The sequence below is a fragment of the Cryptomeria japonica genome, chromosome 4, assembly GCF_030272615.1.
Source record: "Cryptomeria japonica chromosome 4, Sugi_1.0, whole genome shotgun sequence".
Classification (NCBI taxonomy): Eukaryota; Viridiplantae; Streptophyta; class Pinopsida; order Cupressales; family Cupressaceae; genus Cryptomeria; species Cryptomeria japonica.
Window position 1 is genome coordinate 660,459,118 of NC_081408.1, and position 144,179 is coordinate 660,603,296.

Below are 144,179 nucleotides of genomic sequence, written 5' to 3' on the forward strand. Positions count from 1 at the left end.
GAATGGACCAAAAATTGATAGTTAACTGATACTATGATATGTAATGCAAATTATTTAAAGCTAAATGATTATGTTAAATGAGAAATGCTAAATTGCTAAATTTCTTCAAGATAAAAACTCATGGATGAATAAGTTTTACTCAAATTTTTAACTTGAATAATAACTCTTTCTCAACTCAAACTCCTACTTTTATAGAATTTTGACATGATAAGATGGTGTGTCCTGGATCAACGGTCATGATTAGATCTACAGATTTGGATGGCTATGAGAAAAGGTGAAGGTTGAGAGAAAGGGGGAAGAAGAAGACAAGTGTCACCCATCTCACCTTGACTGGGTTGCTGACTGAGGGAATCTAGGGATGGTTGGAGAAGATTCAGGCATGAGAGGACAAGTGGACTCAAGTCCTTCCTAAGATATAGGGATGTTAGAGAGAATATAGAAGAAGGCTAGGAAATATGTGTGCATACACAATATTTCATTTATTTTGGAAGTTGGAGATAAGTGGCTAATAAATGTTTTATTTATTTAATTTTGTTGAATTAATTTATCCACATGAAGGATGAGTTGGAAAAGGAAAGATGAAGTGGAGATGGAAGATGAGTTGAAAAAAAGAGATTAAATAATTGAAGAAATTATTTAATTAATGAGACTATAGGATAGAAGAATAACCATTAAATATTAGATATTTAATTGATTTATTTGAAGAATAATTAAATATTAGATATTTAATTAATTGATTAGAAGAATAAGATAAATGAATTAATTAATAAAATATTTCAATTAAATTAATTAATAGAAGGACATGAAATGAATTAAATAAATTAATCTTTTCAAATTAACTATTTAATAGAAGAATAAATATTAAATAAATATAAAATATTTATTAATCGCTCAGAGCCATTTTTATGTGTATACAATAAGAATATGTTGACATCAATAACAACAACATATCCTAGTAACAACAATATCCAACAATCTCCCCCTTTGGCATTGATGACAACATATGAGTGTGAAAAACAATCAATGTAGGGAAACAAATCAACTCTAGCAATCTTCCCCTAAGATCATGCACACAAAGCTTCAAGATAAGGTTGTTTTTCATATGTTTCTCTCCCCCTTTGAAAAAAATACCAAAGGTACATAGAAATCATTATTCTCTCCTTTTTTACGAGATAATCTCTTCCTCTAAGAAGGACAATCTCGCAAATCTAAATCAATTGAATCACTCACTGACTACTTCTCATAGTAGCAACACCCACTCATCAATCCAGATAAGAAGATAAGACTATGAAGTCAGCTGGATTGATGCATCTTAATGCATCTAGTTCTCATCGGGAGGGGCAAAAACCCCTAACTTGTCTCTCAGATATACAAATGTATCTGCAGGAAAAGGCTTAGTAAAGATATCTGCAATTTTATCCTTTGTAGATACATATTCCAATTTAACTTCTTCATCACTAAATTTTTCCTTCAAGAAATGATACTTAAATGATATATTCTTTCTTTTAGAAAGTAGTACCAGATTCTTGAAAATATTAATAGCACTTAAATTATCATAATATATAACATTAGGCTCATCATAAATAACTCTATCCTTCAACATCTCCTTCATCCAAATTACTTGAGTACAGTTGCTAGTAGCAACAATGTATGCAACGTTTGTAGTAGATAGAGAAGTAGAATCTTGCTTCTTACTTGCCCACGAAACTAACTTCTTTCCCAGAAAGAATGCTCCACCAGTAGTGTTCTTCTAGTCATCAACATCACCTACCCAATCAGCTTCAGTATAAGAACATAACATGAAATCATCATTCTTCGGATACCACAAACCATAAGCAACTGTCCCCTTCAAGTATTTGAAATCCTCTTCATAGCAATAACATGACTTTCTTTAGGATCATCTTGAAATCTTGCACAAAGATAAACAACATGCATAATATTTGGTCTAGTCTAAGTCAAGTATAGCAATCCACCAACCATAGATCTATACAAAGTCTGATTAACTTTATGAGATTCATCATGCTTAGACAACTTACATCCAGTCACTATAGGAGTTCCAATAGGTTTGGAATGAACTAATCCAAACTTCTTTACCAATTCCTTCATATACTCAGATTGAGAAATGAAAATGCCTTTATCAATCTATGTAATCTTCGATCCTAAGAAGAATTTCATCTCACCTATCATAGACATCTCAAATTCTTTTTGCATATCATCAATAAACTTCTTACTCAAATTGTCATCTCCTCCAAAGATAATGTAATCAACAAAAACTTCAACAATCAAAATGCTATCATTATCAACCTTAAAGTATAGATTACTATCAACACTACCTTTACAGAATATCCACTTCATCAAATACCTATCCAATCTAGCATACCAAGCTCTAGGGGCTTGTTTAGGTCCATATAGTTCTTTCTTCAATCTGTATACCATGTCTCCTTCATCTGATAATGAAAATCCATCTAGTTGCTCAATATAGACTTCCTCTTCTAAACCACCATTCAAAAAGGCTAACTTGACATCCATATGATATACCTTGAAATCCTTATAAGCAACATATGCAAGAAGTAATCTAACAGCTTCAATTCTAACTATCGGAGAAAAAGTCTCCTCATAGTCAATGCTTTCCATCTATGAATATCCCTTACATACCAGTCTTGCTTTGTTTCTAACTACTTCACCGACTTCATTCAATTTATTTTGGAACATCCATTTTGTACCAATCACATTCTTGTCTTTAGATCTTGGAACAAGTTCCCATGTATTGTTCTTCTTAATCTAATTCAACTCTTCTTCCATATCTTTTATCTAGTTCTCATCTTTACAAGATTCAACAACATCTTTAGGTTCAATCTTGGAAATCAAATATATTTCTTTAGCAATAATCCTTCTCCTAGTCATCACACCTTTATTTTTGTCACCAATAATTTGATTTTCTATATGATTTAATCTCACATACCTTGGATTTTTGTAATTGTTCTGATTCTTAGGTTCTTGAACTTCTTTACCGGCAGCAACAATGTCTGCATTAATTGTCTTCACCAAATCATTTTTCTTTAGGCTCTTAGTTTGTACTTGCTTTGAAATAACATCTTGATCATCAAACTCATATTTACATGCTCTTATCTGCTTCTCATGACATTCATCAACCTTCACAATTTCACTTTCCACTATCTTTCTCAACCTCTTATTGTAACACCGGTAGGCCTTTCTCCTAGTAGAATAACTCAAGAAGATTCTTGTTATTTGTGAGGAACCGGTTATTACTGAGAGGGGGAGTGAATCAGTAAAACAATAAACTTTAAAACTTTAACAACCACCAAAAAATTATTTCAAAACAACTCATAAACAGTACCGGTAATAACTTAAATCATATCGCTAATCTAATTCATCAAATTGTTCTTCTAAGTGTTCATCAACATGCACGCAATAGAAAGATATCAACTCAACACATAGGAAATCAAGAAACACATGATCACCAGGATTTTCACATGGAAACTGTTGGCAAATGCACACTCCAATGAGAAATTGTAGGTGATTGAAGGTATTGTCATTGATGGCAACCTTACAATCATATGACACCAGTAGTCACCGACACTGGCACCAACAGACTCAACACCGACATACAGTTCACTGGCACCAAAAAGAAAGATTACTGGCACCATGACCGACAGGAATTTTGTATAAATGTATTTTGTATTTAATTGTAAAAACTTTTGTAAGCCGACTTGGTGGATTGTAATATGACTCATATAAGTATGAGATCATTGTAGATCATTTAGCAGACATAGATGGAAGGATTAATGCAGACCTAATATGTGAATTGTAAGGTAGATATTGGATAAGGATTTATGTATATTGCAGAGCTTAAACCGATACTTAATCTGGCATAGTAGATGCTGATGTGAAGCAGTACAAGACATTGGATTTGTATAATCCACTTTTGTAAGTCAGTGAGACTTCTTTTGTAACTAAGCAGTGAGCTCTAGGCACCTGGCCTTCCTACATGTTCAGGCCCCTATTGTAAATAGTAATATTCCCTTATTAGCCAATAAGCGAATATTGTGGGTCACAAATCCCACCGAGGTTTTTCCCACACTGGGTTTCCTTGTTAAAATATTGTGTTATGGTGTGTCTTTCATGTAGTGGTTGTTATTCTTATTTACTGCATTAATTCTGGTATACCAGTACACAATTTTGAATTCCTTTTCATGTTATAATTTGAGAAAGTTCACTTACCAGTCAAATATTGATTCAACCCCCCTCTCAGTATCTTTGGGAATCCTAACAGAAACCCAAATGGGAAAAACCATGGTAGAAATTGGTACCCACAAGATTTCTACACTCTTTTGGAATGTGCTCTGTTAGGACCCTAGCTCGGTTAGGAGCTTATAAATATGCCTAGTTAGGAGAAAACCTTGTTAGGAGTCCCCCAGTTAAGGGATTTACCTTAGCCCTATTAGGAGATTTACTCTGTTAGGAGTAACCTTGTGAAAGGATTTAGAACCCAATCTAGTGAGTCACCCGATGAAGGGATTTAAACAATCAGGCCTGTCAGGACCTACCTGGTTAAGGGATTTTGAGTCTGTTGCAACTGTTAGGGAACAACATATGTATGATTTGAAAATATCACTCTCTTCTTGCTTGTACAGATCCTTTCCTACTCCAATATACTTCTCTCTTGCAAACACACACACTAGTTTGGCCACACACTCTTCCTTTGATCAGCGACACAGTAAATCATCACAAACTTTCCCTAAATAGTCTTTACGACTTAGTCGGTTACAAAACCCTAAGATTTACATCATATATCATCGTAGATCTTTACAACTCATTACACATCATCATATGGATCATTACAATCAATTACAAATCAATTATAGTTATTGATTAATAATCACTGAACGTCAATCTAATACACTTTCAAACCCTTAGCTCATTCTACTAAGCACTTCACTCATTCCCAAGAAATTTTCTCTTTGATCACGCCAAAACATCATTTAAAAAATTCACACAAATTCAACCACATCATCACCATCTTACAAACATAATGTAATACACCCCTGAACTTAAAATCATTACTAGTTATAATATTTGAATATCGGTTCGTAAACCCTACTAAAACCCTACAAAAAATACATCAGTCAATCAAAAACATGACTTCCGGTAGCCAAAAGGTGATGTGGTTCCGGTCATAACCTCATTACAATGTTACCAACACATATTCCAAACCAGAACACCAAATTCACCATCAATCTCAAGATCCAATTACTTAAGCATAACATAGTTTCATATTTACCGGTTAAAGTCCTATTTACCAGTTAATTGTGAAATCCATTCCATAACTTGTTGGCAAATGAAAAATCCAATGAGAAATTGTATGTGATTGAAGGTATTGTCATTGATGGCAACCTTACAATCATGTGATACCGACAGACATACAAAGGCACCAGCACCGACAGACTCTACATCGGCATATAGATCACCAACACCAAAAAGATTGATCACCAACACCATGGCCGACATGAATTTTGTTTAAATGTATTGTGTATTTAATTGTAAAATCTTTTGTAAGCCGACTTGGCGAATTGTAATATGACTCATATATGTACGAGATCATTGTAGATCATTTAAGATAAGAAAAAATGCGAAGTATGAAAAGAAGGTAGCAGACCTAATGTGCGAATTATTGGGATAAGGGTTTATGTATATTGCAGAGCTTAAACCGGTACTGAATCTAGCATAGCAGATGTTGATCTGAATTAGTACAAGACATTGGATTAGTATAATCCATTTTGTAAGTCAGTGTGACTTCTTTGTAATTGAGCAGTGAGCTTTAGGCACTTGGCCTTCCTGCATGTGCATGCCCCTATTGTAAGCAGTAATATTCTCTTATTGGCCAGTAAGTGAATATTGTGGGTCACAAATCCCACCGAGGTTTTTCCCACACTGGGTTTCCTCTATAAAATATTGTGTTATGGTGTGTCTCTTATGTTGTGGTTGCTATTCCTATTTACTGCATTATTTTTGGTTTACCAGTACACAGTTTTGATATGCTCTGCATGTTATAAGTTAAGAAAATTATTATATCGGTTAGATACTGATTCACCCCCCCTCTCAGTAACTTTGGGAATCCTAAAAATTGGTATCAGAGCCTGGTCCTCTATTTTTGAAAGCCTAACAGCTTGAGGAAGATCTTGACACTGGTAGAGATGGAAAATTTGAGAAAGCAACTTGAAACAACTGTTTCAGACTATGATGCAGAAAAAGTAAAGAATATGAAACTTGAGGATGATCTGAAGGCTACACAGGATATTATTCAAGGACTTCAAGAAAATTTCACTATAGCAATGAATAAAAGAAGAGAAATTTGTGAAAAGATGCATAATGATGAAGATGAAAAAGAAAATCTTAATGATCTGGTAAACAAATTGAGACAATAGAATAGTACAATGAAGAATGAGATGCAAGATATGACTGTGAGATTTTGTAAAGAAATTGAAGATAGAAAGAAGAATGAAGATGATTTAGTTAGAAGACTAAATGATGCTGGAAATGAAAACACAAGACTCAGTCATGAAAATGATATGTTGAAGACAGATTTGATGCATACACAAAATGACAGAACTGAACTAATAAGACAAAAAGGAATCTTGGAGAATGAATTGACTGCTACAAATCAACACAAGGAAAAATTCAATAAAAGTTTAGAAGAACTTATTGACATGCTGAAGAATCAGAAACCTAATGGTGATACAAATGGCCTTGCCTTTGAAGCTGGTGAAATCTCTGGTACTGCAAACAATCATGATCATAGTAAACTGGTAAGACAACCTGAAGAGGGAAAAATAGATTTGAAAGGTAAACTAATCAAAATATAACGAAATAAACATATAGAATGTTAAAATATCATAAAAAGACTATTTCACCTTGCTATTTTACCTTCTCCTTCGGATTGAGCTTGATGAAGTGAAGGCACCCCTTGCTAATGCTCCACTTGATGTGCTCCTTTGATTGCTGGATGTGGATGGCTCTCCAATATTGTGCACAAATGATAAGGATGAGATGATCAAGTTGCCAAGATGATTTCCTGGGCTCAAAAGGGCAGCATAAGCTTACTGAATTTCAAGATGATTTGAATGAAGGGATGGAACCCTATTTTATAGGAAGAGGAGAGGAAAACGGATGGCTAGGATGAATTCGAGATGAAGGGCTAAGATTTACTTGTGAGGTCACACAAGGTCCAAGAGAGCGTGTGGAGACCAAGAAATATGCCTTAAAGGCATTTCGTATCTCCACGCTCTACAAGATGCATTGGAGGAATTAAAAATTTTCCAAAAATGGATATTATGGGGATTAGAAGAATAAAAAGGAATTAAAAATTCCTTGGGAGAGGGAAATGCCTAGAGGAATGTAAGATTTCGAAAATCTTACATTCATCTAGAAAAAGAGCATTTAAAGCTAGTGGTTGGATGAAAGGACAAAGAGTTGACTTTGTGGCTAATCATGATGATTAGCCATTAACGACTCATTAGGAGGGGAATTAGAGGAAATGTTAGGTGGGATTTATATTTGTAGGAGAATTTGACTAAAAGAATAATGTTAAGTGAGTTTAGGGAGTTTCTAGAAGAATTTATTAGGTTAATGATGAATTAAGAAGATGATTTGTAGGAATCATGTAGGTTAACTAATTAATTGAAATTAATTAGCTAAGAGGAAGATTTGTGAGGATTTGATTTTTTAGAAGAATAAAGAAAGGGATTGATTTATTAAATAAATCAATCATATGCTATAGTGACAATATTAATTATATTTAATTAATATTGAGAAGAATTTTAATTAACATAATTAATTAATTAATTATGTGAGGAATTAAAAAATAATTAAAATAATTATTTTTAAGTGTCTACATTTTGCCCCTCTTTGAAGCGAGGTGTGATGACGCATTGATTCAAAGAATAATCTTGTTTTGATGTTGATATTGGTTTGATAGGATGCCCCGGCTCTTGATTTATAAATTACGGTATGGTGATGCCCCCTCGAGAGATCAATTGAGGTATTTGATCTTTGGAGTTTTGCGAAATTGATATCCCGATAGATTTGATTTGATTCGATTGATAAGATCTAGATTCAGTCTGCTTTCAAGAAGAATTCATCCTGTATAAGACAAAGATGATCAAAGTGTCTGGTTTCAGGAAGGATTCATCCTGTATAAGACATGATTGATCACAACGTCTGGTTTCAGAAAGGATTCATCCTGTATAAGACATGATAAGAGCGTCTGGTTTCAGGAAGGATTCATCCTATATAAGACATGATCGATCACAACGTCTAGTTTCAGGAAGGATTCACCCTGTATAAGACATAATCGATCACAACGAATGTCTGGTTTTAGGAAGGATTCATCCTGTATAAGACATGATCAGAGCGTCTGGTTTCAGGAAGGATTCATCCTGTATAAGACATGATCAGCTCGTTTGGTTTCAGGAAGGATTCATCCTGTATAAGACATGATCAGCTCGTCTAGTTTCAGGAAGGATTCATCCTGTATAAGACATGATCAGATCACAACGTCTGGTTTCAGGAAGGATTCATCCTGTATAAGACATGATCAGATCACAACGTCTGGTTTTAGGAAGGATTCATCCTGTATAAGACATGATTAGAATCAGAATTGATTATGTGAGGAAAAAATAAAAATAAAAATAAATAAATAAATAAAGGAAGAAAAATTAGGGTGGAAGAGATAAATGAGGAAGATATATGAAGTAGCCGTGAGGTATTTGGAAAGAAGAATAAGAGATACGAGACCGCGGAGGAAAATGGGGGCAATTGAGAACTCCATGAGATTATTGAGTTTAGGATTTGATGGAATGATGGTGAGATTTTGTGCACAACAAATGTGGAGAGCCAACCTAGTTTGATGTTACCCTGAGTGACTTGCACCACTGCTTATAGAAATCAGGATGCCATGAGAAACCCAGGGCATGGACTGACTCTATAGACAAATGGGAATTTCTTGCACACAACGATGCAAGTGTTAAGAAACACTAATACAAAGTTGTGGGTTTGTGCAAGGAAACCCTCAAACACATCGATACCTCTTGTATACGAGAAGGTAAGTGTTGATAAACACTAGTACCAGGTCGTCGGTTTATACAAGAAGGATCCGAAACATGCCATACTATGAAATATGCCCCAGTATGCACCTATCAGAACATACCTGGATATGGAAGAACCCAGGCAATCATAAATAGTGGCATTTGTAGGGCAAAAGATGCAAGCCTATATGAAAAAAATCTAACAAAATCTAACAAGTCTCTTCCTTGCGACCAAATGATACCTCTTGCAAGAGTAGAACTAGGATGGACTTGGGATTGTTTCTCAAGACTTCTTGAAGCTTATACAGAGGCATGAAAGCTCAGTTTCACTGGGACATTTCTTGTTCATGACTTAGGCGAAGACTCATCATCATACGCATGTTTTATTGGGAGGCGAAAAAGAAGGAATGTTGTGCATGGGTGGGCTAGATGGCAGATGATTTGTAGTATCGCCCTAATAGACAGTGGATCTGGTTATTTACCTTGGCACCCGCACAGAGGTTTTCACCAAGATACTTGCCCATAGCGCCACGAATTGTTTTTCTTTCTTTTTTTTTCTGATTTTCTCTTCTTTTTTTTTTTTTTGTTAATTTTTAATTTTTATTTTTTTTTGACAATTTAAGACTTTCTGAGGACTAAGCATGAAACCTTTTGAGGTGCATGATATTCATTGGATCATCCAAAGGATCGCCTTCAGGAGTAGCCAACTGATAAGCTCATAATCCATATTTCGCTGTGATTACGTATGGTCCAAGCCAGTTAGGCTCGAACTTGCCTTTCTTTTCTCGTTCTTGTAGATTTTTCTGATTCTCCATGAGGACAAGATCACCAACTTGGAATTCTCGGGTTCTAACTTTTTTATGATAACTCATGCACAGAAGGTTTTGATATACCTGGAGATGATTCAAGGCCTTGAGGCACCTTTCATCTAACAATTCTAGCTCTTGTAAGCGGGCAATTTTGTATTCTTCCTCTGGTAGGATGTTTTGCAGCGATACCCTTAGAGAGGGGATCTCGATCTCAAGGGGAAGGATAGCTTCAGAACCAAATACTAGGGAATAAGGAGTGGTGCCTATGGGGGTGCGGATGGAGGTGCGGTAGGCCCACAATGCAGGATGGATTTGGAGGTGCCAATCACGGCCCGCTTCATTGACTGTCTTTTTGAGGATTTTTATTAGGGTTTTATTAGAAGCCTCAGCTTGGCCATTGCCTTGGGGATAATATGGAGTGGAGAAGTGGTGTTGGATGTTGAATTTTTGGCAGAGTTCTTTGACATCCTAGTTTTTAAATTGTTTACCATTATCTGTGATGATAACTTTTGGGATGCCATATCAGTAGATTAGGTAATTCAAGATGAATTTGGATATTTGCTTGCCGGTGGTGAAAGTAAGAGGGATAGCCTCTACCCACTTGGTGAAGTATTCGGTGGCGGTGATAATGAATTTATGTTCGTTGGAAGATGAAGGGTGGGTTTTCCCAATGAGATCGAGCCCCCACTGTGAGAAGGGCCATGGTGTAATAAATGGCTGCAATTCTTGTGACGGTGCATGAATCTTGTCACCATGTTGCTGGCAAGGGATGCATTTCTTCACATAATTGTATGCATCTTCTTCCATTTTAGGCCAATAGTATCCTGTTCTCAAAATTGTTTTAGCCAATGTGAGTCCACTTGAGTGTGCCCCACAGATTCCCTCATGTACTTCGCGTAATGCCCATTCGGCTTCTTGTTTATCTAAACACCTTAGGAGGGAACCATCAAAAAGCCTTCTGACCAAGGTGTCTACAAGGATGGTGTAACGGGCACATCGACGGATGAAAGTTTGTTGTTGGGTTTTGGTGAGATGTGGGGGAATGGTGTTGTCTTTGAGGAAAGCGAAGGTTTCTTGGTACCAAGGGGACTCTAGACCAACGCGAACACACACCATTTCAGATTCTGGTAGGTCGTATGCCGGTATAAACAATTGCTCGACCAAGAACTCGCACTTTTGACTATGTGTTGGCATTTGAAGGAGGGAACCAATGGTGGCCATTGCATCTGCAGCCCTATTGTTTGTTCGTGGGATTTGATCAAACTTGATTGCCGTGAAATGTTGCTTAAGATCTTCAACCATGGTACGGTAGGGAAGGAGTTTATCATCTTTTGACTGGTATTCATCATTGACTTGTTTTATGATGAGCTGGGAATCGCCATAAACTTGTAATTCCTTTATTTTCCAATGGATAGCCAAGCGTAAACCTATGATGAGGGCCTCGTATTCTGCTATGTTATTAGTACATGCAAAGGCTATCTTGTATGATTTGGGGATGCCATCTCCTTGAGGTGTGACCAATAATATTCCTGCCCCCGATCCATTTTGAGTGTAGGAGCCATCAAAATACAATTTCCATGTGGAGGATGTGGTAACAGTCATAATGAATTCATCTGGTAATTCTGTGAGAAGAGGATGGTCGCCTGGAAGTGGAGCTTCAGCCAGTTGATCTGCAATGACTTGTCCCTTGATTGATTTTCTGTCCACATATTCAATGTCAAACTCGCTTAAGAGCATGACCCATTTAGCCGTTCTGCCAATGAGAGCAGCTTTTGACAGGAGATATTTAAGTGGATCAATTTTAGCAATTAATTTTGTCTTGTTGTTTAGCATATAGTGTCATAGTTTCTGTGTGCTGAATACTAATGCCAAACATGCTCTTTCAATGGGGGTGTAGTTGAGTTCATATCCTACTAACGTCCTACTGATGTAGTAAATGGCGTGTTCCTTCCCTTGATCATCTGTTTGCACCAGCAATGCCCCTAATGCCACTGTAGTAGCACATATGTACAAAATGAGGGGTTTTCCAGGGGTAGGTGGCATCAGAACTGGAGGTGATGCTAGATATTCTTTTAATTTTTCAAAGGCTTTTTGATAGAGGCAATCCCATTTGAATTTTGTGTCTTTTCGTAACAAATGTGCAAATGGATGGCACTTGTCGGCTAGCTGTGAAATGAAACGCCTGACAGACTGGAGTTTTCCTGACAGACTGGAGTTTTCCCTGGAGACTGCGTAGTTGTCTGAGAGTTTTTGGCGGAGGCATTTCCATGATAGCTTTTACTTTTGCGAGATCAACCTCAATGCCTCTGCGGGAAACAATGAATCCTAGTAGTTTTCCCGATGTGACACCAAACACACACTTTTTTGGATTTAGGCACAGCTTGTATTTTTCCAATCTTTCGAAGATCTGTTTTAGAATAGGGATGTGCTCTTGTCTTGTCTTGGATTTGCCTAGCAGATCATCCACATAGTCCTCCATAATTTTGTGCAAGAGGTCATGAAAAATTGTTGTCATTGCCCGTTGATATGTAGCTTCAGCATTTTTAAGGCCAAAAGGCATGACCCGGTAACAGAAAGTACCCCATGGTGTTGTGAATGGGGTTTTATGCTGATCCTCATCTGCTATCCTGATTTGGTTGTATCTAGAAAACCCATCCATTAGCGATAGCATTTCATGTCCTTCTATAAGATCCACAATCATATCTATGATTGGAAGCGGGAAATCGTCTTTAGGACAAGATATATTTAGATCTTGAAAATCTGTGCAAATGCGGATGCCCCCAGTAGCTTTGCGGATAGGCACAATGTTGGAGAGCCATTCAGCGTAGTCTATGGGTTTGATAAATTCTGCGTCTAACAACTTTTGAAGTTCTGCCTTGACCAAGAGAGCAATATGCGGGTGCATTTTGCGGAGTTTTTGTTTTACAGGTTTTGCATCTGGGCGGACGGCGAGATTGTGAACCACCAAGGCAGGATCCAACCCTGGCATATCAGAATAGGACCATGCAAAATTGATTTTAACCTCTGTAAGGAAGTTGATGAAGTCTTGTTTCTCGATTTCGGTGAGGGATTTGGCAATGAGCACATTTTTTGGAATGACTTCAGTGCCCATGTTGATGCTGTCTGTTTCTTCTATCAACAAATTTGATTTGTCCTGTGGAAGATAACCAATGGTAGGGAGGTCAAATCCCTCATCATCAAGTGCCTTTTCCAGGTTTTTACTTTGAGATATGCCCTTTGTTTTTATTTCTTGTTCATCCAAAGGTGCCTCAGGGAGGTTTTCACCTAGGAAATCATATCTTTTTCTTTTATTATCTTTTTTGTGGATAAGGGTATTGACTTGACTACCAAAGTATCCCTTTTCGTGCAGTTGAATACCCTCAATTCTATTACCATCTTCCATATTTTGTGTTGTTAGGAGAGCAATGAGAGCATTATCGTCGATGCAAATATCTAAATTGGGTTTGTCTCGTTGGCCCCAATCAATGAGTTCAGGATGGACAAGATGTAGCTCATGTGAAGTGGGAGGGGTTACGGGGGTGATGGTATTGATGTAAGCATCGAAGAAGGTATCTTTCTCGTATTCATAAGGCATTTCATGGAATTCCTCTTCGTCAGTGCTTTCGATATCCAAAGAAGGACTAGAAGGGGCACCAGCGATAGTAATCTTAGGTACCGGGGTGTACCCCAAGCCTCTGTTGTATCTGTAGGAGATAGGATTTATGGGTGCTTTTCTTCCTTTCTCCTTTGGTCCCAGACTGTGTCCTTTGTAACCCATTTTTTCAACTATGGCAAATGCTTTTGGATACATTTCTTTGGATATTCTTGTTGGATCATCATCCTCTTCCCGGTACAACCATGAAGAAATATCTGCTTCGAGGTTCTCGTTATCAAGTGGGCCCCATTGCTGGAAGGTGGTGCTTTGGCATTACATGACTAGTTTCGGGTCCTTTTTTAGCTCTTTTGGTTTGCCAAATGACTTAGGAGAGAGAGGGAGGTTTCCTATTAATAAGACGTCCTCCAATTTGTATTCTCCATAGCCATTATCCAAGATCTTGATTTGATTATTTGGTTGGGATGATGTGGAGGCAACATTTGATGTGTCAGATGGAAGCGTTGGTGAAGGTCTATTTAGTGGGCAATGATACGGATGCTTCCCCTCTAATAGTTTGCAATATTGAAAAGGTTGGAGTTTGCAATATTGAAAAGGTTGGGGATCACCTTTGATAGTGATCACTCTTCCATTATAGGGGAATTTGATGCATTGGTGATAGGTGGAGGGTACGGCTTGCAAGGAATGAATCCATGGCCTCCCAAGGAGAATGTTGTAGGGGAGATCAAGATCTAGTACTTGGCAAGGGGTTTCAATTGTAATGGGGCCCACTTGAAGAGGTAAGGTGATCACGCCCTTTGAAATTCTTTCTGCATCATCATATGTCTTTATTGTGATCCTTCCTGATGTGTCTATCAAATCCTTAGAAAGTCCCAATTGTTTTATCAATTTGTATGTACATAGATTAAGCCCGGATCCACTATCTATCAGGATTCGTTTGACCTTGTGCTTGTGGATGAGAGCTTCGATGTGCAAAGGTTTGTTATGCTCCTCATCTGCGGGAGCATCTTTGGAGTTAAATACAATGTGTTGCTAGGTAACAAGGTTTCCAATGAGGGTTTGAAATTGGGTGGCATTGATGTTATCAGGAATGCGTGATTGGAGAAGGGCTTGTTCCAAAATTTCTTTATGGACTGGAGAAGTCTTGAGAAGTTCCAAAATGGAGATCTGCGCGGGTGTCTTCCCAAGTTGATCAAGGAGGTCATATCGGTGGGTGGAAGACATGGGTGGAGGGTTTGGTGGGGGAGGAACTCCTTGGATGGTGACTCTTCCTCGGCGTGTAGTTGCATTACAGTCATTCTGGAAATGGGAGGTGGAAGGCGTGGCACCTTGAATGACTATTCTAGCCGGGTTTGGTTTGCTTTGGGAAGAAGGAGGATTAACTCCTTGGATGGTTATGACATTGACATGAGTGTCTACAGGTTCAATGCGACTTACTAAAAAATCAAAACCGGTTACGTGATTAGCATAGTCATAATCCATTACGTTAGATGATGAGCCTTTTCCTTTATCATGCTTTGGGAAGGGTTCTTGGTACATTTTGAGTTTGTCATTGTTATTACCAGGTTTTGCATTTGCTACCTCAATCTCACCTCTATCAATGAGATCTTGTATGTAGATCTTCAATTTCATACACTTTCGTGTATCATGTCCCTTGATACGATGGTATTCACAATACTCATTTTCATTATACCATCTTGGCTTAGGTTGATTGGGATCAAACGGGCGAGTGATTGGAAAAACCACTATACCTGCTTGGACAAGTTTTTGAAACACCTCTTCAATAGGCTCAGCAAGAGGAGTGAAATCTCTTGGAGTCCTGTTATTCGATCGGGGTGGTCGTCCTTGGATTGAAACATTATTGTGAGGTTTTTGAGATTGATTTGAATTATTTTGATTGTTGAATTGATGAATATTGGTGGTGGACTTTGGGGGAGTGGCCACGGTTTGGACCCGCTTCACATCAGTTACACCATCATTGACCATGTTTTTATTTTTAGCCCAGAATTTTGGCTTGTCATTATGATAAGAGGAAGAACTTTGTGATGACTTCTGGTAATGTTTCAAGGTTCCTTCCTCCAACAAAACACGTTCGAGGGCGAGGCCCTTATCGATCAATATTTGGAAGGATTTGATACATTGAGATATTAAAGGTCTTGAAAGTTCAGGCACCAAGTTCTTTTGAAATAGTTCAATTTGATGTAGTTCTGGCATGTCCCACTGGAATTTTTTGATAAGATGTCGCCATCTTTGTAGGAAATTGGCGAAGGTTTCTCCAGGCCTTTGTTTTGTATTACATAGGTCCATCATAGAACATCATTACCCATGTTGTATGCATAGTGGGCCACAAATTTTTCTGCCAAGTCTGGAAAAGAGACAATGGAACCTCGTGGTAAAGATGAGAAACATGCTAGGGCGTCTCCTGTGAGACTCTTGGGAAAGATTCTGCGAAGATAAAGGTCACTATAGGAGACTTCTTGGCATAAGATGTGGAATTCGCGGACATGGTCACGGGGTTCTCCTTTGCCTTCATACTTGGTGAATTTAGGGATCTCAAATCTCGGGGGATACGGTGCAACTGATATAGATGGGTCATAAGGACAAGGGCAAAACTCTTTGAATGAGTAAGCTTTCCTTTTATTAGTCTTTTCTTTCATGTTTTTGATGATATTCTTCATGTCTTGAATTTCCTTGATGAGGTCTTGTTGTGGACTATGATATTGATGAATTGTATCTGCTCCAAGCATTGGATGAACTAAAGAAGGTGCCCCACCACCAATATATTGATATGACGAGGAAGTGGGAACGTGGGATGTGATGACCGATGTTGTTGGGGTTCGTGTGATAGTTGGTTGTGATCCGCCAACTGTTGTGACGGGATTGAATGCGGTCTGGATAAAATTTGCGACATTGTTGGGAGAAAGGGAAGTTTGTGGAATAGAAATATGTGGTCAAATAGAAGGAGGTGGTATAGAAGTTTGTTGGAGAATGGATGAGATCGGATTTGATAGTGGTATGGATGGTAAGGAGAAAGAAGGCGGGATGGAGATCATGGTGGGAGGTGTCACGGGTAGCATTGATTGGGCTTGGATGATTGATGGGGCTGCAATTGATTGAGTTTGAATAGTAGGTGCAGCACTTTGTGTGGGAGCGAGATCTCCTTGTGGTTGTTGGACGAGAGCAGATCTATTAAATTCAAGTGGAAGTTGAGCTCCATGTTCAAGAAGAGTTTTCAGAAGTGCAGTAGGATTGTGTTTAATAAACTTTTCTATCATCTCTTGGTTATAAGAATCCGCTAGGAAAGTTTGCACTTCCGGACAAAGTTCATCTTGGTTAACCATGTCAAGATTTTGGCTTTGATCTTGATCGCTTGGTTGCCCACTTTGTGTATGATCTTGTGTGGGATCTTCATATAGGACACCAATGTCTGGCATGCCATATTGTTGATCAGCCATCTTTTTCTTTTGGGATCGAGTTGCGACCATACACAATATTTGTGATGAAAAGATTTAGGAAAAATGTGATGAAATGACTTAGAAAATTTGTGATGGAAGGATTTTAGAAACTTGTGATGAAAGGACTTAAGAAATTTGAGAATGAAAGGACTTAAGAAATTTGTGATGAAAGGACTTAAGAAATTTGAGGATGAAAAGAATTAAGAAATTTGTGATGAAAGGACTTAAGAAATTTGTGATGAAAGGACTTAAGAAATTTGAGGATGAAAAGAATTAAGAAATTTGTGATGAAAGGACTTAAGAAATTTGTGATTAAAGGACTTAAGAAATTTGAGGATGAAAGGACTTACGAAATTTGTGGATAAAAGAACTTAAGAAATTTGTGATGAAAGGACTTAAGAAATTTGGGGATGAAAGGACTTAAGAAATTTGTGATGAAAGGACTTAAGAAATTTGTGGATGAAAAAAAAAACTTAAGAAATTTGTGATGAAAAGACTTAAGAAATTTGAGGATGAAAGGACTTAAGAAATTTGTGGTGAAAGGACTTAAGAAATTTGTGGATGAAAGAACTTAAGAAATTTGTGATGAAAGGACTTAAGAAATTTGAGGATGATTGATGAAGAAGGTATGGTAGTGATGGTTTAGAAGAAAACTTGATGACTAGGTTGTCTTTGGCATGAACATGAAGGATCTATTTAAATGGCAAGTTGTATGAAGGGATATGACCACCCTGATTTGGACGATAGTAGGTGTTTCAAGGGAAAAACTTGAATGTTGATGTAGAAGATAAACTCTTAGCTTCTCTCTTAGGCTTATGAAAAATGGGACAGACGGAGTTTTGACGCAATTTTGAACTTGGTGTGGGTAATAACTTAGACAATTTGTTTGTGTCTTTACAAATATTTTCTGCAAAGTTTTTTGGGGATAGTGATGTGTTTTTAGTCTACTCTTGGCAAGTATGTATCAAACAAAGCAAACACAATGATTAAATGCATATTATCTCAAAGACACTCATGCTCATATACAACATTCTTAAGGCTGGCAAGGACAATAGTCATTGAATCCCAATTGGTTTCCCATCTATGCTTACCCAGAGCGGACACTTAGATGCTTGACCCCACTGGCTCCCCTCCACGACACTCACTTCTCGGGGCAGCCAAGTATCAATTCCCATGAAAACTCCTCATGGCGAACTTTGTGTCTCTACTAAGGGCCGTAAGAATATGGGCCGCTTCAGAGGTCCGACCTCTTGCACCAATGACTAGAGGGTTTTTGGCCACTATGAACAAGGTGTTTAGTAAGTCTTCCCATTAGGAGCTACCCTTCGAAGTTGCACAAGCACAATTGAGGCCTATAGCCCAACGAAGCACCAAGAACTTAGTAGTCACACAAGCATGATTGAGATCTCTAGGATCCTACTAAGCACCCAATGTGAGAGTGAACTCTCATATAGCCCCAACCATTAACCCTTTTGTAGTCAATGGCCTATTTATTATAGTGAGTTGGGAACCCCAGGTCCGGGTGTACTCACTTGGGTCGTTCCCCTCTTACCTTCTCAAAGAGCAAGTTGGGAGGGCAGGCCCGCTAGAGATAAACACACAATCAAACAACAAAAGGTTGGAGGGTCTAGATTTCTGATCGTCTAATAAGACGAGAGCATACTTTCCTACCTTTACACTTTTCTTAAAGACACATAAGACAATGGTTCATTCCATTTTAATTAATATCTAGGTGCCTAATTTAAATAAATGCACAATATTTGGTTGAATCAGCTAGGCAACCTGTAAAACCACTTGATTAGTAGTTTGAAAAAATAGTCTTCAACAAGCGTCCTGCAAAACAACTTGATTAGTAGTTTGGAAAAATAGTCTTCAACAAGCATCCTGCAAAAAATCAACAAAATGACAAAAATATTAATTTTTTTTATTTTTTGGGAATAAATAGAAAAACATGAATAAATTTTTTTTACTAATGACAAATGTGGATTTGAAGAAAGCTTTGATGGGTAAATGGGGTTTGACTAAGTTTTTACCACTTTCTGAGGGAGATGCAAGCGAAAAAATGGGGATTTTGGAGGAGAGATGAAGGAATGGGAAAATTTGTCCAAGAGGGACAAAGAAGCAAAAGTTGAAGATGGATAATATGGGAAAAATTTGGAGGTGATTGGATGAAACGGGAAGAAGTTATGACAAACCCTAAAAATAGAGAAATATGGGATTTTGGGCTTCAAAAAGTGGATTTTTGAGATAAGGCCTCCAAGGAAGAAAATGTGGAAAATGGCAATGTAGAGAATATGGTGAAGTTTGAAGGGTAATAGAGTCAAGATAAAGAAGATATGGCGAAAAAACAGAAAAAAATTTATTTATTTATTTATTTATTTATTTTTAACCCTAGATTTAACGGAATAGAAACCCTAAATTTAATAGAACAGAAACCCTAAATTTAACAAAATAGAAACCCTAGATTTAACAGAGCAGACAGAAACCCTAGATTTAATAGAGCAGAAACCCTAAATTTAACAAAACAGAAACCCTAGATTTAACAAAGCAGATAGAAACTCTAGATTTAATAGAGCAAATTGTCGCACTAAACAGAATAGAATAAAAATGTCAAAGGTCCGGATTTCTGATTGTCCAGATAGACAAGAGCATACTCTCCTACTTTCACACTTTCCTGCGGGTGGACAGATTATACTTAAATAGAGCAGATAACAGGAAATAAATAAATAAAATGCAGACTACAGTTAGCGCCTACAATTTTCAAACAGGTTTACAAAGCAGATAGTAGCACTACACAGATAGAAAAGTGTCAAAGGTCCGGATTTCTGATTGTCTAGATAGACAAGAGCATACTCTCCTATTTTCACACTTTCTTGTAGTCAGAGCATACAGTCGTGCTAAACAAAATAGAAAAGTGAAAAGTCTAGATTTCTGATTGTCTATATAGACAAGAGCATACTCTCCTACTTTCGCACAGATTATACTAAAACAGAACAGACAACAAATCAAATAACAAATCAGATAACAGAGCTGTCGTGCTGCAACAGAAACAGAGAAAAAAAATAAAGAAACAGAACAAAATAAGGAGGAGCTATCGCGCAGAAATGCAGAGCCACGATTCTGGAACCTGCGAAAAAGATATATATATTTTTATTTTTATTTTCTGCAGTCGCGCTATTCTGGAACTTGCGTCTCACAACTCACAAAAACCTTAAAAAAAAACAATAACATTAGTTCTCAGGGACGTGAGTCCCACCGGGCATGCCAAAATGAAGAGGGAAAAATAGATTTGAAAGGTAAACTAATCAAAACATAACGAAATAAACATACAGAATGCTAAAATATCATAAAAAGACTATTTCACCTTGCTATTTTACCTTCTCCTTCGGATTGAGCTTGATGAAGTGAAGGCACCCCTTGCTAATGCTCCACTTGATGTGCTCCTTTGATTGCTGGATGTGGATGGCTCTCCAATATTGTGCACAAATGATAAGGATGAGATGATCAAGTTGCCAAGATGATTTCCTGGGCTCAAAAGGGCAGCATAAGCTTACTGAATTTCAAGATGATTTGAATGAAGGGATGGAACCCTATTTTATAGGAAGAGGAGAGGAAAACGGATGGCTAGGATGAATTCGAGATGAAGGGCTAAGATTTACTTGTGAGGTCACACAAGGTCCAAGAGAGGGTGTGGAGACCAAGAAATATGCCTTAAAGGCATTTCGTATCTCCACACTCTACAAGATGCATTGGAGGAATTAAAAATTTTCCAAAAATGGATATTATGGGGATTAGAAGAATAAAAAGGAATTAAAAATTCCTTGGGAGAGGGAAATACTTAGAGGAATGTAAGATTTTGAAAATCTTACATTCATCTAGAAAAAGAGCATTTAAAGCTAGTGGTTGGATGAAAGGACAACGAGTTGACTTTGTGGCTAATCATGATGATTAGCCATTAATGACTCATTAGGAGGGGAATTAGAGGAAATGTTAGGTGGGATTTATATTTTTAGGAGAATTTGACTAAAAGAATAATGTTAAGTGAGTTTAGGGAGTTTCTAGAAGAATTTATTAGGTTAATGATAAATTAAGAAGATGATTTGTAGGAATCATGTAGGTTAACTAATTAATTGAAATTAATTAGCTAAGAGGAAGATTTGTGAGGATTTGATTTATTCAATCATATGCTATAGTGACAATATTAATTATATTTAATTAATATTGAGAAGAATTTTAATTAACATAATTAATTAATTAATTATGTGAGGAATTAAAAAATAATTAAAATAATTATTTTTAAGTGTCTACACAACCTAATGCTTACAAATTCAGTGGGAAATGCTTTAACTGTAACAAATATGGTCATAGAGAAAATCAGTGTAGATCTAGAAATTATCAGAACACTACTACACCCATCGGTCAATGTTCTAAATGTAACAAAATTGGCGATAATTCAGAAAACTGTAGAATGAATGTAAGATGTTATGTTTGTGGAAGATTTGGACATCTATCTAATCAATGTAGAACACATACTGGCATAGGATATGAGAAAGATATTCAGAAAAACAATGTGACTTGTTATGCTTGTAACAAAATTGGACATATTGCAAAATTTTGTAGAAGCAAGACCCCACTGGCAAATAACAAAGGTCCTAGTTTGAAAGGTAAATAAAAAGTTGAAGAGGTAAAGAAAGAATTATCAAAACAATAGATCAGAAAGTCATATCAGAATGTTGATGGGAATAATACTCCACCAGTAGAACAGAGTAACACTCCACCGGTAGGAGACTCTTCATCTAACTGAAGGAAAATCATTTGGGGGTTTAGCAACAAACTAAAAAAAAACATGCTAACATACCCTTGGTTGATGGTGAGAAGTTGAAATTAATTCTTTACCGGCAGATGAGTTAAGTTGTGACTTAACCAGAAAGCATTAAATATGGTAGTTGGAGAAAATAAAATTATAAGCAAGTGTTTTGGCTCCTTTTTCATTCACTGAGCATTCAAATCTTTGAGAGCGCAAAAATTCCTGAGCGAAGGCATCCTTAGCGAAGAAGTGAAGCAATTCATCCAAGCACTCATCCTAAAGGCAGATTGAGGTATTTATAACTATGGATTCCTCATTCACTCCTAAATTTATTGCAAACCCTACTGTGATTGAAGTTATCAAGTGCCCTAGACCTATATTCAAGCTTGTTCCCAAAATAGCAAAGAAAGATGATACCCTAGGTGCATTTTCTCAAATTCCTAAGGGAGTAGTATATGCTGAAGACCCTAGGATATACATACATTTTAATATAGAGGAATTAGGAGATGATGAAATCAAGAACATGTATCAGACTGTGATTTGTGATGAATCTAAAAATATCAAACCGGAACATAAGATAGTGGAAACCCTAGATTTTACTGAAATCCTTAGTGTCTCGGATTTTCCCAAGGATATTATAAGGATTGTGCTAAGCAGAGTGCATGGAGAATTATTTTTCTTGGATTCAATTCATAAGATCACCAAAGAAGTAGTAAAGGTAGTAACAGGGTTACCTTCCATTGGTAGCAGGCCCGACATAACTAAAAAGGTCTCCAATGATACAGTAATAGACCTAACCAACACAACATTTGACAAAAGGTCCCTAAGGGTAAATGATGTAAAGGATATAAATGTCATATTTGCCAGTATGATTTTAGGCTACAAGGCTACACATGCAAATAGGTTAAACTCAGTATCTACCTTATGTATTAAAAGTGCACATGACATGGTTAACAACAATGCTAGAATAGATGTGTGTGAATGGCTCAAAGATGAAGTAATAGACAATCTGAAGAAGATAAAGGGAGATAAGAAAGGAACCTTTAGATTTGGAAATTTGCTTGTATGTTTAATGTTGTATATTACTAAGAAAGTGCCCAGTATTGGTAGGAGAGATTTTGGTTTTGACATACCGGTAGGAAAGCAAATTTTGGATTCACTAAACAACATGGGAGATAACAGGGAGAAAAAACTTAAATGAACATTTTTAGGCACTGAAAGCTTGAATGAAGAATAGAACAAGACTGTCATAGGCAATTGTGGATAACTATCAAAAGGAAATATGTTTTGTAATTAAGAAAGATGAAATCTGGATGGAGGCAGTTGTCCCTAGGACTATCTGGGTGACTGAAATGGGCTATGAAATAGATGATAACATCATAGAAACTTATACAAAATCCCTCCTTGAAGCACCAAAGTAACCCACTAAGAAAGTCTTTGGAAATGCATAATCAATTGAAAGTGGTATTCAGTCAAGGAAAAGGGTTAAGAAAGTTGAACAAACTGTGAAGAAATGAACCCACCAGGCAAAAGCAATTAAGGAAGATGTTTTGAAACAAACTGGTATCAAGGAAAATGAGCTAGAAGGACTTCAACCGGAAGCTCATCTTTCACCAGTTGGAACTTCTTCTGAGAGTGATATACCGATAGTATTCAAAAGGGTGGAAAGGAAAATAAAACCCTCACCAGTACCCTCACCCACACCTAGGAGAACCAGACAAAAGCAACAAGCAGTGAGGCCTCCAGCAAGGAAGTTGACTCCGAAGAAGAAAAAGGTAAAACAAGACATTTCTCCACTAGATAAGCTCCTTAGTGAAATAACAGAGGATGGAAAGTTGAAGAATATTAGCAAACTATGACAGAGAGAGCATAGAAAATAGTGTAATTTTACACTTGGATATTTACAAGAAATTTTTGATGGAAATTGTTGATGAAATACCCACTGATCTTTACAGATGACTTGAAGCTAGGATGGTAGCTATTGTTGAGTTGGACAAGAAAATAAAAATTGAAAAATTACTTGCAGTTCACCCAGTGAACTTATCGGAAGAAATTGATCAATTAATCAGTGAGGCCAACCAGACTGTATTCTCAACCGGTCACCGACATGTAGCACTTGTTGGCATTTTTTATGATTATATTGTGATTGTCATTGATGGACACATACTTGCATTGAGATCATTTTTGTATGTATTAGTTAAAGCTCAACTGGTACATGTTCCAACCGGTATGATGCATTATAGTCCTTAGACTATTGGTGTTTTGTAGAAAGTGATTACCGGTCTGAAGTGGTATGTTGACCCCAAGCGGTTCGAGGATCTCAAGCGGTACGAAGGATCAAAGTGGCAGAACACATATTTCCTAGTCTTCATTTTGTCAAATCGGCAACCGGCATTTTGCTTGAACCGGTATTTTGTATCAACCAATAATGCTCTGTGATGAGTTACCAACCGGCATTTTGTGATGAGTTACCATCCACCAATTTTTTGACGGTGCCGACACTTTAGCGGTGCTTTTTGTGTCATGTTACCAGATACGTCTAGATGTATTGAACCTAGGAAATTGTAATGTAATCCTATTCGACCGACATGCAATTAGATTCCTTTATAAGGACATCATGTCTAGGGTATTAGGTTGTTGTTGCGATTGATGTTGTTGCTAGGGTTTAAGGTGGTTGAGGAGTTAGAGAGAGTATGAATGTGTAGAAGACTAAAGTAATGCTGGAATGCATTAGGAATGATCTATCAAGGATCTAACCAAGCAATCTGTGCTATTAGCTAGATCAATCACTTGTTGATTGCTCACATCTTCGACAAGTCTATAGCCCTTAACCAGGTAGGTCCAAAAGCCTCTTGTAAATCCTCTAACAAGGTGGTTCACATCTGTGGATCTAAAATCCTCTAGCAAGGTAGTCTTTAATCAGACTTATCTCCTAATAGAGATTGAGATTCCTAATAGGATCTGTTGTGGTAAAGATCATTATAAGACCTTAACCGGTCTAGTTCCTATTCTGCAGATAGTTACTTGTGAGTTCCATCTCACTGTGGTTTTTCCCATTTGGGTTTCCATATCAAAATCTCTTGTGTTATGGTGTTTGTGCTTCTGTGGGTGAATGCATTATTAGCTATTTGGTTTGCATGTGTGCTAACCCGTTTGTCTGCTAAACTGTTTTACCGGTTTACTGTTAGTCTTGCAAAGTGTTTAAGTGCAAAGATTTTGGCATACTAATTCACCCCCCCCTCTTAGTATTCATCAACACTGATGGTAGGGAGAATGAATGAAAGTTTAGAAGAGACTTCGGATCAATGAGACATATTCTTTGTTGAAAAGGAGAAACAGGAAGAACTCAAAATACCCAAGACTATCGGAGTATATCAAAAGGACTGGGTAAGGGGAAAGGCAAGGAAGGTGGACCTCCAAACCTTAAGATAACTAACAAATTACCCCCACCTCCTTCTGATACTCCACCGGTAGAAATAGTTGACACACAACTGGCTACTGAGAGCATGGAGACTCCTCTAGAGGATACAAATCCCGAGTCTGAAGTTTGGCATACCATGAATATTGATACACAAGAGGTGAATATTGTGGTAGATAAAGAAACCACTGAAGATAAGAAGAAAGATGTGACTACTGAGTCACCGACTACAAATGTGGAAATCAATGTTAGCACAGAGATAGATAAACCGATAGAGGACTCTACTAAGAAACAATCAGAGAAACTAGAAATGAATAGTGTAGAGGCAAATACACACAAATTAGAAGCACATTTAGAGGCCACATCTGAGAAACCGGTAGTTGAGAGATCAAATAAAGCATCTGAGGCATTGGAACAAAAACACGTTGATGTAAAAGTTCAAACAAAGACAATTCCACTAGCAAAAACTAAAAATCATAAACCTTTGCTGATAGAAATGCATACTCAAATAGATCCTCCTAAGAAAGAGGAAAGCAAGGTTATCACTATAGCCGATAGCATGGAAATTGTAAAAATAGTTGGACAGACATCTAGTACTTCTATAGTAGAATTTCGGCCTACAAATGTTACAGAGGTCTTATTGGACTCAATAAAGAAAATCACAGTGTAGTGTACAAGCTTATAAAGATATTGATGATACAATCCCCATTCTTAAATTGATAGCACCCAAGTGCATTGTGGATAATAAAGATTCTTTAGGTCAACTAGACACTTTGTCTAAATACATCACTGACAACATTTTGACAATTGATCAAATAAACGAGGACATGGTTAAGGAGAAAATGAATAAAGAGAAAGAGAAATTCTTTGATGAAACAATAAAGAAGTGCATGGGACACATTGGCACACTTTTCCGGCACTAAACAAAACAATAATGGAGTTTAAGGAACTCTATAGAGATACATGCAAGACAAATGTTCTGACAATAGATATAGACAAGAAAATAAGTAAGGTACAAAAGGATATTGACAATATAGCTGATAACCTCATCAGTTCATCTGAACCATTATCAGTTACAGAGCAGAAGATACACAGTATTGAAGAAAAACTTGAGAAATTTGAAAATGAGAAAGACAAAATAAAAGGGAAGGCAAAAGAGCTTAAATGCAAACTCAACCCCAAATTGGAGTACCTCATCTCTTTGAGTAAAGAGATCTCTGAGGCACTTGCTCAAGGACTGAAGACACCGGAGGAACAAAAGAATCACCTCACCAGTACTATTTAGAGGATAGAGGCTGCACTGAAAGATAGTGAAAAGTTCACTGAGAGTCTAAATTTGGTATTAGCAGATCTCTTTCATATTGTAACCCATAGGATACAAGGATCCAGGTAGGAAACACACTCCACTGATAGCAAATGACAACCTTTGTCATTGATGTCAAAGGGGGAGTAGTGAGATGAGAAAAATGATCAGAATAGGACATCATCAGCTCAGGGGGAGCATGAATTTTTGACAACACAGTTTTGGTAAGAATTTCTTTTTGGACATCATTTTTTCAACACGTTTTGATTTTTCTCGTGAGTGTTGCCATCAATGCCAAAGGGAGAGATTGTTGGCAAATGAACACTCCAATGAGAAATTATAGGTGATTGAAGGTATTGTCATTGATGGCAACCTTACAATCATGTGATACCAATAGGGAGACACAGGCACCAGCACCGGCAGATTCTACACCGGCATACAGATCATCAGCACCAAAAAGATTGATCACCGGCACCATGGCCGACAGGAATTTTGTTTAAATGTATTTTGTATTTAATTATTAAATCTTTTGTAAGCCGACTTGGAAAATTGTAATATGACTCATATATGTATGAGATCATTGTAGATCATTTAAGATAAGAAAAAAAGTGAAGTATGAAAAGAAGGTAGCAGACCTAATTCATGAATTATTGGGATAAGGGTTTATGTATATTGCAGAGCTTAAACCGATCTAGCATAGCAGATGTTGATCTAAAGCAGTACAAGACATTAGATTAGTATAATCCATTTTGTAAGTCAGTGTGACTTCTTTGTAATTGAGCAGTGAGCTCTAATCACTTGGCCTTCCTACATGTGCATGCCGCTATTGTAAGCAGTAATATTCTCTTATTGGCCAGTAAGTGAATATTGTGGGTCACAAATCCCACCGAGGTTTTTCCCACACCGGGTTTCCTCATTAAAATATTGTGTTATGGTGTGTCTCTTATGTTGTGGGTGCTATTCTTACTTACTGCATGATTTTTGGTTTACCGGTACATAGTTTTGATATGCTTTTCATGTTATAAGATAAGAAAATTATTATACCGGTCAGATACTGATTCACCCCCCCTCTCAGTATCTTTGGGAATCCTAACATAGCTTTCCAGTGAATCATAGACGACTTAGATAAGATGATAAAATAATGTAATCATAGTTTCCATCAATGACAACACAAACTGATAATAAATCAAGTCATCAAACAATATCTCAACTATATCATGACCAATAGTCCTTATACCGATTCATCAATATCGTCATCAGTTATGCCAATATGCTAGCAATTCCTTCATCACATCTAGCATAAAACTTTCCTGTATTCTCATCTCTTTTGACATAACATTTTCTCTTGAAAATTCTGAAGTATCTAATTGTAGGAACATGACCAAACCATAGCTTATAAGAGTCTTATGAGAATCACCTTTTATATGCACTCGGTTGAATGTGTTAGGTCCCGGATACAACTGAGAAGGGGGGAACCAAAAACTTATTAACCAACTTAATGCTTAATACTGGTAAACCAGTTAAGTATGCCAGTAGATAGTGTTAACAATAAATTGCTATACCGATAGTAATTAATGCATGAAACATAAACATAAAGTCATCCACAACACATGACACCAATGTACGTGGAAACCCTGTAAGGGGAGAAACCACGGTGGGAAACCTTACCCACAATCAGATGATACTACTACAGATAGTAAGTGTACAAAGAGGGGTCTGCACATGCAGAAAGGCCAATAGCCTAGAGATCACTGCTCAATCACAAATGGGAGTCACACTGACTACTATTGGATGGATAAATCCAATAAGAATGTACTGCACAAAATCACATCTTCATATGCTGGATTCAGTACCGGTGTAATGCTGATATGCTTCTACAAAAACCTAACTTCTCCTTCAAATGATGTCTTCATGTATGCCTTTGCTTGATCTCGCATATACCTTCACTTAAATCTTTTTCGCATTCCACACTTGATCTTACAAATAAGATCTTACATTTATACCATACCCTAAGACCAATTTTAGTAGGTCGGCTCTACAAGATATTACAATAAAAACATTTTACAAATAATATAATATCCGATGCAATAACTGATTAAACATGCTGACTTTAATGCATTTACAACAATAATAAATCATCTCCATAGTGTGCCATGCTGATCTAGAAAAGATAAACCTGCCGGTGTAACCCTAGATAACCTGGACCTATTTGCCTGTAAAAGCAAATATACAAATATGAATATACCAATGATTATTTCTTCAAAATAAAGTGTCCACATGATGTCTTCGATATTACCAAGTGTCTTCCATGTCATTCCAGGTACTGGTGAACATTATATCCTGTCAGTTAACCATATACCAGTAATTGTTGCACAAATTACTGCTTGTCGGTGAATGTTGCTGGATCTCCAAAGTAGGTGTATTCAGTAGGTATTGACATCAATGACAAAACCATACCAAAATACCAACAATCTCCCCCTTTGGCATTGATGGCAACACAAGATGGAAAAACCATCAAAGTGCCAAAATAGAAATGCCAAATACAAAAACCAACAATCTTCGTTTCTCCCCCTAGGAAAAACAATACCAATTTCTCATACCAATTTTCTTTAAATGTGTTTTTCAAAATCTCTCCCTTAAAATCTCTTTTTCTTACCACAAAGATAATGTGTTTTTCCATGGATATCTCTCCCCCTTTGACATCAAATGGCAAAGTCACAAAAGGTCAAGTTCATACAAAATACCAACCAATTCAATATACCAACTACTCCCCTTGAGAAGTAGCTTCCTCATCAAATACTAGGATAAAAGATTTGTCCATTTAATTATGTCGGTTGATGACAATCATCAACTGTCTAAGTCTCTATTAGTGGTGGTATGACTCCAAGCTAATCTCTGAGATACTCAAAAGTCTCCTTAGGCAAAGGTTTTGTGAAAATATCTGCAAGTTGTTCTTTAGTATTCACATAAACCAGTTTTATCTCTTTTTCTTCAACTTTGTCCCTTAGAAAATTCAGTTTGATAGAAACATGTTTTGTTTTAGAATGTAATACCGGATTTTTAGATATATCAATTTCTATAGTGTTATCACAGTATATAGTAATAGGTTCCTTGCATTTTACCTTTATGTCTTTCAACATTTTCTTAAGCCAAAGTACCTGTGTAGAGTTTGTTGCTGCTGCAACATATTTTGATTCTGCTGTTGATAAAGATGTACAACTCTATTTCTTACTCAACCAAGAAACTAATCTCTTTCCAAGAAAGAATGCTCCTCCAGTGGTACTTTTTCTATCATCCACATCTCCTGCCCAATTTGCATCTGTATATGCACATAGATCAAAATTTTCATCTTTAGGATACCATAATCCAAGATTTTTTGTGCCTTGTAAGTACCAGAAAATCCTTTTCACTATTGATTCATGATTTTCCCTAGGATTACTCTGAAATCTAGAAACTATACATACTACATTCATAATATCAGGTCTAGTTTGTGTCAAATACAGTAAACCTCCTATCATAGATTTGTATCTAGTTGGATTAACAGGTGTAGATTCATCCCTTTGAGATAATTTGTCATTTGTAGTCATAGGTGTGCTTACCAGTTTACAGTTCTCCATCCGAAATTTCTTTAGTAGTTCTTTCAAGTACTTAGATTGACTCAAAAATATACCTTTATCAGTCTGTAAAATCTGTAATCCTAAAAAGAATTTTATTTCTCCAATCATAGACATTTCAAATTCTTGTTGCATTTCAAGAGAAAATTCTTTACATAATCCATCTTCTCCTCCAAAGATTATATCATCAACAAATACTTCAATAATCAAGATGTCATCATTAGTTACTTTGTAATATAAATTGCTATCTGCATTTCCTTTAGTAAAACCAATCTTTAAAAGATACTTATCCAATCTTGCATACCAAGCTCTTAGGGCTTGTTTTAATCCATATAGAGCTTTTCTTCACTTGTAAACCATATCATTGTCATCTGTCAAAGAAAATCCACCAGGTTGTTCAATATAAACTTCCTCTTCAAGATCTCCATTAAAAAATGCACATTTAATATCCATTTGATAAACTTTGTAATCCTTGTGAGCTGCAAAGGCCAAGAATAATCTAACTGCCTCAATTCTGGCTACCGGTGCAAAGGTTTCATTGTAATCAACTCCTTCTTTCTGAGAATATCCCTTACACACTAGTCTTTCTTTATTTCTAACAACCTTACCATCTTCATTAAGTTTGTTTCTAAATACCCATTTGGTTCCAATTACATTTTTATCTTTAGGCCGGGGAACTAATGTCCAAGTATTATTTTTCTCAATTTGTCCTAATTCTTCTTCCATAGGTTTACTCCAAAATTTATCTTCACATGCCTCATTGATAGATAATGGTTCAATTTGAGAAATAAGACATACCTCTTCATTTGCCAATCTTCCTCTTGTCATAACTCCTTTAAATTTGTTTCCAATTATCTGATCTTCAAAATGATTCAGTCTTACATATCGGGGTGTCTTAGTTTGTTGTTGTTCTTCAATTACTATGGAATCCTTTGATGATACCGGGGTAACTGGATCTTCATTCTGTACTAGTGGGTTCAGTGTAGGTTCATTTGTCACAATTTCTGTTTCCAGTTTAGAGTCTATATACCTTGAAGTTCCTCTGAATTGTTCATCAATCTTTACATTTGTACTCTCAACAATTTTATGCAATCTTTTATTAAAACATCTATATGCCTTGCTCTTAGATGAATAACCAAGAAATATTCCTTCATCACTTCTAGGATCAAATTTGCCAATATACTCATCTCTTCTAATATAACATTTAATTCCAAAAATTCTAAAATACTTAAGAGTAGGAATATTACCAAACCATAGTTCATGAGGGGTCTTACCGGTTTCACCTTTGATGTGAACTTTGTTGAATGTATAGACAATAGTGCTTACTGCCTCTCTCTAGTACACATGTGGTTGATTTGCTTCTAATAACATACTTCTTGCTGCATCCAAGATAGTTATGCTTTTCCTTTCAACAACTCCATTCTGCTGTGGTGTCCGAGGTGCTGATAACTGTCTTTTGATTGCATTCACTTTGTAGAATGTATTAAAATCTTTAGATGTTAATTCTCCTCCTTGATCTGATCTTAAACATTTGATTTTCTTACTGGTTTCATTTTCAACCATTGCTTTGAATAGTTTGAACTTCCCAAGTGCTTCTTATTTTTCTCTGAGAAAAGTAACCCAACACATTCTAGAATAATCATCAATAATTAGCATGAAATATCTATCACCTTGTAAGCTTTTAGTTCTAGTTGGACCACATAAATCAGTGTGAATTAAATCAAGAGCATTATTGGATTTTTCTGGAATACTTTTGAAACTAGCTCTAACTTGTTTTCCAAATTGACATTCCTTGCAAATTCTATTCTGATGTTTCACAATTTTAGGTAGATCTCTAACTGCCTTAGAAGTACTGATTTTTACCATGCAATCAAAATTTACATGACATAGTCTTTTATGCCATAACCAACTTTCATCTATATGTGCAATTAAGAATGCCTTTTCACTGTTATTCAAATGAAAGATATTACCTCTAGTCTGATTACCGGTTGCAATTTCCAAACCAGTTCTATTCATGATTTTGCATTTTCCATTTTTAAATTGTAACTGAAAACCCTTCTCAACTAATTTACTAGCACTTAGAAGATTATGTTTTAATCCTTCAAAATAGTAGACATTGTCAGTGTTATGTTTACCATCAAGAGATATTCAACCCTTACCTTTGATTGAATAGGCTTTGTCATCTCCAAATCTTACTAAACCTCCATTGTATTCTTGAAAGTTCAAGAATTTACCTTTGTCTCCTGTCATGTGATGTGAGCATCCTGAGTGAATAATCCATTCATCCTTTGATTCAACTTTAGCTACTAGGGCTTGTTCTACTGGTTGAGCAATAGGTGTCAGTTGATCTTCTATTATAGCAACAAAAACCCATCCATTGTCTGCTGGATCCTCATTAGAATCATCAGTCACACCTTCATCCGCAATGTAACAAGATTTATCTTTGTTCTTCTTAAATCTGTATCTCTGATATTCAGGATTAGGCTTGTATGTTCTTCTAGCTTCTTCTCTTAGTCTAGCATGTCTATCAGGGCATCTTGAAGCCATATGACCAATCTTATTGCAGTTAAAACATTTAAAGGTTGTTTTACCTTCATACTTACTTCCAATTGGACCTTTTGGCATTTTCCTTGCAAATAGTGCTTCAATTTCTTCAAGCTCTTCATTCTCCTTTCTGGTTTCTTCAAGTTCTCTTGCATAAAAGGCTCTCTTGTCTGATTTGTCAAATGATGGAGCAAATGATATTGATGCTTTAAAGGCCAAATCAGTCTTTATAGTAGCAACATGACCAAATTCCTTAATTTCAAAAGCTGAAAGTTTTCCAATCAATGTATCCCTAGTTACTGATGTATTAGGCATTGTTCTCAACTCATTTATAGCAGTAACCTTCATTTTATATGTCGGTGGCAAACCTCTTAAGATTTTTGAAACAATTTCATCCTCACTCAAGGTTCCTCCACAACATTTGATACCTAAAACAATTTCATTTACTCTTTCCATAAAAGCAGAAATCCTTTCATCTTCTTCCATTTTTAGATGTTCATACCTGACTCGGAAGCTTTCAAGTTTTGCAATTTTGACTGTGGAATCTCCTTCATTCAGTGTTTCCAAATGATCCCAAATAGCTTTAGCAGTAGACCTATCAGATAATCCCATGATTTGTTGATCTGATAATGCGCTCAAGAGTGCTTCTCTTGCTTTGCAATCATTTTCTTCATCTTTGGCTAAGGTAGTTGGAGCAGTTTGACCAACTACAACAGTAGTATAACCATTCTTAGTAACTTCCCAGATGTCTTTACCGATGCAATTTAGATGTGTCTCTTATTCTGATCTTCCATATCCCATAGTTGGTTCCATCAAGTTTAGGACTGTCCTTCCTGAAATAATTAGTAGTCATTAGATCTCCTCAAGTTGTTAAACTTCTACAAAAGAGGACTAAGCTTTGATACCAATTGTTAGGTCCCAGATACAACTGAGAGCGGGGGGGTGAATCAGTTGTATAATAAATTCAAACCAGAAACTTATTAACCAACTTAATGCTTAATACCGGTAAACTATTTAAGTATGTCGGTAGACAGTGTTAACAGTAAATTGCTATACCGGTAATATTTAATGCATGAAACATAAACATAAACTCATCCACAACACATTACACCAATATTTGTACATGGAAACCCTGTAAGGGAAAAAACCATGATGGGAAACCTTACCCACAATCAGATGATACTACTACAGGTAGTAAGTGTACAAAGAGGGGTCTGCACATGCAGAAAGGCCAATAGCCTAGAGCTCATTGCTCAATCACAAATGGGAGTCACACTGACTATAGTTGGATGGTTAAATCCAATAAGAATGTACTGCACAAAATCACATCTTCATATGCTGGATTCAGTACTAGTGTAATGCTGATATGCTTCTACAAAAACCTAACTTCTCCTTCAAATGATGTCTTCGTGTATGCCTTTCCTTGATCTCACATATACCTTCACTTAAATCTTTTTCGCATTCCACACTTGATCTTACAAATAAGATCTTACATTTATACCATACCCTAAGACCAATTTTAGTAGGTCGACTCTACAAGATATTACAATAAAAACATTTTACAAATAATATAATATCCGATGCAATAACTGATTAAACATGCTGTCTTTAATGCATTTACAACAATAATAAATCATCTCCATAGTGTGCCATGCTAATCTAGAAAAGATAAACCTGCCAGTGTAACCCTAGATAACCTGGACCTATTTGCCGGTAAAAGCAAATATACAAATATGAATATACCAATGATTATTTCTTCAAAATAAAGTGTCCACATGATGTCTTCGATATTACCAAGTGTCTTCCATGTCATTCCAGGTACCGGTGAACATTATATCTTGTCGGTTAACCATATACTAGTAACTGTTGCACAAATTACTGCTTCCCGGTGAATGTTGCTGGATCTCCAAAGTAGGTGTATTCAGTAGGTGTTAACATCAATGACAAAACCATACCAAAATACCAATAGAATGTGTATACAATAGTCCTAATAGTTTCTCTCCAAAAGGTCTGTGGAATATTTCCTTCAAACAACATAGTCCTAGCTACATCCAAAATAGCTCTATTCTTTCTTTCAATAACTCCATTCTACTAAGAGTTTCTAGGAGCAGAGAATTGTCTTCTAATTCTATGCTTATCACAAAATGAATCAAACTCACCAGATCTAAATTCTCCTCCTCGGTCAGATCTCGGAGATTTCAACTTCAATCCCATCTCCCTTATAAAGGTAACCCACATCATTCTAGAATAATCATAAATCAACAACATGAAATACCTGTCACCCTGTATGCTTCTTGCTCTTTTAGGACCACAAAAATTAGTATGCACAAGATCTAGCAATTCATTAGATGTATACAACTTAATTTTGAATGAAATTCTTGTTTTCTTTTCCAATTGACATTCTTTACATATTGGATTAAAAGGTTTCACAATCTTAGGTAAATCTCTAATAGTTATAGTAGAACTTATCCTTATCATACAATCAAAATTAACATGACACATCCTTCTATGTCACAACCAACTTTCATCTATCTGAGAAATCAAACTACTTTTCTCACTAGCATTCAAATCAAATATATTACCTTTAGTATTAGTTCCTTCAATGCAATCTCTATACTAGAGGCATTCAGAATCTTGCATTTACCATTATTGAATTGAAAAACGTATCCATTATTAACCATATGGCCAACATTCAAAAGATTATGCTTCAAACCTTCAACATATAAGACATAATTAGTATTATGCTTACCATCAAGAGAAATAGCACCTCTACCACAAATTACACAAGCTTTATCATCTCCAAATCTCACTATACCACCATCATACCTCTCCATATTCAAATTTTTTTGGTATCACCTGCAATATGATGTGAACTACTATCAATTACCCATTCATCTTTCTTTTCAATCTCAGAAGCCAAAGCTTTCTCCTCAATAATGCAACTTGTAGAATTCACTAATACTGAATTATCTTCCTTGATAGCAATAAATAAAATTCATCTTCTGAATTCCCATTCTCAAACTCTTCATTTGTCACACCTTCATCGACGACATAATAAAACTTTTTCTTATATCTGAACTTTCGGTTAGGCTTATAGGGCTTATCATATCTTTCGTGCTTCTCATATCTATCATGCTTATCAAATTTTCCATTCCTATCATACTTAGACATTCTTTCAGGACATCTAGAAGCAAAATGTCCTATCTTATTATAAGAGAAAAATTTCAAAGGTAACTTCCCATCATACTAACCCACTCCTTCAGGCAATCTTTGAGAAATAAGTGCTTCAAGCTCATCCAATTATTTTTCTTGTTCTTCAATCTCTCTCACTTTTCTCTCATATCTGGAAACCCTAGATGAACTTTCTCCTAGATCATACTTCTGCTTCCTGGATATAGAGGCTTTAAATGTAGTCAAATATTTACCATGTGATTCTCCAAATTCACTCAACTCAAATGCAACAAGCTTACCAACGAGCTGTAAAGTGGAAAATTGGATCCTAGTGACTCCCCACCTAGGAGAGAGAAAGGAAGCCATGAGGATGATTTTCACTTGGAAAGAACTTTACATTCAAAAGAGGGCTTGAATCCACTAGATCCAAATCCAAGGGAAACAAGGATATGAATTTTGAGTGGATTGCAAGTGGTTGAAATGTGATTTACCTTCTTTTGTAAATGAGAAATTTGACTTGTTGACAATGTGAAAAAGCGAGAGGAAATGAGTGAAACAAGGAGCTACCAGTTTGGGATTGCACTGTAACTTCAAATCCTAGCTAATTAGATTGATATGGATCTGCCCTTCAAATTTGGAGAAAATTCGTTGGGATCATGGCTGGAACATACATGGTCTACCACAAAATCCGTGAAATGAAAATGGTTCTTTCGTCTCTACAAATGAAGCCCAAACCTACAAATATAGTTGTGCACCTGCAACCTACATATAGAAAAGAGAAGAAATGGGGGTTGTGGATAGGGGTTTGCCTCAGTCAAACCCTTGTTGAGGAATCAACCTAGAAAGAAAGTAATTGCAAATGCTTGAATGTAAACAATGGAGATGTATAGCTTGTAGATCTACAACTTGTTGATGATGATTGATTTGTTCCTTGAATGTAACCACAAATTTTGTATGAAATGGCATGTAACATGATAAAACCCTAACACACACACATGCTTGTAAATGAATGTTGTAATGTTTCTCCAATGGATGAATGAATAAAACTTGAATGTTTGAATGCTTGATGATGACCTTTAAATCTTGTATCTTCTCCTTATGCTCTCTATCTATATTTTTGTTGTTCGTCCGTCTATCATCCATCCTTAAATGAGGGTATTGAATTCCCTTTTATACATCCCTCAAGGATTAACTTTCAACCAGTGAAGGCCGACCCTAAGGGGTGAGGACAGGGGCACCACGCCCCTGTCCTGCCCTATATTTGGGCCCGGACAAGTCTAGAGCAGACACAAGACATAAAGGAGGAAGAGAAAAGGGTGGAAATGCAAAAATAGGTCCCGATTAAGGAAGGAGATGTCATCGCCAAGGTGAGGACCCCAAATATGGTTAAAATTGTAGGGGTCACAATTTTATGACACTACACTAGCATGTCTCTTGTCACTGTGGTCACAGTTTGGATCTCATCAATAGCGACAAATTTAGATTTGTAAGTAGGAGGCAAATATCTCAACACTTTATCAACAATCTCATCTTCTTTAAGAGTTCCACCGACACATCTGATGTTCATGACAAGTTAATTCACTTTAGCCATAAAGGATGATATGTTGTCATCTTCTGCCATCTTCAACATCTCATACTTTCCTTTCAAACTGAGTAGTTTAGCAACTTTGACATGTTTGTCTCCTTCATACAAGGTTTCTAACTTTTCCCAAATCTCATGTGCAGTCTGCAATCCCATCACATTAGTCATCTCTAAATTAGTAGGGCACTCAACAATGGTTCTTTAGCTCTTATGTTATGTTCAGAATCCTTCATCTCACTTGCAGTAACCGGTCCATTCTGTGGAACAATGTAGGTATTATTTGTAATCTTCCAACAATCATCTCCAAGGCACTTCAAATGAAAACATAGGTTGCAACCCCAGATCTCCTCAAGCAGTCAAGCTTCTTTCGAAGGATCTAGCTCTGATACCAATTGTTGGGAACACCAATGGAGGAAAGCTGAGAGAAGGGGGGGTAAATAATTTTTCACCGAATTAAATAAATTAAGGACAATTTCAGATTTGATCAACAGCAACAAGGAAAAAGATAAAAAAAGTAAAAACAACACACATAACACTAAGATTTTGATGTGGAAAACTCGGTTAAGGCAAAAATCATGATGGGAACCTACCCACAATAAGATGATACTCTGCAGTAGTATGTGTAAATATTACAACGGAGAATGCACATGCATTCAAGCACACTGCCTAGAGCGCACTACTCAAAATATAATAACTTGAAAGGCTACAACCCTCAAGGAAGGTTCACTACCTTACAAGGACTTTCAGACAAAAATACGGTTTACATGAACTGAAAGAATAGCATCTCCAAATGCCTAATGATAGTTTTAGTTAAGCATATTTTTCTGCTCTGCAAGAATTCCTACTCAACACTTCACACCAAAAGATGAATTCACTTATTAGCACATACACCACTCTCTGATAATGCCAACACAAAATCTAACAACCACCAGTCTTTAAATTAGATGAATATAACACCTATTTATACAAATCATCAACCTTAACTACAAGGTCGGCTGAACCCTCAAGACCTAATTACAAAATTACATCACACGATACATAAATCAACCACTGGACCAATACAATGCCATGATGACATAGCATGAACCTAAATCAAATCCTCGAACATGCAACACCACCAAAAATCTCACCTAGATCATCACCAACATGCTACACCACTAAAAATGTCGCATAACACAAACATTAACACCAGACACATAATATCCTCAATAACACGTACAATGATCAATGCAAACTAGCAAAACAAATAGGACATGATTAGGAAACACCAACAAGAACATTAGAACCATCCGCAATAGTTGCACCAACACCACTTATTCAAATCTCCATCGATCAACATGTTGATACTCAATAACACTCAAATAGCAACAACTGGGACTAGAAAGATAACTTTCGGAGCATGAAATCACAAACCATCTTAATTGTAGATACATATGAACATCCCAAGCACTCTCCTAAATCTTCAACTCAATAGGTAATCATTCTAAAGAATAATGAATTAAATACCAGAACACTGCAACATTGAACACTGAAAAACCAGTCCTCATACTGGAATCCATAACCCAATCAAATCACCACACAACATCATGAAACCAACACTAAACAAGTATCTCTAGTTGATTCAATATATCAAATAGATAAACCAAATAGATCAAATTTTTGCAATCACCAAAACACAAGAATATGTTGACATCAATGACAACAAAATATCCTAGCAGCATCAATATCCAACAGTCATATGGTGTCGTAAGGGTTCATATGGAGTCATAAGGGGTCATATGGTATTCTAAGGGATCACATGGTGTTTTTAGGTGTCATATTGGGTCTTAAGGTGCAACACATGTGTTAGAATAACATATGACCCCTTAGGATGTACCATATAGACATTGTTCTAGTGAAGATTGATCGATGAGAGATATTTAGGAGTTGTCATTGATGGAAAATCTATTCAGAAAATCATATCCAATGCATGTAGATTTGATTTAATGGAAATTACATTATTCATTAGGCATAAGTCTGGAAGGTAGAATACAGTATCTGACAGAGTATGAAGTATAGTGTGTAGATCTTGATTTTGGTTACATAACTTTGGTTGTGGTAATAGAGGCAAATGATTCAAGGTTTGAGGAAGCTTATTTTGTAATCCTAATATTCGGTGTTGATTCTTGAGAAAGATTGAAGGTCCGGTAATCGGTAATTCAGGAAGAACAAAGCTATTTTGGTGTAACATGTCATCCAGAATCTTTGGGATGATTTTGGTGATTGGTTTTGAGTTCGAGGAGATTGGGCCGACATGTTTGAATCTTTTTATCATCTTTTTTAAGTCCACATATAGATTTGTGGACCAGTTGAGCCAACTTGTTTGTTACACATTTCATGTTGCGTGTTATCCAATTTTTGGAAGCCAACATTGGAATTGATTTGTTTTCTTGATGAGGATATATAAGACCAATACATTTGAGCATTTTGATGTGTGAGATGAGTGTGAGAAGACTGTATGAGTGAATGCATGTAATTTTGTGAATGTGATTGAAGGTTTTAGTGCTCTAGTATATGACAGAGCAACAAAACATAGTAGAGAGACAAAACAATGGTAGAAGAACTTTTGAGATTAACCGGAACTGCTATCTGGCATTATCAAATGCTATTATTTAATTTAGACACTATTATAATTATTTGTAATCATTTGTAGGACAGTGAGTCCTTCGGGTTGTAACCCTCTTTTGTATTTGAGCAGTGAGCTTTAGGCAGTGTGCCTGAATGCAAGTGCATTCCCCTTTTTGTAATATTATCATACTCCTTATTAAAGTATAATAATATTGTGGGTTCAAATCCCATCATGGTTTTTGCCTTTCTAGGTTTCCACATAAAAATTATGGTGTTATGGTTTTGTGGTTAATTAATTTATGTTTATGCAATTTACTTTCATTCTTATGCATCTGATGGTTTAAGAATCAGTTTAATAAATTTGTGAATAAAAGAAAATTGATTCACAACCCCCTCTCAGTGTTCATTGATTCCAACAATTGGCATCAGAGCTTAGTTCCTTGAAAGAAGCCTAACAGCTTGAGAAAGATCCAGAAGATTGAATCAATGGAATCCGGTTTGCGAAAGCAACTTACTGTGGCACTTGAAGATCTTGATGCACTAATGAAAGAAAAAAGTAGCTTGAGGAGAAGTTTGGATGCTTTTTAAAATTAAATTGAATGTCTGAAAGAACAAGTGAACACTGTTGGGATCCAAGAACACTGAGAGGGGAGGGGGGGGTGAGTCAGTGTTCTGCTGGTAAGATATGATTTTGATTTTACCCTTTTATAACATACACATATAAACTGGTAAATGAAGAAACATATAACTTGAAGCAAATAAACCATCCACATAAATTAACACCATAACACACAAAATTTATATTTGGAAAACCTCAAAGAGGAAAAACCATGGTGGGATTTGTGACCTACAATATTAGTTATGAAAGGATATTACATAAAATGGGGGCCTGCACATGCAGGAAGGCACACTGCTCATCACAAAAGAGTCTCACTGACTACAAGCTTCTACTAAAATGAAACAATAATAATAAACTAACAAAATGCATCTGCTATTCCAAAAAAAGTTTGAGTTATAGTTCTGCTTTGTACTAGTTCATAAACCCTGAACACTTCTACCGGTATCTCTTCTCCTCCAAGAATGCTTTCCAAACTATCTACAAATTATTTCATGATATAAAATTTGTATACAAATGAACTATATACATATACTTCACAGTATATAGTTCTTCTATTATTCTCCTATGTCACTCAATTCAAAATGACCTAGCAAACTGACCTATATACCCTTACAAACAATAAGCCTTATGTTGGCTTACAATCTATTACAAAAGATATACGATGTCGGCTTTATACAATCATTACAAAATAATTTTTACAAATAAAACTTCCTTCAAGTCCAAGCCTGATGTCGGCTTCACTAAAGTGCTGGATGTCGGTGCTGGTGTCCGTGTAACCCTAGATACTCCAATGTCGGTGTAAGATGGTGTACGCTTCCTTATGAATCTTGTTGCCAAGTAACCATGTTTCCATGTTGCCATCAATGACAACATATGAATCCAATGAGTGTCAATTGCCAACAATCTCCCCCTTTGGCATTGATGGCAACACTAGCTCATGTGAAAAATGCATTCCCTATTGGTTCAACCTGAAGTATGCTCCCCCTAAGCAATGCACTCCTTCCTGATATCCTTCCCATATTTTTGTCTGATATTTTTTCACATTATATACACTCCCCCTTTAGCATCAATGCCGAAAACTGGTGAAAGAAGTGAAAGAATGAATAAATACATATTTCTTTATCGGAGCTTGACCAGTTTCAAAATTTCCAGGTAAGCTTTGTCTAGAAACTGTAAGTATGTATCCCAACCAGTTCTGAAGGTTTCAAATAGGTATACAAGTCCACTTAGTAAGTGTGCAAATGTTTCCTTCTCTTTGAATTTTTCTAGTGTGGGCTTAGCAATCATATCTATACATTCCCTTTTATGTACACAAAGTGAATCCAATCTAGGACTCACCAATCCTCTAAGATTCCTTGCTCTTCAAATGGTGTTGTCTCTTTCCTTTTCAAAATAAAAAAATTGGTTCTCTAAAGACAAAATTTGTCCATCAACAGATGTTGTTAGTGAGGTTAATCCATCAAAAGAATTTGTAATATTTGCAACCTTATCATGTAACTCCTTTAATTTGCTATCTACATTTGTTGTAAGAGTTTCTATGTTACAATAGACCCTGTAGATTTGTACACTGTTTCAAACAATTCTCAATAAGAATCAATTTTCCTTCAATTTTCTTCTTCTCTGTTTCAATAATTTGATCAAAAGAGGCTCTTTTAGCCACAATAAATCTCTCAAGTGCCTGCTTGTCTGAAATTTGCTGCAAAGATTGAAAGTTGTTAGATATATGCTTAGTTAATGCCTTAAGCTTTTTGGAAGGGCTTGCTTCATTTTCAATCTTACAATTAGGAATTAGTCTATGCAAAACTATGATTGAGTGATCTATTATTCCAATAATTGTCGATCCCTCCTTTATTAGTTTCTGAGTAGCGATCATCATTAAGTCAGTGGGACTCATCTTAGTGATTGATTTATTCTCAACTTGAGAAGTGTCAATTGCCAAAACCTTTGTCGGGGAATCAATATTACCTGTCGGTATAGTCTTAGTTCCCTTTGCCTTATCCTCCTTAGCACCAGTGGCTTTGCCACTTGGTGCAATATTTATTATTGTTGGTGGAGTATTATCCATAATATTGTTAGTACCCTGTACATTGCCTTGTTCAAAAGTTGTATCTGCCGGTATTGACTGTACACTCTCCTTTACTACAGGTGGTGTCTATATACTTATAGTTACTACCGGTTTATTCAGAATTGGAGCTGAACTATCCAAAATACCTTTCCCTTTAGATCTGTCTGAGATGGTGGAAGTTGTTGCTTTTATAAATTCTTCTTGGGAGGTGAGAAAATCAGGATTCTTTTGGAATAATTTGCTCCAACCATCTTTGGTCTCATTTACTACCTCAATTACCCTGCCCATCATTAGGCTTATTTGCTAGGGTTTTCTACTAAATTTTTTTATGTTAGCAACATCTATGCATCTTTTCATTTCCTCATTGTTTATTGATCCACACATACCCAAAAGTTCTACTTCCTTAATTTCTCTATCCCTCTTGACTACATCAAGTCTTCTAGCATCTAATTTATTGTATAGTGATAGAGAAATTTCCTTCAAAATTTCTACTAAGGCTTTCTTATATATATCTATATGTAAAAAAATTGCCTCTTCAATCTCATTCTACTCATCATCCTCTAAATCTTCATAATAAATGGATACATTCTTCAAAATTCTATCCTTGGTTATTTCATCAATCAATTCAGCATAGGTCATTGTAGCCTTACTAGATTCAATATCATCATCATTCTTCTTCTTCTTCTTGTGGGTTATCAGAGTGGATATGACTGGTTTCCTTACCGGAGGTGGGGGTGCAGTAGGTTTTGTTACTTCTCTCACAACCTTCCTCCTTGGCTCCACCTTCTTCTCCTCTACTGGAGGCTGGTCAACTTTCTTTCTTTGTACCCTTCTGAATGCTAGAGGTTCATTATCCTCTGGATCAAAGTCAGAAGTGATAGAAGAAATGAAAGTTTTAGGCCTCTTTGCCTCAAGAGCACTAACTATTGTCGGTTCCTTTGCCAGTTTGGATTCAGAACCCAGTTGAGTGTTTATCTTATGAATTACATCCTGTATATATGCATACATCTTATCTATTTTCTTGTCTCTTCTTTTCTTGTCAAAGCCAATTTTGACTTCAAGAGCCTTTTCTTCAGTAGTACCAAAGTGTTTTGTTTTATCATCCAATGGAGCTTCAAAAATGCTATCATCCACTTCATATCCAAGCTCATTGATCCATATGATCCTAGGTTCTACTGCCTCCATAAGAGCTTCATCAGTTTTCACCATAAAATAGATATCAGTGGAGTACTTCTCCACAATGTGCTTTTATATTCTTTCCCTCTATCTCATGTTTTCCTGAAATGTTTTGAAATATCCCCAAAGCTTTTCATCCCTATCGGTACCAAGATGGGTGATTTCTTCCTTGATTTGCATACGTACCGGTATGTCATATGCCCAATTATTCTTCCCTAGACCGAGTAGATCATTCATGAAGTAAAGCATTAAACAAGCAATGAGATTTCTGAACCTAAAAGTTCCTTTCTTAACACTGTTAATCTTTCCAAGATTTATCATGAACTCACTTCTCATCCATTCACATAAATCACACTTCTCATTATTCTTTAACATCTGATAAGTAGCATGGATGCAGGAACTACCAACAGAGTTCAATTGACTTAATTGAGTTACCTTATAGCTGATTATAATGCTGACAAATTTCACATCTAAGTCCTTGATGGTGATGACCCTCATAGATCTTCCCTCATGGGTTGCACCTATGAGCTTCTCAACCGCAGTGGTGGAAATCTTCTTGCTAGGTTCTTGTCCGACTTTGGGTAAGCTGGTGACTACTTTAATTGCTTCCTTTGTGATCATGTAGGGCCTATCTAGCCAGATGAACTCATTGTGAACCCTACTCAGAACATATTTGATCACCTCATCTTTGAATTTTGGTATGTACAAAATACCAGTTAACCCTAGATCCTCGATGATCTTATATTCTGAATTGACTTTTCCAAAGTCTCCCAGTATCATAGATTGATACATGCCCTTAATCTCTTTTGTACCTAGATCCTCCAAGGTGCAGTGAATATATGACCTTACATCTTCAACATACATCACGCCGTCGGGAACCCTAGAGAATGCGCCTGTGGAGTCTTCTTTCTTAGCTATCTGGGGTACTTCCTTGAAAATGGGTCTCAACCTATCCTTAACTTTAACAATGGTGGGATTTACAATGAAAGTATGAGCAGATGATCCGGATGCCATTTTGAAGAAATAACTGAAAAATGATCGTCGGTGTGAAGATATGATTACTTCTCCGATGATTGTTGGAAATCCTTTTAGAATGCCTTTGCTCACTCTTAATCGCCTGAAATTAGCCTTTGCTTCACTCTGGATTGCTTGAATATTGGGTGAATGAAAATGAATTCACTTTCTCCTTTTATCAGAAAGTAAACACTAATCCTTCACTGTCATAAATACTTCATGATGTACCCTACCAGATGCCAGTTTCATAGTCTTATGTTGGGTAAACCTTCATCAATGATTAAGACAACTCTCCATATCTCTTCTAGATCTCTTTCAGATCTCCTTCAGGGAAAATGCAAGATTTTCAACATATTTGCCAACCCCTAAGGTGTATGCCTCAGTTACCGGTGGAATTTCCTACCAGTGCAAGAATGCTTTGTTCTACCAATGGAGTTACTAGTGTAGGTCCATCTCCACTTAGTTCTTCAAACTTTCTAACCCATCTCTTAGCGTGATCTTGTTGAATTTTATCTACTTTCTTCTTTCCTTTCTCATTTTCTTTATCATTGCTAACCGGTTGAGTCTTTCTTCTGCAATACTTAGCAATATGACCTATTTTGTTGCATGCATAACATGTAACATTTTTCTTTTGAATTGCTTTGACATATCTGGTGTCATTCCTTGACCTACATTGATTAGCCAAATGACCAAACTTTCCACATGCATGACATTTGACATTCATTCTGCAATCTTATGATTTATGACCATATTTCTTGCAATTTGTGCATTTACCGGGAACAAAATTGTAGTTTTGATTTCCTCTATTTCTACATTGTTTAGCCATATGCCCAAATTTATTACAAACAAAGCATCTACCATTGAATTTATAAGCATTAGATTGCCTTACTAGTTTTCTCTGGTCTGATGAGTTCTGCATACTGGTTGTCTGATCTTCATTTGCAGTACTAGAGCTTTCACCTTCTACAAATCCAAGTCCTCTAGAATCATCATTCTGCCTTTGTCTTTCCAATAAGTCATTCAACTGTGCAACACTAATCCTAAATATTTTTTATACTCACTTGCAGTAGTCAGATCATCTCTCAAAGTAGTTATTTGTCTTTCAAGCTCTTGTTCATTGTTCCAGGAGTGTGCCAAATCAGTTCTTAGATTATTCTCATGAGTCAATCTGCCACATTCATCAAATTTGTTCTTTAGAGATATAACAGGATTATCTTCCTTCTTCTTTCTATCCTCAATATCTTTTGATAACCTCATAGTCAGGTCTTGTATTTCATTCTTTATGAGCATGTTTGCTTGACTTAGTTTTTGACATTGTTCCTTAAGTGCATTTTTCTCCTCATCATCAGGGTTTTGCAAAAGTTCCTTTCTCTTGGCTTGAGCTAATGATAACCTTTCTTCCAGGACAAGGATGAATTCATTAGTAAAATTCAATTCATCTTGCAATTTTAAATTCTTCATCCTTTCAACATCAGAATCCTCAAGAGCCATCTCAAGTTGCTTTTCCATAGCCATGTTCAATGATTTCGGTTTCAGGATCTTCCTCAAGCTGTTAAACTTCTTAAGAGGAACTAGGCTCTGATGCCAATTGTTGGGATCTAAGAACACTGAGAGGGGGGGGGGGGTGAATCAATGTTCTGCCGGTAAGATATGATTTTACCCTTTTATAACATACACATATAAACCAGTAAATGAAGAAACATATAACTGTTAGGACCTGGAGGCAACTAAGGGGGGGGGGGGGTGAATCAGTTGTCTATTAATTTCAACCAAATATACTTTAACCAAACTTTAATGCTGGTAGATAGTTTAACAGTTAATTGCAATACCGGTAAAGTTTAATGCATGAAACAAAAAGACAAATAACATACACAACACATAACATAGTTATTTGTATGTGGAAACCCTGTAAGGGGAAAAATCATGGTGGGAAACCTTACCCACAATCAGATGATATTACTGTAGATAGTATGTGTGTACAAATGGGGTCTGCACATGTAGAAAGGCCAACTGCCTAGAGCTCACTGCTCAATCACAAAATGGGAGTCACACTGACTACAATTGGATGGTTAAATCCAATGATAATGTACCTCTCAAAATAACATCTTCATATGTTGGATTTAGTACCGGTTAAGCTTTGTTTGCCTTCCTCATACATTCCTTGGATCTTCAAATGATTTCTGTGTGTATAGCTCTGCTTATATTCACATATACCTTATTACAATCCTTTTCACACTCCTCTACATAATCTCACAAATGAGATCTTACATATATACCAAAACCTAAGACCAATTGTGTAGGTCAACTCACTAAGATATTACAATTAAATCAAGTACAAATGAATTAATATGTGATGCATGATGTCAGCTCAATGCATTTACAACAATAACAAATCATCTCCATATCGTGTCGTGCTGATTTGGAATAGATAATGCTTGCCGGTCCATAGCCTAGACCTATTTGCCAGTAACAACAAATATGCAAACTCGATTGTACCAATAATCAGATCACCAAAACCAAGTGTCCAAACAATGTATTCGACATAACCAAGTAATCTCCAAATGATAACAGATCATCCTTAGTGTCGGTGAATAATATAACTTGTCGGTGAACTATATATCGCTGACTGTGTGTAAGTCATTGAACATGCCAGTGAACATAACCAAAGATCTCTATGTGTTCTCAAGTGTTGACAAGTGTTGACATCAATGACAAAACCAATGCAACACATCCATGATACCAACAATAACTTGAAGCAAATAAACCATCCACATAAATGAATACCATAACACACATAATTTTTACGTGGAAAACCTTAAAGAGGAAAAACCACGATGGGATTTGTGACCCACAATATCAGTTCACTAGCCATATGAAAGGATATTACATAAAATGGGGGCCTGTACATGTAGGAAGGCACACTGCTCATCACAAAAGCGTCTCACTGACTACAAGCTTTTGCTGAAATGAAACAGTAATAATGAACTCACAAAATGCATCTACTATGCCAAAAAGAGTTCCAGTTATAGTTCTACTCTGTACCAGTTCATAAACCCTGAACACTTCTACAAGTATCTCTTCTCCTCTGAGAATACTTTCTAAACTATCTACAGATCATTGCATGATATAACATTCGCATACAAATAATCTACATACATATACTTCACATTATATGGTTCTGCTATTATTTGTTGGTATTTTGGTATGGTTTTGTCATTGATGTCAACACCTACTAATCACTTGTCAACTCTGGCACTTTGGAGAATCAACAACATCCACTGGCAAGCAAGTGACTTATGCACAGTAACTGGTATCTGGTACATCGATAGGATATAATGATCACCGACACTTGGAAGGGCATGGAAAACACTTGGTTATGTCGAAGACAATCATGTGGACACCTTGTCTTGGAGTTTTGTTTATTGGTATATTTGTATTTGCATATTTGTTGTTACCGGCAAATAGCTCCAGGTTACACCAGCAGGTTTATCTTTTCCAGATCAGCATGGTACGCTATGAAGATGACTTATTATTGTTGTAAATGCATTAAGCTGACATGGTGAATCAGTTATTGCATTGGGTATTAATTGATTTGTAAATTAATTTTATTGTAATATCCTTTAGAGTCGACCTACTAAAATTGATCTTAGGGTATGGTATAAATGTAAGATCTTAATTGTAAGATCGAATGTGGAATGCAAAAAAGCATTGTGTAAAGATATATGCAAGAATAAGCAGAGCTATACACACAGACATCATTTGAAGGTTGAAGGAGGGTTTTTGTGAAGACAATCAGAACTACACTGGTACTGAATCCAACATATGAAGATGCTATTTTGAGTAGTACATTCTTATTGGATTTAACCATCCAATTGTAGTTAGTGTCACTCCTATTTTGTGATTGAGCAGTGAGCTCTAGGCGCTTGGCCTTTCTGCATGTGCAGACCCCATTTGTATACACTTACTATCTGCAGTAGTATCATCTGATTGTGGGTAAGATTTCCCACCGTGATTTTTCCCCTTACAGGGTTTCCATGTACAAATATTGGTGTTATGTGTTGTGGATGACTTTGTCTTTTTGTTTCATGCATTAATCCTTACTGGTATTGTAATTAACAGTTAAAATTGTCTACCGACATATTAGACTGGTTTACCGGTATTAAGCATTAAGCTAGTTAAGTTGTTTTTGGTTTGAATTGTTAGACAACTGATTCACCCCCCCCCCACCTCTCAGTTGTCTCCAGGACCTAACAATTGGTATCAGAGCCTATTCCTCTTTTGCATAAGTTTAACAGCTTGAGGAGATCCAATGTCTACTAACTATTTCAGGAAGGACAATCTTAAACTTGATGGAACCAACTATGGCATATGGAAGATCAGAATGGAGACACATCTAAATTGCATTGGAAAGGACATCTGGGATGTTACAAAGAATGGTTATACTGCACCTACTTCTGGTCAGCCTAATCCACCTACCTTGGGAAAATATGAGGAAAATGATTGCAAAGTAAGAGAAGCACTTTTGAGCGTATTATCTGATTAGCAAATCATGGGACTATCAGATAGGTCTACTACTAAAGCTATTTGGGATCATTTGGAAACATTGAATGAAGGAGATTCCACAGTCAAAATTGCAAAACTTGAAAGCTTCCAGGTCAGGTATGAACATCTAAAAATGGAAGAAGATGAAAGGATTTCTGCTTTTATGGAAAGAGTAAATGAGATTGTTTTGGGTATTAAATGTTGTGGAGGAACCTTAAGTGAGAATGAAATTGTTTCAAAAATTTTAAGAGGATTGCCACCGGCATATAAAATGAAAGTCACTACTATAAATGAGTTAAGAACAATGCCTAATACATCAGTAACTAGGGATACATTGATTGGAAAACTTTCAACTTTTGAAATTGAAGAATTTGGTCCTGTTGCTACTATAAAGACAAATTTAGCCTTTAAAGCATCTACATCATCTGCACCATCATTTGACAAATCAGATTGGAAATACTTTTATGCAAGAGAACTTGAAGAAATTGAAGCACTATTTGCAAGGAAAATGCCTAAAGGTCCAATTGGAAGTAAGTATGAAGGTAAAGCACCCTTTAAATGTTTTAACTACAATAAGATTGGTCATATGGCTTCAAGATGCCCTGATAGACATGCTAGACTAAGAGAAGAAGCTAGAAGAACATACAAGCCTAACCCTGAATATCAAAGATATAGATTTAAGAAGAATAAAGACAAATCTTGTTACATTGCTGATGAAGGAGTGACTGATGATTCTGATGAGGATCCGACAGATAATGGATGGGTTTTTGTTGCTATAATAGAAGATCAACCAGCACCTATTGCTCAACTGGTAGAATAGGCCTTGGTAGCTAAAGTTGAAGTAAAGGATGAGTGGATCATTGATTCAAGATGCTCACATCATATGACATGAGATAAAGGTAAATTCTTGAAGTTTCAAGAATACAATGGAGGCTTAGTAAGATTTGGAGATGATAAAGCTTGTTTGATCAAAGGTAAGGGTACAATATCTCTTGATGGTAAGAATAATACTAACAATGTCTACTATGTTGAAGGTTTAAAACATAATCTTTTGAGTGTTGGTCAATTAGTTGAGAAAGGATTTCAGTTACAATTCAAAAATGGAAAATGCAAAATCATGAATAGAATTGGTTTGGAAATTGCAACCGGTAATCACACTAAAGGTAATATCTTTCATTTAAATAATAGTGAAAAGACATGCTTAATTGGACATATTGATGAAAGTTGGCTATGGCATAAGAGACTCTGTCATGTAAACATTGATTGCATGGTGAAAATCAGTACTACTAAGGTAGTTATAGATTTACCTAAAATTGTCAAACCTCACACTACAGTATGTAAGGAATGTCAATTTGGAAAACAAGTTGGAGCTGGTTTCAAAAGTATTCCAGAAAAATCCAATAATGCTCTTGATTTAATTCATACTGATTTATGTGGTCTGGCTAGAACTAAAAGCTTACAAGGTGATAGATATTTCATGCTAATCATTGATGACTATTCTAGAATGTGTTGGGTTACTTTTCTCAGAGAAAAATCAGAAGCACTTGGAAAGTTCAAACTGTTCAAAGCTATGGTAGAAAATGAAACCAGTAAGAAAATAAAATGTCTAAGATTAGATCAAGGAGGATAATTTACATCTAAGGAATATAATGCATTCTGTGAAGTAAATGGAATCGGAAGACAACTATCAGCACCTCGGACACCACAACAAAATGGAGTTGTTGAAAGGAAAAACAAAACTATCTTGGATGCAGCAAGAAGTATGTTATCAGAAGGAAACCTACCAAATGTGTATTGGAGAGAGGCAGTAAGTACAACGGTCTATACATTCAACAAAGTTAACATCAAAGGTGAAACCGGTAAGACCCCTCATGAATTATGGTTTGGTATTACTCCTACTCTTAAATATTTTAGAATTTTTGGAAGTAAATACTATATCAAAAGAGATGAGTATATTGGCAAATTTGATCCTAGAAGTGATGAAGGAATATTTCTTGGTTATTTATCTAAGAGCAAGGCATATAGATTTTTTAACAAAAGATTGTAGAAAATTGTTGAGAGTACAAATGTAAAGATTGATGAACATTTCAGAGGAACTTCAAGGTATATAGACTCTGAACCGGCAATAGAAATTTTGACAAATGAACATACACTGAATCCACCAATACAAAATGAAGATCCAGTTACACCGGTATCATCTGAAAATTCCATAGTAACTGAGGAACAACAGTAAACAAAGACACCTTGGTATGTAAGACTAAATCATTCTATAGATCAGATAATTGGAAACAAGTATAAAGGAGTTATGACAAGAGGAAGATTGACAAATGAAGAGGTATGTCTTATTTCTCAAATTGAACCATCATCAGTTAATGAGGTATGTGAAGATAAATATTGGATTAAAGCTATGGAAGAAGAATTAGAACAATTTAAGAAGAATAACACTTGGACATTAGTTCCCCGACCTAAAGATAAAAATGTAATTGGAACCAAATGGGTATTCAGAAACAAACTTAATGAAGATGATAAGGTTATCAGAAATAAAGCAAGACTAGTGTGTAAGGGATATTCTTAGAAAGAAGGAATTGATTACAATGGAACCTTTGCACTGGTAGCTAGAATTGAGGCAGTTAGATTATTTTTGGCTTTTGCAGCACATAAGAACTACAAAGTATATCAAATGGATATTAAATGTGCATTTTTGAATGGAGATCTTGAAGAAGAAGTTTACATTGAACAACTTGATGGATTTTCTTCGACAGATAACAAAGATATGGTTTGTAGGTTAAGAAAAGCTTTGTATGGATTGAAACAAGCTCCAAGAGCTTGGTATGCAAGATTGGATAAGTATCTTTTGAAGATTGGTTTCTCTGAAGGTAATGCTGAGAACAACTTATATTATAAATTGACTAATGATGATATCTTGGTTATAGAAGTTTTTGTTGATGATATAATCTTTGGAGGAGAAGATGGCTTATGTAAATAATTTTCTATTAAAATGCATCAAGAATTTGAAATGTCTACGATTGGAGAAATAAAATTCTTTTTAGGATTGTAGATTTCACAGACTAATAAAGGTATATTCTTGATTCAATCCAAATACTTAAAGGAGTTACTGAAGAAATTTGGGATGGAGAACTCTAAACTAGTAAGCACACCTATGACTACAAATGACAAACTATCACTAAGGGATGAATCTACACCTATTAATCCAACTAGATACAAATCTGTGATAGGAGGTTTACTATATTTGACACAAACTAGACCTGATATTATGAATGCAGTATGTATTGTTTCAAGATTTCAGAGTAATCCTAGAGAAAATCATGAATCAGCAGTAAGAAGGATTTTTCGGTACTTACAAGGCACTATAAATCTTGGATTATGGTATCCTAGAGATGAAAACTTTGAATTATGTGCATACATAGATGCGAATTGGGAAGGAGATGTGGATGATAGAAAAAGCACCACCAGCGGTGCATTCTTTCTTGGAAGCAGACTAGTTTCTTGTTTGAGTAAGAAACAAAGTTGTACATCTTTATCAACAGTAGAATCAAAATATGTTGCAGCAATAGCTAACTATACACAGGTACTATGGCTTAATCAAATGTTGAAAGACATAAAGGTAAAATGCAAGGAACCTATTACTATCTATTATGATAATATTGTAGCAATTGATATATCTAAGAATCCAATATTACATTCTAAAACCAAACATGTTTCTATCAAATTGAATTTTCTAAGGGAAAATGTTGAAGCAAAAGATATAAAACTAGTTTATGTGAATACTAAAGAGCAGATTGCAGATATCTTCACTAAACCTCTGCCTATGGAGACTTTTGAATATCTCAGAGACTAGCTTGGGGTCATACCCCCACCAGTAGAGACTTAGGAAGTTTATGATGATAGTTATGATACTTAATGTTAAGTATAGATGCCAAGCTAATAAGATGAGAGGGGGGGGAGTAAATCATACAACCTTAATCTTCCATAAAAATAACAGAGTCAACCTTGGTAACATATACTTCAGTAATATAACCAAAACTGCTAAACATGCAAACTCAAAAGCATATAAACATCATAAAACTCATAACACCAGATTTAACGTGGAAACCCAAATAGGGAAAAACCACTATGGGATTTTGGACCCACTAAGAAATATACTCTTCTAGAGTATGCTCGATTAAAAGAAAATCCTATTAAAGATTACAAACACATTGCTAGATGTGACCTGGTTAAGGGATTTCCCTCAGATCTGTTAGGATCTTCACCTTGTTAGAAGTGACTTTATTAAAGGATTTCAAACACTCAATCAGAATGTCACCTTGCTAGAGGGTTTTACAAATAAGACTGTTAAGTCCACTCGGTTAAGAGATTTTCTATCACTTCACAAAATAACAGTAATAAAAATCTATCTGCAACTTCACATCTAAAATGCTAAAGCAGATTCTTATTTGCTCAATACTATCTAAGACTTATCTTGTCCATCTTCTAGGCTCTATACTATGTTATTCAAATAGGTCTTCAAGCTTTAGTGCTCGGTAATCACTATGTAGCATCCCTGTGCATACACTTGCCTGCATACATTGTTTATCAACAGTGCCTTATTTATAAACAATTTGCCAACTGCTTAATCTTCTTGATCACATTTCCCATGATCAATCATAGCCATCAGATCTTCAAACTTGACTATGTTCAATGTATCCTTAGATCTGAAAATGTTTTACCCCACCTTAGAACTTGTGCTAGGGTATTGCGGTTCAATCTGAGCTATAGATCTTCCTGCCGATTTTCCTTTACCATAGATTCTTTAACAAACTTCATGCACGGCATACCAATCATTTAATCAGTTCCAGCTCATCAGCTTCCTTCATTAAATAATGCTTTTATTCATTCAATGCATTCTATTACTACTCGGTTGCAACTCGGTAAATACTAAACTTTACTCGGTAGACATTCTGCCTTCATTAACCAATAGCGATAACCTTAGGGTTTACCAACTAGGTTCTTTGCTTGGTAACATAGTATAGTATTAACCTTACAATTGATAACATATGTAGGATATCAAAACAATCTAAACATCATGATCTCATCATTGTCTAACTCAGTAATAGTTGCCCATTGAATAACTTATTCCTCCCCTTATTCATCATATTCTTTCTATGTCTTTTACCGACATCTTTATACTCATCAAATCATACTTCTTAAGATAAGGCAACATCATACTGAATTAGAAAATCAATTTCTTGACATCAATGACAAAATAATAATATTAGGACAATAAACATCCTTGATCAGTTATATCCATAGTCATCAACAACCTTCTCAATATCCTTATTGAAATGCCAACAATCTCCCTTTGTCTGTTATAATGCCAACAATCTCCCCCTTTGGCTTTGATGGCATACCCAATTGATTTGAACTAACTGATTCAAATTGTTGTGAGATTCTAAAATGCTTAAATGCTCTCCCCCTATCATAAGTCTTCTCCCCCATACATTAGTCTTCTCCTCTATCATCAGTCTTCTCCCCCTTTGACAACAATGGCAAAAAGTAAAGAACATAATTTCTTCCTGTATGAAGTGATTTCCTACTATTATGTGTCAACTTAGTCTCGGTCAGAGCATTTTGTCTTCAATTCCTATTCCCTATTATTATTTCTTGCACACCTTTAGAAAACATCCTAAAGTGTATAAATCAGCATCAACTCCTAAAAGATATTCTGTAGAGTCATCAAATTGATGCGTTCACCGAACTCGGTCAGTGAATGGAAGATAGGGGTAGGACCCCTAACTTACTTTTGAGATACTCAAAAGTGTCCCTTGGTAGTGGCTTGGTGAAGATATTTTCTATTTGTTCCTTTGTGCTAACATACTCCAACACTACTTTCTTCTCTTGAGCTTCTTCTAGATAATGATATTTGATAGAGATGTGCTTTGTCTTAGAGTGCATAACAGGATTCTTTGAAATGTTAATGGCACTAGTATTGTCACAAAATATAGTTACTGGCTCGATAACTTTCCCATTTATACCTTCCAATAGTTTTTTGATTCATGCTATGTTGGTACAATTCAATGCTGCAGCAACGTACTCAGCTTCTGCTGTTGACTGTGAAACACATCCTTGTTTCTTGCTAAGCCAACTCACTAGTCCTTCTCCTAAAAAGAAAGCTCCTCCACTTGTGCTTTTTCTATCATCAATGTTGCCTGTCCAATCAGCATCAGTATTAACTTTTAAATCAAAGTCATTTCCTTTTTGATATACTAAGCCATAGTCTTCAGTGGCTTTCAAGTATCTAAAAATTCTCTTGATTGTTGTCATGTGTGTTTCCTTAGGATCTGTAGAGAATCTTGCAACTATACCTACTGCATGTGCTATGTCTGGTCTGCTATGAACAACATATTGTGGCTTTCCAATCATGGATCGGTAAAGTGTCTCATCAACAGATGTAGATTCATCATTCTTTGATCATTTACAGTTGGTAGTCATAGGAGTACTTATTGGTTTTGAATCCTCCATTCCAATTTTTTTCAAGATTTCCTTTATGTACTTGGAATGAGTAATGAAAATCTCATCTTTCATTTGTAGTATCTGTAAACCTATAAAATACTTTATCTCACCGATTAATGACATCTCAAATTCTTTTCTCATTTCATTTTCAAAGTTCTTGCATAGAGAGTCATTTCCACAAAATATAATATCATCAACAAATATAGCTATGATCAGTATTCCATTTTTATCATTCTTCATGTATATATTGTTGTTTTCACTTGTTCTTATAAAACCAATCTTGATTAAATAAGAGTGCAATCTTTCATACCATGCTCTAGGTGCTTGTTTTAGACCATATAAAGCTTTGTTCAATTTATATACCTGATCTTTATTCTTGTCTTCAACAAATCCTTTAGGTTGTTCAATAAAAACTTCTTCTTCTAATATACCATTCAGAAATGTAGATTTGACATCCATTTGATATACCTTGAAATTCTTGTAAGAAGCATATGCCAACAATGTTCTTACTCCTTCAAGTCTAGCCACAGGTGCAAAAGTCTCACCATAATCAATTCCTTCTTCTTGGGCATAACCTTTGCAAACTAGTCTTGCTTTATTTTGAATGACCTCACCTTTTTCATTCAGCTTGTTTCTGAAAATCCACTTTGTACCAATTACATTTTTTGTCCTTCGGTCTTGGGACCAGTGTCCATGTGTCATTCTTCTTGATTTGATCAATCTCTTATGTCAAAGCACTTATCCAATCTTCACTGTTAAATGCTTCTTTCACTATTCTCATTCAAATTAAGAAATCAGACATGTGTTCTGTCTCAGTTTGTTCCTTGTCATCACTGGATCATCCTTATCTCCTATAATCTGACTTGATGCATGATGTCTTCTAACATACTTGGCTAATATAGGCTTGGTAGGCTCTGTATGATCTTCTTCATCACTCGGTAACTAGATATTCTCTTCATTTTCTTCAACAGTTCTCTTGGTAAGACTTGTCGGTTGAACATAGACAAATTCATCATAATCTTCTGGTTCCTTGGAGTTTCCTTCATCATTTTTTTCTACAAATTCATCAATTTTCACATTTGCACTTTCTACTATTTTGTTAGATGATTTGATCAAACATTTAAATGTTTTACTTCTAGAAGAATAACCTAGAAATGTTCCTTCTTCACTTTTATGATCAAAATTTCCATTTCTATCATCTTTGTGTACATAGCATCTACTTCCAAAGATTTTGAAGTAACTTACATTAGGTTTCTTGTCATACCAGATTTCATATGGTGTCTTCAAAGTTCCTTTCTTCAGTTGTACTTAGTTCAGGATGTAAACTGCTATGCTTATTGCTTCTCTCCAAAATGTTTGTGGCACTTTCTTTTCAATCATCAGGGTTTTGGCACAATCCACACTAGATTGTTTCTTTTCTCAGCAATTCCATTTTGTTGTGGAGTTCTCAGTGCAGAGACTTGTCTTTTTATACCATGATCATTGCAGAATAAGTTGAACTCATCAGATGTGAACTCTCCTCCTCTATCTGATCTAAGACATTTAGTTGTCTTCCTATTTTATTTTCAACTCTTGCTTTGTACCATTTAAACATTTGAAAAGCTTCTGATTTTTCTTTTAAAAACATAACTGACATCATCCTTGAGTAATCATCCACAAATAATATGAAATATTTATCACCATAATAACTTTGAACTTTCATAGGACCACAAAGATCAGTGTGCACAAGATCTAAAATTCGCGTAGAAGTGTAGGACTTACTTGTAAAGCTTGATCTTGTCATTTTACCCATCTGGCATCCTCGACACATAGCATTCTTAGGTTTCTCAAGACTCGGTAGACCTCTTCCTCAGTGCTTCTTACTTATTTTGATTAGATTATCAAAATTTACATGACAAAACCTTTTATGCCATAACCAGGTATCATCTATCTTTGCATACAAACACTTGTTCCGAGTTGAGTCAAGATGAAATGTATTACCTTTTGTTTGTGTCCTGGTAGTAGCTAACTTTCCATGCTTGTCATGAACTTTGATAATTCCTTTCTGAAATTCTATTCGGTAACCTATATTGTTTAGCTGTGCTACACTCAACAAATTGTATTTCAAACCTTCAACCCAATAAACATCATTACATTTAGCATTGTCAAGAAGTGTTATAGATCCTTTACCTTTTACCAAACATGGCGCATCATTACCAAATCTTACATAGCCTCCATCATAATCTTCTAATATAACAAACTTGTGTTTATCACCTGTCATGTGATGTGAGCATCCACTATCTATGATCCAAGAATCATTAGTATTTATGTGAGATATTAGGGCTTTTTCTTCATACCTTTCTTCATCTGATCCATCTTTGATAGCCACATAAACTACTTCCTCTATATTAGTTTCATCTGATTTATCATCATTGGATTCTTCATCAGCTATTAAGCATGACTTTCTATCTCTTCTTCTAAAGTCTCGGTATCCTCTGTAATGATTATCTTTCTGTTTGTCATCTCGGTAATCTGTCTTTTCAGTAGATTCTTTGTCAGGACAGTTAGAAGCCATATGTCCTATCTTATCATAATTGAAACATTTCAAAGGTAGTGTTCCTTTATACTTACCTTTGCCTCTCGGTAATCTTTTGGCTAATAGTGCTTCAAACTCTTCTTGCTTTCTGATTTCCTCATACAATTTGTGTACTTCTTCCATGTTCTTGCGAAATCTTTCACTTGCTCCACTGTGATCCCCTTTAGTGTACTTACACATTCTATCATTGTAATCATCAGATTCACCAATATGAAAAGAACTAAATGCAGACTCAACTTTATTTACCGATGACCCACTGTTATTAAAGTTACTTAACTCAAATGCATGTAGCTTACCAATAGTAGCATCTAAAGAAACTGGCATATTGGGTACAGACCTTAATTCATTGATTGCAGAGACTTGGATTGCATAAGCTGGTAGAAGGGTTCTTAACAACTTACTTGTTATATCCTTTTCTTCAATAGTTCCACCTGCTCCTTTGATTTGATTGACAATCTCCTTTAGTCTTGAATTGTATTGGGTTATGTTCTCACCTTCATTCATCCTCATAGATTCAAATTGTCCTCTTAGACTATCCACTTTTGCTCTTTGAACATGTTCATCTCCACCATACATAGATATGAGCTTATCCCACAATGCCTTTGCATTATTGCAAACTTCTAGATCATTAAACTCTAAATCAGTCAATGCAGATGTTATTTCAATCATTGCTTAAATATGTTCTTGCTTTTCCTTTATCTCTTCCATTTTCAATGGATAGGTGCTCGATGTAATGAAATCATTCTGCAGATAATATACAACATATTCTCCAACTCCTGATAGGTGCAGCTTCATCCTTTTTTGCCATGTATAGAAACTTGACTTGTTCAGCTTCGGTGCATCCCTCTTATACATCTTTGGATTTTTTCCTCAAGTACCTTTAAACTTTTTCTTTCGGAGTCCAAAGCTCTGATACCAATTGATAGTTCTGATACTTAATGTTAAGTATAGATGCCAAGCTAATAAGATGAGAGGGGGGGGGGGGCTGAATCATACAACCTTAATCTTCCATAAAAACAACAGATTCAACCTTGGTAACATATACTTCAGTAATATAACCAAAATTGCTAAACATGCAAACTCAAAAGCATATAAAGATCATAAAAATCATAACACCAGATTTAACGTGGAAACCCAAATAGGGAAAAACCATTGTGGGATTTCGAACCCACTAAGAAATATACTCTTCTAGAGTATGCTAAGTTAAAAGAAAATCCTGTTAAAGATTACAAACACATTGCTAGATGTGACCCGGTTAAGGGATTTCCCTCAGATCTGTTAGGAACTTCACCTTGTTAGAAGTGACCTTGTTAAAGGATTTCAAACACTCAATCAGAATGTCACCTTGCTAGAGGGTTTTACAAATAAGACTGTTAAGTCCACTCGGTTAAGAGATTTTCTATCGCTTTACAAAATAACAGTAATAAAAATCTATCTACAACTTCACATCTAAAATGCTAAAGTAGATTCTTATTTTCTCAATACAATCTAGGACTTATCTTGTCCATCTGCTGGGCTCTATAATCTATTATTCAAACAGGTCTTCAAGCTTCAGTTCTCGGTAATCACTATGTAGCATCCCTGTGCATACACTTGCCCACATACATTGTTTATCAATAGTTCCTTATTTATAAACAATTTGCCAACTGCTTAATCTCCTTGATCACATTTCCCATGATCAATCATAGCCATCAGCTCTTCAAACTTGACTATGTTCAATGTATCCTTTGATCTGAAATTTTTTTACCTTGCCTTGGAACTTGCATATATTTCTTGGAACTTGTGCTAGGGTATTGTGGTTCAATCCGAGTTGTAGATCTTCCTGCCAATTTTCCTTTACCATAGATTCTTTAACAAACTTCATGCATGGCATACCAATCATTTAATCAGTTCCAGCTCATCAGCTTACTTCATTAAATAATGCTTTTATTCATTCAATGCATTCTATTACTACTCAGTTGCAACTCACTAAATACTAAACTTCACTCCGTAGACATTTTGCCTTCATTAACTGATAGGGATAACGTTAGGGTTTACCGACTAGGTTCTTTGCTCAGTAACATAGTATAGTATTAACCTTACAATCAATAACATATGTAGGATATCAAAACAATATAAACAACATGATCTCATCATTGTCTAACTTAGTAATAGTTGCCTATTGAATAACTTATTCCTCCCCTTATTCGTCATATTCTTTCTGTGTCTTTTATCGACATATTTATACTCATCAAATCATACTTCTTAAGATATGGCAACATCATACTGAATTAGAAAATCAATTTCTTGACATCAATGACAAAATAATAATATTAGGACAGTAAACATCCTTGATCAGTTATATCCATAGTCATCAACAACCTTCTCAATATCCTTATTGAAATGCCAACAGATGATTGTCATCAACCGGCAAAATTAAACAGAGAAATTTCTTATTCGGGCTTTGACGAGGAAGCTACTTCTCAGGGGGAGTAGTTGGTATACTAAATTGATTGGTATTTTGTATATGAACTTGGCTTGGTAATAAATTTGGCATTTGATGTCAAAGGGGGAGAGATTGGTATGGAAAAACACAAGGAAAACACATGTTTCTCTCGGGGGGAGAGATTTTTACTCTCTGTATCTGTATTTTGATTTCTGGTTATGATCTCTTTTTGAGATATTCTTGGTTTTTGGTATTTGGCATTTCTGTTTTGGCACTTTGATGGTTTTTCCATCTTGTGTTGCCATCAATGCCAAAGGGGGAGATTGTTGGTATTTTGGTATGGTTTTGTCTTTGATGTCAACACCTACTAAACACTTATCAACTATGGCACTTTGGAGAATCAACAACATTCATCGGCGAGCAAGTGACTTATGCACAATCACCGCTATCTGGTACACCAGTAGGATATAATGATCACCAACACTTGGAAGGGCATGGAAAACACTTGGTTATGTCAAAGACATCATGTGGACACCTTGTCTTGGAGTTTTGTAAATTGGTATATTCATATTTGCATATTTGCTGTTACCGGCAAATAGGTCCAGGTTACACCAGTAGGTTTATCTTTTCCAGATCAGCATGGCACGCTATGAAGATGACTTATTATTGTTGTAAATGCATTAAGCCGACATGGTGAATCGGTTATTGCATCGAGTATTAAGTGATTTGTAAATTAATTTTGTTGTATTATCCTTTAGAGCCAACCTACTAAAATTGGTCTTAAGGTATGGTATAAATGTAAGATCTTATTTGTAAGATCGAATGTGGAATGCCAAAAAGGATTGTGTAAAGATATATGTGAGAATAATTTGAGCTATACATGCAGACATCATTTGAAGGTTGAAGGAGGGTTTCTGTGAAGACAATCAGAACTACATCGGTACTGAATCCAGCATATGAAGATGCTATTTTGAGCAGTACATTCTTATTGGATTTAACCATCCAATTGTAGTCAGTGTGACTCCTATTTTGTGATTGAGCAGTGAGCTCTAGGCGCTTGGCCTTTTGGCATGTGCAGACCCCATTTGTATACACTTACTATCTGCAGTAGTATCATCTGATTGTGGGTAAGGTTTCCCACCGTGGTTTTTCCCCTTATAGGGTTTCCACGTACAAATATTGGTGTTATGTGTTGTGGATGACTTTGTCTTTTTGTTTCATGCATTAATCCTTACCGGTATTGCAATTAACTGTTAAAACTGTCTACCAACATATTAGACTAGTTTACCGGTATTAAGCATTAAGTTGGTTAAGTTGTTTTTGGTTTGAATTGTTAGACAACTGATTCACCCCCCCCTCTCAGTTGTCTCTGAGACCTAACATTATTCTCCTATGTCACTCAATCAAAATGACCTAGCAGACTGACCTATATACCCTTACAGACAATAAGCCTTATGTCGGCTTACAATGTATTACCAAAGATATGCAATGTCGGATTTATATAATAATTACAAAATGATGTTTACAAATAAAACTTCCTTAGGGTCCAAGCATGATGTCGGCTTCACTGTAGTGCTGGATACCATTGTTGGTGTCGATGTTGGTGTTGGTGTCGGTGTCAGTGTAACCCTGGATACTCCAATGCCAGTGTCTACCGGTGAATGCCTCCTAGTGCCGGTGTAAGCTGGTGTATGCTTCCTTATGAGTCTTGTTACCAAGTAACCATGGGAAAGAATCATGGGAAAGAACTTGAAAAACACATCATAATTATGAGAGATGAAATTTCCACTACTAATGAGTACAAAGAAAAATTCAAATCTAGCTCAGCCAAGCTAGATGAGATGCTAGAAAGTAAGAGAAGTGGAAAAGATATGTGAGGACTTAGATATGAGAAAGGAGAATCCCTCGATTCTAGACAAAGAAATCATCAGAAGAACAAGAAACCTCTGGTAAGATAGCCTAATGCTTATAAATTCAATGGTAAATGTTTTGTTTGAAATAAATTTGGTCACATGGAAAGTCAATGTAGGAATAGGGTGATGAATAATGGTCCTACCTTTACCGGTCAATGTTTCAAATGCAACAATTTTGGTCATAAGTAAAACATGTGTAGAGAAGTGATGAATAATTCACAAAATAAGAGATTCTATGCTTCTAGAATGTTTGGACACATTTTTAACCAGTGCAGGATGAGACCAAATTAGATGAACTTCAAGCCTATGCAAGGAAATGTTTGGACACATTTTTAACTGGCTTATGCAATGAGGGAGACACAATGGAAGCAGTAAGAAAACATAACAAATTCATATAAACAGATCATATTAAAGCCATAAAACTTCCATAAATCATCCGGTATTTATTATATTAGCAAAAAAGAACATCTGGTAACTAACCGGTTACATGCAGGCTTCAAGCCAGATACTATCCAACCGGGACTCTAAGAATCAACCGGATCACAACATGCAAATCTCAATCCTTATTCTGAATTCTACTTCCTTTGCCCCTACAAATGATTACCTAACATCATATTTATACCCACCAAAACACATCTGGGTCACCCTCATAAGATTAAATTCACCAATGCAGGAAAATGAAACGTGTAATTAGGTCAGCCCTAAGAATTAGATAAATCTTTTTGAAAAATAACAACCAAATGATGCAGTTCAGCAGGAAGGTTGACCACACGCCAAAGAACATTGGACAAGATATTAATGAAATACTTGTAATAAAAGTAAAAAATGATTTGAATTTAACCCATTTCTTTGTTATTGCAAAGGACCCCCTTTTGCATTGATGTCCTCGTCCTCAGAAGAGGACTAGGCATACATCAAGATCACGAGCAGAGGGTAGAACAACTAAAGAGGGGGGAAGTGATGAAGAAAATGATACTCCACTTAGTCTTTACATAGCTTCAAAAAATAATAATAAATGATTGTAATCTACATTATTTGATAATGAATGATTTTTATGTGTTAATGAATGTAATTATGTGCTAATGAATGTTCATGAATGATATGTGTTAATTAATATTGATGAATGTTGTGTGTTAATGAGTGTTAATATTGATGAATGTTGTGTGTTAATGAATGCTATGTGTTATTGAACGTTATGTGATAATGAATGAATGTTATATTTTATTAATGGATGAAACAATCAATGAATATTAGATGATGTTAATGGGGAATTTAGAGTGATGTTTGAGGGGCAGGGGAGGGGCCAAATGAGCTTCCACCTTCACGTGGTTGGCCCTATTAAGTAGAGAATATTAAACTATTCTCGAAACCAAGTGAATCTCAATAAGATAACACACTTTTCAATATTTCATTATGTCGCATAGTTAATCTTATTGAATAATGTATATTGAATCTTAATTGAAGGGTCCAACAGAGCCAACACGAACAACAACACCACAAGTAAGTGGTTTGTTTTTTAAGTTTTTTTTTTCAACAGAATCTATTTTTTATGTGATAAGGGCTGCAGACTAGCTAATGTGTATCATGAACTAGTTAAGTAGTTTTTGATGGTAAGGAAAAAGATTAAAGAGCCAAAGGTTGACAGTGAGCTTATCTATGCATATGCTAAGATTTTTTAAGTTTTTTTTTGTTTTTTTCCAACAAAAGTTGTTTTTGATGTGTGTTCTTTTTTTATTTTCTATAAATAAGTATTGTGAGATTAAGATTAAACATTTTGGATATTGATTCTTTTATTCAAAGGCACCTCTTTTTTTTCATGATAATCTGGGAAGGTTCATCTGCAGTTTTATGTGTAACTGCGAAGGTGAGAAATTGATATTTTTTGTGTTCTAACATTTATTTTTTGTTCTAGGTGGATGGCTTGGAAGAGGCCAGTGATTACTATCAAAATAGGGGTCGCTTTGATGAACTCATATCTTTGATGGAAAGTGGTTTGGGGTTGGAGTGTGCACATATGGGAATCTTTATAGAGTTGGGCATCCTATATGCTAGATATCACCCAGACAAGCTTATGGAACATATCAAATTATTTTTAACATGCCTCAATATACCTAGGGTTATCCATATTTGTGATGAGCAACAACATTGGAAGGAACTTACATATTTATATATTCAAGATGATGAATATGATAATGCCACCACTACTATCATGAACCATTCTCCAGAGGCATGGGATCATATGCAATTCAAAGATGTTGTAGTTAAAGTGGCCAATGTTGATTTGTACTACAAAGTTGGGCACTTTTATTTGCAAGAACACCCAGATCTTATTAATGACCTCTTGAATGTCCTTTCCCTTAGGGTAGACCACACATGAGTGGTTGACTGTTGGTATTTTGGTATGGTTTTGTCATTGATGTCAACACCTGCTAAATTCACCTACTTTGGAGATCCAGCAACATTCACCGACAAACAGTAAACTGTGCAAATAGTTACCGGTATATGGTTAACCAGTAGGATATAATGTTCACTAGTACCTGCATTGACATGGAAGACACTTGGTAATATCGAAGATATCATGTGGACACTTTACTTTGAAGTAATAATCATTGGTATATTCTCATTTGCATATTTACTTTTACCAGTAAATAGGTCTAGGTTATCTAGGGTTACACGTAGGTTTATCTTTTCCAGATCAGCATGGCACGCTATGGAGATGATTTATTATTGTTGTAAATGCATTAAGACGACATGTTCAATCGGTTATTGCATCGGATATTGTATTATTTGTAAAAAGTTTTTATTGTAATATCTTGTAGAGCCGAACTACTAAAATTGGTCTTAGGGTATGGTATAAATGTAAGATCTTATTTGTAAGATCAAGTGTGGAATGTGAAAAAGATTTCAGGAAGGATATATGCGAGATCAAGCAAGGATATACATGAAGACATCATTTGAAGGTGAAGTTAGGTTTTTGTAGAAGCATATCAGCATTACACCGGTACTGAATCCAACATATGAAGATGCTATTTTGTGCAGTACATTCTCATTGGATTCAACCATCCAACTGTAGTCAGTGTGACTCCCATTTGTGATTGAGCAGTGAGCTCTAGGCTGTTGGCCTTTCTGCATGTGCAGACCCCTCTTTGTACACTTACTATCTGTAGTAGTATCATTTGATTGTGGGTATTGTTTCCCACTATGGTTTCTCCCCTTACAAGGTTTCCACATACAATTATTGGTGTCATGTGTTGTGGATGACTTTGTGCTTATTTTTCATGCATTAATTCTTACCGGTATAACAATTTTCTATTAACACTGTTTACCGACATACTTAACTGTCTTACCGATGTTAAGCATTAAGTTGGTTAATAAGTTTTTGGTTTGAATTTATTTGACAACTGATTCCCCCCCCCTCTCAGTTGTCTCCGAGACCTACAATTGGTATCAGAGCCTAGTCCTCTTTTTGCAGAAGTTTAACAACTTGAGGAGATCCAATGTCTACTAATTATTTCAGAAAGGATAGTCCTAAACTTGATGGAACCAACTATGGGATATGGAAAATTAGAATGGAGACACATCTGAATTGCATTGGTAAGGACATCTGGGAAGTTACTAAGAATGGTTATATTGTTGTTGTAATTGGTCAGACTGCTCCCATTACTTTAGCTAAAGATGAAGAAAATGATTGCAAAGCAAGAGAAGCACTTTTGAGCGCATTATCAGATCAACAAATCATGGGATTATCAGATAGATCCACTGCAAAAGCTATTTGGGATCATTTGGAAACACTGAATGAAGGGGATTCCACAGTCAAAATTGCAAAACTTGAAAGCTTCCGAGTCAGGTATAAACATCTGAAAATGGAAGAAGATGAAAGGATTTCTGCTTTTATGGAAAGAGTAAATGAAATTGTTTTGGGTATCAAATGTTGTGGAGGAACCTTGACTAAAGATGAGATTGTTTCAAAAATCTTAAGAGGTTTACCACTGGCATACAAAATGAAGGTTACTGCTATAAATGAGTTGAGAACAATGCCTAACACATCAGTAACTAGGGATACATTGATTGGAAAACTTTCAACTTTTGAAATTGAGGAATTTGGTCCTGTTGCTACTATAAAAACTGATTTGGCCTTCAAAGCATCAACATCATCTGCTCCATCTTTTGACAAATCAGACTGGAGAGCCTTCTATGCAAGAAAACTTGAAGAAACCAGGAAGGAGAATGAAGAGCTTGAAGAACTTGAAGCACTATTTGCAAGAAAAATGCCAAAAGGTCCAATTGGAAGTAAGTATGAAGGTAAAGCACCCTTTAAATGTTTCAACTACAATAAGATTGGTCATATGGCTTCAAGATGCCCTGATAGACATGCTAGAATAAGAGAAGAAGCTAGAAGGACATACAAACCTAATCCTGAATATCAGAGATACAGATTTAAGAAAAACAAAGATAAATCTTGTTACATTGTTGATGAAGGTGTGACTGATGATTCTGATGAGGATCTAGCAGACAACGGATGGGTCTTTTTTGCTATAACAGAAGATCAACCAGTACCTATTGCTCACCCGATAGAACAAGCCCTTGTAGCTAAAGTTGAATCAAAGGATGAATAGATTATTGACTCAGGATGCTCACATCATATGACTGGAGACAAAGGTAAATTCTTGAACTTTCAAGAATACAATGGAGGTTTAGTGAGATTCAGAGATGACAAAGCCTGTTCAATCAAAGGTAAGGGTTCAATATCTCTTGATGGTAAACATAACATTGACAATGTCTACTATGTTGAAGGATTAAAACATAATCTTTTAAGTGTCAGTCAATTAGTTGAGAAAGGTTTTTAGTTACAATTCAAAAATGGAAAATGCAAAATCATGAATAGAACTGGTTTGGAAATTGCAACCAGTAATCAAACTAGAGGTAATATCTTTCATTTGAATAACAGTGAAAAGGCATGCTTAATTGCACATATAGATGAAATTTGGCTATGGCATAAAAGACTATGTCATGTAAATTTTGATTGCATGGTAAAAATCACTACTTCTAAGGCAGTTAGAGATCTACCTAAAATTGTGAAACCTCAGAATACAATTTGCAAGGAATGTCAATTTGGAAAACAAGTTAGAGCTAGTTTCAAAAGTATTCCAGAAAAATCCAATAATGCTCTTGACTTAATTCACGCTGATTTATGTGGTCCAGCTAGAACTAAAAGCTTACAAGGTGATAGATATTTCATGCTAATTATTGATGATTATTCTAGAATGTGTTGGGTTACTTTTCTCAGAGAAAAATCAGAAGCACTTGGGAAGTTCAAACTATTCAAAGCAATGGTTGAAAATGAAACCGGTAAGAAAATTAAATGTTTAAGGTCAGATCAAGGAGGAGAATTTACATATAGAGATTTTAATACCTTTTGTGAAGTAAATGGAATCAAAAGACAATTATCAGCACCACGGAGACCACAATAGAATGGAGTTGTTGAAAGGAAGAACATAACTATTTTGGATGCAGCAAGAAGTATGTTATCAGAAGCAAATCTACCACATGTGTACTAGAGAGAGGCAGTAAGCACTTCTGTCTATACATTCAACAAAGTTCACATCAAAGGTGAAACCGGTAAGACCCCTCATGAACTATGGTTTGGTAATACTCCTACTCTTAAGTATTTTAGAATTTTTGGAAGTAAATGTTATATTAGAAGAGATGAGTATATCGGCAAGTTTGATCCTAGAAGTGATGAAGGAATATTTCTTGGTTATTCATCTAAGAGTAAAGCTTATAGATGTTTTAATAAAAGATTACAGAAAATTGTTGAAAGTACAAATGTAAAGATTGATGAACAATTCAGAGGAACTTCAAGGTATATAGACTCTGAACCGCTAACAGAAATTATGACAAATGAACCAATAGTAACTCCACCAGTACAGAATGATGATCCAGTTACTCCGATATCATCAGAGGATTCCACAGTAATTGAAGAACAACAACAAACTAAGACACCTCAGTATGTAAGACTGAATCATTCTGAAGATCAGATAATTGGAAGCAAATTTAAAGGAGTCATGACAAGAGGAAGATTGGCAAATGAAGAGGTATGTCTTATTTCTCAAATTGAACCATTATCTATCAATGAGGCATGTGAAGATAAATTTTGGATTAAAGCTAAGGAAGAAGAACTAGGACAAATTGAGAAAAATAATACTTGGACATTAGTTCCCCGACCTGAAAATAAAAATGTAATTGGAACCAAATGGGTATTTAGAAACAAACTCAATGAAGATGGTAAGGTTGTCAAAAATAAAGCAAGACTAGTATGTAAGGGATATTCTCAAAAAGAAGGAGTTGATTATAATGAAACCTTTGCACTGGTAGCTAGAATTGAGGTAGTTAGATTATTCTTGGCCTTTGCAGCTCACAAGGATTACAAAGTTTATCAAATGGATATTAAATGTGCATTTTTGAATGGAGATCTTGAAGAAGAAGTCTACATTGAACAACCTGATGGATTTTCTTTGATAGATGACAATAATATGGTTTGCAGATTAAGAAAAGCTCTATATGGATTAAAACAATCTCCAAGAGCTTGGTATGCAAGATTGGATAAGTATCTTTTAAAGATTGGTTTTACTAAAGGAAATGCAGATAGCAATTTATATTACAAAGTAACTAATGATGACATCTTGATTATGGAAGTATTTGTTGATGATATAATCTTTGGAGGAGAAGATGGTTTATGCAAAGAATTTCTCTTAAAATGCAGCATGAATTTGAAATGTCTATGATTGGAGAAATTAAATTCTTTTTAGGATTGCAGATTTTACAGACTAATAAAGGCATATTTTTGAGTCAATCTAAGTACTAAAGAACAGCTTGCAGATATTTTCACAAAACCTTTGCCTCAGGAAACTTTTGAGTATCTCAGAGATCAGCTCAGAGTCTTACCTCCACTGATAGAGACTGAGACAGTTGATGATTGTCATCAACCGGCAGAAATAAATGGACAAATCTTTTATTTTGGTATTTGATGAGGAAGCTACTTCTCAGGGGGAGTAGTTGGTATATTGAATTGGTTGGTATTTTGTATGAACTTGACTTTTTGTGACTTTGGCATTTGATGTCAAAGGGGGAGAGATATATGGAAAAACATTAAGGAAAGATATATGAAAAATGCATTATCTTTTTGAGGAGAGATTGGTAAACACATATTACTCCTAGGGGGAGAAATGGAGATTGTTGATTTTTGTACTTGGCATTTTTGTTTTGGCACTTTGATGGTTTTTCCATCTTGTGTCGCCATCAATGCCAAAGGGGGAGATTGTTGGTATTTTGGTATGGTTTTGTCATTGATGTCAACACCTACTAAATTCACCTACTCTGGAGATCCAACAACATTCACTGGCAAACAGTAAACTGTGCAAATAGTTACCGGTATATGGTTAACCGGCAGGATATAATGTTCACCGGTACCTGCATTGACATGGAAGACACTTGGTAATGTTGAAGACATCATGTGGACACTTTACTTTGAATTAATAATCATTGGTATATTTTCATTTGCATATTTTCTTTTACCGGCAAATAGGTCCAGGTTATCTAGGGTTACACCGGCAGGTTTATCTTTTCCAGATCAGCATGGCACGCTATGGAGATAATTTATTATTATTGTAAATGCATTAAGCCGACATGTTCAATCGGTTATTGCATCGGATATTGTATTATTTGTAAAAAACATTTATTGTAATATCTTGTAGAGCCGACCTACTAAAATTGGTCTTAGGGTATGGTATAAATGTAAGATCTTATTTGTAAGATCAAGTGTGGAATGTGAAAAATATTTAAGGAAGGATATATGTGAGATCAAGAAAGGATATACACGAAGACATCATTTGAAGGTGAAGTTAGGTTTCTGTAGAAGCATATCAGCATTACACCGGTACTGAATCCAGCATATGAAGATGCTATTTTGTGCAGTACATTCTCATTGGATTTAACCATCCAACTGTAGTCAGTGTGACTCCCATTTGTGATTGAGCAATGAGCTCTAGGCTGTTGGCCTTTCTGCATGTGCAGACCCCTCTTTGTACACTTACTATCTACAGTAGTATCATCTGATTAAGGGTAAGGTTTCCCACCATGGTTTTTCCCCTTACAGGGTTTCCACATACAATTATTGGTGTCATGTGTTGTGGATGACTTTGTGCTTATGTTTCATGCATTAATTCTTACCGGTACAACAATTTTCTATTAACATTGTTTACCGACATACTTAACTGTCTTATCGGTGTTAAGCATTAAGTTGGTTAATAAGTTTTCAGTTTGAATTTATTTGACAATTGATTCACCCCCCCCCTCTCAGTTATCTCTGGGACCTACATTGACATCATGCATAAGGTATGGCTCTCAACTCTTTTATTCTGTTAGTGTTTTTAGGATTATCGAGATGTCTTTCACTTGGGTATTAAGTTTTTCTAGATGTTCTTTTTAGCAATTTTTTGGTTTCGAAAAATTTCATGAGTATCTTTTGTTCTATTGTATTTGTTATCCACGCTGGACATCTCTGTCTTGTGAAGCTGTACATGGTTGCAGTATAGAGAAACAATGTAGTTGTTGTTAATGAGGCTTTGAATGAAATTTATGTAGAAGAGGAAGAATATGATAGGCTTTGAGAATCAATAGATATGCACGATAACTTTTATTAGATAGGGCTTGCTTAGAGGGTGAGAGGAACTTCTCTATTATTTCTTTTATTTAAGTTAAAGTGGGATGTAATTTAGAATTTGAATAGTTTTCTAATGATCTTCAATTTCAATTGGATTGAGAAACATGAACTTCTTTAATTCCCCTGTATTGCTGCTTTCATTTACAAGAAAGTAGGAAGATGGAGGTAGTCTGTTGTGTTGGTTCCCAAAACTACAAATTGGAAACCAAAGAGTTTTGTCACTTCTCTTGGTGGTTTCAAATCAGTTATGGCCAACGAACGGGAATGATCACCAGATTAAATTCCCCTACACTTTAGGCTTCACTAAATCAAGGTGGGTGAACCTATACTTGAAACCTAAATCTATCAATTAAAGGATTTTCTATAGTGAATTTTCAAAAAACTAGTGACCCTTCGAGGAGGCAAATGATTCTTGAATTCTGTCTGGTTATATTTATTGCTGGCTGAAAATTATGAAATGCTTACTTATAATTTTTTATGAAGTTGTGCCTAAATAAATTAAAAGTATGATTCCTTCATGAAGATTGCTTCTAAAAATACCTGATTTAATTATATCAGATCAACAACAGACCAGTGCCTTCATCCCTTACTGATTTCATACTATTTCAAGTTGAAATATCCTATGTATAATCATGGAGACAATTTTAATAACTTGTTTTCAAAACAAGACCATCACATCAAAAGCATCTATATGGATTGTAACTAAAATATAAAATGAAGTTAGTCTTATTGAATTTTAACTTTTCTCTGAAAGACCAATAAGACAATTCAAAACTTGCCAAGCAACCTTTCAAATTGATGCTGAAACTAGAAATTAGTCTCAATCACAATAGCATAAGATAGCACATTGACGCAATCTAATAAAATAGATTTATCACATGGAACTAATCAATCAATTGAAAATCATATACCATTCAAAATGAAGAAGACTTGAAATTTATATTGAAAATAGATAATCAAACCAGTTGATTTCAATATGTATCATCCATCAACTTTGATATTTCTAGAAAACAAACTGCATAAGTACTGTATAAAATTGTATTAGTAAGATCATAAAACTTGAGGTATCTCCACCACTTATTCTAAAAGATCCTCCCTTTATAGATAATGATTTAGTTTGAAAGTGAAAGGGCATACCCTTTCATTAAAACTAAAACTAACAAAAACTAACTAAAAACTAACTTCCTAAAAATTGTCTTTACATTATGAATATATTATAAAAACATAGAAAAACATGACTATGGGCTCCAAGTTAGACATCATGTCTAGTCTCCCAGCATCTTTCCACACTTCTGGATATGCTCCAAGTACTTCTCTAACTTATATGTATCAGCATCGTGGATGATATCCCTGACAATGACTTCCAGTTTGACAAAGTTTTCCATCTGTTTCACATTCTCTTTCAATTCAATTCCATCAATTTGGGCAATATCAAGGGAGACATTAAGAAGACTACGACATTCTGAGATCGATACATCTTTATCCTTTATCTCATCCTTTTGATCAATTAACTTTGGGAAACCATGTTGAACAATGTGTTTAAATTCATTATATTCAAATTGTAATTGTTCATCAAATTTATTGTGTTTAGCTAGCAACCTCTTTATTTTTTCAATTTCTTTTGTTTCTGCTTTGGCCATTGTTTTATCATACAACCTTGTTCCCAATTTGTTTGAAATTTTGTTGTGTAAAACTGCATTGTCCATGTTCTTTTAAAATATTGTCCAGAATTCTTTCAGAAAGCCATGTAAAACCTCAAATCTTTTAGTTAGTAATACAACAGGAGTATATGCCCTCACACTTTGCATATGTTTTAATATCCTTTTATTTTCTTGCTACAACTCGTATTTTTTCTTCCATTGAGAGCTATCCAGAGTAAGAACCATTGGCACTTATTGCCCACTTCTCCTTAGTGTTTCTTCATACAATGCCTTGTACTAGTTCCTCTCCCTCACTACTTTGACCATCTGTGCTTTATTGAATTTTGAAATATCCACTCTAATATCAGCAGAAACAATTGGATCAATTTCACCATTTAGTTTCATCATATGGTTAATGGCCTTGTCAACATCAATGATCTTTGGTCTCTTGTTGGGAGGCTACAGATCCCATAACAACAAAGCTTCCTCATCTTGATAAAATCATAAACCAATAAATACATCATTTACACCTTGTATAGCCAATTTGAATTCCTTGTTTTGTGAATGTAATAAACTATCAAAGATAAAATAAGCACTGAGGTCCTATCCGGGAAACAAAATCACCCTAGCCTTTGTAAGCAGTTGCCTCCCCTTTTGAGGGGTCATTATGGTTACCTTTGCATCAATTTCCTCTTTTAATTTCTTTAATAACTCGACCTCATTATCAGGCGTTATGTTGGGAATAGATTCCCTCAATTTCTTCCCTTTAAAATTGTACAAGAATGATTTTAATTCTTTGGAATGAATAAAAACATCATCAACAACAAAAGCAGAAGACTCCTCTAACTGAGAGCCAACATGAACTTCTAATGCTATCTCTATTTGGCCCTTCATGTCTGGATCTTCTTCCTTCTCTGGCACTTGGCATCTAGAGACAACTGCATTCTCATCAGATTCACTTTTCACCTCCTCCTCCTCGGTTTCAATTTCCTGGAGTCTTTGTCTCTTTTCTTCTAGTTCATTATTTAGTTGATCAATTACCTCTTGGGCCTCTGCATCCTTCGTGTTCCTGAAGATATCTTCAGCCTCATACTGACATGCAGATAACCTCCCAAGTTCTGCTTCTTCTTGCAAGAGTGAATGTATCCTTCAGGATCATATTTTTTCCTAGCATAATGATCAAACAAATTGTATTCTTCTATCAACTTCTTATCAATTATTTCATAAGATTTGGTTGACACTATTGTGAAATCACCAAAACTCGGTGTCCCAGGCAGGAAGGCTTGCTTACGTATATCTACAAAATGTTTAGCATTGGACACACTCAATTGCCTCACAATATCTAGATAAGCTATTCTGTCTGGTACTAGTTTTGGCAGCGTGTAGGGGCTCCCCTCAAATCCATATACTCTAAAACATGTAAAATCCTTATTCACAAACCAGTCCCCCCAGTTATGATCAACAATATGTCTTTCATCATCATCCCTGGGTCTTAGGAACCTCTTATTCTTGTCAAAGATAAACCCTTCACATGAAATCCCATACATTTGGTACAATGGCATCACAATAAGTTCTTCAAACTTAATATAGTTGGACCTCATATATTAAGAATCCCAAAGAGATGTCCACAATTGGATGGGATGCTCCTCACCTTCCCTGTTCTTGGTATTTAATTTTATGCCCTTAGGCCAAAAACCCTTTACATGTCTATAAAATAACACTATATGCATCAATAGTGAATAAAATTTGAAATTGGGATGAGTATCATCCCTAAGGTTTAAAAAACCTTTGTGCGACCTCTCCACCAGATATGTTGAATAGTCAAAAGGCCTAGGTTCATACATTTGTATATCACAGGATAACAACAGTGGCCCAGTGCTTGCCAAATCAGGTACCTCCACCCCTCCTACTTGCCCACACGACATATATGTGTAGTGCAAGTAGTTTCTGAACAAATCAATGTTGAATGGTGGCCCGTCTTCCTCTGTTAATTTTCCTGCCTGCCTCTTGTGAATGGTAATTTTCCAGCCGGTATATGTAGTGTCCATTCTATGGTAATCTTCCTCCAACTCCTTAAAGGACAAGAGCTTATCAGGACTGTGGTCTAAATTGAAAACCTCATTTATGGTACCTGCAAAAAATCTAATAAATGCTTCCCCATTGGGAGTTGAATGCACCTCTTCACCGAATTATAATTCCTCACCAAAACCTCTAGCAATCTTATGTTTGCAAAAACATTGGGGACTGTTAGCTTACCTAAATTTGTCATCGGAGGATTGCAGAGTGACATCTCCTTGCTCCTCCTCAAATAGTGGAACATAAATAGTTAATGTCCCCTTACCTTGGTCCAAACATCTCCGACCTCTCTGTACTTGTCTTCTAATTGGTCTCTCCCCAACACGTGCTTCTTTGACCTTCTGGATTTTGGGTCAGGTGCTTGCACTTGGTCTATCATGTCTTGGTTTAACCTCCTGACTGGAGGCACCTCTTCATTTTTTTCTTTCTTCGCCTTAGAGTCAAGGCTATGTGCTGCCCTCTTCTTTCCTCTTGAACTCGAAGCTTCCATTTCTGCAATGACAATCCTCTTCTCTATTTTTCAAAGGTGCAATGTATTCTATCTGTGTATTCTTCTTTCACCAACGCAGTATTTAGACAAGGAAATTTCTAGTTCCGTCGTATTCTTTTGCAATAATGAACTTCTCATAAAATTTGCCTCGTGTGAACCATAGATTCATCTACTACAAGTATTAAATAGAATATTTTTAAAAATTTTGGTTTTGAATTCTGATATGATAATGGCTTGTCGGCATATGTCTCCCCGATGAATATTTTCCTTTTGGTACTCTTTGAACAACCCTTTATTTGCTTTGACATCTTACTTTCTCTTATTGGGATACCCTAAGCCAATGACTCCTTTTCCTCCTCATCAGTATATCTCAAACTGATATTCTCATCGGGCGTTGGGTTAGCTCATTTAGCATTATCACGATAGGCATTGTTTCCTCGATGGGCTTCACCATCAACATAGCTCTTCCCGATGCAACTAGTTTCATTGCCATGAGTCTTCCCGATAGTGTCTTCGCTCTGCTCAATCAGTTTGCTCCTTCATCGGGTACCGGGGTAATCCAAAATGAAACATATTGATAAGCAAAGTCTTCCCGATAGAGTATGTTCCATCAGTATATATTTCATCAATGATTTCTTCGGGTGTCGGCATGGCTCAAAGTAACACATACCAATATCTTTGGTTATACTGATGGACTCTTCTTTTCACCACTCTTATCAGTATAAGTCTTACCGATAGCCTCATCGGCTATCAGCAAGACAATTCTCCATTGTTTCCACTAGTGTTTACTATGTCGATGGGTCATATTAGTATAGTTTTTGCCAATGTATCAATTCTCCTCAACTTTGCTCCTTGATCGATATAACTTATGCTAATGAGTACAACTCTAGATTGCTACGCTCTCTCATCGGTATATAGTATCCTGATGCAAAATTGGTCTTTGTTAGTTTAAGTGTCCTCATCAGTATAACTTATATCGATAATGTGAAATTTCAATCATTTTCAACTCCTTATTTAAGATACAAAAATTGATAATGGATTTAATACAATCTGAACAAAAACTCTGTTCTACATGGGAGCTTTACCCTTTCTGATAATTGTTGGTGTAAATAAATATTCATTATGGATATTATTACACTTTACTTAAGTTAACTTAGGACAATGCTTAATGATCCAGTTGATCATATTTTTCATCTTGATAGAATACAGTTTATTTCTATCATCTATTTTGTTCTCTCTTATTTGTGCTTTCCATTGCCTCTTGATCTTGGCAAAATCTCACATGGTATCAAAGCCATTGGGGCTTCATTGATTGGTTTTTGGAGACATCATGGAAGGCTTCTATTTTCGGATCTGAGGAACTGCACTTTTTGGAGGCATCTTGGAGTGTTTTCGAACTCACCATTGCATCTGGGAGGCCGTTTCTATAAAAATCGAGTATAAATTCGACCTATTTTGGCGAAAATCGATTTTTGGGTGTGGAGGAAATTTTCTGCCCAATTCGGGTAATACAGTACGGAATTTTCAGATTTTTTTCAAAATTTTTTTTTTTTTTTTGAAAATTATTTTCCAGTTTGAAAATTAAAAAAATTATTTTGAAAATTATTTTTGGGATCCATACCTTCTGCCCAGTCAGCATTTTCTTTGGAAAATTTTAGACCCCTCTCCGTTGAGCAGTTTGGATTTTTGGGTCAACTTTGGAGGCCCATAACTTGCTCAATTTTGCTCCTTTTTGGGTGCAATTTTTTTTCTGATTTGGGCTAATTTTTCGTGCTCTTCGCAGTGGTGTGGTTATTTTCTGGTTTTGGTGCACAAGGTTTTCAGAATTTTTAATTCTCTCAGCTGTACGTGTCTAATCCTCAATTCTGCAACTTCAAAGGCCTCGTTTGAGCTCATACGACCTCCTTTTTAGGTGCCATTTTTTTTTTAAGTGCATGTTTTTTCATCTACTTTCATAATCTATGATCAAATTTCAGAGATTTTAAGTAGAAATTGTACTTTCAGATATTGGTCTTATTTGGCCTATTTGGTACTTGTAAATTGCTTGGATCTTAGTTTAGATCTCTTGCATTATTAGTTTGAGTCTCTTTTGTCCTTATTAAGGCAGTTGTAAAATTGAAATTAGAAGTCCACTTTGTCATTTTTTGCAAGTGGCCCATTGTACATGCACTAAGTATAAAGTGCCAAATCATCACTTTTGGGGGGGTTCTTTGATTGAGTGAATTTGGGGGGATGCCTTGTGTGATTGTGCCTCTCTTTCCTTGTGCTCTTTCATTTTTGTTACAATGAGTCCTCATAAATTTCCACCTTTAACTCCACATAATTATGCATCATGGAAAATTAAAGTGTGGAGCAAATTAATGGAAAAAGGTCTCACGCATTACATAGATGGAACAATAGTAGCACCACCTAATCCTAAGGCTGATCCTAATGCTCAGTTAGAATGGCTCACTAAGAATTGCATGGCTCTTGGAACTTTGCACAAGTATGTATCAGATGACCTCATCTTTCATATTGAAAAGTGTACTACAATCAAAGATGCTTGGGATATGTTTCAGAAATTGTATGGTCAAGTTGATGAAATCAGAGGTTATAAGATTGACAATGAGCTCACCAACTTGGATCCCAAGAGTTTTGATACAATCCAAGATTATGTCACCAAAGCAAATGAGCTAAGAGCAAAACTTAAGGATTGTGGAATTGACAAAAAGGATGCTCAGTTGATATTCAAATTGTTGGACAAGCTTGCACGAGAATATGCAGCATTTGTGTCTAGCTTCCAAACTCATCATTTGATAGTGGGGAGTTCCTATGTTATGCCTTCATTTGATGCTTTCACAGAAATGTTGATATTGGAACTGTAGTCACACAAATATGTCCAGCTTAATTAAATAAATATTCGCTATTTATTTGATTAAAAATCCACTAGCCACTAGTTAATTAAATTAATATTTAATTAATTCATCTCCAAACATTCTTCTATTAATTAAATAAATTATTCAATTTATTTTAATTAATTCATTAAATCAAATTCCAAATCAATTAAATAAATAAAATCTATTTATTTAATTAAATCCCCTTTTCCTCTTTTAAATAAATTAAATAAAAATATTTATTTAAATCATTATCCCCCCCACTTGCATTTTCCTACAAATACAACTTGCACACATTTATTGAAATAAATGAATTTTTATTTTAATAAAATCCTATTTTCCCTCACCCACCAAATCTACTTGCAAAATCTAATCCCCTTCTAGATTCTTCTAACCCCTTCCCAATTAGCCTAATCCATCTCCTAATTATTGTCACATTTCTAAGCAAAATGGAGTCACTTCTCAAAGACTCCAAAGTCTTTAAAAAGCATTTAATGCTTTGTGTGTTCAACAAATTAACCCCCAAAGTCTTCCAAGACCACTAATGGCTCTTACATGACCATTTATGGCTCTTACATAACCATTTATGGTTATTTCAAATTTGTCCCCCCAAACATTTATTGTTTTGACCATATTCATCCATTTCACATTTGCACAAGAGTTTATCCATTGGATAAAAACTTTATTCTTTGAATAAAGATTTTATTCATTCAACCAACCTTGACTCTAAAATCCCAAGGTCATATCAGACATTTAATGCTTATTCCCTCCCCTCTCAACCTATCTCACATTGACACTTGTCATCCTGGGATTGGGTTGAAAGCCCTCACATGGATTTGAAATCATTCAATCCTGACCCTTGTTGAGATTGCTCAATCTCAACCATCCATTTCTCCATTTTTCCTATAAATAGAGCCCATTTCTTCATAATCCAGATCCTGAAAACTTGTATGCATTTAAGCTATAGGCATTTTTAGAGAGCATTTTTAGCATAAGCATTCTAATATCTTGTTATTTTGGTTAAAATATATCATTTTAGCATCAATAGCATAGCATTAGCTTTTCATTTCACATTTAGAGCTATACTACAATCTCAATCCTCCATAAGAACCATTGTGCAAAAAGCTGCTGAGAGCTACACTATTTTGGAACTTGGAGAGGAGAGGAACAAGGGAGAAAGAAACTAAGAGCATGTTAGGAGGTATTTGGAGATGCCTCATCATGTTTGCTTTGATAATTAAATATGCTTGCATGTTTTTAGTGTCTCTCTTGGTATGCCTTTTTAGATTAGTTTTTGATTGACTAACACTAACGGTTTCGTGTCTTTTGTGTTATTTATCATTTGCTAACCTTGTGCCATTTAGGAGGGCATCATTTGGTGAACCCGGCGTGAATCCAATCACCAAAAACATATCATTTTTTTTGTACCTAACATGTTTGATTGTTGAAAGTGTCACACAGGTTGCACTTTAGCGCTATTGAACACGTTCTAGCGCTACTGACACTTTTTCTTTTAGCGCTATTGTTCTTACAATAGCGCTATTGTAAAAGTTTCAGCGCTTTTGCCACTATTCTAGCACTTTGGTTCTTCTTCTAGCGCTATTGAAGATATTTTAGCGCTTTTGCCTCTCTGGCTTTACCCCTTCTTTCAGCACTTCTATGTGAAATAGCGCTTCTGTTTAAAACGCAGACTAGCGCTATTGTAATAGAGTGTCGTCCAAATCGCCTTGTAACCACAAAAATGGAAATTCTTAGGCTTGTGGAAGCCCCCCTTGAACATCGATTTTACTAACATGTTTTTGTTTGTGCAGGTTAAAAACTCACCATAAAAATCTCAAACTTGTCCTTTGGTGCTTAAGAACTTGAAAAACACAAAATTGTATTGCTTTCTAGTTAGGATTCATCTTTATTTTGGTGCTTAAAATAAACACACAAAGTTTCTTTCCTTGCATCAAACTTAAAAATCACAAGCCACACTTCAATTTTGGGCAAATAAAAAGAACAAACCACTTGTTTTTTATTTTTGCAAACAAATTTTACTTCAAGCAAAAACGTGTTTTTCATTAAGTTGACCAGGATTTTTGAATTCTAGATTACAAAACACATTGCCTTTGAAGTTAAAAAGAACACCATGGCTGTTGGAGCAACATCTCCAAATAGTTAGATCACATTTGCAAATGATGGATTAAAAAGAACAAGTGTTTTACGTGTTTGGCACGCTTGTGCAAAAAGTCAGTCGAGTGGTCCTATCTCTAACACACACTATCCTCTCCCTTGGCTTTCGTGGTCCTAGGTGCAAGAGAAAAGTGTTAGTAACACTCAAAATTTTATCTTTTTAAGAGAGGCCTGCCAAGGGATCGATAGTCTTGGGAATGACCTCGAGCGGTAAATCCTTCGAGCCGCTATAGAAATCAGGTGAGAGCGAAAGCTATAGCCTTGGGTATAGCTGTTCCTACAGTGTAACTGGCCGAAAGGACAAATGGGCCCCACCACCAGTTACAAGGCTCTTAAGTGAGTCACTGCAGAATGAACTTATGTCCAAAAACATCGAACATGACTGAACACCTTTAAATAGTAGCCCACTCGTTCTATTGATTGAGAATATTTGCAATATAATTTAGTGCAAGAGCATAGATGGTTTTGCTCCCAAGATACTCACCATACATATTTCCTTGAGTAGAAACATAGCTTTTTGAAAAGTCACTTGTGGCTTGATAAAAGTGGTGACTCCCCCATCATAGGGATCATCTATTTGTTATGCTTGTGCAAGACTTAGTATATCACATCCTTACCTACCACGGTGGGATTCATAAGGTATGTAGTACCAAAGTCGAAGAAATATCAAGATGTGGGCTAAATTTATCACAACTGGCCATTTGACCTTAGGGATAAAAAGTGTTTGAAGTGTGTTCGTTTTAAAGACCTAGTGCAAATTGAGCTGACTTCAGGCTTTGGAAATACACCTTAAAATACATCTAAAGGAAGGGTCATATACAAGTCCAAGGATTGGGTTGATCTAGACCCATACTCATTTGTGCCTTTGGGGGCAACATTCTTGTGTTTGTGTGCTTGCTTTGTTTTCTTGTCAAAGAAAAATCAGAAAATCAATCCCAAAAACAAAGTATTCATCCAACATTTTTCAAAACAAACAAACATATCAAAAACAAAGTGCAAACAACAAAGAGTCAAAATCTTTATGACCATTCTTCACATCTTGCGAAAGAAGAAGCATCATCAGAATATCAACTTGAAAAGAAGACCATTGAGCTCAAAAGCTTTGATCAAAAAGAGGAAATTCTTCTATATTAATAGACAAATCTTTGTCTCGCATAGAGTCTTTCTACATCGTATGCGTCTCTACCTTCAAGGCAAAACAAACGAATTTGATTTCGAATCATTGAACCGCAGAGCTTTTATGCAATATAGAGCTCTGAGTTATCACAAAAACCAAGGAGGAAAGATTAATCCCAACTTCTTCCCAAACGTCTGCATCACCTACAACATAGCTCGAGAAATACCTCCAACACCTGAAAGGGAAGAGGTAGCGTTTGTCCCATTTGTGACACAGAGTTTTTATTAAAGTTGAAAACATTTTCATCCATCATCTCACTCATACATCATCACTTCATCATCAATCCATCCCAACTCTCAAAACATTAAGAGGTTCTTGTCCTGAGTTCCCTTTTAGATATTGCTTGAATCAAACACATCACATCACTTTTTAGATTGTTTCTACATCTAGGATAAGCTCATCCTAAGAAATACATCTACACAGGTTAAAACTAGTTCATGAGTGAATCCTCTCATTGCTAGGTAGTCCAATCTGTAACACATCTTAGATCTCTCTACACCTCATCACATCAAAACTTATCAAACAAACAAGCAATTCAAAAGAAGGAATTTCGGCTACATCTACCTTAAAAGTGCTAGAGATCTAAGTGCAACACAATCCACCAATCATCAATTTCTCATTTCATCAAAAACTCATCATCATTTTCACTCAACTTCAACAAAGACTCATAAACAAAATGGCCCAAACCTGATCACAGTCCAGGCAACGAGAAATAGAAAGGGAAGAAGAAGAAGAGGAAAATCTCCATGAATTTCAAGAAGCACTTGGAGGAAATGTAGATGATGAAAACCCAAGTACTCCCACTCCTGCAACAATAGAAAGGGCTCAGTATAACCCTCTCTTTAACAGATTGTTTGACGAAATACTCAGGAGCAATGTGGATGCTCACTTCTTAAGACTCGCTCAAGAAGGAGCAAAACTCCCATCTGACTTTGATCTTGCCCAATTAAGACAAGCATCAAAAAGACAAAGTTGCCATGAAGAGGAAAGAGGTAGAGATCCCATCAGATATAACATTCCTCGAGGTAACCCACCACCTCCTCCTCCAAATGAAATGGAGATGTTGCGGCAACAAGTCAAGAATCTCGCCCAATAGCTTCATAGTGGTGTCAAGACTAACCAATTCTCCCTCAATGACATCTGTCCCTATCCTTTTGATAGGAATCTTTATATGCCACCCTTTACACGAGGATTCAAAACACCCAAATTTGAAAAATATAGAGGAAAGGGAGATCCCCGTGATCATGTCAGAGAATTTCATTCTGCTTGTCTCGAAGTAGCATATGAAGACACATACCTAATGCGCCTTTTTCCCCAAAGCTTGGGAGGACCAACCACGTCATGGTTTTCTTGACTATCAGGTGGCATTCGAACATTTGAGGAACTCATCCAGAAATTCCTCACTCATTACTCTCATAACATTGAATGCGACATCACCATGGCTAATCTACGCAACACCAAACAAAAACCAGGTGAACTATTCTCAGTATTCCTGCAACGATGGCGCCAAATGTCTAGCAGATGTTCTCTTCAGTTACCTGAATGAGAACTAGTGGAAATATTCATTTCCAACTTAAACAAAGAAATGGAATTTCACCTGGATGTCAAAGACACAGACTCTTTTAATGATATGATCACCAAGGGTTTAAAATGTGAACGGGCACTCATCAAGAAAGGACTCATCAAAATCTTTAATGAACCAAAAGATGGTCCTCGCCCACACTTCAATAGCGATAAACCAAGCTTCTGGAATAAAAACAAGAATATCGTCAATGATGGGGTTGTGGATGCCCGGACTATCCAAAATGCACAACCTGTGGTTCGATTTGCAGGACAAAATCCTCCACCTCAAAACAACACAAATGTTCCTTCCAATCAAGGTCGCATCACATCTCACAATGAACCAAGACCTTGTCAGCAAAAACAGAAACACACATACACTCCCTTAGGGGAACCCATTGAAACAGTATTGCGACAGCTCATTTCTCAAAATTTGGTCACTCTACCTAAACTATCAAACTATGAGCCTCAGGTCAAACCGGCATGGTGGAGAGATACTAAACACTGTGAATTCCATCAAGGGAGAGGACACAAGACAAGTAATTGTCACCAATTGAAAGATCTCATTCAAAATCTTATTGACCAAGGAGAAATTGAAATTGAAGGACATGACCCAAAAACAACAAATAATGATCATCTGATGTTCAAAAATCCACTTCCATCACAAGATCAAAGGGGTCCTTCCACTTCCAGGTGAGGCCCTGATACCACTGATTATATGCAGGCTGCGTATAATTACACTGTAAATCATCTGTATGATGCCAGTGAACAAGTTGCAACCATAACCTTCAAAAATCCCAACTCAAATTGCAATGTTGTTACGTGTCGCGGCAAAATTACCATCAAGGCAGCTCCACAAGGCACCACCTCCATCCCAAAGCAGTACAATCTTGTGGAACAATTAGACAAAACCCCTGTGCTTATATCCATTTTAGAGCTATTGCGTCTATTACCCTCTCATAAAACTATCTTCGATCAAGCACTCCAAGAGGTGTCAGTCCTTGCAAATCTGAATACAGACCAATTTCAAGCCATGGTTGGAAGTCTCAAGTCATCACCTTGTCTCACTTTTTCCGAAAGTGACAACTCTTCCTTCCAACAACCTCATAATGCCTCACTCCACATCGAAGGATTTATTAACCAGCATAGGATCAAGCGAGTCTTGATCGATAATGGAGCAGGCCTAAATATTTGTACACTGCAATTGGTCACAACATTGGGATATGCGGTAGAATCAGTGGATCCTCATCAGAAGATCACAATCAAAGCCTATGACGATGCGGAGCGTTCATCCAAAGGAGCTATGGTACTATCAATCCAAGTGGGCCCCGTGGTAAAGCACATCATCTGTCAGGTTTTGGACCTTCCTCTGCCCTACAATCTATCATTAGGGAGACCTTGGATACATGCCATGCAAGCCGTTCCATCTACCTACCATCAATGTATCAAGTTCCCACATAATGGTGTAGAGATCACAATTTTGGGCAATGCAAACCCCTTTGCGTACTGCCATAATATTAGCCATCAACCAGAGATTACCGTTCCTAATAATAGAGAAGCCATTTCTTCCACATCATCTATAAGTCTCGCCTCTCTTGCCCATTCAAACATCACTATACCCAAGCAAGAAAAGCTTAAGATGAAGATAGCAAAGGAAGGTCCTAGGGAATACAACTTGAGTCAACTCTTTTGTGTGGGACAAATGCCCACTTCTCCTAGAACGCATGGTAAACCATAGCAGGTACTCCCGCAACCACTAAACATACCAGCATGTGCTTTGATGCCTTTCGTTCTTGGAAAGAGTCAAGAGGAAGAAACACAAGATGAGGACTTGGCGGAATGGATCTATAAAGATCCCATCACCACTGATATATTGCGAGTTACACTTCCTATGGAACAGTATGGCAAAGGTCTCCTCATTATGCAAAGAATGGGGTATGATGGTCAAAGTGCTTTGGGATATTGCAAACAAGGACGACATGAACCTCTAGTATCAGAATTCAAGCCCAAAGGTAATACAGGCCTAGGCTTTGAAAAAGAGATCTTTCCTAAACTCAAGTTCAAAGGAAAACCCAACAAACCATTTTGTCCACCTACTGCAAAGTGGACACCTTTCATAATCAAAGCACCCTCAAGCACCATCCCAACTACCCCACTGAGGCTCACAACCCCAACGCAACCATCACCAAAGCCATTTAATGAACCCATAAACCCACCAGTAGCACCACTCGCAAGAACCACTGTATTAGAACTTGCAGTAGCATCTATGGCACCGACAGTTCTAGCAGAAGCCACTGAGTCAACATTACCGATACTCCCTATACCAAATCCTTTAATCCCCATCAACCACCCTGCAACACCGATTATTACAAAGGTACATCAACCAATCACACCTGCAGTGTTTAACTCAAAGGACATCCCAGTATGGTATAGTAACCGGATGCTGGAAAGTGATTTAGAGACCGACTCACATGAATGGGAATTTGATTCTGTACAGCTTAACACTTCAGATGAGGAAGACACATCACCACCTCCACCACGCAAAGACATCCCTGTTTACGGAGAAGCATAGATAAAGACCACTTGGGTTCCTGAGCTGGAAACGTCTTCCATAGACCCTACATCTCATCCTACGCCTAATTCTGACAGGGAGAGTACCATCAACGACCTTCACCATAATGTCTTAACCCTCACTGATACATCTAATGCACTTAACCTAATCAATGAAGTAATGCCCATTATCCACCCTGAACTCATTGAATGGAACCAACCAAATCCCCCATGTCTTGACTTCTTCCAAAACGATGAGGCCATCATTGACTTTTTGGAATTAAGGGATAACCTACCAAGCAGGGATCACAAAGCTGGATTCGCCATTGAACTTAATAGTGCAACATACTTTGGGGTGGATGCCAAACCTTTCAGCTGCAAAAATATAACAATAAAACATGGATCTTCTAGTGAAAACCACACCGTGGCATTGTTTGATCCAACAAAAGTAAAAAGAAAGAGCGTATGCAATGGTGAAAACCTCTCTGAGGCGCCTGAGGATGAAGGGTTTGACATTCTCCCTGATAGTACACAATAGGAACGATCAATGATTCTCATCGAGGAAACCAAAGAATACAATGTGGGGACTCTTGAAAATCCTCATCTCATACATCTGGCATCTCTTCTCACTCCAGAGGAACAGCCTAAATTTATAGAGTTCTTCCAAAAGCGTTAGATCAACTTCGCATGGTCATATGCAGACATGCCTGGGCTTGATCCTGATTTAGTCATGCATCACCTCATTGTAGCAAAAGGAGCCAAACCTGTCAAGCAAAAACTTCGTAAGATGCATCCTCAGATTGTAGTGCTAGTCAAAATAGAACTTAAGAAACTCCTAGATGTTGGTTTCATTAGACCAATTGATTATGCAGAATGGATCTCCAATATTGTGCCTGTCGACAAACCAAAAGGGGGCATCTGCATTTGTACTGACTTCAGAGATCTAAATAAGGCCTGTCCTAAGGATGACTTCCCCCTACCAAATATCGACATCATAGTGGATCTAATAGCGAGACATGCCATGCTTTCACTCATGGATGGCTTTTCAAGATACAATCAGATAAAGATCGCACCAAAAGATCAACATAAGACAACCTTCACATGTCCATGGGGCACATATTGTTAGAATGTAATGCCTTTCGGTCTCAAGAATGCAGGAGCGACCTATCAAAGAGCAATGACCACCATCTTCCATGACATGATGCATACCATGATGGAAGATTATGTGGATGACTTACTAGCAAAATCACTCACCAGAGAAGGACATCTCCACATCTTAGATAAGATATTTGATAGACTGGAACAATACCATGTTTGACTCAACCCAAAGAAATGTGTCTTTGGAGTAACCTCCGGGAAACTTCTAGGATATATTGTTTCAAGCAAAGGTATTGAGGTCGACCCAGCAAAGGTAAAAGAAATCACGGACATGCCACCTCCAAAGAATATCAGTCAGCTAAGAACATTACAAGGGCGGCTTCAATCCATCCGAAGATTCATTGCACAACTGGCTGATAAGTGTCACCCATTCACACACCTGCTACACAAAAACATCTGCTTTGAATGGGATACCCGATGCCAACAAGCATTTCAGATGCTTAAAAACTATCTCATGAATCCACCATTGCTAATGCCACTAGATCCAAGAAGACCATTGTTACTCTATATCTCGGCAACAAGTACAGCATTAGGTGTATTACTGGCACAACATAATGCAGAAGGAAAAGAGTGTGTTGTTTACTACATCTCTCGCACACTGGTGGGCTATGAACTCAATTACACACCTATTGAGCGAGCTTGCCTAGCAGTGATCTTAGCAGCCACGAAATTGAGGCACTATCTGTTGACACACAAGGTACAACTCATTGCAAAGATTGATCCACTCAAGTATTTACTCAGCAAAGCAGCATTGACAGGTCGCTTGGCCAAATGGGTGATGATTCTAAGTGAATTTGACATTGAGTACGTGGACTGTAAAGCTATCAAAGGACAAGTTATTGTAGATCAGTTGGCCGATGCACCTCTCATAGGTGATCATCCTCGCATTTCCAATTTTCCAGATGAAGAGATATTCATGATCACAACAACACAACCATGGAAATTATACTTTGATGGTTCATACACTAGGCACGGCTCGGGGGTAGGCATTCTGTTTATCACACCTCAGGGTGATAGCATCCCGAAGTCTTACAGGCTCACATTTCCATGCACTATCAACATAGCAGAGTATGAAGCCTTGATCACAAGACTCAGGTTAGCCGTACAATGGAAATTACTAGAACTGCAAGTATATGGCGACTCCCAACTGGTCATTCGATAAGCAACAAATGAATATCAGACCAAGGATGATAAACTCATGCCATATAAGCAAATGGTGGACACTTTAAAGACATCATTTACTACTATCACTTTTGAGCAGATACCAAGAGATCAGAATCGAGCTACTGATGCTATGGCTACCATCGCATCTCCCCTAGATCTTCCACAAAATTCAACATGCTATGAGTTCTTGGTAGAACAGCTTTGGATCCCCACTTATGATATCCCCGAATCCAAGATGATATGTTGCCTTGTCGGTTCCGAATCCCCATGGTATGGTGAGTTCTACACCTATCTCCACGATCATACCCTTCCTCCCAACCAATCGAATAACCAACGAAAAACCTTCATTCGCCAAACTGCTCGATATACCATTATTGTCGAAACCCTATACCGACGCGGTCTTGATGGTGCTCTCCTTCGATGTCTGGAACAAGATGAGATAACAAAGGCTTTGGAAGAGGTACACAAAGGCATTTGTGGGATTCATTCAAGTGGTCCATCACTAGCCAAGAAACTCTTGCGAGCTGGATATTATTGGCCATCTATGGAAAAGGATTCCTACTACTTTGTCAGAAAATGCAAGAAATGTCAAGTTCATGGTGACCTGATACATGCACCGGCCTAGGAACTGCAACCAATCACGACACCATGGCCTTTTTGTCAATGGGGTCTTGACCTTGTGGGTAAAATCCATCCATCTTCATCTAATGGCCATAAGTTCATTATCACCGCCACCGAATATTTCACCAAGTGGATCGAAGTTGTTCCACTTACCCAAGTCATCGGCAAGCAGATCGCCTCATTCATCCTCAACTACATCATCTACCGGTATGGTGTGCCCATGACCATCATCACGGATAACAGTCTTCCTTTCAAAAATCAGGATGTTCTTGAACTCTGTGAGAAATTTCACATCCAACATCGCTTTTCCACCCCCTATTACCCACAAGGCAATGGTCAGGCTGAAGCATCCAATAAAAACATATTGAGAATCCTCAAAAAGATAGTCAATGAGGCTGGCCATGATTGGCATGTCCAACTAAATCTAGCGCTATGGGCATATCGAACTAGCATTCGAACCCCTACAGGTGCAACTCCTTATTCATTGGTCTATGGTGCAGAAGCTATCTTGCCTATTGAGGTCAAGATACCATCATTACAGGTTTCCTTGCACAATCTGATCGATGACGAAGCCTACAGAGTATCCCGTATTTAGGACTTAGAGTTACTCGATGAGAAGCGGCAAGCTGCATACAATCATCTCAAAGCCTATCAGCAGTGCATGAGCAGAAGCTACAATCACCGAGTTAGACCTCGTACATTTGAGGTAGGTGATCTTGTTCTCTGAGAGAATCCTTGCAACCAACCAAACAGAGAACATCAAGGCAAGTTTGAATCAAACTGGCTGGGCCCATATGTTGTCACCGCTGTATTCAGGTCCGGGGCATATCAGTTGGCTACATCAGAAGGAGAACTACTTGTAGATCCAATCAACAACATGCACCTAAAATAGTTTTACACCTAAGCTGTATAGAGCATCAGGCTCCCCTGCATACTAGAAAATACCAAAAACATTCAGAAAAATGTCCTGAAGAAATACAAAAACATTCAAAAAAAGTAAAGAAAAATCATGCATCCAAACGGTGAACAAACACTCCGGTGGCACCTTGGGTAAGTACGATGGTGAAAACCTGGCAAATAGGCGCCACTCATAAAGACTATGGCTCCATTGTCTTTCAGACTTGTTGTGATCACATCTACTTCATACACACATCTATCCATCTGAAACCATGGCTTGTTATTCATCTGCAATTAAGATAGTACTCCATGCATCTTGCATCCCGCTTTTTCATAGTCATGTCTAAAAAAACTGGGGGCAATACCCTTAACCTATTGATGGAAGTGGATTCTACATTGTCTTGTGATTCATTAAAGTTCTTCATTTAAAACTATCTCACAAAAATACCAAAAACATTCAAAAACAATTCAAAATCCAAAAACATCGATAAACCATTGAAAAATCACACAAAAACATGGCAACACTTTGTACATACTCATCCGCGCAGATACAAAAGAAGCATTGGCAAAATACTCACACAATGACCATTTATCAATTGACCACGCAATCAACATCAACACTCAAAACTGTCTTCAACAAGGATGCATCCTTCCTTACCAAAACAAAGACAAAAGTGACGTTTTCTTTGACAAGAAAATTATGTTAAGCTATCAAATAATTGGTTGGTTTGTGAGTATAATCATTCGTTTATCTGTATCGAGATCTTTCAGCATTATTTTGTATTGTTTGCGCATTATTTTCGATGAAGTTCTGGGGCATGTACTAATGGTGTCTACGTAGGAAGTTCACCAAGCTACGTGATCTTATGCAAAATGCAGTTATAGATCATTATGGCTTGCTGACTATAGTGTATACCTCGACCATATGGGTATGAACCATTACCAAGGATCCATATTCTTTATTCTTTATGTATATACTGTTTGTTTGCAGGTACAATGCTCATTCTTTGGTTCCTCCTACCTCATCCAAACTAGATAAAGGTTTTTATCTCTTAGTACGGTATGCACTTGTCTCAGGATATGATCAGCCTAAGATCAAGGAGGATGATCCAAGTCATGCATGAATAGAGATAATCCTTGTCTGTTCTGCAAGCAATACTCTGGTCAACTTGACCCTTATATCAAGTCATTTGTATTAACTTGCTATATTAAAATCCATGAAAGGAATACTCAGGTCATCTTGAATCATTATGTCAAGATGCTTGTATTCTCTTCCAACATTTTAAAGCTCAATGATGAAAATAGAGCACTATGGATCGTCATTTCATCTCATCTATTTATATATTGCATTCCATTGCATATCACCCATCCGTTTGCTCATTCATATATAGGCTTTTATATGCAAAATGGGAAAATTAAGCTGGTCTTGGATACAATCACGATCGAGTACTCTGATACATCATCAATGCATCATGCAAAGTCTTACAAGACCTTGCATTCCTCATGCTCATATCATCCTTACATTTAGTTGCATCTTGCATTAAACATTCATGTCATTTTTAACTTTGCATATAGTTCATTTTCTTGACATTTAGTTTTCATTAATCATTTTGTATCATTGCATCAATCATAAATAATTAGATTCATTCATGGGATCAAATTGTCTATGATTATATTAAGCCATTTACTATGCATTCCTTTAAGTGTCAGTTATCCATTATCATTTTATTATCCTTTATCATTTATTATATATATATATATACATTCATTTATCCATTCATTTAGTGAAAAAGTGCATTCATTCATCCATTAACTAAGTATCTTATTATGCTCATTTTAGGATTCATTCACATTACATTCATTATCCTCTTTTTTAAATTGCATTAAGGTGCAGTTATTAAAAAACCATAAGTTATAATATCATCACATTATCATTTTTACTTAACATCATATTTAACGCATTTAGAATCATAAATCCACTTGTTTATAACACAGTGGTTCATACCATTTTATATATATCCATTATGCATAAGCATTCATTTAGGCATTATCATATAAACATTTGTACTTTACATTTTGTTTATCCATATTACATTCATCTAAAAATATCTAGATGCATATCCGTACATAACATTATTCATTCCACCATTGCATTAACATCATCAAATAAATCATATCATCATTATATTGCAATAGGAAACACCAAAATCCTGTTCATAAATCATCATAAGCATACATCATCATCATAGGCATTACATACATAAAAGCATTACATCAACAAAATCAAACAAATCATACATACATAAACCTGCATTCATATGTCAGTATCCAGCATCATAAAACATCATAAACACATGCATATAAGAAATATTTCATCACTGCATACATGTACACATATCCATCTAAGCAATCAATCATCATCCTGCATAAACATCCATACATAATCAAATGCATATCATCAAAATATGGGATCTCCTCATATATCTCATCTCATATATCAGAGTACAATGAAGTCTACAAAATCGGCTACCAAGAGCCATCCAAGATACAGTCCATAAAATAAAGATACAAATACATCCATGCATGAATGCTCTCTCAAACGCCGCTCTGGCCAGATGTTGTCCCAACACCTCCACCTACTCCACCACTGTTTCCTGCACCACCTGATCCATCTCTCTGTGGAGGCCTCATCAAACCACCACTCCCTCCTGCATCCCCTGATCTCTCCCACCTCAAAGGACCCATCACTCCCCCACTGCTCTGCATCCTCTGCGATCGCTCTGATCGAGTCTGCCGCATCTGCGTATAACTAAGAGCTCGCTGGCTCACTGGCACCACCTACTCATACAAACCTTGCCAGTACTCTATCTCAGCCTATGCTCGCCCAAACTGCCTCATAACCTCCTCTGTAGGCCCCTATGCTCCTACTCCAACCCGGACTCTCTCCTGCAGCTCCGCCAATCTCTCCACTGCAGTATCTCTCTCCCGTAGCACCACTGTCAGCTCTGACTCTCATGCAAATAGCTGCACATCCCTAGCTGCCACCTCTGCCTCCAAATCCTCTATCCGCGTCTGCAAGCGCACTATAATGTGGTCCTGCAGATCTCTAGTGGCTCCCTCCCCGGTGTCCATAGCTGCCTCCCCTACACCACCCTCTCCAGTAGTCCCCTCCCACTTAGCTGAACTCCTCTCGGTATCAATGGTCCCTGTGAGATCTATAGAGGCAGTCCACCTCTCCCTCTCCACTGACTCCGCATCCCCAATCCTCCTCCACCTCCACCACCTCCTCCATCTCCTCCTCCACCACCTCCTCCATCTCCTCCATCTCCTCCACCTCCACCTCCTCCTCCTCCATCTCCTTGACCTCCTTCCCTCCTCCGTCTCCATCCCCTCTCATCCTCAAACGCTGGGATCGGCTCTGCTGGATCCGATATCTGTAGGATCGGGTGCACCGTCCGATATTGCGTGTACTCATCTGTAACCCCTGCATCAACGACCCTCGGTCGTAGGTCCCATGGCCTCGCCTGCAGTGTCCAAAACTCTACTAGTGCCTGATCATAAGGTAGCACTGGACCCCATGCATACCTCTCTCAAATCACCCGTGCATACTCCCTGATCCGCTAGGCAGTCCCTGCTACCGTCCGAACTGCCTCATCACTCTCCCGGGCACCTGTCTCTCTACATGGTACGAGGTCCTCCCAATGAGGAATCGAGTCATAAACACATACGGTAGTGCCTCTGCGTCATCATCCCATGGCTCACACTCCAAGTATGGCCGCCATATCACTGCATCTAGGTCATCCAATGCCCGCCGCCACCACTCTAACTTCCCCAAGTGGGGCTGACTCATCATACCACTGTACATAAACATGTACGGCTGGTCCACTGCACAGAATCTTAGACTCACCGGTTGAGTCATTGGTAGGTGCTCCCAAGCCCAAATGTGTAGCAGTGTCATGCCCACTGTTAAGGAACCCCTCCCCCAGTACACTACCTCATGAAGCTCCTGATACATGTGTGCTAGCACGCATGGCCCCCATGCAAATCGGGTCCCCTCGGTCATCATCATTTCGATAACCTGTCCCCATCCCACCGCCAACCCATGTGACTACTAGTCTGGACACAACAGTCCTCCCACCATCCCTAACAAAACTACTGGAAGTGGCTCATACAGTGCCGCTATATCCTCCCATGCGATCGAGCCATCATCAATGAACACATCCTCATCAAAAATCCTCTGCACTGCCACAGTCCCCCAGGATCTATCGTATGTGACCAGCTCTCCTCGAATCAGAATCCATAGGATGCACCACACATCCTCCAAGGTCACGGTCATCTCCCCCTGTGCCAAATGGAAGGTGCACGTCTCACTGTGCCACCGCTCTGTTAATGTTGTAATCAATCCGTGATTCATACAAATCACGGGCATGTGCATCACCTCGTATAACCCAGTTGCGGCAATGCAGTCTATCTGCGCCTGAGTCAATCAGTCCTGCAACCCCTGTGTCGTAGGATGCCGCTCGCGTAACTGCAACACGCGCAGATCCTCCTGCACATCGACATTCATCAATCACTATCAGTTGTTTTGTTTTCAAACTTTCTTAAGTTTAAACCTAGACTATCAATAGATACTTTGATCAAGTATCTTCGGGTCTCAACAAGTAAGCAATCATGGCCACCTAGACTTCAACAGGCATTTATCCTAAACAAATGACCTAAGTCTCATCAGGCTGCTATGGTTTAAAACAACTCCCACTTCACATCGCCAACCATCCATCATTAGGCATCGGGAGATTTTCTTCATCCAAACTGGGGCATTTCTTTATCCTAACACAAAAGCGCTATTTAACCAGCAAAAGCGCTAGTTTTCAACAATAGCGCTACATCCTAACAATAGCGATCAATCAGCTATACAACAGTGCTACAACTACAAAAGAGCTAAAACCCCTATACAATAGTGCTATTTTAACACAAAAGCGCTCAATTAACCTAGCAATAGCGCTCCTTAATCAATAGCGCTAAAACTTTCATACAATAGCGCTAATGCAGGGTAAAAGCGCTCAAACCAGGGGACAATAGTGCCATTGCGGCACAATAGCGCTAATTCATGGAGCAAAAGCGCCAAAACCAAAGTTCCAGCGCTCTAGCTCCGACTTGAGTTAGACTCAGCTAAAAACCTATCCAAAATGCATAAAACTTAAGTTTTCGAATTTGCGTACCACTGGTCCATAGTCATCTGGGTGCTGGAACCATCGGACTCGCTCGAATCTGTGCTCGGTGATCGGAATCGACATCGTAGCTACTGCTCGCTCCTCCAAATGTCACTATCAGAGCTCTCATTTTTAACTGGTCGCGGTCACAAATGATCTTGTTTTCACTCCTTTCACCCCATTTATACCCTTCACCATCATTGTAACCTTTCCCCGTTCACCACCGTGGTCCCCGTGAACTTCCCGAGCCCCCCATTTCTCCATGCTTCCTCTGTTTTCTTCTATTTTTCACCCGTATGGCTAACTTATTCTCTTCTACCACCCTGCCAATTTTCATTCTTTTTCGAGAGATCGCCCGATTTTTCAAAAATTTTCGGCCCATCTCTCGAGGGGGCATACCACCCATTAAATTTATATTTTATGGGGCATTTCTTCACACCAGTTTTTCTTTCTTTGAAATGACGCGATAAACCGCACTGTCTGAAAGAGGGGCAAATGTAGTCACACAAATCTGTCTAGCTTAATTAAATAAATATTCGCTATTTATTTGATTAAAAATCTACTAGCCACTAGTTAATTAAATTAATATTTAATTAATTCATCTCCAAACATTCTTCTATTAATTAAATAAATTATTCAATTTATTTTAATTAATTCATTAAATCAAATTCCAAATCAATTAAATAAATAAAATCTATTTATTTAATTAAATCCCCTTTTCCTCTTTTAAATAAATTAAATAAAAATATTTATTTAAATCATTATCCCCCCCCACTTGCATTTTCCTACAAATACAACTTGCACACATTTATTGAAATAAATGAATTTTTATTTTTAATAAAATCCTATTTTCCCTCACCCACCAAATCCACTTGCAAAATCTAATCCCCTTCTAGATTCTTCTAACCCCTTCCTAATTAGCCTAATCCATCTCCTAATTATTGTCACATTCCTAAGCAAAATGGAGTCACTTCTCAAAGACTCCAAAGTCTTTAAAAAGCATTTAATGCTTTGTGTGTTCAACAAATTAACCCCCAAAGTCTTCCAAGACCACTAATGGCTCTTACATGACCATTTATGGCTCTTACATAACCATTTATGGTTATTTCAAACTTGTCCCCCCAAACATTTATTGTTTTGACCATATTCATCCATTTCACATTTGCACAAGAGTTTATCCATTGGATAAAAGCTTTATTCTTTGAATAAAGATTTTATTCATTCAACCAACCTTGACTCTAAAATCCCAAGGTCATATCAGGCATTTAATGCTTATTCCCTCCCCTCTCAACCTATCTCACATTGACACTTGTCATCCTGGGATTGGGTTGAAAGCCCTCACATGGATTTGAAATCATTCAATCCTAACCTTTATTGAGATTGCTCAATCTCAACCATCCATTGCTCCATTTTTTCTATAAATAGAGCCCATTTCTTCATAATCCAGATCCTGAAAACTTGTATGCATTTAAGCTATAGGCATTTTTAGAGAGCATTTTTAGCATAAGCATTCTAATATCTTGTTATTTTGGTTAAAATATATCATTTTAGCATCAATAGCATAGCATTAGCTTTTCATTTCACATTTAGAGCTATACTACAATCTCAATCCTCCATAAGCATCCATAGTGCAAAAAACTGCTAAGAGCTACACTATTTTGGAACTTGGAGAGGAGAGGAACAAGGGAGAAAGAAACTAAGAGCATGTTAGGAGGTATTTGGAGATGCGTCATCATGTTTACTTTGATAGTTAAATATGCTTGCATGTTTTTAGTGTCTCTCTTGGTATGCCTTTTTAGATTAGTTTTTGATTGACTAACACTAACGGTTTCGTGTCTTTTGTGTTGTTTATCATTTGCTAACCTTGTGCCATTTAGGAGGACATTAGGAACAATCTAAGTTGTTGAACATGGGGTTTCTCAAGTCTTCAAAATCCAAGGCTTTGGTGGCTAATAAAGGGAATTAAGGAAGTCAAGGCAAAGATTTTAACAAGAAGAAGAAGCAATCTAAGTCACAACCACAACAGGAAAAAGGACAATCATCCTCTCCATCACAAGGTGATATTTCATCCTCTTCCAAGAAGGGGACACCACCTAAGAAGGATAAGCCAACTTGTGCATATTGCATGAAGTATGGTCATGATGAGAATTGATGCCACACAAAGCAAGTTGATGAGTTAACTAATCTTCTTAAGAAAAACAACATCAACTTGCCATCCACCTACACAAAGAAGGATTCATCTCCTTCCTCTTCTACACAGTATAAGGGAAAAGGGCAAGCATTTGTGGCTACAACAAGTTCTTCACAGTAGTGGATACTTGACTCAGGTGCCTCATATCACATGGGTTCTACAAAGGAGCAGTTTTCTTCATTGGGGCCATCTAAGGTACCTCACATTTATATAGGTGATAATACACAAGTAGAGGTTGAAGGGAAAGGTTCATTTGACATGGATGATGGAAAATTTGAGAATGTTATCTATGTTCCTAACTTGTCTACCAACCTTCTCTCTATCTACCAAATCACTCACTATGGGAATGGGAAAAAGGTTGAGTTTACACCAGATTCAGTTGTGGTAAAGGAACTTGATGATGATGCCTTGGTGGCAGTGGGACAAGTCAATGACAACTCAAGGCTTTATTCATTATCCCACTTTGTGCCAAGTTCACCTTCTAGGGCCTTGCTTACTCATTCAAATTCTAAAAGTAAGCTATGGCATGAGTGGTTTGGTCACCTCAACTACCGCTATCTTCAGCAGCTTAGCACTAAAGACATGGTCACAAGTCTACCTCGAACCAGTTTTTCAGAGGGTGTATGTTCAGGTTGTTCCATGGGCAAGCATCCCGAGGAAAAGTTTGATAAAGGGAAAGCTTGGAGAGCTTTGGAAGTTCTTCAACTTGTTCACAGCAATATAGCATGTCCATTTCCAGCACCTTCATTTAGTAAGGCCCGCTATGTCCTCACCTTCATTGATGACTACTCCCGCTTCACTTGGGTCTACTTTCTTATTCATAAGAGTGAAGTATTTGACAGATTTCAGGACTTCAAGACTCGTGTGGAGAAGCAATCCAGGAAAGTGGTGAAGATTCTTCGCACAGATAATGGAAGGGAATATGTGAACAAAAGACTTGAGGATTTTTGTACATTTGAGGTGATTGATCTTCAGCATTCTGTAGCATACACTCCATAGCAGAACGGAGTTACAAAATGCAAGAATAGAACTCTCAAACAAATTTCTAGCTGTATGATTCATGCACGTTCTCTTGATCTCGCTTTTTGGGCTGAGGCTATCAGTTGTGCCACACACATCCAGAATCGGGTTCCTCACAAAGCTTTGCAAGGTATTACTCATTTTGAGGCTTGGGCTGATAGGAAATCGATTGTGAGACATTTCAGAGTCTTTAGGTGTCCAGCATGGGCTCGCATACCTCCACAAAAATGCAAGGCATTGGAACCTCAGAGTCAGCCTTGCATATTTGTTGGATATCCTGAGGGTGTTAAGGCATATAGATCGATGGATCCAGAGACACATGAGGTGTTCATTGAGAGGAGTGTTCACTTTGAGGAAAGCTCTCCTAGGTTAGCCTCTCTACCTCCTCCACCTTCCTCCACTATGGATAGTGATGCTAGTGATTCAGATGATGAGACTCCTTCAACTCTGACTTGCAGGGTTCACCTCCATAGGGTCCACTTGCAGTTGAGGAGCCTCGTTCTCCACCTCCACCTAGACCTCATTGGGCTCGACAGACACTTGAGTCTCCAGGTTCTCTTGTTGGGGATCCTTTAGATACACGGAGAACTTGATCACAACATTAGGATCTTCCACATGCATTCATTGCTACCGCTTCCGATCCACAAACATTTCGGGAAGCATCAGGGTTCTTGAGTGGGACCAAGCTATGGAGTAAGGGTATAGTTCCTTGATGAGGAACAACACATGGGATTTAGTCCATCTCCCTAAGGGGAGAAAGATGGTTCGATGTAAGTGGATCTATCAGACTAAGTATGCAGCGGATGGTAGTGTGGATAAGTATAAGGCTCGACTTGTTGCAAAAGGTTTCTCCTAGGTAGTAGGTGTTGACTATACTAAGACCTTTGCACCTGTAGCCAAGATGAACTCCATTCGCTTGACTCTTGCTATTGTTGCAGCTCATGGTTGGGCTGTACATCAGATGGATGTGAAGAGTTCTTTTCTTCATGGTGATCTTGATGAGGAGATTTATATGGAGCAGCCACAGGATTTCATTTAGGATACTTCCTTGGTTTGCAGACTAAGGAAATCTCTCTATGGCCTTAAGCAGGCCCCCAAGGCTTGGTATGCCAAGATGGATTCCTTTCTTCTCTCCGTAGGGTTCACCAGGTGTCATTATGATCCGAATGTCTACATTTTGCGACAAGATGACTCTCACTTGATACTTGTGCTCTATGTTGATGATTTGATCATTACAGGGAGTACCGCATCCATCATTAGCAGGGTCAAATCTGCTTTGCATGATAGATTTGCTATGACTAACTTGGGTCTTTTGCACTACTTTGTTGGGATCGAGATTTCATAGTCACCTTCTAGGATTACACTATCACAACCCAAGTATGCTCTTGATCTACTTGCACGCTTTCATATGGCTGATTGTAAGCCTGCCCCGACTCCCTTTCTTTCAGGAGTCAAGCTTGAGGCTCATTGTTCTTCTCCACTATTTGATGCCACTTTGTATCATCAGCTTGTGGGTAGTCTCATCTACTTGACCCATACACGCCCTGATATTTCATTTGCAGTTGGCATGGTTTCCCGCTTCATGCAGGAACCACATGAGCTTCATTGGAAAGCCACCAAATGCATCCTTCATTACGTCTAGGGTACACATCACTATGGGATTCACTATGCAGCAGACACAGGACTTCGCTTGGTTGGTTACACAGACTCTAATTGGGCTGGCAATCTTGATGATCGTAAGTCTACTTCTGGTTACATCTTTCACCTTGGTTCAAGTCCCATTTGTTGGCAGAGCAAGAAGCAACATGCTATTGCTCTCTCTTTGACTGAGGCTGAGTATCGAGGCACTGTTAACGCAGCGACTGAGACCATTTGGCTCCAGCAGATTCTCACAGAGTTTGGGTTCACCACTCCATGGCTAACAGTTCTACATTGTGACAATCAGAGTGCTATTGCAATCATGAAGAACCCAGTCTAGCACCAGCGGACCAAACACATCGAGATTCATATGCACTATATCCGAGAGCTCATTTAGGAGTAGGTCATTGATTTGCAATATTGTCCTACAGTAGAGCAGGTTGCTAACATATTCACCAAACCTTTCACCGAGAGTAAGTTCTAGCAGTTGTGAGCTCTCTTGGGGGTGCGGGATGTGTCATTAGGGGGGGTCAGCTGACTTCTCCTTCCTCTCTTATAGGGGGGACTTTTTCCTCTTTGAAGTTTTGTCCTTCTTCTTTGAGAGTCTTTTGTACTTTCATCTCTTTTGGGGGGGAGTTTTTTCCCACTGGGTTTTCTCCTTTTCTCCATTTGTGAGAGATTGCATTGCATAGTTTTGCTTGCATTTGCATATTGTACATGGGTACCTATCATGGCCTAGTAACCGGGACCCATCTTGCATTGTTGACTTAAGTCTTCATTCCCCTAAGTTGCACTTAAGGGGGGGTGTTGGTGTAAATAAATATTCATTATGGATATTATTACACTTTACTTAAGTTAACTTAGGACAATACTTAATGATCCAGTTGATCATATTTTTCATCTTGATAGAATACAGTTTATTTCTATCATCTATTTTGTTCTCTCTTATTTGTGCTTTCCATTGCCTCTTGATCTTGGCAAAATCTCACAATAATTACTTGTGCACTTTGATCAATCCCAAGAACCTATTTTCTAGGCCTCCTCACCTAAAAAGGAAACCCAGAGTGCTTCATCTTGTCTTAATGCCACCCTCAATATGCCCACCTGATGGTTGAATCTCTAGAGAGAAGTCATAAATGGATGGAGATTGTCACTACAAGATTGCACCTACACATAAAACCCAGCAGTAACTATTCTTATGGAAAAAGTATTCAATATATAAAAGGAAATCATAGAAAAATGGCATTTTAAAGAGCCTAATTAATTTAAAAATTATATGCTAACATGTTGCACTGTCTGAAAAGGACAATCTTTACAAGGATGCAATGGAAACTAGTTCTCAATCAGATGATCATGAACTTGCAGACGAATTGCTGGTGTATTTTGTGGAACAGGTATACAATTGGTAAAACATATAGTTGGTTTTTCTCCCTCACAGGCTAAAGTATATTTTGAATTTTCATTTTGGATTGGGCCATTGAAATGGGGCTTACTTTTGCATTTGGAACTGTAGGGCAAGAAAGAATGCTTTGCTTTAGGCTTGTTCATATGCTATGACTTGATCAGACCAGATGTGGCTTTGGAACTTGCCTGGAGGAATAATATGATTGAATTTGTGTTTCCATACCTACTTCAGGTTCTTGATATACTCTAATGATTTTGTAAATATTTTAAATTTCTCTTTAATAAACATTTTAAATCTTCTGCAGAATTAAATAGCTAATATGTAAAAAAATTCTCTTTCAAAGTTCACTCTAGAATACACGACAAAAGTTGATGAGCTTGTTAAGGACAAGTTAGAGGTTGTCCAAGAAGATAAATCCAAGGAGAAAAAGAGAAAGATCTTGTTTCTCAACAGGTATGCATTTTGCTTAATTGAGCCTCAAGGAGCACTTGTTCTACTCTACTGATAGTTTTAAAAAATTCTAATAAATATGTGCCTATTTTGTTGACAAAATATGTATGCTCAGCTTCTTCCCCTTGCTTTGCCAGCACCTCCAATGCCTGGCATGGGAGGCTACTTTTAGCCAAGTATGGGTAGAATGGGAATGCCTCCCATTCCAGCTTATGGTATGCCACCTATAGGTGCATATTGATGGGATTGAAGAACTTAACATGAGACACAATTCTTCAATCATACATGGGTTTTTGAGGTTGGTCTTCGAGTGGAAAGATTAGACTGTCAAATTGTATTTATTGTCATTTGGTTGGCTGATACAGAATAATGAATCTTTAGTATTATCATATTGGTCAATCAGTTCAAATATTTCCATCCACCAAGCATCCGATGAGGATGTTGTATGTCTGATAGCATCCTCGTCAGATAAGCAGTGAGGGTTTCATCAAAATTCTGACACCCAAGAGGAAATCCACACCCAGGACCTAGAAGATACAAAAATTGATAATGGATTTAATACAATCTGAACAAAACCTATGCTCTGCATGGGAGCTTTACCCTTTCTGATAATTACTTGTGCACTTTGATCAATGTCAACAACCTGTTTGCCAGGCCTCCTCACCTCAAAAGGAAACCCATAATGCTTCATCTTGTCTCAATGCCACCCTCAACATGCCCACCCTGATGGTTGAAACTCTGGAGAGAACTCACAAATGGATAGAGATTGTCACTACAAGATTGCACCTACACATAAAACCAAACAGTAACTATTCTTATGGAAAAGGTGCTCAATATATAAAAGGAAATTATAGAAAAATAGCATTTTTAAGAGCATGATTAATTTGAAAAATTATGTGCTAACATTTTGCACTATCTAAAAAGGATAATGTTTACAAGGATGCAATGCAAACTAGTTATCAATTAGGTGATCGTGAACTTGCAGAGGAATTGCTGGTGTATTTTGTAGAACAGGTATACAATTGGTAAAACATATAATTGGTTGTTCTCTCTCAGGCTAAAGTATATTTTGAATTTTTTATTTTGGATTGGGGCATTGAAATGGGGCTTACTTTTGCATTTGGAATTGTAGGGCAAGAAAGAATACTTTGTTTCATGCTTGTTCATATGCTATGACTTGATTAGACCAAATGTCGCTTTGGAACTTGCCAGGATGAATAATATGATTGACTTTGTGTTTGCATACCTACTTCAAGTTCTTGATATACTCTAATGATTATGTGAATATTTTAAGTTTCTCTTTAATAAACATTTTAAATCTTCTACAGAATTAAATAACTAATATTCAAAAAAAATATTTTTCAAAGTTCATTTGAGAATACACGACAAAAGTTGATGAGCTTGTTAAGGACAAGTTAGAGGCTATCAAAGAAGAGAAATCCAAGGAGAAAGAAGAGAAAGATCTTGTTTCTCAACAAGTATGTTTCTTAATTGAGCCTCAAGCAAAACTTGTTCTACTCTATTGACGGTTTTTAAAAATTCTAATAAATATGTCCCTATTTGGTTTATAAAATATGTATGCTCAACTTCTTCCCCTTTCTTTGCCAGCACCTCCAATGCCTAGCATGGGAATGAGCATGGGAGGTTACTTTCAGCCAGGTATGGTGGAATGGGAATGCCTCCCATGCCAGCTTATGGTATGCCACCTATGGGTGGCTATTGATGGGATTGAAGAACTTAATGTGGCACACAATTCTTCAATCATACATGGTTTTTTGAGGCTGGTATTCAAGTGGAAAGATCAGATTGTCAAATTATTTTCATTATCATTTGGTTGGTTGATACGGAATAATGAATCTTTAGTATTATCATATTGGTCAATCAGTTCAAATATTTCCATCCACCAAGCATCCGATGAGGATGTTGTATGTCCAACAACATCCTCGTCAGATAAGCAGTGAGGGTGTCGTTGGAATTCTGATGCCCACCCAATTTATATCAACAGCTGAACCATCACACATACAACATCCTCGTCAGTGTAGATACCCTGGTTGTCATTGGACATCATCGAAATTTGGATGGACCCCTACAAAACATCCAACGAGGATGTTGTATATCCGATGACATTCTCGCTAGATGGGTAGTCATGTTCTCCTTCAGAACATTACCTGGATGTCATCGGAATTCCGAAGACATATAGAGTTTTATAGATGGCTAAGCACAGTCATGGTTGTCATTGAAAGAGTCTTTGATGGCATCAAAATTCCATTGTTCTTGAGAATCATCAGAATGTTTGACTACAAGTTTTCAACGATATTGCTTATCAGCAATCAAACGAATTATAGTCAGAATTTTGATGAACTGTCATCAGCATTGAGCCCCAAATGTACTAGTGGAGAATTTTGGAAGAGATGATAGAAGAGAAGACAAGAGGCTATTGAGAGGAACTTTCTATAAGTGTGGAGGAGAAGAAAATTGTGCTTTCGAGTGTAAGAAGATAGAGAATACCAAAAGAGCAGCAATGGTGGAAGAAAACCCCACTGGATCAGATAATAAATCAGAAGAAGGAGAACTCTTGATGATGAGGAGAGATTTGTGTCATACCAAGAGAGATGAAGAGCCCTTGCAGATTAAGAACTTGTTCAAGACCAGATGTAAGGTATCCCATAAGTGCTGTGAAGTTTTCATTGATAGTGGTAGTTCAGATAATCTTGTTTCAGAATAGGTGGTGAACAAGTTGTGTCGTGTGTGTGAAGTAGGATACCTGCAGCTGCAACACAAACACTCAATGGATCATTACAAGCATGGTTAGAAAATTAAAAGCAAATGAAAGAGAAACCATGACAAAGAGACCTATCGCCTCCTAAGAGATGCGAGTATGGATTTTCTCTCAGATCTGGATAAGCAATCCAAGTGCCTTGACTACACCTAGATGGAAGATTTGAAATGATAATGATATACAAGATAGATGAGATTGATTATGCTAGATTGATCCAAGTGGATAATTAAGCTAATTATATGCATGATTAAGCTATGATAATGATGCAATTAAGCTAGAAAAGAGATTGATTAAGCTACATGATTCAACAATTATGCTAGAAAATTATCAAATTAAACTAAATCTAAGATGCAATTGCCTATAATAACAATTCTCAAATGATATGCTAGAATGGATATGCCTATAGTAACAATGCCTAAATTGATATGAGATGGGATCCTTTGTGCTCCAAAATGGGGGATTTTTATAGGATTTCTAAGGTCAGGGGTGAGGTGGAAGGAATCAACGATCAAGATTGAGTTTGAAGATATCAAGGGTGAATTTGGAGGAGGTTGGAGAAGAGGTTGGAGGAAGGGACACTTGTCATCTCTGTGGTGACAAGTGTCAAGGAGCCTTACTCATAAGAGGGCAAGTTTCCAAGTGAGGAGACATGTGGCCAAAGTGCCATGTGTCTCAAGGGAAGAATATGCACACCATAGGAGGTTAGGATGTGCAAGATAGGATAGGGTTAGTTAAACCCATGGTTATGTGGAATGGGTAAGGTTAGGGGATGGTTAGGTTATGTGGTTAGAAGTTAGGAGGCATGTGGGAAATTTGAATCTAAAAATTCAAATAATAGGAAAAGGCTAATTAACTTTCAACAACTCATAAACTGATTTGTTTTAATTAATTAGGGGATTAGAAGAAATGAATTAAAGTGGGGCAAGATTAATTAATTTGAATTAATTAATTAAAGGGGACTATTGAAATGAACCTATGAAATAAATCCTTAGATTTATTAATAAGTAGATGAACGAGATAATTTAATCAAAATACTAATTAATTCAATTAAATTAGGAAGGGGGATTAATTAAATAATTTCTTATTCAATTAATTATCTTCAAACCATTTTTAACTATATAAATTTTGCCCCTCTTTGAAGCGAGGTGTGATGACACGTTGATTCAAAGAATAATCTCATTTTGATGATGATATTGGTTCAATAGGATGCCCTGGACATTGATTGATAAATTGCAGTACTATGATGGCCCATCAGGAGATGAATTAAGATAATTGACTGTTGGAGTAGTTGCATCATTAAGAAATTGATTTCCCGATTAGAATTGAGTTGATTTTTGCAACGTTGATTAATGAAAGTGTGAGTTCTATGATCACGGTGATGTGGTTCTCGATGTGATGATTGATAAATCTTGATTTATTAGATTGATAAGATCGATATTTAGTCTAGTTTCAGGAATGACACCTCTTGTATAAGACAAAGATGATCAAAGCATCTGGTTTCAGGAATGATATATCCTATATAAGACTTGATCAAAACCTCTCATTCCAGGAAAGATACATCTTGTATAAGACATGATAGGATAGATCAGATGAGATTGATTGATAGAACTGATAAGGTTGATTGGATAAAGAACTGACATTTTGTTGATATCAGGTTGCAGGAAGATTCAAATTTGCTTATGCTGGTTCTGTTTAGGGGATAACATAAGATTTGTGTTGGGTCGACAATATCTAGAGAGAGATGAGTCATCATTCTGATTGTGTATACACTCATGATGATTCTTTGTTGATTGTTGTAATAGATTTAACCTTGGATAAGATGAGCGTGTGGGATCCCATGCAAGAATGAAATGCAAGCTAAATGCAAATGTGAATGCAAGGCTATGATCGGACCAATCAATGTGTGATTGCACTTTGTCATCATTGAGCTTTTTAAAATGTGAGAAGTGAGTGCAAACATCGATGGTATAATTGAACCATGATTACTTGAGCACTTCTTTCCTGGATTTTGATATTGAAAGTTAGCACAAGCATCGAGGTATAATTGAACCAAGATGACCTGAGTGTTGCTTGCATAAAATAGGCAGTATTAGCCATTTCTATACGCAAATCGGAAATGTGTTTGATGATACTCAAAGATCATGTCTTGAGACAAATTTACACATATTAATGATTAATTTACAGACAAGAGACAAGAAAAATATCATGTTCCTTCCTTGTTCCTCTAGTCAGAGACATTATAGAGTCACTCAAAAATCATGATAGCAAAAATCAAGATAGAAAAGTTGAACCAAAGTGTTAAAAGTATTATCCAAAAGATATCATCCATTGAAAAGTGTATGATGTGCTTAGACTAACATGTGGTAGTTTGATGGTTGACAATTTGATCTCGTGTTAAACATTGGATGTGTCTCAGTTTTCTCTTGACAAGAATTGCCTAACTATTCTTCTACCTGTTTGATTAAGCTCAAAATGATCAAAATTTTTTGCTTCCAGCCAGGTGCAGTATTTTTCCCCAAGCCTAGAAACAAAGTCATTATGATATACCCAATGATCCAAACCATGGTGAGAAATTAGCTTCGATGCCTACGTATGTACAAAGGCTCATTATTGATATGAACAACGCTGATGGAAAATGAATGCAAGCGGAAGGATGCATGAACTAATAGATGGAAGAGCTAGCCGACAGAGAGCGCCTGTTTGCTAGATTTTCACCATTTGTTCTTTTTGCACTTTTTCTCATATTTGATTTTAATGTTTTTTCACTATTTTTGTAATTTTTTAGTTTTTAGTTTTTTGGATTTTCTGTTTTTTCACTGTTTTTAGATTTTCTACTTTTTCACTATTTTTGGATTTTCTGTTTTTTCAGAGATAAAACTTCTTCAGATGCATTCTATTGATGGGTTCCTCGAGCTAATTCCTATCCTCTGTTGATAGCTGATATGCTCCTAACCCGAATACTATTATGACCACAAACGGACCTAACCAATTTGGTTCAAACTTCCCTTTCTTTTCTTGATTTGCTTGGTTGCGTGGATTTTCTTTTAGTACTAGTTCTCCAACTTGAAAGGCTCTCAGTTTGACCTTGTGATTGTAACTGTGACACATTCTTTGTTGATATACCTTTAAATGATTGGTGTGTAGATACTAGTATGGTAGGCCCATAGAGTAGGGTTCAATTGAATATGTCAATCTTTGCCAACATCATTCATTGTCTTTTTGAGGATTTTCAAAATAGTTTTGTTTGATGCTTCTTATTGCCCATTCCCTTATGGATAGTAGGCTGTGGAAACTCTGTGTTGGATCTTGAATTTCTCACATAGCTCTTGTACATCCTGATTCTTTAATTGTCACCTATTATCAGTGATAATGGTCATGGGTATGTCGTAACGATAAATGATGTAGTTCAAGATAAATGCAACAATTTGTTTTCCTATGATATTGATGAGAGGTACTGCCTCAATCCATTTTGTGAAATATTTTGTAGCTACAAGGATGAATTTGTGACCACTGCATGAAGTTCTTGTGCTGGTGCATGAATCAAATTTCCATGGATCTGACATTGTTTGCATGTTTTAGCTATCTGAAAAGAATCTCGTTCCATAGTTCGCCAATAATAGCCCAAGTGTATGAGTTTTTTCAAAAGGGTAAGACCACTTGAATGAGTGCCACAAATTTTGTTATGGACTTCATTTAAGGCCTTCTTAGATTCTTCTTGTTAGAGACATATTAAAAGAGTACCGTTCAGACCTTGTTAAAAAAGGGTATCCACGATGAGAGTATAATGGGATGATTGATGAATAAAGTTTCTCTTTTGGTTCTTTGATAGGTCAGGAGGGAGGATATTATCTTTCAAGTATGTATAAGTTTGGCCATAGCAGGAGGAATCATGCCCAACAAGGTGACAAATAGTTTGGGAATCAGGACAATTATGTGCAGGGTAAAACAAATCTTCCACCAAGAATTCATAACGCTCTTGATTTTCCTGTGTCTGAAGGAGAGAAGCAATTGTTTCCATGGAATTTGTTGCTTTGTTGTCATTCGTTGGAATCTGCAGAAAATTTATTTCTACAAAATATTTCTTGACATCATCAACCATCTTGTTATAAGGCATTAACTTTTCATCCTTTGTTTGATAATCATTATTGATTTGATTGATGACGAGCTGAGAGTCTCCAAAGACTTGAAGTTGTGTAATGTTCCATTCTATAGCCATTTTGATAACCGTAACCAAAGCTTCATATTCTACTATATTGTTGGTGCATGGAAAGCTTAATTTGTACGCTTTTGAAATTGTATGACCTTGTGGCGTGATGAATAGAGTACCTACTCCTGATCCATGCTATGTATATGAACCATCAAAGTATAATTTCCATGTTTTTGTGGTGACCGTTAGGATATCAGCATCAGGAAACTCAATCTATAGAGGACGATCATCTTGAAGTGATGCCTTTGCTAGTTGGTCTGCAATGACTTGCCCCTTTATAGCTTTTCTGTCAACATACTCAATATCAAACTCGCTTAGAATCATGATCCATTTTGCTAGTCTTCCTGTTAATGTTGCCTTGCTGAGAAAATACTTCAATGGATTGATTTTAGCAATCAACTTGATGGAGTGAGATAGTAGATAGTGTCTTAATTTTTGAGAAGCAAAAACTACCGCCAAGCATGCTTTTTCTGTTGGTGAATAGTTGATCTCATATCCTACTAATTTTCTGTTGATGTAGTAGATGGATCATTCTTTTCCTTCATTGTCCTGTTGTGCAAGCAGAACTCCTAATAATACTTTGGTGGTTGATTCTGAAAGTAACAATGGTTTTCCATGAATTGGTGACATTAGGATAGGTGGTTGCATGAGATAGGCCTTTATCTTGTTGAATGCGTCCTTGCATTGATGGTCCCACTTGAAATTAATATTTTTATGCAATAGATGAGTAAATGGTTGACATTTATCGGCTAGTTGAGCAACAAATCTTCTGATTGGCGGTAATCTGCCTTGAAGTGATCTGAGTTGACTGATATTTCAGGGAGATGCCATTTCCATGATTGCTTTGATCTTTGCTAGATCTACTTCAATGCCTCTAGCTGAAATAATGTAGCCCAATAGCTTGCCTGAAGTAACACCAAAGGCACATTTCTTGGGATTGAGTCGTAGCTTATACTATTCTAATCTGTCAAAGATCTTTTCTAGTATTCCTATATGGTCTTCTCTATTGTATGATTTGGCCAATATGTCATCCACATAATCTTCCATGAATGTATGCATCATGTCATAGAATATCAATGTCATAGCTCTCTGATATGTAGCACTAGTCCAAAAGGCATGACGTTCCAACAGAAAGTACCCCAGGGACATGTAAAAGTTGTCTTTTCTTGATCTTCAGGTGCTATTTTAATCTGATTGTATCCAAAGAAACAATCCATTAGAGAAAACATGGAGTGTCCAGTAGTTAAATCTAAAATGATGTCAGTGTTAGGCAAAGGAAAGTCATCCTTTAGACATGCATTATTAAGATCTCTAAAGTCTGTGCATATTCTGATACTTTTATCTGGTTTGGAAAAAGGAACGATGTTGGATACCCATTGAGGATAAGCTATAGGTCTGATGAATCCGACATCCAATAATTTATTTAGTTCTACTTTGACTAGAAGAGAAATATGATGAATACTAAGAGGGGGGGTGAATTAGTATGCCAAAAATCATTGCACTAAAACCCTTACACAGTCTGAAGATAAACCGGTAAAGAAGTCTAACAGTCAAACTGGTTACCACACATGCAAACCAAAATGCGAATAAAGCATTCACCCACAAAAGCAATACAACCATAACACAAGATATTTGATGTGGAAACCCAACTGGGAAAAACCATGGTGAGATGGAACTCACAAGTCACTATCTGCAGAATAGAAACCAGACCGGTTAAGGTCAGACCAGTTAAGGTCTTACAATGTTCTTCACCAGAACAGATCCTATTAGGAATCTCAATCTCTATTAGGAGATAAGTCCAATTAAAGACTACCTTGTTAGAGGATTTTAGATTCACATGTGTGAACCACCTTGTTAGAGGATTTTACAAAGGCTTTGAGGCCTACCCGGTTAAGGGCTACAGACTTGTCAAAGATGTGAGTAATCAACAAGTGTTTGATCTATCTAATAGCACAAACTGCTTTTTTAGATCTAGTAGTGCTCATAGCTAATGCATTCTAGCATTACTTCAGTCTTCTCTTTCTCTCTCATAGTTACAACTTGATCTTCCCAGATAAGATCATTCTCCACTTCCACCTTAAACCCTAGCTCAACATTAATCCTTTTAGCAACAACTTAAAACCCTAAACATGATGTCCTTTTAAAGGAATTTGATTTCATGTCGATCCAATAGGATTACATTACAATTTCCTAGGTTCAATGAAACTAGACATACTCAGTAACACGACACAAAAAGCACCGTCAATGTGTCAGCACCATCAAATAATCGGTGGATTGGTAACTCATCACAAAATGTCGGTTGGTAACTCATCACAGAGTATTACCTGTTCATACAAAATACCGGTTGCCGGTTTGACAAAAATGAAGAATGGTAAGAATGTCTTGTGCCACTTTACTCCCTCGTATCGCTTGTGATCTACGAACTGCTTGGGGTCGACATGCCGCTTCAGACCGGGAAACACATTCTGCAAAATCACTAGTCTAGAGACTAGTATACAACATACAGGTTGGAACAAATACTGGTTGAGCATGAGCTCATACATATAAAGGGGATCTCAATACAAGTGTGTATCCATCAATGACAATCACAACATAAACAACAAAAATGCCAACAATCTCCCCCTTTGGCATTGATGGCAACACCTAGGAAAAATTTTTTTTTGACATCTAAGTGGTTTACAAAAAAAACTTGCCATTAACAAAATTGCTCCCCCTAAGCATATACACTATCCCTTAATCAATAGAGTGTATAGCAATTTTGCATTTAGAGCATAATCATCAAAGCATATAACATATATCACATCATATATCAAAATTTCAAAACAGATACTTCTCCCTCTGATATACTTCTCCCTTGATATATCAAAATTTCAAAATTTTAAAACCAAAAACCAGATATATACTTCTCCCCCTTTGCCAACAATGACAAAGTACCACTGAAAAACCTGTTTCCATATATACATAAAAGAGTTTATGACAACAATGAATAATACTTGTCAAAAATCACTTTATAGTCCTGCAAAAATTGTTTCATGGATAGGGACTAGGACTCAAGTAGGGAGGTTGCCACTTCCTTCTCTATCTGCATCTGGGATACCTATTCCTCCATGGCATCTATTGTGCTTAGTTCTTGTGTGACTGTCAGGGCATCCAAGTTCAGATAACACTTCTGAAGAATTTGCAGTCGTGGGAGTAATACCAGTTGAAGCTCCTGCAAATCCCTAGACTGTGTGATGATCTCTTGCTCCATCTTGGCTGACTGGATCTGGAACCGGTGAATGGTTTGCCCAAATGTTGTAAAGGAGTCATAAGGAGTCTTGAATGTGCCCAAGTAGGACTGTAAGTCTATTTGAAGCTATTGCTTCTTGGCTAGCACATCATCATAGAACATATGAGGTTGACAAATTTTGTTGAGTAGCAAGTTTCCCTCATCCAAGGCATTCCTTATGTCCTTTTGATCCTTTAGCAGTTCAGTCCTAAACTCATTCAACTTCTTCACTAGAGCAACATTAAGAGCCATTTGGTGCTCTTTCTTTACATTGGCCTCTACTGCTTCTTCTAGACTTTGCACCTGATCATCCACTACAGTACACAGAAGTTTGAGTTGTGCTAGTGATGATTCAGTGTTAGGAAGATTAGTACCGGGGATTAAACCGGTAAGTGTGTCTATAGCCGACTGAATAATATCTTGTTCTCTTTTCCTGCGAACGCCTTCAAGGTGCTCTTGGGAAACCTTGATGCTCTATATAAGCTCAGACTCACTTGCAAATTGGAGATCAATGGGGCTCGAGATAGCAGCCGGTTTGGCTTGGCTACCGGTTGCCTTAGGAATTTCCATCTGTGTGGTCTTCATTGCTTCAATTGTCTTGTCTGCTTCTTCCTTCTTTTTCTTCTCCTTCTCTTCCTTCTCTTTCTCTTCTCTCTTTTTCTTCTCTTCCTCTTCCATCTTCTTCTTTCTCTTCTCTCTTTTTCTTCTCTTCCTCTTCCATCTTCTTCTTGTCTTCTTCTTCTTTCTACTTTTGCTCTGCTTCTACCTTCTTCTTTTGTTCTTCCTCTTCCTTCTTCTTCTTTTCTTTCACTTCCTTCTTCTTCTGTTCTCTTCTCCTCTTCTTCCTTCTTTCTCTTTTCTTCCTTATCCTCTTCTTCTTTCTTTTTCCTGTCATCTTCTTGCTTCTTCTTTTCTTCATCTTTTCATTTCTCCTCTTCCTCTTTTCTCTTCTCTTCCTCTTTCTTCTGTTTCTCATCTTCATCCTTCTTCTTTTTCTCTTCCTTCTCCTTTGTCGCTTGCTGTGTGTCCTAAGCTTGTTCACCACCCTGGTCGCCCTATTTCCCTTGTTATGTTCCCTCAGAAGGTATGTCCTGAGTGACATCTTCTACATCTAGGGCATCGACATTGATGGTGTCGATTGGTTCTTCCATTGGGTTTCCTTCCTCATCAAAGACCTCATCCGGTTTGGAAATAACCGGTTCCTTTTCCACTTGGAGGTTGGCCATTCATGCTTTGTGGGAGCTGATAGCATCAGCCATATGCTAATGTGTATCCTTTTCAACATCATCAATTCTCCCCTCCAACAACCAGAGTCTTCTTCTCCTTGTGAAGAAGAGACCTTTATTTTGATCCTGGGCATCAAACAATTCTGAATTTGAGAGTTCGGGGAAGTACTGTGCAAAAAATTTCTCCCTAATCTCCTGTTCCTTTTCAATGGCAATGCGCCATTTATTATCTAATGCTTTAAATAATGAATCCAGTGTCTGAGATTTAATCTCTGATGGTGATCGGTCATTTTTACATAAATAAAGAATGATTTCCTGTAGTACTTCATATTTTTCCTCACTATTGAATTCATCATAATAATCTATTAAATCATGAAGTAATTTTCTCCTAATATTTTTTACTGTTCTTTGACAATGTGTCAAAGGTTTGTATGAGGAGATCTCTATATTTACTGGTGTGGATGTTGCAAATTCATTCTTCTTCATCTTCTTTTTCTGTCTTGCCTTCTTTGGCTGCTCATCAGACTCGGTTTCTTTGGAGTCTGGTTCATTTGCCTTAGTCTTCCTCTTTCTTTCGAAGACTTTTGTCAGTGTTACCTCCAGTTTCTTCTTTGCCGGTGACCACTTGGTCACTCTTGGAGTTGCAGTGGTAGACGGTGTCGATGCTGCTAGCACTGCCTTAGCTTTCTTAGCTGTTAGTTCTTTTCCCTTCTTCACTGATGGTTCTTCAACCGGTGCAATCCTCTCCAAGTAGGTTCTGGTCCTCTTATCCTTTGGATCAAGAGGCGAGGCAATAAGGGTTGAAGCATACCCTTCTAGTATGTCAAACATGACCTCATAGCCCATAGGCTCCACTTCCTCCATTCTAGGCTCAACAACCTCCATTAGACATTTGTCCACCCGAATAGTGAAATAGATGTCATCTTCGTATTTCTTCACTATGTCACCTGAGATTCTTACCCTCTGACTCATCTTTCTTCTAAACTCATCAAAATATTTGTTCAGTACCTCAGGGTATCCGATTCCAATGGCTTGCACACTTTCCTTTATCTGCTTGGTTACCAATTGGTCAGGTGACCACTAGACATCTCCTACACCCGAAAAGTAGCCTTGGAAATAAAAGAACAACCCTACCAATAGTTGTCCAAACTTAAACCTCAGTGAGTTGTCCTGCTTGATTACCTTAAGATTTAGCAGGAGTTGCCTCTGCATTCCAGTGCATAAGTCAAAAGATGCAGCTTCTTTTATCATTCAGTAAGCGGCATTTACCACTGTAGCAGATACAGAAATAATCCTGCTGGCTGAGAATGTTCTGTATCCAATAACCATGCATGCATATTTCACTAGATCATCCTTGATAGGATTGACTGTCATGCCCCGTGAATCACTTGTTGAACTGGTGAGCTTGGTCATTTCTGTTTTGCTCACTTTTCTCAGGGTTGGCACTTCCCCTATGTTACAGAAACCAGTGACTGCATGAATTGCTTGAGGCGTGATATCATGCATCCTCTCCAGGTACATCTTGTCACCATGGACTCTACTCAAGATGATCCTGATGTGATCCTCTGTGAAGTCTTCCAGGAAATATACTGCATTGTGGAATTTCTTCTTCTCTATGACACTAAAATCCAGTTTGATCCTTTTGTCCTTTCCGCAAAATAGACCTAACTGAGTATGAATGGCTAAAGACCCTAGGTCTTCTATTTTGCAATCAATATAATTGGAAATTCCTTCTTTGACTATGACTCCAGCTGGAACTTGTGATAAAGCATTATACTTGGACTTCCTCTGAATGAAACTTTCTGACTCAATGGATGTACTTGAACTAGTATGAGATGCGGAAGCCATTGAAGAGTATTTCAAGAACATGAAAAATACCTTTCAAACGTGAATTTAGGGCTTCCTGATTCTGCTTCACTTCACTCTCTGCTGGATGCCAAATCATCGCTTTGTGTTCTCCACTACCACTTGCAAAATAGATTTGAATCTCTTTCAAGGTTATCCAATTTTTTGAAATCTAAGCTCAAGTTGCCTTTTCTTCACTCTGCACTTGAAAACTTTTCTTCGCTTGAAAACAAATAGTGAGAAATGAATTTGAAAAATGCATCATGTCTCTCACCTACCATCATTAATGCTCCTCTATTAGGGCGTAAACCCTAATTTGCCTTTTTACCATTTTCGATCTTCTGCCAAGTGACAGGTATCACATACTGGTTAAGGTCTTTTATCGGTGACAACCGGGGGTTTGAAAGCATTTCATCATTTACTCCCCCTAAGCCTTTGAGGCTTAGTTTGTTGGTTCTGATATTTCCACACTAGGTGCAGAAACCAGTTTCTCTTCCAACAATGCTGGTTTCTTCTTCCATATTTTCTTCATGTCTCCTTGAACTTTTTCAACATCTATTTCTCCTTCCCGAGTGACTAGTATATCATTAGATATACTTTTTCTACTTCTGTAGAATCTTGCAATGTGACCCGATTTGTTGTAGTGATAGCAAACAAGTCTAGGTGCTCTCCAAGGTCCATTGTTAATGTTTCCATTCTTCCTTCTACATGTTGCAGCAGTGTGACCATGACCATGACAGATCATGCAACTTTCTCTCCATCCGGTTGCCGCTTGATGGCCACCGCTTCTTGACTGATGATTGAAGACATTAAACTGGTTGTGGTTCCGGTTCATAAAAGGTTCAGGACTAGTTCCTTGGGTCCTCTGAGGATATCTTCTAGTGTTATCCATTACAGACCTGCATTCAAATTCTCTATGCCCAAACTTGTTGCATGCATAACAATGACCATTGAACTTATTGGATCTAGGTACATTGTTGATAAAATAAGGAAAATTATTGTAGGCTTTGCTCCTACATACATTGGCAGTGTGTCCTTCTTTAAGATAGTTAAAGCAAACAGGTTTGAATTTTTGCTTACCTTTTCCTTTGAGTGTCAGTTGCTTCTTTGATGCTTCAGTATTTGTTCCTGAGGATTCTCCTTCCTCATGTCCAGAAAAACCAGGACCATTGGTATTCTTTGCTGGTCGGGATGACTCAAGCTTTTGCTCTAGCTTGATAGTACTTTTGCCAAACTTAGCAAGTATTTCCTTTGACTCAAAGAGTTCCTTGGAAATAGTAGTGTTTGTCTCCATAAGACTTGCATTTTCAGAGATGGCAATGTTCAGTTCTCCTTGCATGTCTTCTTTTTCCATTCTTCTCTCATGAAGGTGAGTAGTTAGTGCACTAATCTCATGTTTCAACTTGGAGATCTCATGATCTCTATCCTTTACCAGATCTTCAGCTTTTCTCCGGTTCTCAAGCTCTTGAATAAACTGAATAGTCAGTCCTTCCAACTCCTTTCTCAGATTGGAGTTTGAATCATTCAGCTTATTCACTTCAGCAATCATGGCTTCCATGTTAGCTTCATCTTCAGAACTACTTTCAGATAGTTCCATCAACCTCTCTGCATGTTCTCTTCTTTTTGCTTGAGATGCCTTGTATTTGACCATAAGATCATCATAGGCTTGCTCAGACTTAGTGAGCCGTTGAGTAAGTTCCCTCAAGGTGTATTCCCCCATATCTCTTTCGAAGTGGTTAAACTTATAGAAAGGTAGGCTCTGATACCAATTGATGAATACTAAGAGGGGGGGTGAATTAGTATGCCAAAAATCACTGCACTAAAACCCTTACACAGTCTAAAGATAAACTGGTAAAGTAGTCTAACAGTCAAACCGCTTACCACACATGCAAACCAAAATGTGAATAAAGCATTCACCCACAAAAGCAATACAACCATAACACAAGATATTTGACATGGAAACCCAACTGGGAAAAACCACGGTGAGATGGAACTCACAAGTCACTATCTGCAGAATAGAAACCAGACCTGTTAAGGTCAGACCGGTTAAGGTGTTACAATGTTCTTCACCAAAACAGACCCTGTTAGGAATCTCAATCTTTGTTAGGAGATAAGTCTGATTAAAGACTACCTTGTTAGAGGATTTTAGATTCACATGTGTGAACCACCTTGTTAGAGGATTTTACAAAGGCTTTGAGGCCTACCCAGTTAAGGGCTACAGACTTGTCAAAGATGTGAGTAATCAACAAGTGTTTGATCTATCTAATAGCACAAACTGCTTGATTAGATCCAGTATTGCTCACAGCTAATGCATTCCAGCATTACTTCAGTCTTCTCTCTCTCTCTCTCACAGTTACAACTTGATCTTCTCAGATAAGATCGTTCTGCACTTCCACCTTAAACCCTAGCTCAACATTAATCCTTTTAGCAATAGCTTAAAACCCTAGACATGATGTCCTTTTAAAGGAATTTGATTTCATGTCAGTCCAATAGGATTACATTACAATTTCCTAGGTTCAATGAATCTAGACATACTCAATAACATGACACAAAAAGCACCATCAATTTGTCGGCACCATCAAACAATCGTTGGATTGGTAACTCATCACAAAATGCCGGTTGGTAACTCATCACAGAGTATTACTAGTTCATACAAAATATAGGTTGTCGATTTGAAAAAAATGAAGACTGGTAAGAATGTGTTGTGCCACTTTGCTCCCTCGTACCGCTTGTGATCTATGAACCGCTTGGGGTCGACATGCTGCTTCAGACCAAGAAACACATTCTGCAAAATCACTAGTCTAGAGACTAGTATACAACATACCGGTTGGAACAAATACCAGTTGAGCATGAGCTCATACATATAAAGGGGATCTCAATACAAGTGTGTGTCCATAAATGACAATCACAACATAAACAACAAAAATGCCAACACAATATGAGGATGCATCTTCCTTAATTTTTGTTTAACTGGTTTGGCTCCTAGATTGACATTTAAGTGATGCATAATAAGGTCTAGATCTAACCCTGGCATGTGTGCATATGAACAGGCAAAATTGATTTGTCGTCATTTGAAAAATTTCATATATTGTTGCATTTCTTGCTCTGACAGAGAAGTCGCTGGATGGAAAATCTTTGGTTGTTCTATTGTGCCAATGTTAACCGCCTCTATTGGTTCGATCAAAATGGATGACCTTTCTTGATAGTGTGTTGGTAAAGTGTAAAATCTCCCATCTTCCAGCGCCTTGAGGAGGTTTTCACCATTAGATGTGTGCTTTCTTTTTACTTTTTCTTGATCTAATGTTGCCAAGAAATGGTTTTCAGCATTAGACCTGATATTGTTTTCTTTATTTTCACTTTTGCGATTGGGAGATTTGGCACCCACTTGACTGGAAGATGCGTTGTTGAAATTCCTAGTGAAAGTTGTTGTGGGTTTGATTGCATTAAGATATGCAGATATGGTAGGGTCATTAGGAACAATATCAATGGTAATATGTCTTTCATTTTCCCAATCACTAAGTTCAGGGTGGATTAGAGGTAAGGGGTCATCATGTTGAGATGTTTCAAGGGTATCAAGGGTCATGATAGATGTGTCAAATTTTTTGATATGTATGTCAATGTCTAGAATGGTACTCTTATCAGAATGACCTCATGCAAGGAGCTCTTTGTCATCCTTGATTAAGTCCAAGTCAGTTGAATGTGATTCTAATTCAAGTGGGCTAGTTCCTAAAGTTTGTCCTGCATACGTGTGAGCTACATCGACTCCTACATCTTCTTTAAAGCAATTTTCTTCAGCTGATTCTTCAGAGTGATAGAAATTCTATTCCCATTCATTAGAATTTGTCTCACTTGTAGCTTGTAATCTATAGATTTGTTCATATAGTATTTAATTTGTTTCTTCTTCTTTTTTTGCTATATCTTTTCTTCTTTTATATTCATCTTCTTCTGGACTGAGATTGAGTTCTGTCAACCTTGCTATGAGTTCTTCTTGATTAGTACTAGGTTCATTTTTTTTTTATTGAGAGTTAATGTTGCTTGGGAGGTACTTTTAGTTTGTTTTTCCTATTGATTTGAAGCTTGCTTCTTTTGCTATTTCATGTTTGCTTGTGCTTGTTGCTTGGCAGATGCTTCTTCCCTTTCAATTGCAAGTTATTCTTGTTTGTTTTCATATTCCTCTTGTTGTTGGCTAGACGATGTGTCTTCTGGTAGAGTAACTTGTCCATACCCTAAGCTTGCTTTGTTTGTAGGCTACTGAGTAGGAGGTTGGACAGGTTCTGAGATACCTTTTTTTATTTTTCCTATAGGACCTGTTCCAATGTATCCCATTTTTCAAAGAATGTTAAATCATTTTCCATAATGTTTTGTAGGTATTATGACATTGTTGATCTTTTGTTTGACTTCTTCATCTTTGTATAGCCACTGTAGCACATCTTTGTCTTTTGTTTCCTCTGATAAGGTCCTAGCACTAATAAATGCTCCATCAAATATCAGAAGATGTTTCACAATTGGTTGTTGTTTAGAGTTTCATGGTTTTCCATAGGATTTAGGAGAAAGTGATAGTTGTGATATTGAATATTATTCGTTCCCTCGATCTCTTAGCTGCATTTGTTTTTCCATACTGAAAAAAATTGAGGCAAATGATTTTTATTTGGATTGTGTGTTCGAAGATGATGCCTCCCTATTATGAGGAACAATGACCTCTTGAGATGGTTTTAGATTACTACAATACTGAAATGGATTTGAATCTACTCAGATCATGATTTCCTGCCCATTGTAGGGAAATTTTAGGCACTGATGATATGTTGATGGAACAACTTGTATGTCATGTATCCAGGGTCTTCCCAGGAGTATGTTGTATGATAGGTCCAAGTCTAGAACTTGGCATGTTGTGTCTTTCTGCAAAGGTCCTACTCTGATGGGTAACATCAAAATTCGTTTAGAGGAACACTCTTCTTCATCATAGGCTTTGATGGTGATCTTTTTTCAGGGATCAACTTCATCTTCTGAATAACCTAGAGCACAGACAAGACTCAAAGATAAAATGTTTAAGCCAACTCCCCCATCTATTAGGACACTTTTATCTCACATCTTATGAATGAGGACTTAGATATGCAAGGGAGCATTATGGGGATGTTGCAAGGACGTGTTGTGTTCTTCGGTGAATGATAAGCAGTGAAGGGTTGTGAGGTTTTGACATAGTTGGCTTTTGATTTTGGACTTGTTTGATTTCTCTAATATGTTGGCTTGTTATGTCTTCTTCTTATATTTTTCTTTGGTATTTCATGTTTCTATGATCTTCAGCTATCTCAAAAGTTTTTGTTTCCATTACAACAATCTTATGTCTTTGTGCTCTAGTTAAAACGGGCATACATGTGTGTTCGATATTGTGCAAGGATTCGATTGTCTAAGAGTTTTTTCAATAAGTGATCAACTGTCAATGTAAATGTGATAGAGTGATATGACACAAAAAGATAATTCAAGTGTTTAAAAGTTTGCAAGTTTTTCAATCTTCGGTTTTGGAGTGTAATGATGATGATTTTGATAAAACCAAGTCCAATAGGAATGATATATCCTACGATGTGGGACAAGGTTATCCTAACCAAATGTTGTTGTTTCGTGATAGAGGATGATAGATCCTGATGAAAAACTATGTTTTGTGTGATCAATTTATCAAAGAGGGTGATAATGCACTTTGAGATGTTTATATCTTGAACTTGTTAAAGGTGAATACTTGAAAATCTTGAGGTGTCTATTTCTAGAATCCGATTTGACAGATGATAACTTGACCAAGCAAACCAAGAAGACAATCTAAGCATAAAATGATAGATATCAAATGTTTATGCTCACTGTAAATTGACCAAGCAAACATGATAGATTTGAAAAAGACATGCAAGAAGACAGCTTTGGATTGATAGAGACAAAAATTCATATGACAGTTTAGACAACCTCGGATGACAATTTAGATAGGCCCATATGATAAACTAGAAATCTTGCACAACAAAGGCACAAACTCGTACGAGCTTTCTCACAGAACCAGATGACAAATGATAACACAAAATCCTCTATTAAACTGACTTGTACGACAATTATCACCGAACTAGATGATAAACTAGATTTCTCATATGACAAAATAGAAAACTCGTACAACTGAGGATAGAATAGAGACAAAATTTTGTTTGGACAGATTTTTTATCAATGAAGTTTGATGTTTTGCTTTTGTTTTCCAGTTTTAGATGTCTAATTTTCTGTTTCAGGGATGAAGACACATCAAACACGTGATATGATAAGTGACCTCAAGCATAGCATGCTAAATCCTAAGGAGGTTGGCTGAGAGAGAAAACCTTTGCTTTCAAACTTAGGTACACACCCAATAGCTAATCAAAATACAACCATTGAGTCTCATGCAATAGATTCTCAATGTCGAATTATCTAACTCCAAATGCTAATGGGGGCATGATATTTCAAGTGTCTTGGGAGAGTTACTAGCTCTCTTGCACAAAGATTATCCCCCTTTTGGAGGTGAATCGGGTAGCTTCTATCTTACGGTTTGTAGTAAGGGTTTGATTGAGGCCTATAGCCATACAAGGTATCGAAACAAGAAGTAGTCACACAAGCATGATTGAGACTGCAAGGCCCTACTAAATGTACGATATGAGAGATCTCAAAAGAGAAAACTCAAATAATCCCATCCTCCGAGACTTTAATCCTGAGAGGCCTATTTTTTAGAGTGAGTTAGAAAGCTTAGGTCTAGCTATACTCACTTGGGTAATTCTCACAGGGTGATTACTTTTTCCCACTGTGACAGGCCTGCTAGAGGTAATCAAATCTCAAACATAGAAGCGCTTCAAGGGTCATGATTTCTGATTGTCCAAATGGACAAGAGCATACTCTTCTACCTTTTAGACAACTTCTCAAACATAGAAAACAAGATGTTCATTTACCATTAGAAAAATAAGTGTGCCTAGAAAACTTAAAGAAGACACAAAGTTTGGTTGAGTTCTCCTTAAGAAACCTGCAAAAAAGATACATTAGTAGTCATGTTGTTTTGATGAAATGAAGCTTTGACAAGCGTAATCTTCAATAATCATCCTACAAAAACCAGTTAGGCTGCTAGAAGATTTCACAAATAGACCAAGGTTAGCATTAGTAATAGCCAAATTGAAGTATGAAAACCCTAAAATGTAATCTATGTTGAAAACACAAAAGCAAAAATTCACACGAGTATTCTCACCTACTCGTACGAGTATTCTCACATACCTGTACGACTGCACAAAGAAACTCGTACAATACTACAAAGGTACTCGTATTAGATTCTGAATCAGACCCAACCTGAAACCTACGAGATTCAAACTTTGATAATGTTAAGAGGCCAAAAATGAGATTTTCGGCCCCACGGTGGGTGCCAAAATGTCGTGTGTGTGAAGTAGGTTACCTGTAGCTGCAACAGAAACACTCAATAGATCATTACAAGCATGGTTAGCAAATTAAAAGCAAATGAAAGCTAAACCATGACAAAGTGACCTATTACCTCCTAAGAGATGCGAGTGTGGATTTTCTCTCAGATCTGGATAAGCAATCCCAGTGACTTGACTACACCTAGATGGAAGATTTGAAATAATGATATGCAAGCTAGATGAGATTGATTATGCTATATTGATCCAAGAGGCTAATTAAGCTAATGATACACATGATTAAGCTATGATGATGATGCAATTAAGCTAGAAAAGAGATTGATTAAGCTACATGATTCAACAATTATGCTATAAAATGATCAAATTAAACTAGATCTAAGATGCAATTGCCTATAATAGCAATGCTCAAATGATATGCTAGAATGGATATGCCTACAGTAACAATTTCTAAATTGATATGAGATGGGATCCTTTGTGCTTCAAAATGGGGGATATTTATAGGATTTCCAAGGCCAGGGGTGAGGTGGTAGGAATAAATGGTCAAGATTGAGTTTGAAGATATCAAGGGTGCAATTGGAGGAGGTTGGAGAAGAGGTTGGAGGAAGGGACACTTGTCATCTCTGTAGTGACAAGTGTCAAGAAACCTTTCTCATAAGAGGGAAGGTGTCCAAGAGAGGATACATGTGGCCAAAGTGCCATGTGTCTCAAGGGAAGAATATCCCCACCATAGGAGGTTAGGATGTGCAAGATAGGATATGGTTAGTTAAACCCACGATTATGTGGAATGGGTTAGGTTAGGGGATGGTTAGGTTAGGTGGTTAGAAGTTAGGAGGCATGTGGGAAATTTGAATTTAAAAATTCAAATAATAGGAAAAGGCTAATTAACTTTCAACAACTCATAAATTGATTTGTTTTAATTAATTAGGGGATTATAAGAAATGAATTAAATGGGGGGAGGATTAATTAATTTGAATTAATTAATCAAAGGGGATTGTTGAAATAAACCAATTAAATAAATCCTCTGATTTATTAATAAGTAGATGAATGGGAGAATTTAATCAAATTACTAATGAATTCAATTAAATTAGGAAGGGGGATTAATTAAATAATTGCTTATTCAATTAATTATCCTTAGACCATTTTTAAATGTATACAAGTTGAATTTAGAAAGATTTAAACACCCTAAGCCTTATCAGATAGCATGGATTCAGGATGAACATAAGTCGTTAGTAAGTGCGAAATGTTTGGTGAAATTGAAAATCGGGAATTATCATGATGAAGTCTTGTGTGATATTAAGCCTATGGATATTTGTCATCTTTTGTTGGGAAGACCTTGACAGTTTGATAGATAGGGAATACATGATGGGAGGAAGAATGAATACACTATTGTGGCCAATGGGATGTGTTAGCACATAATTTTTCAAATTATTTATGCTATTAAGATACTATTTGCTAATTGTTTTAAACAAGTGTTTTTATCATGAGAATAGTTACTACTGAAATTTTATGTGTAGGAGTAATCCTATGACATCAATTCCCATCCATATGTGATCCGTCTCTAGTGAATTAACCATCAGTTGGGTGATTGGGGGGTGGCACTAAGTAAAGATAAGGCTTTCACTTTGACAAATTTAGCCAAAGAGGCAAGATCTATGTGATATCTTAGAGGTTGACCTTATGTGAGGTTTTGTTTAGTTTATATGTAAGAATTCATAAACATGTGTATTTTATTAAGGGGAGCATATTTTATAAGCATATCAAACCATCGGTGTAGCCTACCCTAAAGAAAGCACCCTAGAAAAGCCAATGGTCATCCAGAAGTCATTAACTATCACTAAAAGGGGATAGGAGTTATCCCGATACCTGATAAACACATTGAGAGGCTATACACCGACTAAGTAATAACTAAAGAATCATCAATGTGACTTTCACTATCAAAACATGCGAATTGTTGTTTTACCGATAGCCGATAAGGCTATCGGTAAGACTTACACTGATAGGAAGAGAAACATTAGTCATCGGTATAACTTAAAGAGATCAGGATGTAACATTCAAGCTATCCTGATACCCAATGGAAACAATAGAGCAGGAGGTTCATCGGAGAAAAAGTAACTATCGACAAAGGTTGTTTAAGGTTATGTCGATACTCGATGGAGGGCTCGGGAAGACACACATCGATAAAAAACAAAGTTACTTAAGGAATGGAATATTACCAATGGTGCCAAGGGCGTAATTCATCGAGAAAGAATATATCGATGAGCCGTTATAGATACAATTCAAAATTGAAGCCAAAGCAACCTGTATTTAATGCATCCATTTGAGTAGATTGATGGCTCACACAAGGGAAATTAAGAACCAAATGCAAGATTGTGTATTAGTAAAAAACACACAAGGTGAGAATTATTGCTAACAGTTCTTCATGCATCATGGAGGATTCAATTTCATCAAGAAGAAAGAGGAGTGTTAAGGGCTACAAATCTATATCTATAAAATCCAAAATACCGGAAGTCCCTCCTACATGGAAACTGAATCAAGATATCATTGATCAATTGTAGTCCCCATGCCCAAAATCAAGGAGGTCGAAAAAACATTTTCCGAGAAAAGAATTGCTTGAGGACAGGTTATGAACTCTTCATATTTTATTTTATGAGAAAGGATAGAGAAGTACCATTTGTAACCCATGGATAACCAACTTAGGTAAACTAGTTGTTCCAAATGTTTTCATAAATATCAGATTGATGGAAGTCTTGGTCAAAAATTACAATTCTGTGAAGAGATGCATTCAGTTTCTAAATGGCAAGGTGTTTATCAGATTTAGCCATGGCACCATAGATGAATTTTTTAGCTTAGACCCTAACCCTGATTTACCCTTGTCATTTGAAGAACTAGAGGAGGAATTTGTTAAAATGGATAGTACTTATAAAGGGTGGAACTTATCTTTCCATAGGGTTGAGAAGGGAATTCTAACCAAAGAGGATGGTCCCCCATTCAACATGGATATTTTCAGACACTATTTATAGTACACCTATATTTCATGCGGACAGGTTGGAGGTATAGAGGTCCTTCATGTAGCTAATATTGGGTCATTGGTGTTAGCAGCAAATGTACAGATGTATGAGCCAAGTCCCTTTGATTATGCTAATTATCTTGTAGAAAAATTACATGAAGATTTCTTGAACCTTAGAGATAATAGGGAGCCCACTTTCAAGTTTTACTTGTTGTTAATGCATTTGATTTTATTTTATGGAAGATTTTGGGGTATGTGGCCAATGAATTTAAAATTGAACACAATGGACAGAGAAGGTAAAGAACAACCAGTACACATATGGACATCAGTTTGGGATTCATGATATGTGAAATCAAACTACATTAAGTTTAAAGAGCTAATAGTAAAGTCATTATACCAGATGTACGGTGTGCTGTGTGAAGGATCCATTTCCACTGAAGTTAAAATATTTCTTAGACTTGATGTTTTTGATGAAAGAGGTATTGTTAATCACAACTGAGGTCATTGGTTTGTTCACAAGGATTTTACTTGCTTCGAGATTTATGGTTTCGAAGGAACCCCATATCTGTTGCCAAAACTTGTACTAGATACAATTTCTTATCTAGAGATTGTGAGACAGTTAAGTGTTTCAAATGCACAACATTTTGGAGATAAGCATAAGTAGACTTTCCTACTCAGGACTCTTAGTTTTGGGGATTTTGATGGTATGATGAAAGAATAAGTATCCAGTAGATTACTGAGAGGGGGGCTAAATCAGTAAACTAAAAAACTGATACCAACTTCCCAATCTCAAATTCAAACTCACAAAGTAAATTTTCACTATCAAGATCAATACTCATAAGAACACTCAACATCAACTGATTAATAGTAAACAACTTCAATCTTGTAAACATCCAAATGCTTAATCATATATCAACATACTTCATCTCTTAATGCTTCCAGTTATCATGCCTCAACAAATAAGATCATAATCACAAAAACATTCACCACTTGACACAAATGTTTATACGTGGAAAACCCAAATATGTAAAAACCACGGTGAGATGAGACTCACAAGATAGCTATCTAAACTCTTTTGAAGTTCACCTTGTTAGGAGCCAAGCCTGTTAAAGCTTTTACAATAAGTCCTGTTAAGAATTGATGCTGTTAGGAATCACCCGATTCAAGGATTTTTAAAATGCCTTGATGAAAAGAAAATACCCTGTTAGGAGTAACCTCAGTAGAGGATTTGAGAATCCAAGCTAATGGATCACCTTGTTAGAGGATTTAAGAAGTAACCAAGCTTGTTAAACTTACCCAGTTAGGGGATTTCACTTGTGATGTAATTCTTAGAAAACAACAAGTTTTCTTGATTTGTCTTAATAGCACTACATTTGCTTGATCAGATCCTTTTAAGCTTCAATCTTCCTTTACTCAAACTGCAAATCCATTCTTCGGTTAGGCAACCACACACTCAACCGATTTTAGCCAACACTTTGCAAACAACTTCATCGACCTTAAATACAATTCAATTAGGTCGGTAACACAATAAAAACCTAATTCTCTTAGACATTACAAACAAATCGGTTCAAGTGTGACTGTTAGATTTACATAGAAATCTATACACATTCTTCAAGAAAATTCCAACCGCTCCATGATCACCGCTTCATCAAACTTGTAACTCATCACGCGCTATGCATTAAATGCAATCCACTTTGCTCATTCCCTAGACAATCAAACAAATGAATAAACACGCCAAAACAATATGAACTAATCCTTATTCAATGATCACATGTGTAACTATCATTAACGCTCATCATTTTATCTTAAACCAACAAACTTGATTGGTTAGGCTTTAACAAAAAACAACTGGTAGCGTTTACTGGTTACAATGCATAGAAAAGGGTTTAACCTTATACACCGGTTTATTGGTTTAACTCACAAACTAACATACCGATTTACAACATCTTCCTCAAAGCTCTTCCTACTGCTTACAAGACAATATCAATAACAACAACAATATCAGAAATATCATAAATATCATTACCAGTTAAGTTGACATCAATGACAACATAACATATCATTAATACAATATTCATGCAACTGCCGATAGATTTTACCATTGTATCAACAAAGTCTTATGAAGCCATTGATAGGAAACTAATTGAAGAATACAATTTGTTCAAATATGCTGCTAGGGTCAATTATGACCCTGAAGGATATATTCACAATTGCAAGAGAAGTCAAATCTGGGAGATTATCTTCATGTTTACTTGGAAGCAGAGGACGTGTTTAGAAACATGGAGGAAGAAGAGGTCTAGATGGCCATTGATGAATTAAACAAGAAATTGGAGGAAAAGAAAAGAAGATTGCAAGAAATGGAAACTAAAGAAGAAGAGAGTGAAGGCAAGTTAGAAGAAGTTGAGGTGGTATATAGGCATCAAGAACTAGACATAGCACAAGAGCCAAACTTGCAAGAGCAAATTGTTGCCAAGCTAAACATCCATAGTGATGCAAGATATGATGAGTATTCTGCCTTTGTGTCTGATGATGTTTTTATTAAGTCAAAAGAATTTAAATCCTTTTTATACAATTTCAAAGGGAAAAAATTGAGAGACTCTATCCAAAATGTGACCCCTGAAAAAGAATCAGAATTGTTGGGAAAACTAAAGGAAGAAATCAGTTTAGAATTAACCATTATAACCCTACAAAGTGGAAGACAACTTCTTAGTGAGGCACATATCATTATCTTTTCACGATAGGATATGAGTGCATCATTTATTTTTCATAGCATGTTACATTCTGAGAATAATGATTTTAAATTAGATATTCAGGGGGTGAATGATGTGTATGTCGGCTCTATATTTGACTAGAATGAAGAGGCTTTTCTCTTATGGGCTCTTTACCCTCCAAGTAAGAGGCCAAAAATCATCGATGTGGATAAAGCCTTTAGTCACATGATGAAACTAAAAGTTGGTGAATCGGATCCTATTGTTACTGCTGATATGGGTATTGATATTTTAAAATTTAATAGAGCACAATTGGTCAAAGTGATCAAAGAAAGAGATTAGTACAAGGGATTATATTAAGAATTACTAAAAAGACGAGGACAGCTTGTGCCACAAATCCATGATGGGTCTCAGTGGAAAAAGAAATGTGAGGAAGTGAAATTGGAAAATAAAAAGTTGAAAAGGCAAATGCAGAGTGTGAGGGTTGACATAGCCTCTGTTTTACTGACTAAGAGATTTGAAAAATTGCAAGGTTTCCTTGAAGATTTTTGGGTTGTTTATCAAAAGAATATGGATAATACAATATCTCACAACCAGATTTATAACAGACTAGGAACTATGTTGCATGATAAGACAATGGCCAATTCAGATGCTAAAGTTATTAAAGTAATACAAAAGTTGTTGAAAAAGCATGAAGACTTTGACACAAAATTGCAAAATGAATTTAATGAATGTAAGGAAATAGTACAACATTGTTTTCCAAAAATTGAAGATCAGAATGGATAGATTAAGGATAAGAATAAATAGATTGTGGAGTGCCAAAATCTTCTTAGTGCTTCCCTTAACATTGCCCGGTCTGATGTACATGACATGACTAAGATAATCGAGCAGATGGAAAACTTCATCACTCTGGAGATTGTGGTCAGAGACTTTATCTACGATGCAGAAACCTATAAATCATAGGGATATTTGAAGCATATTCAAAAGTGTAGTCATATGCTTGAAGACCATTTAGAGATATCAAAAGATGTTTAAAGATGTGACTTTATATTTTATAGTTTTAGTTTGTTAGAGTAGTTTCTAGGTAGTTAGTTTCTAGTTAGTTTTTGTTTTAATGAAAGGGTATGCCCTTTCATTTTCAAAGTGAATCCTCATCTATATATAGAGGATTTTTTAGGAAAGACATATATCACATGTTCATATATAGTTTGTATGGTTTTAAATCAAGACAATCTCTATGCATTTTCTTATGAACTTGCGTCTAGAAGTACCAAGTTGATGGAGGATATGCACTAAAATCAACTGGTTTAAGTTTTTTATTTTCAATATATAGATTCAAGTGTTTTTCATTCATGATGGTATCTATCTTTTCAATGGATTGATCAGTTCCTTAGATAAATCTATTTACATAGGTTGTTTCATTGTACAATCTTATGTTGTTGTAATTAAGATTGATTTTTCAGTTTGAATATCAGTTTGAAGGATTGGTTGGAAAACTTTGAATTGTCTTACTGGTCTTTCAAAGTAAAGTTAAATTTAGTAAGACTAACTGGATGTCATATTTTAATTGCAATTCATATGGAGGCCTTTGAGATGATGGTCTTGTTTCATTAACAAGTTATTAAAACTGTCACTAAGGTTACATGCAAGATTTTTCATTTGAAATGATATGAAACCAGTAAGGAATGAAGGTACTAGTCTTTTATTGATTTTCTATATTTGAATCAAGTATTTCCAAAGCAATTTTTATTAAGGAATTATATTTTTAATTCATGTAATCACTACTTTATAAACATTCATTTACAAGCAAGCAATTACAGTTTTCAAATAATAAGATTGGGTTGAGGAACAATTGCCATCTTGAAGTCACCTAATTTTTTAAATTCACTATAGAAAAGCCTTAAACCTATACATTTAGGTTTTAGGTATAGGTTTACCTACCTTAGTTTAGCAAAGCCTAAAGTGTAGGGTAATATGATCTATCGATCACTCCTGTTTGTTGGCCAAGAATGATTTGGAATTCATCAAGAGAAGTGGCAAAACTCTTTGATTTCCAATCTATGGTTTTGGGAACCAATAGATTGGCGACTCTGCTGGGGAGTTGCTAAAAGAAGTTTTTCAGAATCTTTGGTGAATAAATTTCAGACTCTACTGGGAAAGGAACTCAGACCAACTAAAATAAGGTTTTCCTCCAAAGGGGGTGGCAACTCTACTTTTAGTTCATGATTAATGTTGTCTTGGAAGAGGGTGAGGAAGAACCCTAGGCACTTGTCATTAGATTTTAGGTGGGGATGGATATCTTTGCACAATACACAAGATAAGGATATTGAATTGAGTCCTAAGAAAAGACCAAATAGAAAGAAAGATTAAACATCAAAAATGACATTTGCAGGTTTTAAAAGTTTCCCTGATAGGGAAAGAGGAAACTTAAATGAAAATGAGGATGCTACAATAAGCCATCATATTCCTCAAAGTAATGATCAAAATCTTGATCCATTTTCCCAAGTAATCATGGAGAATCATGATTGGCATAATGAGATGAATTATGATAGACCAGATAAAGAAGAAGAGGATTTCCAATGGGATGACCTTATTCACAAAATGTCTAGCATGGGCTCAAGTGAGGACAAAATGGCTAGGGCCCTTAGAAGGCAACCAGATGAGGTATTAGATAAATTGGGAATAAAAAGAGATGCAATCATTTACCCAAAAGAAAAGGCAACTATGGGTGAAGCATTAAGAAATGAGAGGGCATGGCATGAGGAAGTTGGAAGATAAAGGGCAAAATTACTAGATACAACCCCCCTCACAAAAATAATATAGAACAAGTATTCAATAGGAATCATTCCAATCCATTATTTGAACCTAAAAATGGAGAAAGAAATAGAAACAATGACAATAGGAGTGATAGGAGTGACCATTGGAAGGAACCAAATGGTGGAAAGATTCAAAATCAAAGGAATCTAAGACAACAACATTACGGTGACAGGGATCAGAACAATAAAGGGAAAAATAATGGAAATCATGGGAATTATAATCATGGGTATAGGGCACCTATGACTATTTAAAGATATAGGCAGTTGGACTTTAGTGGCATAATAGGCTACCCAAATCCTATTCAAAATGAGTTGAGGACTGCTATTCCAAAGTTTACTGTCAATGAGGTAGAATCAACTGAACAACATGTGATAAAATTTCAAGAATACTATCGAAGAATTTAAAGTACCCCATGAAGATGTATTTATGAAATTATTTATGCAATCCTTGACCGAAGATGCTAGTGAATGGTACAGAGGATTACTGGATGGATCAATTGTCAGTTGGCAAGATTTTGTGATAGAATTCATTGAAGAGTTTGGGGATCATAATGACACATCATTTGCTTCTCATAAATTAACCAGTATCAAAAATAACTTCAATGAATCAATGGTAGAATTTAATAAGAGATTTAATAAATTACTAAACAAAATACCAAGAGATGTGAGGCCGGTTGATTCCTTCTTAATTGATTTTTACTTGTCCATTTTATAGAAAGACTCATTATGAAACTAGGTCACACAAGCCTATAACATTGCAACAAGCCTTTAAAACTGCCACTACTATTGAAAACAATATAAAAGCTTCTAGTAGACTAAATAAAAGAGATGATGTAAAATTATATAATCCTAGGGCTCCAAAAAGGGACGATTTCAAAGAAATAATGGATATGCTCAAAGATATGAAAGGAAGACATAATAGAAATGACAGGCCACCAACATATAAGAATGATAGGCCATCAAATTATAAAAATGATAGGCCTAGACTCCATGACATGCCATACAATACTAATTGGAAGAATGGTAAGCTAGAAAAGACAAATCAAAATAAGGAGACTCCTGATCCATTGAAGAAAGGTACTCATTTGGTAGAAGATTTCCCATGGTGTGACATTTGTAGGTTTCCACATGCACCTGAACACTGTGTGATTGCTGAAAGTTTATTAGAAAATGAAAGCCAAGATGAGGATTAGCAACCCATGATAAATGCACTTTCCTCTGAACCATTTTGGCGTAGAGATGATTATAGTTCATCAGAAGAAGAATATGCACAGAATGTCTATCTGAGAAGGATAAATCAAAATACCGGTATGCAACAAGTATTATTAGATGAGGATGGACCATCCTTGTTGAGGAATTTTTTCCTAACAGATGAAGAGAATAAGGCTTATACAATAGCAGCAGTAGCACAGGCTAAGATTAATTATCAATTGAGGAACCGAACAGTAAATGCAGATCAAGGGAATCCAGTAGGGATGTTTTCAAAAATACCAAAATAGAATGATAGTAAAGACGACAATCTAAAAAAGGGAAGCGAGATGATATCAAAACAAAATGAACAGGTAGAACTTCCAAAGCTAACAAAACCTGTTGATAAGAAGACAACCGGTAAGCAAGTTTCAAGTTGTAATTCTTTTATGTCCCAAGCTCTGTCTCAGGTGAAAATTTCTCTCCCTTCACTTGAGATCATGAAATTCCCTAATTATAGAGATCAAACAATAAAAATAATATCTAATGTGGGAAAAATTAGTCAAGAGAACCCTAAGAAATGACAAATTGCTGAGAATCCACCAATGGTTTATTTAGGTACTTCTTTGGTTAAGAATCTAAACTAGGTTGACCCATTCTACCTAACATTGTTGATTAATAACAAGCTTGTCAATTGTATGATTGATTCAGGGGCAATGGTCAATATTATATCAACTGGTGTTATGAAGGAACCAAGAATGAATGTGGATACTCCATATGAGCAATGTTATGCTATGGACAATAGATCAATACCGATAGTGGGAATTATGAAAGATGTGGAATTCAAATTTCCAGCATGCCCTGATGCATCTTACAAAACTAATATCATAGTGGTGGAGGTGCCTCCAAGTTATGGGATGCTTTTATCTAGACAGTGGTCTAATTTGGTAGGTGGACATGTGGAGTTGGATCTATCATATGCAACCATCCCAGTAAATGGCAAAAAGGGTAGGATTGATAGAGAGCCTAGGTCATCATACATCATTGAGGAAGTGGAGCCACCTCAGATGACATGTTTTCTCCATACATACATGGACAATTTTCACGTAAGTATAGTTAAACCTACCATGTCAAATACAAAACAAATTGAAATGCATGTTAAAGAAAATAAAAAATATGATATGGAAGATGTATTTTGATGGGACATGTAGCAAAGATGGAAATGAGGTTGGAGTTGTGTTTATATCCCCTGATGGCAAGTTTTTTAAATACTCAGTCCTTTTAGAATTTGAATGCACAAATAACATAGTAGAGTATGAAACTCTCTTATTAGGAGTCAGAATTGCACACACACATGGAATAAAAATGTTGACAGTTTATGGTGATTCCATAAACTGTCAAAAACAAATTTGATACTAAGAATTTGAATTTGAGACATTATAGGATTGAAATTTGGGATTCCATAGAAGTTTTTGATGCTTTTGCAATAAATTGGACAGAAAGATCAAAAACATCTTAGCAGATTTCATGGCTAACCTTGCAATTAGGCATAATGACATCCCTTTTGATGAAATAAATCAAGTGGAAATCAAAACAAGGCTAGCAATATGAGATAACATAAAAAAGTGGCAAATTTTTTATGATGATCATGATTTATTGAAATTTCTCATATGTGAGGATCAATATGAAGATCAACAAATTGATTTGATTGCCTATGTAGAAAATCAGGATGGTAAAGACACTTTGTTTGGGAAAGAGATTTTGCAATTAAAATCAAATAAGATCCCAAAAGGGTTGGTGGCATTGGAAAGGATTTTTGATAATTAGGATAGAGCTGATCTAAAATCCAGCCCTGCAACATAGGAAGATGTTGATAAGATAAACCTTGGAAGTGAACACAATCCTAGAGAGGTGTTCATTAGAAAAAGACTTACCTCAAAAATCAGAATGACCTTGATAAATTTATTAAGAAAATACAGACATGTTTTTGCATGGTCATATGATGACCTTAAAGCATATAGAGAAGACCTCTTTCAACATGAAATTCCTCTGAAGCCAAATGCGAAGCCTTTTAGACAAAGACAAATGCCTATAAACCCAACACTAGCTCCAAAGATGAAGGAGGAATTGATGAAAATGAGGAATGTAGGGATCATAAAACCAATCAGACATTCAACATGGGTGTCCAACCTAGTACTTGTTAGAAAGAAGAATGGTGATCTAAGACTTTGTGTGGATTTTAGGAATTTGAATGTATCTTCATTAAAGGACAATTCTTCTTTACCTAACATGGAAGCTTTCTTGCAGAAAGTTACAGGAAATGATCTGCTTTCCTTGATGGATGGATTCTCAGGATATAATCAGGTAAAGGACAAGGAAACAAAGCAATACAAAACTACCTTTACGACACCTTGGGGAACATATGTCTATGCTAGAATGCCCTTTGGACTCACTAATGTAGGGGCTACTTTCCAGAGGGCTATGGATGTGGCATTTGAAGGTTTGATTGATTACATCCTATTTGTTTATCAAGATGACTTGACTGCTTATTCAAAGAAAGGAGATCATTGCAATGATTTGGAGAAGATCTTCATAAGGGCACTAGAATATGGTGTTTGTCTTAACCCCAAAAAGTGTCATTTTGGAGTGATAGAACGGAAATTATTAGGACATATTATATCAAAGGAAGGTCTAAGAATTGATCCTAAAAGGATAGCTGCCATAGATAAAATTCAGATACCTAAAACTATTAAAGCTATCCAGTCATTCTTTGAACAAATAAATTTTGTCAGAAGATTTGTCTCAAATTTTTTCAGAAATTATAAAACCAATTGCTAATATGCTTAAGAAAGGGGCTGACCTCAAATGGACAAATGAAGCCCTAAAAGCATTTGTAAGTATCAAAAGGGCCATTAAAGAAGCCCTAGTCCTCAAGTCTCTTGATTTTTCAAAACCTTTCCAAGTATTCTCTTTTGCATCTTACTATACCATAGCAGCCATCATGTTACAAAAAAATGATGAAGGATATGTGTTGGTATTTTGATGATGATTAGTTGTGATTGTCACTGATGGACACACACTTCAACCGGTATTGTATGTCATTAATATGTATAGCCTTTGTTTGTTGAATACTATCGGCATTTTGCAAAAGATTCTTACTGGTCAAAGCATGACCGAATACCCCAAGCGGTATGAAGATCTCAAGTGGAACGAAGACCCCAAGCAACAGTTAATCTTTTGATCGGAACACTATGTTCCAGTTTTCCAGTCTTCACTTGTCAACTGGTAATCGGTATAATTTGTTAACCGGTATAATTATAATGTGTGATGAGTTATCATCTGCCGACACTTTGGTGGTGTTTCTATGTCATGTTACCAAATGTGTCTAGATGCACTGTACCTAGGAAATTGTAGTCTAATCTTATTGGACCGACATGAAATCAAGTTCCTATATGAGGACATCATGTCTAGGGTTTGAAGAGATTTGTTGTGTGTGAAAGTTGGAAAGAAGATTAGGTCTGTGCGAGAAAAGGTTTCTCACAATAGAGATAGAGAGTGCATAATATAAAAGACTGAAGTAATGCTGAAATGCATTAATAGGGAGCTATCAAGGATCTAATCAAGCATTTTGTGCTACTGTCTAGATAATTCACTTGTTGATTACTAATAACTTTGACAAGTCTGAAACCCTTAACCGGGTAGGCCCAACCAAGCCTAATGAAAATCCTCTAACAAGGTGGTTCACAGTTGTGGATTTGAAATCCTCTTATAGGATAGTCTTTAGTAGGAATTATCTCCTAACTGGGATCTAGATTCCTAACAGGATTTGTTCTGGTGAAAAACATTGTAAGGCCTTAACCGGTCTCACCTTAACCGGTCTAGTTACTATTCTGCAGATAGTTGACTTGTGAGCTTTAGTCACCGTGGTTTTTCCCATTTGGGTTTCCACGTCAGAACATCTTGTGTTATGGTGATTGTGCTTTTGTGGGTGAATGCTTTATTTGCTATTTGGCTTGTTTATATTTTTACTAGTTTATTGTTTAATCTGTTACACCAATTTACAGATAAACTGCTTAAGAGTTTGTTTAAGTTTTTGGGTATACTTATTCACCCCCACTCTTAGTATTCAACAATTGGTATCAGAGCCTACCTTTCTATAAGTCTAACCACTTGGAAGGAGATATGGGGGAATATAGCATGAGGGAACTCACTCACTGTCTTAGCGAGTCTGAGAGAGAATATGATGAACTCAAAGTCAAGTATAAAGCCTCTTTAGCCAAGAGAAGAGAACTTGCTGAGCAATTGATGGAATTTACTGAAAACAACTCTTCTGATGAAGCAGACATGGAGGCCCTAGTTGGAGAAGTGGAAAAACTGAATGAATCCAAAACTAACCTAAGGAGGGAGTTGGAAGGACTGACTATCAGGATGAGTCAGGAGCTAGAAAACAGAAGAAAAGCTGAATATTTGGTAAAGAACAAGGAGCATGAGATCTCTAAGTTGAAACAAGAAATCAGTACCATTACTGCTTATCTGTAGGAGGGTAAAGAAGAGAAAGAAGAAATACAAGTTGAATTGAATGTAGCTATTTCTCATAATGAAACCTTGATGGAGACCAATGATGCTCTTTCCAAGGAACTTGCTAAGACAAAGGAGATACTTGCTAAGTTCAACCAGAGTGCTACTAAGTTGGAACAAAAGCTGGAATCGGTGAAGTCATTAAAGGATACCACTAGACTTAGTTTCTCTAGATACGAGGAAGGGGAGACCTCTGGAACCAAGAGTGATGCACTAAAGAAGCAATCGGCACCTAAGAACAACAACATGAGTAAAGGTAAGAAAAAGTTTAAACCTGTTTGCTTTAACTGTCTTAAAGAAGGACATACTACCAATGTATGTAGGAGCAAGGCTTACAACAACTTTCCTTACTTTCAAAACAATGTGGCTAGATTTGGTAGATTTAATGGTCACTTTTATGCATGCAACAAGTTTGGGCATAAAGCTTTTGAGTGCAGGTTGGTTATGAAAAACTCTGGAAGATATCCACCAAGATCTAAAGGAGTTATCCCGAAACTGTTGGCATATGTGCAGAGTATGATGACATGATGATATTGTATGTTGTCATTGATGTCAGTATAATGAAGAGTGAACCAGTATATTGAAGTAAGCAACTTGCAAGAGAACCGGTATATGTGAAAAAGTGAATCGGTATGTATATCCAAGTGAACCGGTATGTTGGAATGTGAACCGGTATATGGAATGTTTTGTATCAAGATTTCATATGGTATGACTACCGGTTGGTAGTCTTAGCTTCAGGGTTTCCAGTTGAAGTATTCCAATCCTGTGTGATTCAACCAATGACATCATGTGATGAGTTAGCATTGTAATGAAGAATAGATTATGTTGCCACGTTAGCCTTGTGTGCGTGAAGGATCTTGCATGAAGGAGATTGATCCTATCTACCTCAGGAATATGCAAAGTCTCTATAAATGGTGGAGAATGCGTGATGAGTTATCAGCCTCCAGGAAGCGGTGAAGAACGAATGATGGAGAATGTCTTGAGATCTGTTCAAGACTTTTGTAATCAATGCAATATGTTCAACGGTTAGAATTGAACCAACTGAATTTCTTAACCTAAATGTTTAGGGTCTAGGGTTTATGCTACCAACCTATCTTTCCTATAAGGTCAATGTTGTTTTTCATGTTGAGGTTGTTGTAAAATGTTGTGTGTGTATCTAAGTGCAGAGATACACAATTCTTGCTAGACCAAATAAGAGAATAGATACCTACAGAATTTGATTGCAGAAGGAAGGAACTAAAGCGGATCTACATTGGCATTGAAGTGCTATTACCAGATCATTGTAATACCTGTTGACCTCTAACCACTTCAATAGTTGGAAAATCCCTTAACAGGGTAGCTTTAACTAGCTTGCTGTAAATCCTTTAATAGGGTGACTCAAAATCAGTGAGTTCTTAAAATCCTCTAACAAGGTAACCTTTAACAGGGTTTAACCCTTAACCAGGTGATCCCTAGCAGGATCGGTTCCTAACATATTCTATTGTAAAGTCTTTAACTGGACCAGGCTCCTAATAGAGCGGACTTCAAAAGGGTTCAAAGAGCAGCTTATGGGTATTCATCCCACCGTGGTTTTTCCCAGTTGGGTTTCCACATGAAAAATATGTGTTATGTGTGATGCTTTTCATGTGATGCTTTGTTATTCTCTGTCAAGCGGTAAAGCATGTTGAACCAGTAAGTCTTTACATTTTTGTTGATGTATTACTAGTGTATGCATATGAGTGAAGTGGAAATAAGATGTTAGATTGTGTGGAGAGCTAAGAGTTGTCGGTTTATGTCTTTCACATTATTACTGTGTTTAACCGATAGTAATCTGGTTTACACTAGTGTTATTGCTTGCCAGTCAAGTGCAATGTTTTCAGTCAAACCGGTTGAAGGAAAGTGTTTTTCTCAGTACTGATTCACCCCCCCCTCTCAGTACCGGTTTGGTACTAATTGTTCATCATTGATTCATCAATTGGTATCAGAGCATCCTCCAGGTCCTCTGTGTTGTAAGCTTAACCACTTGGGGAAAGATCCCACTCTAATGATGAAGAGGGAAGGTCCAAAGTTCAATAGGGACAACTTTAAAATATAGAAGGACAAAATGAAGATATACATCAGAAGCATGGGTGATCAACACTGGAGCTATGTTGAGAATGCTTATGTTATCCCTACCTGTATTCTCACCAATGATCAAAACAGAGAGATTAAGGAGAATGGGCAAGTCATGGAAGCCCTAATCAACAGTTTATCTAACATTGAGTTTATTGATGTTCAAGATAAAGAGAACCCCAAAGAATTATGGGATTCCCTTGAGAATATCTATGGCGATGATGAGCATGTGAAACAAGCTAAGGAAGAAAGCCTTAGGGGAAAGTTTGAAGACATATAGATGGTTGAAGGAGAGACCATTCAAAAATATGGAATAAGAATCAAAACTGTTGTTGTAGATATGAAGAGTGCAGGTGGTAAAATGGAAGATTCCACTGTTAGCAAAGTTTTGAGATCTTTATTACTAGTCTATGAAATAAGGGTTTCTACTATTCAGGAGTTGAGGTCTGTAGACAAGACAAAGGTATCCTTGGACTCCATCATTGCAAAGTTAACAGCTTATGAGCTAAATAATTATGATGGCAATATTCAGAAGACTGAATCAGCCTTCAGAGCATTTGCTGCACCATCTATAAAAGGCAAAGAAGCTAGTACTAGTGGTGAACCAAGACAAAGTAGAGAAATGGATGATGAGAAAATCCTGATGGAATTTGAATCTCTTCTTGCCAAGAGACTTCCTAAGGGAACCGGTAAATACAGAGGCAAGCTTCCTTTGAAATTCTTTTCTTGTAATCAGATAGAACACATTGATGTAAACTTCTCTAATGGTGATAACAAGGACAAACCGGAGAGGTTCAAGAAGTTCAAAGGAGGAAACCAGAGAAACTATTTTGTAGCAGTTGATGAAGGTGTCACTGATGAGGAATCAAAAGATGAAGAAAGTGAAGATATTGTGTTTGTAGTAGTCAAGGAAGATGTGTCAAACAAGAAGGATCTTGTCTCTTGCTTCCATTGAGTAGATTATTGGCAGTGGCTATTGTCACCATATGACTGGTGACCGGAGTAAGTTTCTATCTCTGGAAGAGTATGATGGTGGTGTGGTTCATTTTGGTAATGATGCACCATGTATGGTAAAAGGTAGAGGGTCCATCTCTCTGAATGGAAGAAGCAGTGCTGACAATGTGTATTGGGTAGAAGGTCTCAAACACAACCTTTTGAGTGTTGCTCAATTGAATGATAATGGACTCACTCTGGAATTCAAAAATGGAGTGTGCAAAATCAAAGGAAAGAATGGTGAACTGATGGCTACCAGTATGCAGGCCAAAGGTAACCTATTTCAACTAAATGCTAATGTCAGTACATGTCTAATGGATAAGTTTGAGGATAGCTGGATATGGCATAGGAGACTCTGCCATGTAAAATTTGATATTATTGTGAAGGCCAGTAAGATCAAGGCAGTTAGAGGATTGCCTATGCTGAGAAAATGGGAGAATCCTTTGTGTAGAGAGTGTCAACTAGGGAAAATGTCTTCCTCAACCTTCAAAGGTAAACCTTTCACTGCAGACAATTTACTTGATCTTGTGCATACTAATTTGTGTGGTCCTATGAAAACTAGGAGTGTGCAAGGAGATAGGTATTTTATGATTCTTAATGATGATTACTCAAGAATGATGTGGGTCACATTCTTGAAGGACAAATCTGAAGCTTTTGGAAAGTTCAAAGCCTTCAGAGCACTGGTTGAAAAAGAAAGCGATAAGAGGATTAAGTGCTTAAGAACTGATCAAGAAGGAGAATTCACTTCCAGTGAATTCAACAAATACTGTGAAGAGAATGGAATCAAGAGGCAACTGTCTACCCCCCAGACTCCATAGTAGAATGGCCTAGCAGAAAGGAACAACCAGACTATGGTTGAAGCAGCTAGAACTATGTTGATCCAAGGGAAGGTTGCTCACACCTTTTGGAGAGAAGCAATGAGCACTGTAGTCTACACAATGAACTAGGTACTCATCAAAAAGGGTAAGGATAAAACACCTTATGAGTATTGGACCGGTAAGACACTAGTGGTAAGCTACTTCAAAGTGTTTGGTAGTAAATGTTATATCAAGAGGAGTGAACATCAGAGCAAGTTTGATGCTAAATGTGATGAGGGAATATTCCTAGGGTATTCCACAAAGAGAAAAGCTCTCAAATATTTCAACAATATGACTCAGAGAATTGTTGAAAGCATCAATGTTAGAGTTGATGAAACCTCTGAGAAATCTGAGGAAACCGGTAGTGAGCAAGTACGAGATGAACCAGTAGTAACCTTCTGGGAACTGGTTGCAAAACAACCTAGCACCAGTAATAGTGCTCCTACACCAGTAGATGTTGATGTTGATGAAGAAAAGGATGAAGAAGAAAAACAAGAGGAAACAACCAAGATCATTCCTAGGTATGTAAAGTTGAATCATGATCCAAAGCAGATCATAGGAGACAAGGATGCAAGAATTCTTACAAGAAGAAAAGTCAAAGAAAACTCTTGCATGATCTCTAAATTCAAGCCTAAAACATTCAGAGAGGTACTTAAATATGAAGACTAGATCAAGGCAATGGAATAGGAACTTAACCAAATAGAAAAGAATGGTACATGATCTTTGGTACCCAGACCAGAGCATAAAAATGTCATTGGCACCAAATGGGTTTTCAGAAATAATCTGAATGAAGATGGCTCAGTGGTTAGGAAAAAAGCTAGACTGGTGTGTAAAGGATATGCCCAAGAAGAAGGAGAAGACTATGGAGAAACCTTTGCTCCAGTAGCCAGATTGGAAGGAGTTCGTATGCTTCTTGCATATGCAGCATTCAAGGGACTCAAAGTATATCAAATGGGTGTAAAGTTTGCATTCCTAAATAGAATACTAGAAGAGGAGGTGTATATAGAGCCACTAGATGGGTTTTCCCTATCAAAAGATAATGACATGGTGTGTAGGCTACATAAGGCCTTGTATGGACTAAAGCAGACACCTAGAGCATGTTGAACTAGTAAGTCTTTACATTTATGTTGATGTATTACTAGTGTATGCATATGGATGAAGTGGAAATAAGATGTTAGATTGTGTGGAAAGCTAAGAGTTACCAGTTTGTCTTTCACATTCTTACTATGTTTAACCAGTAGTAATCTGGTTTAGACCGGTGTTATTTCTTGCCAGTCAAGTGCAGTGTTTTTCAATCAAACTGGTTGAAGGAAAGTGTGTTTCTCAATACTTATTCACCCCCCCTCTCAGTACCGGTTTGGTACTAACTATTCATCATTGATTCATCAATTGGTATCAGAGCATCCTCCAGGTCCTCTGTGTTGTAAGCTTAACCACTTGAGGTAAAGATCCTACTCTAATTATGAAGAGGGAAGGTCCAAAGTTCAACAGAGCATGGTATGAATGCTTGCACTCCCATCTTATAAAGATTGGATTTGAGAGAACAAGTGAGGATAGTAATATCTACCCGAAGTCAGAAAGAGATTAGATTCTAATCTGTGAGTTATTTGTTGGTGACATAATTTTTGGAGGAGATGACAAGATGAGTCATGACTTTGCAGATGAGATGAAAAAAGAATTTGAGATGTCACTTATAGGGGAGATTAAGTTCTTCATTGGACTACAGATTCAACAAATGAAAGATGGAATATTTATCACTCAGTCCAAATATGTCAAAGAGGTGTTGAAGACCTTTGGCATGGAAGAAAACTAATCGGTTGGTACATCGATGGTGATTGGTTGTAAATTATCAAAAGAGGATGACTCAGGGATGGTAAATGAGAAGGAATACCGATCAATGATTTGTTAATTGCACTATGTAGTACATAGCAGACCAGACATTGCAAATGTAGTGGGCATTACTGCATGGTTCTAGAAAAGCCCAAGAGAATCCCACTTGGTAGTAGTCAAGCGGATTCTGAGATATCTGAAGGGAACTATTAACTATGGATTATGGTATCCATACAGTAATGATTTCAACCTAAAAGTGTTTACAGATGATGACTGCGCTAGTAATCTGGATGACCGGAAGAGCACAACCGGTGGTGCATTATTTATTGGTGGCAAACTAGTCTCATGGATGACTAAGAAGCAGAGTTGTATCTCTTAGTCTACAGTAGAAGCGGAGTATGTTGCAGCATTTATGAACTGCACCCAGACAATCTAGATGAAGCATGTATTGAATAGCTTCAAAGTTCCTGTATCTGATCTGGTAAGTATATTTTGTGACAACACAAGTGCGATTAACATCTCCAAGAATTTGGTTTTATATTCTAGAACCAAGTACTTTGAGCTTAAGCATCATTTCTTAAGGGAAAAGGTTCAGAACAAAGAAGTTGTACTCGAACATGTTTCCAGTAAGGAGCAGTTAGCAGACATATTCACCAAGCCTCTACCGAAGGCTACCTTTACCTATTTGAGAGGTGAATTAGGGGTGTTGCCCCTTCAAGAGGTGAACTAAAGGTGTGTGCTCCACATCAGTCAGGACTTACATTGATATATCTTTTTTAGGATTGGTGTGTTGAAGGATGCTACCCCTTAGGGGGAGCAACATAGTAGAACATAGATGTATATGCCTCCACTTTGGCATTGTTGTCAAAGGGGGAGAAGATGTGAAGCAGAGAGATATCTTTGTATATCTCCATCAATGCCAAAGGGGGAGATTGCTGGCATATGTGCAGAGTATGATGACATGATGATATTGTATGTTGTCATTCATGTCAATATGTTGAAGAGTGAACTGGTATATTGAAGTAAGCAACTTGCAAGAGAACCGGTATGATGTTGTGAACCGGTATATGTGAAAAAGTGAAGTGGTATGTCTATCCAAGTGAACCGGTATGTTGGAATGTGAACCGGCATATGGCATGTTTTGTATCAAGGTTTCATATGGTATGACTATCAGTTGGTAGTCTTAGCTTCAGGGTTTCCGGTTGATGTATTCTAAGCCTATGGGATTCAACTGATGACATCGTGTGATGAGTTAGCATTGTAATGAAGAACAAATTGTGTTGCCACATTAGCCTTGTGCACATGAAGGATCTTGCATGAAGGAGATTGATCCTATATACCTCAGGAATGTGAGAAGTCTTGAGAAGCGGTGAAGAACGAAAGATGGAGAACATCTTGAGATCTGTTTAAGACTGTTGTAATCAATGCAATATGTTCAATAGTTAGGATCGAACCAACTGAATTGCTTAACCTAAATGTTTAGGGTTTAGG

At 36.8% G+C, this 144,179-nt stretch overlaps 1 pseudogene; it reads left to right on the forward strand.

Moving 5' to 3' along the window:
- The first annotated feature begins 25,516 nt into the window (after positions 1 to 25,516).
- Positions 25,517 to 103,606, forward strand: LOC131875308 (clathrin heavy chain 2-like; annotated as a pseudogene).
- Positions 103,607 to 144,179: the final 40,573 nt, after the last annotated feature.